Source organism: Jaculus jaculus, chromosome 1, assembly GCF_020740685.1.
Source record: "Jaculus jaculus isolate mJacJac1 chromosome 1, mJacJac1.mat.Y.cur, whole genome shotgun sequence".
NCBI classification, from domain to species: Eukaryota; Metazoa; Chordata; class Mammalia; order Rodentia; family Dipodidae; genus Jaculus; species Jaculus jaculus.
The window spans coordinates 171,847,224-171,990,190 of record NC_059102.1 but is presented as its reverse complement, the minus strand read 5'-3'; the positions used below and the strand labels follow the sequence as shown (position 1 = coordinate 171,990,190).

Genomic DNA, 142,967 nt, shown 5'->3' with positions numbered 1-142,967 from the left:
GTAACAGCCAGGCACGGTGGCACACGTCTGTAGGCCCAGCAAGGGGGGAGTGGCTGTTGTTGGCTAGTCCAACAAGCCCTGTCTCAGATAAATAAATAAACAAGATGGAACTGGGATACAGCTCAGTAGATAAAGCTCTGGCCCCATCGGCATGAGTATCTGAATCTCAGGACATGTAATCCCAGCTCCCCAGGTGAGCTGGAAGGCAGAGGCGGGAGAATCTCCCAGCAAGTTCCCATGCCAGCTAGCCTGACAAACACAGTGGTGAACAATGAGACTCTGCCTCAGACGAGATGGATGGTGAAAACCAACATGTGAGATTGTCTTCTGACCACCACACGTGCACTATGACACACACACTAAACAAATAAATAATATCACAGTGAGTGGAAAGACGTGGAAGACAGACACCCAACATCATCCCCTAGCTTCCACATGCATGTGCACACATGTGGACATGCACACTCGTACACATACACCACACACACATGCCAAAGAGGAGAAGGAACTGGACAGATCACTCCCTGACAGGCGCAATAGTTATTGGTAGCCATAAGCCCTGATGGCAGATGTTAGTAAGTGCTTGTTCCCAATCACCAGACCTATTCCAAGGAAGGATGATAATCAGAAGAGTTAAGTAGCCCTAGAGACGAAAATGTCTGCTTTCGGGCTGGAGGGATGGCTTAGCAGTTAAGGCATTTGCCTGCAAAGCCAAAGGACCTGGATTCGATTCCCCAGGACCCATGTAAGCCATATGCAGAAGGGGGCGCACACATCTGGAGTTTGTTTGCAGTGGCTGGAGGCCCTGACATGCCCATCCTCTCACTCTCTCTCCCTCTTTCTCTGTCAAAAAAATATTTAAAAAAAAAATAAAAAATTTTTTAAATATCTACTTTCAGGCTGGAGAAATGGCTCAGTGTTTAAGGTGCTTGCCTGAAAAACCAAAGGACCTTCGATTCCCCAGGACCCACGTAAGCCAGATGCACAAGATGGTACATGTGTCTGGAGTTCGTTTTCAGGGGCTGAAGGCCCTGGCGTGCCCATTCTCTCTCTCCCTGTGTCTCTCTCAAATAATGTTATTTTAAAATTGACGCCTACTTTCAAATTCTCAGTGTGCATCCAAGCCTATTCCGCCAGCTGTAGGACAGGACTCATGCACGCAGTGGTTCTCGGAAGGCAGACGGTGAGACGCAATGCAAGGCGCGGGGCACAGGGTGAGGGCGCAGAAAGCGCTCCTGCTGCGATTGCCGAGCTGAATCTCCACAGGAACCCGATGGGTGGCTGGAGTCAAAAGTGATAACTGGAGAGGACAATCTCCCCAATTTACAGGTGGGGAAACTAAGGCAAAAAGACATTCAGAAACTTGCTTGAGTCGCTCCACTGCTAAGGACTGTAAATACAATTCTAACCTGGATGCGTTGACCATCCAGCCCCAGGATTCCCAGATGGTTCCAGAGCTTCCCGGACATAACTATCTTTCTATAGAGCTCACGGCCTTGGGCAACTTACAAAGCAGTCTGTTTCGCTTACTGTATTTAATGATAATGTCCATCTTAGTTTCTTGATGAAAAAAAAAAAAGGTATTGCTGCCTATCTGCAGGTTTGATACCACCTGGTGGTGTGGCTGGTCCTCTGCTCCGCGTGAGCTGCCCTGCACACCTCGGGCCTACGCTGAGGACTTACCCACCAACCCTCGGGAGTCTCGGGGACCCCAGGTCTCTAAATAGCAACACTGTGTTCAAAAGAGACCACACTGGTGGAACAGCACGTCCACACTTGCGGCTGCTCAGGTGGCAGGAGGGAGGGAAAGGAGCAGGTACGTGCGCGAGCACGCAGCAGGACCTGGGCGGGGCTGTGCTGAGCCTCGGGCGGCTTGGCGACGCTGCCCTCTGGTGGACATCTCCGGGCCCTCAGCTTGCCTCCTCCCTAGCCAGGGCTGCGAGCGAGCGCGGGCTTCGAGACCTGCCTCAGGGGTTCCGACCTGACAGGTGGAGCCCCAGGTGTGGTTAACATCCTTCCTTCCTGCAGCCCTCCCAGGCCTCTGAAAATGTCCGCTCCAGCCTCATATGGCTTTGGAGCTACGAGGACGCTTAGCGAAGGAGGCTTGCCCACAATCAAGTGAGCTGATGGTTCTGAGGCCCGAGTCCCAGAACTCAGCCCGTCCTGGGTCCCCTGGAGAAGGGAGCCCTCGCCCCGCTTCCCTGCTCCGCACTTTGAGCCTCGCATTCTTTCCTGAAATGCGGTGACACTGCACTGAAATGACACCTTCTATTATGACACTGATTGGGGAAAGGAATGCTCTTGTCGTACTATTTTCTCATTGAGTGGTACAGGAATAAAAGCTGGGAGACGTTGAATCATCCTCAATATTATTCATGACTCTTCCTCAACCATGTCACTTTGCAAAAATAACACACAAAAAGGAAGATGAAGCTGTGTTTTATTAAGGAAAATTATGGACTAGAAAGAGACTGAGAAAATGTTTTAACAAACTGACAACTGTTGTTTTTTTTAAGAAAAAAAAATGATAGGCAGGGAAAGACCCTGGAGGGGAGAAGCCCATTGCTGAGCGCACAGCGCCACCTGGTGGTTGTTCACAAGGCAAGAACCCAGCCACCACTTCATTCTTTCATTGAGGAGTAAATCTCCTGCACTACATTTACTAATTGCAACATTAAAAATGTGAATGCACAGGTGAGTTGGCCAAACAACGTATGCATACGAGTGTGTGTGTGTGTGTGTGTGTGTGTGTGTGTGTGTGTGTGTGTGTGTGTGTGTGTGTGTGTGTGTGCAGCCTTTATCAATGACTCATCCAAGCTGTCTCAGGCTCTACACTGGGACCCTAAGAAAAAATAAATACTGCACAGAAATTTGACTAATAATATCCTTAAATTTTGTGTGCGCTCACACACGAGCATGTGTGCAAAGTGTACTGTTTCTCTTTCCCTTTTTCTCCTCGTGGGAATCTACTGCCCTGTTCCTCAGGCACCAACACTCCGAAAAGAATATGAGTTTCAGCACACACAAATGGCAGGCAGCTAGCCAGCAACCAGGCCAAAGCTGGAGTTGCACACACCGGCCACTCATTTACAAATGCCCCCTGAGTTTCTGCTCTGCAAAGAATCTGGCCTGAGCCCAGTGGTGTCAAAGCACCACCTAGGCCTCTGTGCTGGAGGTACTTAGAGCTTCCTGGGAGAGAGATTTCCCCCAGTGAATGACATAAGATGTAACGAGGGTCTGTGGAAGTGCTGCATGGATAGTTATAGACAGTTAGAGCTGCAAACATCCGACTTGAAGAGAGTTTCAGGATTAAAAGCCTATTCAGGATAAAAGCAAAGAGATTTAAGAAGTGTACTGGCATATATGATGCTTTGGGTTCAATCTTCAATACCACCAGGAAAAATAATAATCAAAGCTAGCAAGGATGGGGAGAAAGGAGACCCCCTGCAATGTTGGTGAGACTATACATTGGTACAACCATTTTGGCAAACAGCATAAAGGGTCCTCACAAAACCAGGAATGAGGGCTAGAGAGATGACTCAGTGGTTAAAGCATTTGCCTGCAAAGCCTAAGGACCCAGGTTTAATTCTGCACTATCCACGTAAAGCCAGACTCACAAGGTGGCACATGCATCTGGAGTTCATTTGCAGTGGCTAGAGGCTCTGGCACACCCATTCTCTCTCTTCTCTCTCCCTATCCCCCCCCTCTCTCTATCTCTATCTCTATCTCTATCATCTCTATCTCTATCTCTCTCATCATAAAAAACCAAATGACCTATCCTGGGGGCCATCGATGCAGCTTAGTCAGTAGAGTGCTTGCCTAGCATACACAAGGCCCTGGTTTCAGCCCCCAAACACACCTGTAATCCCAGCATTCAAGAAATGGAGCTAGAAGGATCAGAAATGATATGTCAGGTACACACCACACTTACATGTGAAATCTAGAAATCTAAGATCATAGAAATAGCAAGGAGAGCATTTACCATAGCATGAGAAAAGAGGGAAAGATGTAGAGAGAGCAGATAGCAGGTATAGGGAGGCAAATGGACAGAAATAGCTTTTCCACCCAAGCATTACCAGGACTGGCTCTGTGTAGCTACAGGATCAGATGGCATCAGGCGTGTTGAGGGTGGTGTGCTATAAATGGAAGGAATGGCTTCCAAAGCACAGTACAGTGACTATGGTTGGTAATATTTAATTGTATGGTACTAAATAGCTAATAGGATTTTTGAATGTTCCAAATGCAAGAATGATAAGTGTCTGAGGTAACAAAGGGGCTGATTGTCTTGTTCTGATTATTACATATTACACAAATGCATTGTAATGTCACACTACACCCATAAATATGTGTAATTATGCCAAATAAAAATAAAATATTTTTATTTTAAATTAGAAAATAAAAATGCATATGTAAATAATCAAATAGCATGTTATGAAAAATTGGGAGTGACTATTTCATCAATATCTGAAATATATATGTCATCTCCCTTTTGGGTCCCCCTCAACTGGAAGCATCAATAAATGGAGTTTGACATTGTCAGGAATACTAGGGAAGACGTTCCTGGGAAGATGGCAGTTGTGCTGAGAGCTATAGGATGAGTTCGCTGATAGATGACAAGGGAGACAATTACAGCAATCACTGAAAGAACGTGTTCAAAAGTCCTGTGGCACTGTAGATAAGCAGAGGCTGAAAGCCAGATGAGTCTGGAGCAGGGAACAATGGGTACTGTGTTTAAACCAGACCATAAAAGGATATGTGAGCCACCGTGAGAGTGTCTTTATCCTCCAAGGGATGGAAAGCCATTGAAAGGTTTCACTTACCAGGGTGTGGTGACAGTATCAAAAAAAAAAAAAAAAAAACCCACACTAGCTAAGTAAGTGTTGGATGCAGACAAGAAGTTAAGCAGGGGACTTGGTCCCCCCAAGCATGAAGTGACAGGACCTTGGAGTACGGACAGAGTAGTCTAAATGGAGAGAAGTCAATGGCCAGCCTGAGAGGTTGAGGGCGGGTATGGGCGTGAGAAAAAGAGAGAGGTGAGGACATCTCCAGGGCTCCTCGCGTGCTGCAGCTACTTGAACGGTGTGTCATTCTTGGGAGCAGGGTGTGGCAGAGCTGGCAAGTGAGGACCAGTACCCATGCTTTTCCTTTTCCCTTAGCGATGGCATCAGAGTCCTCTTACACACCACCTTCCTTTCTCCCCAGCTCTGTGAGGGCTCTAAAGCATGCATCAGGCAAGGTCTGATGGTTCCTTCCCTCTGGCTCCTGTCATGCCCTCTAGCTCCCCACCCTGTTCATTCACATATGTAGATGCAAGTGTGTGTACATGCATGGAGGCCAAAGGACAAGCTTGGGTATCATGCCTCAGGTGCCATCCATCTTCTTTGAGACAAGGTCACTAGTTGGTCTTGAGACTTGCTAAGTAGGCTAGTCTGGCAAACAAGCCCTAGGGGTCCGCCTGTCTGTGCTCACAACTGCTTTTTAATGTGGTTCTGAGAATCTGAACTCACGTCCTCATGCTTGCATGGCACCGACAGCAATCTCCCCAGTCCTCTGCTGATACCACTAGACTCAGCTTGATGCCCCTGTTCTTGCACGAGAACTCAGAAAAAGCAAGAGTTTGCATCTCAGGGAAAAATTTTTGACCAGTGAGTGAAGGACACCAGCGGATGAACAACTTACACAACCGTGTGGTGTCTCTGTGCAGTCGACCGGCTACTTCTTCGATGTGCACGTGTTAGATTTGCTCCTTCTTTCATGCTGCTGGTTGGTTACTCCCCTGCAGAAGCCTCATTTCCAGACTCTGCATTCCTGAAATCCGGGCAAGGGTAGTACAAGAACTACCGTGTCTACCCAGCCAGAGACCGAACCGACAAGGTAAGCAGAAGAGGTACCTGCCCCTGCTGGCTCCCGTCCTTCCACAAAAGAAATTGCTCACTCTTCAATCCCTGTCTCCCTCCTTTCCAGTACTTAGGGTGATGAGCTCACTTTTATCATGCATATCAACCAGACAGCTCCTAAAGATCCAGGATGCCCATCCAATTCTGGCTTGTGAGTAGCAAGAGAAAAAGCCATTGCTGAAGGCCTATCTCTCTGTCCCATAACGAACTCATAAGGAGCAATAGCGCCATACCAGGCTTGAGCTTACTTTTGTGTAGATAGCACTTGACGATTCCAAATGAGGGCTGGAGAGATGGCTTAGAGGTTAAGATGCTTGCCTGCAAAGCCAAAGGACCTATGCTTGACTCTCCAGATCCCATGTTAGCCAGATGCACAAAGGTGATGTAAGGTGGCATGAGTGGCTGAAGTTTGAGGGCCTGACATGCCAATTCAGTCTCTTTCTCTCTCTTTCCCCCTCTCTCTCTCTCTCTCTCTCTCTCTCTCTCTCTCTCTCTCTCATGCACAATCATTGTCACTCTCTCTAAAAACAAAAAAAGAAATCCCAGTGAAAATAGTCATTGATACCCAAACATGAGCCTGGGAGTCAAAGAGGAGATGTGGGATTAGAATACAATTTGGGGGGCTGGAGAAATGCCTTAGCTGTTAAGCACTTGCCTGTGAAGCCTAAGGATACTGGTTTGACGCTCGATTCCCCAGGACCCACATTAGCCAGATGCACAAGGGGGCGCACACATCTGGAACTCGTTTGCAGTGGCTAGAAGCCCTGGCGTGCCCATTCTCTCCCTCTCTCTCTCTCTCTCCCTCTCTCTCTCTCTCTCTCTCTCTCTCTCTCTGCCTTTCTCTCTCTGTCTGTCGCTCTCAAATAAATTTTTAAAAATGAACAAACAAACAAAAGTTTAAATAGAAACTCTTTTAAAAAAAAAGAATATAATTTTGGGAATCATTTTTACCTCGTGTGTGGCTAGTCATTAAAGCCTGGATGTGTGTGATATGACAGAGAAAGGAGAAAATGATAAGAAGCATGTGTGGCAGGCAGCTTCCAGGGTGGCCCCAATGAGCCCTGGTGTGTAGGTCCTTGTACAGTCTTCTCCCCTTTAATGTGAGTTGATACTGAGGAATGGGTAAAGCGATAGAATGCCACTTCCAAGTCAGGTGACAAAAGAAAAACCTGTTTCCATCTTGGGTGACCTTTTCTCTCAATCTTTTGCTCTGTTGAAAGCAATTGGAGAGAAATAGCATTTCACAGGGAAGGACAAACCACAAACATTTATTTCCTCAAATTCCAAGTTTCAGTAGCTAAACTACTTGAAAACATTATCATCATATAAGGGGTCACTTTCTCCACCTAGTCCTCACTTGGGGAGCAGAGCAGACTGGAACTATGAGGGCTCCGACTGCCCTCACCAGATTCAGTTGTAAGGTAGAGGTCCCATGCTGGGTAGGCAAGGGGAAAAGAGCTGGGATACTGATCCCTGCTCAATGTCCTGCTCACAAAGTAAAGACACTACTCCAGGAGTAGTGGCCACTCTACCTGTCCCAGCTCTGAAGAGATGAGATTTTTGGTTGAGAGGGAGTCAGACTGCAAAGCTCACAGCAGAGAAACTAAGTTTATTTGAAACAATGTACACAAGATCAAGTCCAAAGTCACTATCTATGGTCATGGAGACTTTGGAGCTTAAGGATAAGAGGAAGCTGGCTGCTCTGTTAGAGCAACAAGAGAGGCATATGCCAGAAAGTATGCCAGACATGAGGAAGAAAGAGCTAAGAAGAACCCTTCAAAGTTAGAAGAAACCTCAAGGCCTTGCCTTTAAAACTGCCTTTGTGGGCTGGAGAGATGGCTCAGCACTTGCCTTCAAAGTCTAAGGATCTGAATTCAAGTCCCCGGTACCCAGGTAAAGCTAGATGCACAAAGTAGCACATACATCTGGAGTCCATTCGCAGCAGCTGAATGCCCTGGCGCGCCATGTCTCTTCCTCTCTCTCTCTCTCTCTCTCTCTCTCTCTCTCAACCTCTCTCTCTCTCTCTCCCCTTTCAAATAAATAAATAAGTAAATAATTTTTTAAGTGTGGATTACGGAGATGGTTCAGTAGAGAAAAGGGCTTGCTGTGCAAGCATGAGGACCTGAGTATAATTCCCACCTCCCACGTTATGTATCCAGGGTCTGACAAGATGGCTCAGTGGGTAAGAGCATTTGCATGACAGCCTGAGAGGGCCTGATTCACCCTGAGTTCAATTCTTCAGAACCTGTGTAAACAGCTGGACATGGCCACACATGCCTATAATCTCAGTCCCATAGTACAGAGAGATGGAGAAACACTGAGTCTCATGACCACGGCAGCTCCAGATTCAGAGGGACTCCATCTCAAGGGAATCCACAGATAAGTTGATAGAGGAAGACACCTGAAGTTCTCTGACCTCAACATGTGCACACATGGGACACACAACTGCACACACAGATGCATGCATCACACATGCCACACTACACACATACATGAAAAGGAACAGGCATGACCTCAGTGTTGAGAAGGGCAGAGACAGGACTGCTGGGACTCAGGAGTCAACTAGTCTAACCAAAGAATGGTACAAGCTTCAGGTTCACTGAGAGACTATCTTAAAAGAGTACACCTGATGTCTATTCTGGCCTCCATACACATGCATATGGATTGATACACACATACACATGCATACACATACATACATACATACATACATACATACATACATACATACATACATCCCTGTAGCAGACTGATTCAGGTTCACTGAGATGAACTTTCAGACCAGACACAGTTATGGAGGAAGGGATATTTATTGAAGCTTACAGATCCAGGGGCAGTTCCATTAAGGCAGAAGAAGCTGGCCAGCCTTCACAGGACCAAGCAGAGAGAGAGAAGAACAAGCCAAACGCCAACAGCCACACAGCACACTTCAGGAACTACAGCTAGGAACACTTTGCCTATCTTTAGATTGAAATCTGAAACCCACCACCACACCTTAAGATCCACCCAGTGACACTGCCTCCACCCAGGTGGCAACAGATGAGAACTACAAACAATAAAAAACCGAATATATTGGGGGCCATCTATTCAAACTACCACATTCCCACACACACACACACACACAAGGAAAATCCTACCTGTCATAGCTCCATGCTGCTGAGATGAACTTCTAAGGCAGACACAGTTTGTGGGAGGAGTGGGATTTATTTCAGGCTTACAGAACCAGGGGAAGTTCCATAATGATGAAAAAGAGAAAACCCACCACCAAAAGTAAGAGCAAAAGCCAGCAGCCAGGCAGCAGGAAGCCCAGGCAGAACTCAGACTGCTCTCTGCATACCGCCCACAAACACACCTCAGGGCTAGACCCGAGGTCGGCCCACAGTGACTCCTCCTCCATCAGCTGGCTGGAGATCCAAGTTCCTCCTGAATGGGGACTGGAAGGATGGCTTAGAAGTTAAGGTGCTTGTCTGCAAAACCTAAGACCCAGGTTCAACTCCCCAGAACCCATATAAGCCAGGTGCACAAGCCGATGCCCAGATGGCACATGCGCACAAGGTAGCACACAGTCTGGAGTTCACATGCAGTGGCTAAGGCTCTGGCATGCCAGTGCTCTCTCACTCACTCTCACTCTCTCCCTGTGTGTGTCTCTCATAAAGAAAAATTTTAAAACTGAATCAATTGGGGGTCATTCATTCAAATTACCACATTTCACCCCTGGCATCCAATAGATCCATAACCATCTCACATTGTGTATTGTTTGTAGTCCAAATTCAAAGGTCACATAGTCTTTATTTAAAATTGTTCCAAATTCCCAAGTCTTATCTGAGATTTAAGGCTGTCTCTTAACTGTGAGTCCATTAAAATCAAAACAAGTTACATACTTTTAACATATAATGGCACAGAGTAAACATTCCCAAATATTATAAGGCATAACAAGGAGAGACTGGGCCACTGTAAACTCAGTAACAGTCAAGAAAACATCAAACATCTGTAGTTCAAGTCCAGTATAATAACCAGTGACTGACAGCCCCTCCAGCTGGGCTAAGTAAGCAGGGATAGTTTCCATCCTGAGCCAGCAGCACTGTGGTAGCCCTTACATAGTCCTGGCATATCTAAACATCCTTGAGTCTCCACTGTAAACCACAGTGCATCTTCCAATGGCTTCACTGGACTATCAGGGTGATCACACCCTGCCTCACTTGCTGCATCTCCGCAGGAGCTCCTGGAACAGTATGCAATTCATGACCCACTCCATGCATTTTTCATGCTTCTGAAACCGATACCAGGCATGCAAGACGCAGCCATACTGTTAATTCAGAAATGAAATAAAGCATGACCTTTAAGAGCAGGTTCCTTCTTTTCAGTCATGACACATGTACCACATACATACATATATGTGTACATACATACCACATACACACACACACACCAAACAAAGAAAACTCTACCTTTGCAAAGGGACCCAAATCTACTGGGATTAGACTGCAAAGCAACTGATATCCTCGGACATTCTCAAGAGCAGTTTTAAAAATTAGATGACACCTAAAGTGAGTGAATATCCACTGTGATACCAGCAGAGGCAGACAGCATGAAAAGGCAATCATAGAAAGAGTCAAAAGGGGGTGGCTGATCATGGCATATTGTCTATATGTATGGAGGTTGCCAATAAAAAGTTGAAACTAAGCCAGGCGTGGTGGTGCGCCTTTAATCCCAGCACTCGGGAGGCAGAGACAGGAGGATTATACAGAGTTCAAGGCCACCTTGAGACTACATAGTGAATTCCAGGTCAGCCTGTGCTAGAGTAAACCCCTACCTTGAGAAAAAAACTTACAAATAATGAAAGTAAATAACAAAGAGTAACTGTGTGTCCCAGGCTACATTCCCAGAGGGATGACACCAGAAGTTTCAATGAGACTGTTCAGCCAAGTCACTCAACAAATAAACATCCAAACAAAAACAAACCAGAGAGGAAGGATACAATCTCTTGAATGGGTATGTGATATTTGCCTAAGATGTCCAGATTTCAGCAAAAAATATAAGGTTATGTAAAGAAGCAACAAGTGTAGGCAACAGAAACTGTGAGATGACCCAGGTGTCAATTTTGACCAAGATGTAGATGATTACCTGTTCATACAACATTGGAAATCATGCTTTCAAAGTAAAAGAAGTTATGAAGACAATGTCTCATAAAAATGAGAGTACCACTGGGGGTGGAAAGGCCTAAGTGAGACCAGGGAAAGCAAGTGAGTAAAGGAAAGGTGGGGGAGGGCTCATAAAAATTTAATACAGCATTAATAAGTCACATAGGAACCAACTTTTTTGGACTTTGGCATACCAAGAAACCATAGATTGTTACTAGAAAATTTTCAGTGCTAGGGATGGGATGCCTTCTAGTGAGTTGTTGGACAGGCAGGTCCCTGATACTCCCCAACACATCTCAGGCATTTCTGAGGCTCTTGGTTTCCCACTAGGAATAAATGGTAAGACCCTATTACTGAAGAATCCACATACTTGGGCTACAAGGTCACTGAGAAATACTGCTGGAGCTGAGCTGAAAACCTCCTCTGTGTAGGCCAGCTGACAGAAAGCTGGAAAAAGCTATGCTGTATGCAGTTCCATGGGAAAGAGAGAATTCACCAGTACAGATAATCAACAGTGGACACTACAAGCCTTAAATTTGGCCAGTCAGACCAAATGAGCCAACGGGTGCAATAGTGGCACGTCTGTTATGGGGGAAACCAACCACCCTCTAATTGGACTGGAGGCCTGCTCCATGGGAGGGAATACATCCTTGATACTGAAAACCTACAACAGGGGAAGTCATGAGCCCTAGCGGTGTAACGTCTGCTGGTGTTGGGCTAAATGTAAATACTATGCTCATCACACTACCCAGTAAGCACTTCTTTTAATGTTCATACCCATATACTAATGCTACTCTCACTTTTGGTTAGAGAATCTTCTCTTTTCAGATGGCAGTGACCTTGGGATGACTCAAAAGGTAGCATGATGCTGGATAGAAGTGACCACAGTGCTCAGTACTGTAATATCTCTATCACACCTTCCAAGGCTCAGGGTCTAATGCGGAAGAGGTGGCAGAAAGAATATAAGAACCAAAAGAAGGGTAGGGTTCCCTACAACATTCTCCCCCCAGACACAACATGGCCTAGATATCTATGACCTCACAATGACTGACACCACCTACACAGGACCATCATAATAGGAGGAAAATATGATGACATCAAAATAAAAGAGACTGATTGAGAGAAGGAAGGGACATGATGGAGAGTGGAGTTGCAAAGGAGAAGTGGGGGGAGGAAGGTTTATTGTTTATATTTATGGAAGTTATCAATTAAAAGAAAGAAAAGAAATGAGAGTACCAAGAAAAAAGGTGGAAACTGATATTAAAAGAACCCTCTAGAAATTCTGGAATTGAATATACACAGCTGATAGGAAAGCTTCACTAGAAGACTACACAGGAGATTTGGAATGGCAGAAGAAAGGATCCAGTGAGGTTGAAGATGTGTCAGTAAATACTGCATGGTACAAAGAGCAGAAAGAAAATGAGTAGGAAAAACTTCAGGTCAATGTGGGATGCCAGACAACCCCTCCAAAATATGCATAATTAGATTACTAGAAGACAGGGAAAAAAAAACTCAGCAGGAATTTTTTTTTTTTTTTAAAGTCAGCTGGATGATACGTGCCTGCAATCTCAGCCCTTTGAAGTAGAGGCAAGAGGATCAGAAGTACAAGATCATCCTTCAGCTACATAGTGGGTTCAATGCTAACTTGTGATACATGAGATTTGGGAGGGGAGGGGAGGGGAGGGGAGGGGAGGGGAGGGGAGGGGAGGGGAGGGGAGGGGAGGGGAGGGGAGGGGAGGGGAGGGGAGGGGAGGGGAGGGGAGGGGAGGAGAGGGGAGGGGAGGGGAGGGGAGGAGAGGACAGGAGAGGACAGGAGAGGACAGGGAAGGGAAGGGAAGGGAAGGGAAAGGGAAAGGGAAAGGGAAAGGGAAAGGGAAAGGGAAAGGGAAAGGGAAAGGGAAAGGGAAAGGGAAAGGGAAAGGGAAAGGGAAAGGGAAAGGGAAAGGGAAAGGGAAAAAGGGAAAGGGAAAGGAAGGGAAGGGAAGGGAAGGGAAGGGAAGGGAAAGAAGGAAAGGAAAGGAAAGGAAAGGAAAGGAAAGGAAAGGAAAGGAAAGGAAAGGAAAGGAAAGGAAAGGAAAGGAAAGGAAAGGAAAGGAAAGGAAAGGAAAGGAAAGGAAAGGAAAGGAAAGGAAAGGAAAGGAAAGGAAAGGAAAGGAGAGAGAAGGGGAGGGGAGGGAAAGGAAGGGGAGGAGAGGGGAGGGAAGGGGAGGGGAGGGGAGGGGAAGGAAGGAAAGGGAAGAGAGGAGAGGAGAGAAGAGGAGAGAGGAGAGAAGAGGAGAGGAGAAGGAAGAATGAAGGAAGGATGAAAGGGAGGAAGGGAGGAGGGAGAAATTAACAGGTCAACAAGGTTTCAGATTTAATGGGAACAAAACAAAAACTATACATCTAAGAAGTCTGACAAATTCCAAGTTAAATAATTGAGAGATACTCACATCCAACACATCCATCATCACACAGTAAAAATGCTAAAAACCAGAGACAAAGAATTTGGAAGCAAGAGAAAAATGACTTGTCACAAAGAACAGAACACCAATTAAGTTAATACCCAACTTCTCACCAGAAATGACAGCTACCAAATGCAGTGGGATAACATGCCAAGACTGGAATTAAAATAAAGTCAGCCAAGAATTCTATATCCAGCAAAATAATAAAGACTAATAATCCAATTTTTAAATCAGCAAAAGATCTGCAAAGACTTTCTTCCAAAGATGTACAAATGGCCAATTGCATGTGAAAACGGCCTCAACATCATTAGCTTTCAGGGCTACACAAAGCAAAACCACAATGATGTACTATTGGATTGCCAGTAGGGTGACTATGACAATGTGAGAATGTGGGAAACTCGGAACCCTATACAATGCTGGTAGAAATGTAGACAGCACAGATGTTTTGGAAGACAATCTCATAGTTAGTTTCACACAAGGTCAAACACAGAGCTGTCATGTTACCCACCCATTTTACTGCTAAGTCCACACCTAAGGGCTATTATCTGTACCAGGTATGTAGTTCAGTAGCAAAGCACTTGGCTAGCAAGCATAAGGCCCTGAGGTCAATCCCCAGAATCAAGAAGAAAAAAAGATAAGCAATATTTTCTGAATGTTTCTGTTCTTGCAAAATTCATATGTTGGGACTGGAGAGATGCTTAGTGGTTCAGGCACTTGCCTGCAAAGCCTAAAAACCGATGTTCTACTCTCCAGATCCCAAGTTAGCCAGATGCATAAAGGTGAAGGAAGCACAAGGTCGCACATGCCCAGTAGGTGGCGCAAGTGTCTGGCATTCAATTGCAGTGGCTGAAGCTCTGTCCACCAATTCTCTTGAAAGAAGGAAAGTAATAGTAAAAAGAATCCTAAAATTCATTTAGAAGCACAAAAAATCTTCGAATAGCCAAAACAATTTTGAGCAACAAAAATAAGGCTGGTAATATCACCATACCCAATTTTCAGCTATATTACAAAGCCATAGTAACAAAAACAGCATGGTATTGGCACAAAAAACAGACATAGAAAACTGGAAAAAGCTGCACTGTATGCAGCCTTATGGGAGACAGAAGTCATCAGCGGTGAAAACAGTGGACACTGGAAACCTCAAGTTTGGCTAGATAGGCCAAATGCCTGTATGAGTGCAATAGTGGTATGTCTGCTCTGGGGGAATCTAACTGCTCTCAAATTGGACTAAAGGCCCACTTTATGGGAGGGAATACGTTCCTGGTACTGAAAACCTAATCAAAAGCCTATGGCAGGGGAGGTCATGAGCCTTAGGGGTATAAAGCCTGCTGTTGTCTGGATAAATGCATATATTACTCTCACCAAATTGCCCTGAAATGTTAATGTTCATATTCATATATTAATGCTACTCTCACTTCTGGTTACAGAAGCTTCTCTTTTCAGATAGCAATGACTGCTGGGATGATCCAAAAGGCAGCATAAAGCTCAGAAGAAGGGATGAAGGAGTGCCCAGCACTGAAACATCTCACACTCTGCAAGGCTCAGGGTCCATTGTGGAAGAGGTGGCAGAAAGAATGTAAGAGCCAAAGGAAGGGTACCACTCCTTACATTCCAGACAGAATGTGGCCTTGATATCCAAGACCTTGCAGTGCCTAGCAATACCCACCCAAGACTCTCATAATAAGAGAAAAAAGATGATGACATCAAATTAAAAGAGAGACTAATGGAGAGAGGGAGAGGATATGAAGGAGAGCAGTTATGAAGGGGAAAGTGGGGGAGGGGAGGGGAGGGAAATGCCATGGTTTGTTGTCTGTAACTATAGAAATTGTCGATAATATACAGATATTAAAAAAAGAAAAAGAAAGAAAGAAAGGAGGGAGCAGTGGGGAGGGAGGAAGGAAGGAAGGGAGGGAAGGAGAGAGGGAGACAGGAAGGAAGGAAGGAAGGAAGGAAGGAAGGAAGGAAGGAAGGAAGGAAGGAAGGAAGGAGGAAGGAAGGAAGGAAGGAAGGAAGGAAGGAAGGAAGGAAGGAAGGAAAGAAAGAAAGAAAGAAAGAAAGAAAGAAAGAAAGAAAGAAAGAAAGAAAGAAAGAAAGAAAGAAAGAAAGAAAGAAAGGAAAGAAAAATTCACATGTTGGAATCCTCACCCCCCAAGGTTAGGGTTTGTTGCTTTGAGAAGATGGCTAGGTCCTGAGAAATCGGATTTGTGTCTTTTAAGAGAAGCCTCAGGACTGGAGAGATGTTTCAGTGGACAAAGTCTATGTAATGCATGATCCCCAACACCCACATGATATCACACATACACATGCTCTATACAAAGGTCTTAGAGGCTGGGGAGATGGCTCACAAGTTAAGGGTGCCTGGTTGACAGTCTGCTAGTCCAGGTTAGATTTCCCAGTACCCATGTAAAGCCACATGCATAAAGGGACGGACGTATGCATCTGGAGTTTGATTGCGAAAGCAAGAAGGCCTGGAATACTCGTGGGCTCTCTAAATAAATAAATAAATAGGCTGGGGAAATGGCTTAGTGGTTAAGGTGTTTGCCTGAAAAGCTTAAGGACCCCGGTTTGATTCCCCAGCACTCACGTAAGCCAGATGCACAAGGGGTGCATGTGTCTGGAGTTCGTTTGCAATGGCTAGAGACCCTGGGGCACCCATTCTCTCTCTCTGCCTCTTCCTCTCTCTCTCTCTCTCATAAATAAATAAAATATTTTTAAAAATAAATAAATAAAAATATTTTTCTAAAACATTTTGGTCTGTGGAGATATCTCAGTGGGTAAAGTACTTGCCTTGCAAGCATTAGGACCTGAGTTTAATCCTCAGTACTTATATAAAATGCCAGACATGGCAGTGTACAGCTATAATCACAGCACTGGGGAGGTGGAGATAAAGAATGTGCCTGAAGTTCACCAGCTAGCCAATTTAGTCTAATTGGTGAGCTCCGGGGTAATGAAAGACGGTTTCGCCAAAACAAAAGGTACACAGTGCACCTAAGGATAATGCCCAAGGTTGCTCTCTGACCTCAGCGCACATATGCACACAAACCAGCACATACCTGTACACCCACACACATATTAACGTGTATGCATACAAGAACATACAATTTACATACACGTTTGCAGCAAAAAGACCCATTTCTTACCCAACATCAAATATGCCATCAGCTTTATCTTGGGCTTTCCAGCCTCCAAAACCCTGATAAATTAGTGTTTTAGTGTTTATTCATTACTCATTAAGTTTGAGGACTTTTTTGTTCTGGTAGCCTCATAGTCTATGACACCAAGAAAAATAAGAACATGTGTTCAAGTCTGTATACACATGTTCAGATACACATTATGTAAATTAGCCAGAAATCAAAATCAACTTAAATATTATGAGCTGAAATACGAAATGTGGTGCATAGCCATGCAATGGACTATTGTTTGGCAATAATAAAGGATGTCGTACTGACACATGCTACTGCTGAGTGATGCTTGAGTGGTTGATGTGAAGTAAAAGGAGCCTGTTTCAAAGAATCCCATATTATATGATCCCATTTATGCAAAATGTTTAAAACAGACTGTACATGCAAAGTAGGTCAGAAGCTGCTTACAGCTAGGCATGGAGGCAGCATGTGAGAAAGGCAATGATTGCTAATGGCTATGGACTTGAGGTTTGGTTGGAAATTCTTGATTCAATTTTTCTCTATTTCATGTTTTGGGATTCAGATTAAATTTACTTTTATTGACATATATTCACTGTACATAGCAATGGGTTTCATGAAGACATTTTCATACAAGCACACGTGCACTTTGACCATATGAACAGCACTGCCTTTCCCATTCCCTGCTGCCCACTGTGCTCATCTTCCCCAGACAACTTCGCCTCTGCTTTCATGACATCTATGCATAAATGATGGGATGTATCTGCATAAAATCTGAAACCCACAAATGAGAAAAAAAAAAAAAAGCAATATATGTCTTTCTGAATCTGGCTTTTTTCATTTACTATGATGGTCTCCAGTTGTATTCATTTTCCTGAAAATGACATGGCTTCTTTCTACTTAACAGTTTAAACTCCATGGATTTTTGTGAGGTGATTGCACTAGTTTCTTTACTCAATACTATGACTGAATACGCGGCAAGGATCAGCTGAAGGAAGGGTTTATTTCCTTACAGATCAGAGAGCACAGCCCATCATGGTGCCAAAGATGTGGCAGCAGGAACAAGACTCAGGCTGAGCACCTTGCATCCAGAGTCAGGAAGACAGAAAGCAAACAGGAAGTGAGACCAAAAAACCTCAAAGCCCACCCCCAGTGACCCATTTCCTCCAGCATGGCCCCACCTCCTAAAGGTTCCACAACCTTCCCAAATGATATCACCAGCTGGGGGCTAAGTGTTCAGACACATGAGCCCACTTTACATTCAAACCACAACAGTGATGAAAACATCTTAAAATTGGTTATAGGATTTAAATGCTCTAATCTGAGTATATTTTTTAAATGTGTGCTTTAAATAGATGATGTATGGTGTACTTTATCTCTTAATAATGTTTTTTTTTTTTTAAGACAGGGAAAAGAATTCAGTTGAAAGAAGGAATAAAGTAAGTGAAGCCAAAAAGACATGGTGGGTCTCTGGAGATGATTCATCACTTAAGAGAACTTGCCATGGGAGCTGAAGAGATTTCTTAGTGGATAAGGCACTTGTCTGTGAAGCCTAAGGACCCACCTTGGTTTGCAGTGGCTGGAGGCTTTGGCACACCCATTCTCTATATGCTTCTCCCTGCCGCCCTCAGTGTGTGTGTGTCTTCTGTTCTATTCTCTTGTCTCTCCCCTCTGTCTTTCAAACGAATAAAATGTTTTTAAAAAGAGTTGCCACAAGCATGAGGGCTTCTTAGGTCAGAGACTGCCAAGTTCAACTCATCAGAACCCGGCTGGTATGGTCACACACATCTATAACCGCAGTCTGCAAGAGACCAGGGTGGGTCAAAGACCAGAGAATAGCTGAGGCTTGCTGACACCTCCATTCTCCTCCAGCCTACACACGCATGTGTGTGGGGTGTGTGCATCTGCACACATGTGTACATGGACCACAAATCACACACATCACACAAATACTTTATACATACACACACGTGTGTGTGCACAAAGCAAAAAGCCAGAAAGTGACCCCCAAGCAGAGGTGTCCCTACACAGGACAGAGTCTACCTACTGAAGACTGAAATGGATATGTGGATTTGTAAGGAGAGCTGTTCTCCGCTGATGGACGGGAAGGACAGCACAAAGCAGGCCCAAGTTTGGAGGAGAAAGGAGAAAGCATGAAGCGGTGTGGAGTTGAAATGAAAGTGGCTGAGAATGTGGCAGCCCGGACATTTCCCACGCTCCTGCCTCTGCCCTTCCAAGCCAGGCTTCTCCCTTTGATCTTCCATGCAATTCATGAAGTACTTCTTTTTCTACCCTCCCCTCCCATTAAAACTCTTTTCCTCCCCAATTAATTTACATCTTACTTTCATGCTTTTTCTTATAAGCCACTGAGTTAAATTAGAGCTTTTTTCACAATCATGACTGGGAGGTTATTTTCTCGAGTATGCACAACTTATCAGTAGCTATACCACTGATTAACACGACCCTCCCTCCACAGCTTAGCTGCCATTAGTGACTCTGGGACCTATAGGGTCTTCTGAGTCCTTCTCCCATTCATGATGGAATATTGATAGGCTCAATCTTGTGCGGCAAACCATAGCTGCTGTGAATTAATGGATGTAATAATCATGCTGCATCCAAAAGACAGCATTCCAGAGCCCTCCTCCAGCAAGGCTCCACATCCAACGTTACCACCAGCTGGGCATGAAGCATTCCGAGCATGAGTTTGTAGGGGACATCTGATTCAAACCACCACGGCTAGGGTTCTTCCAATGTCACTTAAATATTTGTTGTTTGGGGGGCTGGAGAAGATGGCTTAGCAGTTAAGGCACTTGCCTGCAAAGCCAAAGGACCCTGGTTCAATTGCCAAGGAGCCCACATAAGCCAGATATACAAGGAGACGCATGCCTCTGGAGTTCGTATGCAATGGCTGTAGGCCCTGATGTACCCATTCTCTCTTTCTCTCTTTCTCTCTCTCTCTCAAATAAATAAATAAGATATAAAATATTTGTTGTTTCAAATTATGTGAACTATTTAAATTGTTAAATGTTTAAACTATTTTTTGTTTTATTTGTGCATTTTTTCTCAGTACTTGGGATTGAACCAAGGGCCTTGCACTCTTAGCATTGAAGTATTTCCCAAGATCTTTATTTTTTCTTTAAAATATATATATATATATATATATATATATATATATATATATATATATACATGAGAGCAAGAGAGAGAAAACAGGAACACCAGAACCTCCAGCCACTACAACCAAACTGCAGATGCATATGCCACCTTGTGCATCCAGTTTACATGTGTACTGGGGAATTGGACCTGGGTCTGTAGTCTTCACAGGAAAGCATCTTAACCACTACGCAATTTCTCCAGCCCTATTTTAATTTTTTTTTTAATTTTTATTTATTTATTTATTTGAGAGCGACACAGAAAGACAGATAGAGGGAGAGAGAGAGAATGGGCACGCCAGGGCTTCCAGCCTCTGCAAACGAACTCCAGACACGTGCGCCCCCTTGTGCATCTGGCTAACGTGGGACCTGGGGAACCGAGCCTTGAACCAGGGTCCTTAGGCTTCACAGGCAAGCGCTTAACCGCTAAGCCATCTCTCCAGCCCCTATTTTAATTTTTTATTAATTATAAACTTTACTGAATGAACATATCTCATGTTGGTTATAGTCCCATCAGGCTGTACTCTTTTATTTATTTAAGAGAGAGAGAGAGTGCATGCACCAGGGCCTCTAGCCACTGCAAATGAATTCCAGAGGCATGCACCACCATGTGCATCGGACTCATATGGATTCTGGGGAATCAAACTAAAGTACCGTAACTGCTAAGTCATCTCTCCAGCCCTTTTTTAAAATATTTTTTATGAGCAAGAGAAAGTGAGAGATCAAGAGAGAGAAAGAGAGAGAGAACTAGAAAACCAAGGCCTCCAGTCACTGCAATTGAACTCCAGATATGTGCACCACCTTGTGTGCATGTGCAATCTTGTGTGTTTGCATCATCTTATGCATCTAGCTTACATGAAACCTGGAGAGTTGAACACCAGTCCTTAGGCTTCACAGGCAAATGCCTTAACTACTAAGCCATCTCTCTAGGCCAGGTCATACTTTTATATTCCCGCTCCCCCACCCCTATCCACTGTGAGTCCACTTCAGTGGGGTTACTGGCATTTACTGTGGGGTCATGAATAAACTAGTCAGGCTCTGTTAGGGCCCAGGGTAGTCCCTCAAGATTCTGCTTTCTACCCTGTGGCTCTTACAGTTTTTCTGTCCCCTGTAATGCAACATTCCCTGAGCCTTGGCAGGCATGTGTTAAGTCTCCTTTAGAGTAGAGCTCTGTATCCTCTGAATTTCTGCTTTGATTAGTTTTAAGTCTCCTCATTGTTCACCACCATCTCCTGCAGGAGGTTGTCAGACCAGCAGGGAGAGCAGCACTTGTGCTTAAATCACCACTTCCTCAGTATGTCTGCTGGACCCCGACACATGTGATAGCTATGATTCATCCCATGCCAGCTTTTCTTCTCATATTGATGGGTCTGTGTTCTCCCTGGTGTTCACTTCCATATGGAAGAAAAAAAAAGAGAGTAAGAGCAGCATGGATCAAAGAGGATAAATATAGTCATTTAAGAGACTTTTTGTTCCTCTCAGCCATAGAATAGTGGAAGCTTCTCTCTAGGGTCTACAACCTTCCTATGCATAGGATTGTGACTTGGTTCTTAGTACCAGATATGAATTCCCTCCCACTGAGCACACCTCATATCCAATCAGAGAGCATTTATTATGTGCAAAGGCTATGTGCTATTATGGTATAGATGTGAACAGCTTTCCTGGCTTGTTGCCTTTGTAGCCTGCAGGATCCCCTGCCTGTTCCTGTTGTTGGTGACCATTATCCTCCAGCAGCTCACTCAGCACTATGAGAGCAAGCAACAGGGAGCTGGCTTCCTTCTCAGTTCCAATGTGATTGATCTCTCAATGATCTGTGACCACAAGCTATGGTGTCTTCAGCAATAGGGTTTTACCATCTAGCTCTAGTAAGTAGCCAAGTGCTTTGGCAATAGCCTACATTGGCTTTGGGACCTCATGAGTTTCCTGTAGGAAGTAACCCAGTTCTGGTACTGGGATTTACCAGTCAGAGCCTGTGGTTTGAGGATTAAGCTTTCTCCACTCCACTACAGGGCACTTCTGCTACACACCACCACCCAACCTCCACTACTGCTACCTCTTGTTATCTTTCTTGGCATGGTGTCATATGCCTTTAATTTTAGCACTTGGGAGGCAGAAGTAGGAGGATTACTGTAAATTTGAGGCCAGCTTGGGACTACAGAGAAATTCAGGTCTCACTGAGGTAGGGTGAGACCCTACCTCATTAAAAAAAAAAAAAACAAAAAAAAAAAAACAACTAAAGAGTGATAGCTTTTAGTTAGCTAACCAGGAAGAAGGTTCTAAGGAGCTGATTCACGTTGTCATTAGTTTTGTGTATTTCCCCTGCCCTCTCTAACCCTATCCCTCCCACTCAGACCCTTCCGCTCCCTCCATCCTGTCCTTCTACTTACCTGCCAGGTATTTTCTCCTCTCACCCCTCCTGTTTCCACTATCTCCTACCCTCCTTCTCGTTCCTTGCCAACACTACTGATGCTTACTACAAGTAACAATCAAATCAAGATGTTCCAAGTTATGAATTGCAAACGAGAGAACATGTGGCAGTTGTCTTTCTGAGCCTGTAACCTCACTTAGAATGATTTTTTTTCAAGTCCATCCATTTTTTTTTTTTTTACAAATTTCATCATTTCTGTTTTCTTTACCACTCAGTAGAATCCACTGTGTGTATGTGCCACATCTTAATTCATTAATTTATGGGCATCTGGGCTGATTCCATTTTTTTAACTATTGTGAATAGAGCAGAAAAAAAATGTGACTGAGCAAATATCTCTATAGCAAAGAGTAGAGTCTTTAGGGTACATCCCCAGAAGTGGTACAGCTGGCCCAGGTGGTAGATCTATTTTGGGGGAACAAAGCAGGAAATACAATGACCAATAAATACCTAAAAAGAGACTCAACTTCTTTAGCCATCAGGGAAGTACAAATTAAAACAACTTTGTATTCCATCTCACTCCAGTAAGAATGGCTATCATTTAAAAAAATCAAATGGGAGAGATGGCTTAGAAGTTAAGGCACTTGCCTGTAAAGCTTAAGGGAAAAAAGGAGAAAACAAAAAGGAAAGTAATACTTGCATATTTGCCGTGTACCAAGGCAGTGGCCCAAGAGTTGCATGTAAGCATACTTACTTAATCCTCTAGAACAGAAATTGGGAGCAAGGGGTCCCCACAGGGCCCTAGACTCAATCTGCAGCACTTACAATAAAAAATTAAATTTAGTATTCTCCCTTGCCAGGTTCAGTTTGTCATGCAAGCAGGCTTACCTGAGTTTGGATCCCCAGAATCCACATAAAAAGCCAGATGCTATAGCAGCCATCTGTAATTGCAGCATGCCTGTGGTGAGATGGGAGATAGAGACAGGAAAGTTTCCCAGAAGCCCATTAGTGACAGCTAGTCTGGCCAACACAGCAGTGAACAAAGAGAGACCCTGCCTCAAACAAGATAGAAGGCAAGGACCAACACTTGAAGTCGTCCTCTGGCCTCCACACATGAGCCTGTAGACACACACGACACACACACCAAAAATAAATATATAAGTAAACTACTCCAGGACACCTTTTTAAAAAAGTGAATGTTCTCCATTTTCCAAAAGAAGAAGCACACTTCGAGACATGAGGGCTATGCTTAAAGTCACTAGGCAGCAAGAGCCAGTGGTGCCTTGTCATGACACACACAGCCCATGTGATCGCTACACTGTGAAATCGTTTGATGTAGAACCTCCAGGTGACGCCCCTCAGGCATCCTGTTTGAGGGGTGTGACCAGAGAGATGCAGAGCTAAGCCCCAAAGACGCTCTTCCTCACCTCTTCCATCAAGCAAAGAGTGGTCGGGGGAGAGCTTGAGAGCTTCCGAGGGGCACACTGGAGCTGTCGTTTGGCCTGGCAGGCTCATTGGCACGGTTGAGCTGGTAGTGGGATGCTCATGCCAGGCGGCTGATAATCAGAAACAGTGAGGCCTTAGCTTTAACCACTATCATTTATACATGATGATGTGCAGTTATTTCAGCTAATTAAACCTTGAGAGCCTGCCAGGCCAGCTTCCAGCTCAGAGAACGTGCAAGCACTCCATGCGCTTTCCCCCTGGCTTCTGTCTGCTTTGCATGGGAGGCAGAGCTGGGGAGTCAGCGAGGCTTTGCAGGCCACAGGGGTGAGAAGACTAGGGAAGGGCATGGCCTCGACGCCACCCCTCATCAGGAAAGTGGGAGTCCAGCCCCTGCCACGGCCCTGCTCTTTACCTGCTCTTAAGAAAGGACAGCAAGGGCCATCTTTTTATGAGTTTACCAAAGACCCAGGGAAAGCACATTGGACTTGGGGTCCCCATTCTGTGGCTGGAAGCTCTGCGCATGTGGAGGTGCTTTCTCCTCCTCCTGGCAACTGCCTCACATTCGGAACATAAGCAAGGACGTGAAGACATTTGAATTTAAGTTTTTATTCATTAAGACTCACTAAAGAGCCGGGCATGTTGGCACACGCCTTTAATCCCAGCACTCAGGAGGCAGAGGTAGGAGGGTTGCCATGAGTTCGAGGCTTCCCTGAGACTCCATAGTGAATTCCAGCTCAGCCTGGGATAGAGTGAGACCCTACCTCGAAAAACAAAACAAACAAACAAACAAAAAGACTCACTAAATTGCTTGCCTTGAAGGCATAACGAGCTGACTTTGATCCCCAGAACCCACTTTAAAAACGAATGCTGGTAAATTTGTAACCCTGCAGTGGGGAGGCAGAGAAGTGCAGATCCCTGGGGCACATTGGCCACTAGTCAAGTCTACTTGGCGAGTTTCCAGCCAATGAGACACCTTTCTCACAAAATTAATTAATTAATTAATTAAAATGTAGATACTCAAGGTTGTTTTCTAGCTTCCACATGCACTCACACATACACACCCAAGAACACAACGTTAATATTAATTTATTAGGTGCAGTTTATTGGTACAGTGTGTGCTTATCATACTCCAAGACTTAGAATCAACTGTCAGCCCCAAAACTATTGTTAAAATTTAATTAATTAGAATTTGGGTCTGGTGAGACGGCTCGGTGGGTAAGAACTCTTGCTGCAAGCATGAGGGCCTGGGAGAGGCTGCCTGAGTTCTCCTCCCCAGAGCCCCCATACACAACTGAGTTCTCCTCCCCAGAGCCCCCATACACAACTGAGTTCTCCTCCCCAGAGCCCCCATACACAACTGAGTTCTCCTCCCCGGAGCCCCCATACACAACTGAGTTCTCCTCCCCGGAGCCCCCATACACAACTGAGTTCTCCTCCCCAGAGCCCCCATACACAACTGAGTTCTCCTCCCCAGAGCCCCCATACACAACTGAGTTCTCCTCCCCAGAGCCCCCATACACAACTGGGCACTGATGGCCACACACGTCGAGACCCCCACTCGTGTGCAGCAGAGACCAGAGAATCACTGAGGCTCACGAAAACCACAGCTCCATGTTCAGATGTCTGAAAAAAATCGGGCAGTTAGGTGATGGAGGAAGGACACCCAATGTTCTCCTGTGGCCTCCATGAGCCTGCAAGCAATCTGCACACATGCACACACACACACACACACACACACACACACACACACAAAATCACTCACTCACACACCACCATTACCACGCCACGTCAGTGGGGCAAGTACATTTATTCATTCCCATCTTAGTGAGGATGGAGGTGAAGCACTGTTTTTTATCAATGACCCACATTTCAGGGCAGGTGAAGGAAGAAGGATGACCCAAACCCCTTTGTTCCCTGGGCCTCCATCAACTGTGTCCAAGTAGAAATAAAGAGCATTAATCACTGCTATTTACTGACTGTCCTGTCCCCACAAGCCTGCCAAGCAAGTGTTATTATCCTATTTGGCGTCTGGGGAAAATGACAGTGTGTGATTGGAAAAGCATCCAAAGTGAATGAGCTATGGCAGTAAGAGCATGCATCCTAACTCCTCAGTTCAACAGCCAGACGCCCCGTTCTATACATTTGATGATGAAAAGGAATAACAAATATTTTCTCTGCAAAAAAAATCTCTGTCTCTGCCTTAACTTCTTCTGATTCTCTGTCCATCTATTTGTTTGTCTTTGTGTCCCTCTCTCTCACACACAGGCAGCCAAATGGGCAGAGCACAACTACCCAGCTGAGTGCTGGCCCAACTCCTTACCAACAGAATCCTGAGGAAGAATAAATCAGTGCTTCTTTAAACTGCTCAAGGTGGGAGCAGCTAGTGTTTTCAGCAATAGTAGTTGGGATACTATTTGGCAGGAGAGGAGCTCTGAAGATAGCTTTGAAGAAGGCATGTTTTATTTTTATTTTTTTATTTATTTATTTGTACATGTGTATTGTGGGGAGAGAGACCCGCCAGAGTCTCTTTATTTATTTGTTTGTTTGTATTACACACACACACACACACACACACACACACACACACACACACACATATTTACATATATGCATATATATTATACCTCTTGCCCCTGCTTCCATTTCCCTGGGGCCCTCCTTAGTGGGTGATGGGATTTACTGTGGGGTCATAAACACCTCAGTCAGTGTGTGGGGGAAGCATGCCTCAGGATATTTCCTCCCCCTCTTCCACAATGTTCCCTGAGCCATGGCAGGTCTGTTGGCAGTCTGACTTAGTGTTGAGTGCTTTGTAACCTCTTGATTTCTGCTGTGATGGGTTGTGCTTGATCATTGTGTCTGCCACGACCACCTTGGAGCTGTGTCAGGCTGCACTAAGAGCAGTGTTCATGGCGCCCCTTCCACTGCAAGCTCCCCTGGGCCCTGGCAGATGTGGAAAAGGTGGTGAGTCTCATGGTGGGCAGTCAGTTATCTCTTTTCTTATTGGTGGATCTTGACTCTCCTCTGTTTTCTCTGCCACCTGTAAATAAAGCAGATTCTCCAACCAAGAGTGAAAGAAGCTTGGGTTAAAGAGGGTATACAAACTTTGAGAGATTTTTGGTGTGAAAAGCACAACTGCAGAGAGCATTAGTGGCTTCTGTCTAAAGTCTGAGTTTCTTGACTATGGGATTCTGACTTTGTTTCTATTTTTTTAAATTTTTTTGTTCATTTATTTATTTAAGAGCAACAAACAGAGAGAGAGAAAGAACGGGTGTGCCAGAACCTCCAGCCACTGCAAACGAACTCCAGATGCATGTGCCCCCTTGTGCATCTGGCTAATGTGGGTCCTAGGGAATTGAGCCTCGAACCAGGGTCCTTAGGCTTCACAGGCAAGTGCTTAACCACTAAGCCATCTCTCTAGCCCCTGACTTTGTTTCTAGTACCAAATATGAATTCTCTCCCATTGAGCGGGCCTCATGCCTGACAAGAGAATAGTTGGTTACCCAAACAGGCTGTGTGCCACTATTGCACAAGAGTGTACTTCTTGGCCTGCTTGTTGATTTCATAGCCTGCAAGATCCCCTGCTTATTCAGGCTGTTGGTAGCCATGGCCCTCCACTGGCTCCCATAGGACTTTCCAGGGCTATGAGGGCTAGCCAGGAAGGAGGTAGTTTCCTTTTGATTCCAGCATGCTATTCTGATGTCCTGTGGCTGCAGCCTGTCCCACCAGGATCTCTTGCTGCTAAAAACAAACACCAGATGCTTGTGCCATTTTTTGCATCTGGTTTACATGGGTGGCTTGGGAAGTGAACCTGAACCAGCAGTCTTTGTAGGCTGAACCATCTTCCCAGCCTAGAAGATATATTTTTTAACAGACTCTAGACATGACAAGAACCAACAAGGGAACATCATGATTCCTGGCTGTGCCAACAAGATTGTGGATGGGCTGACCCATGGTGCAGCTTGGCTCTCCAGGCCCACACAGCCTCTCCGGTGCTCTCTGAAACCACATTCTCTGTCGTACATCTTTTCCTTCATGCCTTACTTCCTCTTCTTCCTAACCTGCCATTCACTCACACATCCTTCCAGATTCAATTCAAAGACAAAGCTGTTATGGTTTGAGTATGAAATGACCCCCACAGGCTGTGTGTTGTGCACATGGACCCCAGCTGGGGAGACTGTTCTGAGACATTGTGGAAACTTCAGGAGGTAGGGCCTTGCTAGGGGAAGTAAGTGACTGTGGGTTGTGTCCCAATGGGCGTTTTGTTCCTGGTCCCTGTGTCTCTCCTCCACATGCATTCTACCAACCCTGCTTCACTCCCAATTCTTCAACCATCAGCTAAATCATTTCAGCTACAGGACAGCTTCCCCAGGTCCCAAAGCCAAAGCTGGTTCTTTCCTCATTTGTTCTTGCTGCACCATATTCTTTTCTGTGTGCATATGCAGAGATTTCTGTGCTCTTCTCCAACCTTCTTTGAGACAGGGTGTCCTGTCTCTGCGAAGGAACACTAGTCTAGCTGTCCTGTGAGCTTTGAATTCTTCTGGCTCCACCTCCCATTGTTGTAGGCATGTTGGGATTATGCACCCCTTTTGCTTCCATCATTATGTGTGTACTGGGGAGAATAGAACTTGGGTTGGCAGGCTTTGCTAACAATCCTTTTAACTGCTGAGCCATCTCCCTAGTCTGCACCACACCATATTCTTATCCTGATTTCCAGATTGTCTTGAGAAGGCTGATGTCCTTGTTACCTCTAGCTACCAGCTACTTGAGGCCAAAGCCAATACCTGATTGTGATAACCACTTCATCCTCAGTGCCTAGCACAAGACATGGAACACAGTAGATGCCTGGTAAATGCTTACTGAATGAATGAATGGGCAGATGAATTAATTAATTAAATTGCCTCCTCACAACAGCCTTGATTGACTTTCTTCTCACTTTGAGCTTCAGGCTTCCTTCCTCCCCATGACACTTAGCTTTCATTTTTTTATCTGTGTATCTTATGCTGAGCTATTCACTTGTTTCTCATCCCCTGTAGCTTGTGACAATGAAGATAAGGCCATTTGTATGTGCCAGGAGTGCAGCTCAGAAGCAAGTACAGAGAAAGTTGTCCACTATAGACTGGGGAAAGGCAGAAGGTTAGAAAATAGAAATGCAACTTGATGGTCAGATTCCCACTGGATAATGTTTGAGGAGCTAAAGATGTTCTTTAGGGACAACTGACTCAACTGGTAAAGTGCTTGCTGCCTAATATCATGAAGATTTGAGTTTGGACCCCTAATGTCTACATAAAAGTTGGGCCTGCTGATGTGCACCTATTATCCCAGGTCAGAGAGGCAGAGACAGGAGGATCCTAAGGCTTGCTGACTCACCAATGAGCTCTGGGTTCAGTGAGCAATCCTACATAAAAATATATAAGGTGGCCAGGCATGGTGGTGCACACTTTTAATGCAAGCACTCAGGATGCAGAGGTAGGAGAATTGCTGTGACTTCAAGGCCAGTGTGAGACTAAAGAGTGAGTTCCAGCTCAGCCTAGCTTAGAGGGGAATGCTGCCTCAAAAATCCAAAAAAATTAAACAATTATAAAAATAATATAAGGTAGAAAATAATTGAAGAAGACTCTCAATGTGGAGCTCTGGGCTCCACACATATATGAATACACATATGCATGCATGCATACCACACATATATGCATGTAAAAGATTAGCATGCCCTTCAGAGAATAGAACTGTGGAACTAGTGTACCAACAAGGACTCTGAATTAACTGAGTTCAGCAGCCTCAGGCGCAGCTGGAGCTGGGCTCACACACAATGGCCGGGATGCAGCTTCTCTCCTTCCCTCTGCATTCTGCACTCGATTGGCTCCTTCTTAAGCAGAAGTTCTTCCTCTCCTTCCTAGTTTCCAATAGCTCCAGGCCCATATCTTCCCAGCTGTGAGTCCACATTAGAGGTTATTCTATTTCCCAAGAGTTCAAACGAAAGTTCACACATAAAATCCCACTAGATCAACGTGGTCAGCTCTGAGCCATCCATGTTGGCCTGGAACAAGTGATGCTGTGGTTTGTCAGGCTTGGGTCACCCTCCTTACCCTGGAGCTGGAGAAAGAACCAGCCCTAATAAATAAAGGGGTGAAAGGTGTGTTCAGTGGCCAGGAGACAACAATGAATACTGGGCAAGGAAAGCCCACCATTCCCACCCTGGCTTGTCTTTACAACTCTGTCCACTAGTGCTTCTAATGCTCCAAAGAAGCTGCCAGGAACACCACTGCAGAGACTAGACGGCACTTTCCACTTTCCTAGTTCTGAGGTTTCACTTGAACAAAGCAAAGCCTGGCTTCCAAACATCCTGCTTTCCCTAAGCCCTGTGTATGAAAACCAGGCACTATGGAGCCCTGGAGTAAAGATGCTCCTCACCCATCCACACCAAAGCTCCTCAAACAGGAGCACCCATCCCATGGAGAAGTATTTAGCCTGTACACTGGCTTCCTGCCACAGCCCTTCCCATTTTGTGTCGCTGGCTGGTCTGGGCTCTCTTCCTGGATTTTTTGGATCCTGTTAGAGAGGCAGTAGTGACTTAAAAGGCCTTCTTCAATCACCCTACCCTACCTTCTCAGATGCCATTTGTTAGTCTCCCTTGCAGATTCAGAGATGACAATTATTATTTTTACTTTGTTAGATTAGTGGGATAGATGGATGGATGGACATATGGATGAAGAAGTGGGTGAATTATCTTGAGTGTCCTCAGAACACCATACATTTCTTGGTCTAATATTTACCATCCTAGGCTCCACATTACCATAAAGATAAAAAGGCACCTTTTTATCTAAAATGAGTTTTCCATCTTCCCCAGTCTTAGGAATAACTTCCTGGAAAGATGGCTCAGTTGCTAAAAGCACTTGACTGCAAAGCCTGAACGCCTAGATTCAACTCCCCAGTACCCACATAAAGCCAGATGCACAAAGTAAAGCATGCATCTGGAGGTCATCTGCAGTGTCACGAGGCCCTGGTATGCCCATCTCCCTCTCCCTCTCTCTCTCTCTCTCTCTCTCTCTTTCTCTCTCTCTCTCTCTCTCTCCCCTTTTTCTTTGTCTCTCCAATAAATAAATAAATATTTTTAAATAACTAGAGCCAGGCATGGTGGTGCACATCTTTAATCCCAGCACTTGGGGGGCAGAGGCAGGAGAATCACCATGAGTTTGAGGCCACTCTTAGGCTACATTGTGAATTCTAGGTCAGCCTGGGGTTATAGAGAGACCCTACCTTACAAAACCAAAATAATAATAATAATAACAACAACAAGAAGAACTGTACATAACTTGGTTAATTTTTACTTGGCACTCACCCTATTATAGGTACTGAGCCAAGCATTTGTTTCGTCTTCACAAGTCCATGCTCTAGTGCCATGATTTGCTTATAGTGAAGGAAACCAAGCCTCAGAGAGTCACATGTCCAAGGCACATAGCCAGTCAGCAGCAGAACCCAGCGGTCACAGGGCCCTGTGGACACGCAATCAGCTCCACACAATTCTTCCCTCCACAAGCCACATCTTTGCTCATCTGCTCTGCCTTAACTATCCCTCCTTCCTTCTGTGTAGCACAGTAGCAGGAAATATATTTGGCAAAGTAATGCCAGACTGTAGTCTGCACAAAAATATCCTCAAATCTCAGTACCTCACCACAGCAAAGATGTATTTTTTGCTTACATCTCAGACTGATGGGAGACAAGCAACTGGGCTCTATCCACAGATGGACTTTAGCAAAAGAGAAAGATGGAAGAGAAACACTGGCTCCTAGCTGCCCTCCTGAGAGAGCATGCCATATCTGCTCTCACTTTCCTGTCCCCACCAATTCATACACAGACATTTGATGAACACATCCTTTCTCTGCCAAAGGAGCTACATGGTGCCTGTCACAGTCAAGAAGGTTAGACTTGGGAAATTCATCCAGTCAGTACTGATGAAGCTAGTAGTTGAGGAATAGAAAGGAAGTGGTAAGATTCTGAGATTAAAAACTCCTAACTCCAAAGCTAGGGAGGTGGTTCAGTTGGTAAAGTGCTTGCTGTGCAGAGAATCTGTATGTGAGGACCTGAGTTAGATTTTCAATACCTATGTAAAATACAGGCATGGTGTCGCACACCTGTAATTCCAGCACTAGGGAGGCAGAGACAGGCATTCCCTGGGGCTTGCAGGCTATAAATGAATCACAGTCTCCATGTTCAGAGAGATACTTTGTCTCAAAAACCAAGGTGGACAAACTGCCCTCTAAATACTTATGTGTATGCCCATATATTAAAGTTACTCTCAGTTTTGGTAAAAAAAAACTTCTCTTTTCAGATGATGGTGACCAACTAGGGTGACTCAAAACTCACCAAAGTGCTGAGAAGAAGTGACAGTGGAGTGTTCAGAACTAAATGACATCCCTGCTGCACTCTCCATGGCTCACTGCAGAAGAGTGGCGTAAAAGAGTGTAAGAGCCAAAGGAAGAGGAGGAGCACTTGCAGTACTACCTTCCAGACATACAGTGGCCATGCTATTCATGACCTTACAGTGGCTCACAGTACCTTTAGAAAACCTGCATGGTAAAAAGGAAAAATGATGACATCAAAATAGAAGAGAGACTACTTAGAAAGGAGAAGGGATTCATTGGTAGGGGATTTTGGAGGCAAAACCCCTCAGGGCTAGGGAAATGACTCAGTGGGTTAATCACGTGCCAGGCAGGTGTGAGGACCAGAGTTTGAATTCCCAGCACCCATGTAAATGCCATGTGTACATGCTGACCTATCCATAATCCCAGTATGGGCGGGGGGGGGGCCAAAAAAGGAATCCCCAGGTCAAGCTGGTGAGCTTGACAAGCTGAATTAGTGAGCTGGGGACGCAAGTGAAAGGGCCTCCCTAGGCAAAAACAACAAAAAGTAATCAAGGAAGACACCTGATGTCCACCTCTAGCCTCCGCACACAGTCACCGGCACCTGCATACGCACGCACCTCCATGCATACAAGCATACATATGCACACACACACATACGTGGTCCAAAAACCAATGCTTGGGTGGTGCTACACTTCTATTGTCTGAATTTCTTGGCTAAGACTCAGAACACTGGTTATCTGGGTTTGGGCTGTTAATGACAGGATTTGACCTGAATCAAGTGAACAATGTAATAAGAATAACAATCTCTGACTTTTCAAACTTCAGAGTGTACAAATCATCCTCCCAGCCACAATATCATATGGCCCCACGATCACCCTGTGACGCAGGCATGTTATCTCCTTGGTACGGTAAGGAAATCCAGGGAAGGGTGATGTCACTGACTAAAATCACACAAAACCTGGGCATGTCAGAGCATTTCTTGGTGCTGTTTTCTAATTCATACTCAGGGCTCCTTCTTCTGCAACTCAGTGTCTCTCATGCAAATTTCTGTGGAAATTGGCAATGTGTAAATGAGCATTAGTAGTATTTGGATTGCAGAGCTTGGGTGCTGTGCATACCACAAAAAGAGGAGTCTAAAAGTGAAGGTGTTCAAGGTAGACAGCCTGGGTTTTAATCTCAGTTCTATCACATACTGACTGGGTGATACCAGGCAAGTGACTCTATCTGGGATCACTTTCCTCTTTTGTACATAAGGATGCACTGTACCTAAGCATCAAAGATACAGTTGGAATTGGAACGGATAAGGAATATAAAATGTTTAGCACTAAACCTGGCTCAGACATTAGAGCTTAATAAGCAGTGAATGATGCTGATAAAATCTTTCTTATCTTCCTTGAAGAACAAAAGAAGCCACAACCAAAAAGAAAAATTAAAAGTCGGGCATGGTGGTGCACACCTTTAGTTACAGCACTCAGGAGACAGAGGTAGGAGGATCACTGTAAGTTCAAGGCCAGCCTGAGACTACATAGTTAATTCCAGATCAGCCTGGGCTAGAGTGACACCTTGCCTCAAGAAGAAAAAAACATTTTAAATAGGCCACTACCCCTTCCCTCCTCCCTGGGGCATGATCATGTCTCACTGTCTTGCATTTTGGCCTCAGTCAGAGAGCCATCTGATCACCTACCCAGTTCACAGGCAGCTGTCTATGAGAAGGGAATGTTCCTTTTTTAGTCTAAAAATTAGCACTGGCCGCAGTTCCCCATGGCCTTCCTCTCAGTTTTGCTGCCACCCAGGGGCTATGTCATGCTATGCCAGGGTTACTCTCAAAATTTTCTCAGGGCTGAGGAGATAGCTCAGTAAAGTGCTTGCCTTGCAAGCCTGAAGATCTGAGCTCAGTCCCCAGAACCCACCCAAAAACACTAGGCATGATGGCCCACACCTGTAATCCCAGCACTGGGGTAGCAGAGACAAGAGGATCCCAGGGGTTTGCTGACCAGCCAACTACCCTAATTAATGAGGCCTTGTCTCAGAGGACATGGATGATGTTCCTGAGGATGACACCCAAGGTTGACCTTGGGCCTCTATATTCATGCACATACATCATAAAAAGAAGTGTTTCCTTCAGCACAGTGGTTTTCAAGAAACAAAGTAGAAGGAAAGGGGAGGAAGAAACCATTTTCAACCTGAGGGGTAGGTAGGTAAGGTATGTGGGCATGGGAAGAATCCTCCATGAGGTGAGGCTGGTAGGTGCCAGTACTGTGCACCACCTGAGACCAAGGCTCTGACTCAGAGGGAGCTAGAGAAAAAACAGAGAAAGGGGGAAAGGGAACAGGAGGAGCCTGTCTCTTCTCACCACCACCAGGAATGTATGTGAGCTGTTGACTCCAAGGAGAGTCAGCTCTGCCTTCTGGATAAGCCAGTGTTTAGTTTCTGATGCAATTCTCTAGCCAGTAAACACAGGAACCAGGAAGTGATGAAATGTCCTTTCCTAAATATCCTTAAAAGTAAATCAGCACAAGGGATTTGTCGAGAGCACAGAAGGAACTTAGAATTCGACAAGGAAAAGGAAAATCAGCAAAGAATGTCAATGGGCATGTCTCCAAAGAAGACATACCAGAAAGCAAATTTAGGGAGGTGATCAACATCCTTAGCCATCATGGGAATGAAAAACAGGCCTCAGACATGACACTTGGCACCCACTAGATTGTCTAGAATGAGAAGTATAGGTGCTAGTGAAGATGCAAGGAACGCAGAACACTGTAAACTGCTGGTAAGATGGGAAATGGAGGGAACTGCTTGGAATACAGTCTATAAGTCTTGAAAAATAGTAAACCATACTTATTAGAGGACCCAGAAATTCTACTCCTAGGTGTATGCTTAAGAGAAACCAAAACATATATCCACATAAATGCAAGCACATACATTTTTATAAACGTAATTATTTTAATGTTTTATTTACTTGTTTGTTTGAAAGAGGGAGGCAGATAGAAAAAGAGATTGAGAAGGGTACACCAGAGCTTCTAGCCACTGCAGATAAACTCCAGACACATGTGCCCCCTTGTACATCTAGCTTTATGTGGATCCTGGGGAATCAAGCCTGGGTCCTTTGGTTTTCAGGCAAGCACCTTAACCACTAAGCCATCTCTCCAGCCTCCAAAAGTATTATCTTTAACAGCAAAGAAGTGAGAGCAGTCCAAAAACCCACCAAATAAAATGTAGTGTAGTCACATCATGGAATATTATTCCATGAATGAAGCCATCAGGTAGGGTAGCACAGGACTGTACTCCCAGCTACTCAGGAAGCTAGGACAGAAGGATTGCAAGTTTGTATCCTGCCTCGGTTACATAGCAAGTTCAAGGTCAGCCAGCCTGGGCAACTTAGCAACACTTGTATCAAAATATACTTTTAAATTATTTATTTATTTATTGGACAGAGAGAGGTGGAGAGAGAGTATGGATGCTCCAGGGCCTCCGGCACTGCACACACACTCCATATACATGTGCCTCTTTGTGGACCTGGCTTTACATGGGTACTGGGGAGATCAAACCTGGGCCACCAGGCTTTGCAAGCAAGTGCCTTTAACCACAGAGCAATCTCTCCAGCACCCTCAAAATAATATTCTCATTAATTTTCATTAACAACTTCCATACAAATAAACAATATGACATGACTGTAGTCCCTCCCACCATACTCCTTTATTTTCCTCCGAACACACCCTCCACTGAATCCATACCACTTTCCAACTAGTCTCTTTTCTAATTTGATGTCATCATCAAAATCATACTTTTTAAGAGCTGAGGATATAATCACTCAGTCATAGAGTTCTTGCCTAGCATAGGAAAGCCCTGGGTTCAATCTCCAGCATCCTTACCAACTAAACAAAATTCTGTTTTAAGAAGATAATTCAAATTTTTCTTTGTACTCCTTTGTGAGGCGAGAGTCATATGCAAGCCCCTCCAATGCCAGTCACAGGATCACAAAAACGTAACCCTGGAAGCAGTGCCCTGCAGCCTCCAGCATCCAAGGGCTTTCGCAGACGTTACAGCTGCTCTCTGGCCATTGGCAGTGCTCCCATTTCTCTGTTGATGGACACCTGGGTTAGGGTCATAACTCAGCTATTGTGCAATAACCATAGATGTACATGGGATATATTGACTAAGATACTTTTGAGTAAATACTCAGGACACACCACACTTACATATACACATGCACATATGACATACACATCCACACTTACATAAACACATGCAAACGTCATACACAGCCACGATTATGTAAACACATGCACACACATCATACACAGCACACTTACATAAACACATGCACACATGTCATACACAGCACACTTACATAAACACATGCACACATGTCATACACAGCACACTTATGTAAACACATGCACACATGACATACACAGCACACTTACGTAAACACATGCACACATGTCATACACAGCACACTTACGTAAACACATGCACACATGTCATACACAGCACACTTACGTAAACACATGCACACATGTCATACACAGCACACTTACGTAAACACATGCACACATGTCATACACAGCACACTTACGTAAACACATGCACACATGTCATACACAGCACACTTATGTAAACACATGCACACATGTCATACACAGCACACTTATGTAAACACATGCACACATGTCATACACAGCACACTTACATAAACACATGCACACACATCATACACATCCACCCTTACATAAACACATGCACACATATCATAAACAGCACACTTACGTAAACACATGCACACATGTCATACACAGCACACTTACATGAACACATGCACACACGTCATACACATCCACACTTACATAAACACATGCACATACGTCATACACAGCACACTTACGTAAACACATGCACACACGTCATACACAGCACACTTATGTAAACACATGCACACATGTCATACACAGCACACTTACATGAACACATGCACACATGTCATACACAGCACACTTACATGAACACATGCACACATGTCATACACAGCACACTTACATGAACACATGCACACATGTCATACACAGCACACTTACGTAAACACATGCACACATGTCATACACAGCACACTTATGTAAACACATGCACACATGTCATACACAGCACACTTACGTAAACACATGCACACACGTCATACACATCCACACTTACATAAACACATGCACACACGTCATACACAGCACACTTATGTAAACACATGCACACATGTCATACACAGCACACTTACATAAACACATGCACAAACATCATACACATCCACACTTACATAAACACATGCACACATGTCATACACAGCACACTTATGTAAACACATGCACACATGTCATACACAGCACACTTATGTAAACACATGCACACATGTCATACACAGCACACTTACATAAACACATGCACACGTCATACACAGCACACTTACATAAACACATGCACACATGTCATACACAGCACACTTATGTAAACACATGCACACATGTCATACACAGCACACTTACATAAACACATGCACACATGTCATACACAGCACACTTACATAAACACATGCACACACATGTCATACACAGCACACTTACGTAAACACATGCACACACGTCATACACAGCACACTTACATAAACACACGCACACATGTCATACACAGCACACTCACACACATGCACATGTCATACACAGCACACTTACGTAAACACTTACATGCATGTCATACACAGCACACTTACATTAACACATGCACACGTCATACACAGCCACACTTACGTAAACACTTACATGCATGTCATACACAGCACACTCACACACATGCACACATATATACATCCACACTTACATGAACACGCACACTTGTCATACATAGCCACGCTTACATAAACGCATGCACTCATGTCATACACAGCACACTTACACACATGCACACATATACACATCCACACTTATACAAACACATATCATACACAGCCACACTTACATATCCACTCATGTACACATATCATGCACATCCACACTTACACTCACAATTTAAAAAGAATTAATCAAGCTCTGCACTCAAAACCTGTGCAGTGACCACGTTATGCACCTTGCATCTCAATAGGAAGAGTCTTTTTAAGAGGCCTATGGAGTAGCTCAGTCGCAGAGCTACTAGTCATAGAGGAGCAGCACGTGCAAGGCCCTGGGAACAATCTCCAGAACGCAATTTTTAAAAGGTTCAAGAGTCAGCATACCTCACTTTCCATTGTGGCCTTAGGTCAGCCTTTCATGCCCTGGAAAGCAGATTCCCAGGCCTCTTCAATCTGGCGGCGGGGTGGTGGGGGGATGGAGTGTGGAGCGGTTCTCCTTGGGGAATGGAATAAAGTGGAAATGTACCCCCCCACCCACTTCCTCTGGGCTTCAAAATCTAAATGTACCGGAAGGGCCAGGCCCTTAGAGATGTTAGTCTGACTCTCATTTCATACAAGGGAAAAACAGTAAGCAGTGAAGTGGAGGGACACAAATGTGAACCCAGGACAACAGTGAGGGGCCTCAGGCATCCTAGCTCCCTGCCCAGGTTAGACAAGGGCCACTGCTAGGAGCAGTCTCCTGACATGTGAAGAATTGCATGAAAGGCAAAAGTCTGCTGCTTGGTCTTTGTCTTCCTGTCAGTGTGCCTGGGCTCTCCACTGCCCATGAAACTGCTCAATGTGGGCTTTCTGCAGCCATGCTGGTGAAGGGGGAGTTTCTGAAAAGTATTTATGTTTCCCACTTTATAGGCTTCCAGGACCTACCCTGCTGGGCACGGATCCCACAGAGCCCAGGAGGAGGGCTAGTACTGACAACTCCTTGGGGACAACTCCAGTGACTAGCCCTAGAGGTTATAAGCCTTAAAGACCACACACATCTCCCAAAACAGCTTTAGGAGAGGATAGGAAGGATGAGGCTCACAGCTTTACAATGGTCCTCCCAAAGCCAAACCATCAGCCTTCACATTTAAGTCCCAAAGTGTGAAACCCAGCCCTGATGGCTAAGGTCTTTCCCCATCGAGCTCTGCTCCATCACTACCACTCAGGCCCATTTCAGTCACTTCCAGTTAGGGGCTCACTTATATTCCCCCCAAACTTATATGTTGAAGCCCTAGGCCCCAGTCCTTAAGAATGTAACTAGATTTGGAGAAAGAGCCTCTAACACACGACTAAGTTAAATGAGGCCTTAGAGTGGGCCCTCATCTAAACTGATTAATGTCCATCGCAACAAGGAAACTCGTACACAAAGAGACACGAGGGATGCACACACAGAGAGAGACTAGACCGCATGAGGACACAGTAAGAAAGAAGGCAGCCATTGGGAAGCCAAGGAGAGAAGCCTCAGAAGGTCAAACTGCTGACACCTTGACCTTGGGCTTCTAGCCTCCAGTCATAAGGAAATTAACTTCTCATACATTTGTGGCATTCTGTTATAGCATCCCTAGAGTATAATACAACTCCTGACTTCTGAGTGGTACACATTTTTACACCCAGCCTTTTGCCCAAGCAGAGCCCCTTCCTGGGGAGCTGTTTCCTGCCTCTTCCTCTGACTCAGTGCTTAACTCCACCTTCCAGGTCTTCCTTGCTAATTGCCCAGTGCCATTTTCCTCCAGGCTCCACAAGTCAGAGAACTGATCTGCACAGTTCTCATGCAGTGCAATAATACTACTTCCTTATCCACAGGAGATTTTCCAGGACCATTTTTGGATGCCTGAAATTGCAGTAGTACTGAAGTCTCTGTATAGTTTTCCTACATACATGTGTGTGTAATAAAATTTAATTTCTGTTAATCATAGATATTATCAGCAATAAGTAATAATGGAATGGTTGTTATATATTGTGACAAAAGTTATGTGAATGCTTGCCTGCAAGGCCTAATGACCTCAGTTCTATTCCCCATTAGCTACGTAAAACCAGATGCACACAATGGCACATACATCTGGAGCTCATGCATTTGCAGAGGCTAGAGGCTCTAGCACACCCATTCTCTCTCTCTCCCTCTCTCTCTCTCTCTTCCTCCTTCCTTTTCTTTACAAATAAACAAATAAAAATTTTCAAAAACTTATGTGAATGTGGTCTCTTCCACTCTCAAAATATTTCATTTACTGCACTCATCCTTCATTCTTCCATTATAATGCCCATGACATTACATTTTAGTTTATCTTCTGTAGCCTTCTCCCTTACTAACTCTTGACCCTGGAGACAGGGTGGTACCTGGCTTGTCTCCATATCCCCATCATGAATAATGGATTGATCAGACAAATGTTGGATTGGATTGAACTGGCTGAGCCTCCTGCCTTCAGACCTCACAGCACCCCCTTCAGTGTATTCACCTTGCTCCCTGCACATAAGTTAAGGACATTTTAAGGTCAGAATAATTAGCAGCATCCCATAGAGATGGTCTATTACAAGACAAATGCTTGGGAACTAGAAAGACACAGGTGGATAAAGCACCTGCTATGAAGAATGGGTACGTAAGTTCGGATTCCCAGCACCAGTGCAAATGCTAGTGCGCATGGCAGCCCACCTGGAGTCCCAGAGCTCGGGAGGGGCTGAGGAGATGGCTCAATGGTTAAAGGCATTCGCTCCTCAAGCCTGCTAACTAGAGTTCACATCCCCACCATCCTTTTTTTTTTAACTAGTTATATACATACTCAGTGTGTGAACAGCACATGTTGGTACCATCCTTACCCTCATCCTTGTTCCCCTTCTGCAGAGGGACCCTCCTCTCTGGGGATGCCAGTTATCCCCATGGGGACTGTGGGTCATGAATTGTGTGGATAGCCATCAGTTATGGGGAAGAGGCAATGTCTCTGTGCATAATGTCCCAACTCGTGGCTCTAACAGTCTTTCTGCCCCCTCTTCCGTGAATTTTCCTGAGCCATGTTGGGTTCATTTTAGGTCTGCTTCAGTGATGAGGGCTTGGGAGCCTCTGTCTCTGGATTTCTGGTTTAGTAGGAGTTGAGTGTTCTTTGTGTCTATCTCCTTCACCCTTGTGCTGATACCAGGTTCACTAAGAAAGCAGGACTCTTGCTCAATTCCCCAATTACTCTATGGTTTCAGCTGGGGCCCTAGTAAGATACAATGGGCTGATTCTCTCCTCAGGTTCTGTGTCCATCTGAAAAAGAGAAGCAGATTCTCCAATGGTGAGTGAAGGCAGCACTGGATAAACGGGATAACCATTATTATTTAGAGAGAATTTAATACCCACCATCCATTTAAAGCCCAACACTAATTGGCATAATGTCTGCAATTCCAGCTGCAATGAGAAGTCAGGAGAATCCCAAAGCTTACAGAACCAACCAGTCTGGCCTTCCCAGTAGCAAACAACAAGAGGGACCCTGTCTCAAACAAGTGGAAGAATACCAAGCCCTACATTGTCTTCTGGACACACACACACACACACACACACACAGTGAAAAAAGGGGGAAATGCTACATTTCAGGTGCAGATGAATGATTCTTTTTTCTCCCCTGTCTCTAAGTCAACAGACATCTGATTCTTCACGTGGGTCCCAGATAGAGAACGAATATGGACAATACAGCTTTTTTTGCAGCTCTGTGATTCTGTATGATTCTGAATCCAATCCTCAGGGGCTTGGGGTTAGGGAGAGAGACACAGTGCTCTGGAGGCACAGTGACCCCAGGACCAGCCTACAAAAAGCCCTTCAACTGTCTTTCCTGGGTGGCTGACTGGGTTCTTAGAGGTATGGAGGATGCTGGAAGTTTCTCCCGGTGGTTTTGCCCTCCTTGATCAATGGCTGCTGTAGCAGGTCTGTTGACACTTTGTCTTCAGGAGCAGGAACCTTTCTCTTGTTAACCCTGTCGGCCCTACCAGAGTATCTTCTGTGCTTTGGGCTCAGCACTAGGGCCAGACAGACATTGGGAGAGGAGTAACTCCTTACACAAACAGCACCTACCAAAGGCCAGGCACTATGCTGGCCCCTTCTTTGGAATGCTGATGCTATTCAGCTGGTAGAAAAAGAGCCCAGCTGCAAACTAGGTCGTGTAACCTTCAAATTCTGTGGTCTCTGTGGAGCACTAGAAGCTTTCAGCCCTGCCTCAGTACATTGGAGAGCACAGTTTTTCACCTCAAGGAGCACACGTCTCCTCCCCAACACATTCCAGTGTGCAAGAGCACACATGCACACATGTGCACACACATCTTCCCTCCTCCTTCCCCTCCTTCCTCTCTTCCTTCTTTCTTGTTTTTCATGTGTGTGTGTGATGGGCATGTGCGTACATGCATATTTGCACGCGTGTGCATATGGAGGTCAAAAGTTTGCTGGTTAAGTGTGATCCAATGCCACATCCTGGGCTAGTAGGCAAGGACTGAATTCCAGCTCAGCCTCTTGCTGCTGGCTGTGTGTCTGTGAGTAACTGTCTTCAGTGCCACACATAATAGTTTCCATCAACAACCTGAAGATAGCAATGTCACATCCATCATGGATGGGGTCAGATGTGGTTAAATAAGACAATAAGACATCACAGTAAATATAGGACATAGAAAGAGCTGAATAATGCTGTCTTCACTAAAGAAGCCAAAACATGGATCTATGTAGAAGGGTGACATGCTACAGTCATCAAATAAAAAAATAATAATAATAAAAGCAGTGAGGCTAAACCCAAGTCCAAGCAACCAGCAAGATTGAGATGTGTTAGAAATTAACATGTATCTGTCAAATTTTGCTCATTCAGTAGATGGTGTGGATAGGGGTGGGTTTAGACTAGAAGTAAATACATGGAAACATTGCCATTCATGACTTCCTTCCAGAGTTCAGTGTGGAAAAGGAAAGGGAAGAGCAACCTCACGGTGGAGAAAACCAACAAATATTGGCCACCTGATCAAGGTTAAAGTCAACTAATAAATGAGTGAAAGCAGATGCCTTTGATATGAGAGATACGTACAGAATAGCACTCTATCTCCCCCTCCAGAGAGACACAGTCCCAGTCTAACCAGGAGACTTATCTATGACAAACTCAACTGGAATTCACTCTCCAAACACTGACCAAGACATTTCTAAAGTGTCAAGGTCATCAAAACCAAGGAAAGTCTGAGAAATGGGCACAATCAAGCCTAAGGAGACATAACAACTAACTGTAATATACCCTCAATTGGACCCTGGAACAATGTTTTACAGGACATTAGATAGAATGTAAATAAATTATGCACTTGGTTTAACAATGAAGTATCAATATTGTCTCATTAATTGTAACAAATGTACCATGATACTATGAGATTAACCCTAGGGGAAGTGGGAGTTGGGAATTGAAAGGCTCTGCTTTACCATGTCAACCTTACATAAAATCTATTCTGAAATTAAAGTATTATACTTAAAAAATGTTGATATTGTAGCTGGTGATGAGATTAGAATATATTTGGCTAGATGGAGTGGGAGGTTCAGGGGAGGGCAGGGTCTCAGGTGTCATCAAACTTGCTATGTAGCTGAGGATGACCTTAAACTGATCCTCCTGCCTCATCACAAACACTGGGATTACAGTCTTGCACCACCACACCTAGTTTATGTGGTATTGGGGGTCAAACCCAGGCCTGCATGCATGCTGGGCAAGCACCACCAACTGAGCCACATCCCCAGCCTCAACAATTTTTTCTTAGCTCTCCTTCCACATGTGGTCTAAGTTGTCTACAATGAATATGCTTTTCTGCCATCAGAAATATTCAACAAATATTGCTTTAAAAAAATGGTATGAATGGCTGTTGAGCCCTTTGGAAATAGTGCTATATAAATTAAGAGCATAATGACAATCATTTCTCACGCAGTGATTAAAATGCAGTTTATCACTCTGCATCCAGGTGGCTCTGGCCACCGGGCCTGACACTCTCCCCAGACAAAAGCGGTAAACCTCTAAAAGCTGCCAGCATTTCTCCTGTCTGTGATGGGTACTAGATGGCAGAAGAGAGGTGGGAGCCAGGATAGCTGCTGCAGGGGCCCAAAGGGTATTCCAGACGAGCCTATGCTGCTGATTCAGAGGTGCCCCAAGAAAATCACATCCACCAGCTTGAGGCCAACTACCAGTATGTGCAGGATCATAAGCCTAGGAGGCAGGAAAGCTGGAAACATACCTGAGTCCCCAACATGTATGTGAGCAACAGAAAAGACAAGACCAGACTAGCCAGTGCTTCACCTCAGGGACTTGTTCCCCCTCACTCAGACCACACATGGTCCTGTAAGCCTGAAACTGTCACTCAGACCACACATGGTCCTGTAAGCCTGAAACTGTCACTCAGACCACACGTGGTCCTGTAAGCCTGACGCTGCCTGCTGCGCTCTCACCCTTTGACTTTCTTGCTGCTGCTGCCGCTGCTGTGGTTTTGGTTTTGGGAGTTTTCTTTAATTGTCTTGTTGTTTGGTTGGTTTGGGGATTGGCTGTGAACTGTTTTGTTTTTTTCAGAGAGAGAGACAGAATTGGCACACCAGGACCTAAGCCATTGCAATCAAACTCCAGACACTTGTGCCACCTAGTGGGCATGTGTGACCTTGTGCTTGTCTCGCCTTTGTGTGTCTGGCTAGCATGGTATCTGTAGAGTAAAACATGGGTCCTTAGGCTTCACAAGCAAGCACCTTAACTGCTAGGCCATCTCTCCAGCGCCTGAACTGCTTTTTTAATTGATAATCTTTATATATACATAATGTGTTTTGATTATAATCCCCTCCATCACTCTCCTCCCCGACCCCATACATCTTCCTCCCTCCAAATAGTCTCTTTTCTATTTTGATCTTTTTTTTTCCTTTTGCCTTCATTCATCATCTATGATGCTATGTTGATGAGCCCAATATTGTGCAGGTAAGAGAGCTGCTGTGAGGTCATCAATGCAATAGCTACCTTGTGTCCAAAATATAACATTCCAAGGTACTCCTTTCCATCCTCTGGACCTTACATTCTCTCATCCACCTCTTGGGCAATGTTCCTGAGCATTGGCAGGTGTAACAGAGATGTGTCAGTTATTACTGTTTAACTGTCACTTCTCAGGACATTGAGTTTTGAGTCTCCCCTGAAGTCACCACCACCTGAAAAAAGAAGCTTCTTTGATCAAAAGTGAGAGCAACACTACTCTATAAGCATAAATGTAAATACTTAGAGGACAGTTTGATAAGCATTTAGCCAAACAACAATAGTAGCTTCCCCCTGTGGTCTATGACCTTCCAAACTTTGTGTTTGACTAGACATAAATTTCCTCCTGTGGAGCGGGCCTCCAATCAGAGAGAACAGTTGGTTACCTTCATAACAGTCATGCCACTATTGCAGTAGCATGTGCATCTTGCCTAGATGGCCAGTTGTACACTTCACAAGGTCCACTGCTGGTTAAGAGCCTTGAGGACTTTTCTCCTCCAGCAGCCTGAATAGCACTTCCCAGCACTATAGCAGTTAGCTAACAGGGAGGAGGCTTCCCACTCAGTACACCTTGATTTCTCAGTGTCTTGCAACTGATGCATGTGGTGTTCAGCAGTAGGGTCTCACATTCTAGTTCTGATGGGGAACCAAGAACACTGGCAATAGCCTGTGTTGTTCTGGAGATCTCATGGGCTTTCCTCACCAACAACCCACTAGGTTTTCCACCCACAGCACCGGGATTTTCACATAACAACCTATGTCTTCTATCTGGCCTTGAACTTCTAAGCCTCCTATCTCAACGTCACAAGCTCTAGGATTATAGGCACACTCCACCATGCCTGGCATATGGCTACTTTAAAGCTCATAATCTGTAAGGGCCTACAGCTCACTACAGAGCTGTCCATGAGATGGGTACCTGTTTCTAAAACCAACCCTTTCAAGAGATAGGCTGTGACTACCACAGATGGCTAGAGCACATTTAGGAGATAGGAGCTATAAGAAGTGCCAAATGATGAGCAGGAACTCTCCTGAAGATTTGCCCAATGCTCTGCCATTAGTACTCAATTCCAATTCCCAGATCCTGGGAATGAGAGACGGCAGCAGGGACTACTGAGTGGCTCCACTCCTATCATTTCCAAAGACATCACCAATAGTTCTGGTATCCATTCCACACAGATACCCTTCTCTTCAGCAAGGGCCTCAGAAGCAGAACAGAGTAGGGGAAGTGTCTGAAGCATTTCTATTTGTAATGGTTTGGAGACCAGACTCCTTCTCTCCATGTTATCATCAAGAACTCTAGGAAGAACAGGTCAATTTTCTAGCAGACAGAAAAGGGTTTGATTGTTTAAGCACATGGAGCTAGAACCTTCAAAGTAATTCCCCAGACAGCTGTCGACTAATTCCTATGACTCTTCCAGAGCTCACTTATTTCTACAGAAATTGCCTTCAGATCCACCTTTGACTCAGATTGATCAACCTGCTTGATTGTCCAAAGGATTCCCTAGTATAGGGATACAAGTGACCTTTGGTCCCTCTGTGAGACCACTCTCCAGAATCCCAGGCACAGTCTGAGAAAAGACTACATGACAAAAATAGCATTGTTTTCCCAGTGGTGTTTTCAAACACCTGCCTTGATGTTACAACCCTGAGTGTGCTGATCTCTCTGACTCCCAACCTGGGTCCTAAATTATTCCGTTAACAACAGGGGAGTGTGGGAAACCCCAAAGGATACTTGGACCAGGCCAGGGTCCCTGTATCGCCCTTCCAGCATCAAGCTCTAGTGCTGGGATGGACCCAGGCTCCATTTGTGCCCCTAATGAGTCCTAAGTGTTTGGCTTGGGCACTTGACAGCCCTGCTTCTACAGGGAGGAGAGGGTGGAAGAGACTGGGAGTGAGCTCATGCCAGTTCTGCCATGCTGGGCCCTGGGAGGACTATCTTTAACACAAACCCACCAACTGGTAAAACTACCCACTTGAAGTCCCCTCCTTCCTTGTCCCTCCACTTCAGGGACTTTGCTAAACTCACCCCTTGGCTTGTAATCCTGGGAAGTAGGCCTGGAAAAACACTTTTCTTGTTTTGTTTTTCGAGGTAGGATCTCACTCTAGCCCAGGCTGACCTGAAATTCACTATGTAGTCTAAGGATGGCTTCAAACTCACAGCGATTCTCCTACCTCTGCCTCCCAAATGCTGGCATTAAAAGCGTACACCAGAAAATACATTTTTTGGTTCATTTTTTATTTATTTATTTGAGAGCGACAGAGAGAGAGAGAGACTGAGAGAGAATGGGCGCACCAGGGCCTCTAGCCACTGCAAAAGAATTCCAGACGTGTGCGCCCCCTTGTGCATCTGGCTAATGTGGGTCCTGGGTAATCAAGCCTCAAACCCGGGTCCTTAGGCTTCCCAGGCAAGCGCTTAACCGCTAAGCCATCTCTCTAGCCCAGAAAATACATTTTTGATTAGAATCTCAGGAGACAGTGGTCTACTGTTTTAGAAAAATGTGATATATATACACAATGGACTTTTAGGCAGCCATAAAAAATGAAATTCTGACATATGTAAAAAAATATGAATACAACTGAAAATCATGTTAAACTAAACAAAGCAAATTCAGAAAGACAAATATCATGTTCTCTCTTACATGCATGTGTATTAGTGTTTATATGTGTGTGTAAGTCACAAAAATAGAAAGGGGATCTTGGAGGGGAAGACATCTTAAGGGAGATGGAAAAGGAGGGTAATAAAATATAATTAGGGGCTGGAGACATGGCTTAACAGTTAAGCGCTTGCCTGTGAAGCCTAAGGACCCTGGTTCAAGGCTTGATTCCCCAGGACCCACGTTAGCCAGATGCACAAGGGGGTGCATGCATCTGAAGTTTGTTTGCAGTGGCTGGAAGCCCTGGTGCACCCATTCTCTCCCCCTCCCCCCCGCCTCTTTCTCTCTCTGTGTCACCCTCAAATAAACAAAAAAAAATGAACAAAAACATTTTTTAAAACTACATATAATTAGTAAATAGAAGTATGAAAATAAACTGTAAGTAGTAGGGGAGTGGGGGAACTTGAGGGTAGGGAGGACGGGGAGGACAGTGGAAGAGGAGATCCAAAGTGTAATGAAACATATATGTAGATGCTATGATATAACCTATTTATTTATTTGCTAACCTAAAAAAAAATTTGAAAAATACTCTAGGAAGTTGAAGGTATGAGAATTTAAGGAATTTATAAATGTGCATTTTTCTAGGGTCAAATTCTCAAAATAATCAGCTCAAAACTCCAAAAATAACAAAGGCTAAAAAGTACTAATAAATGAGATGATTTCTAGGTCAGCGACACCTCAGAGAAGGGTGATGCTGGCCCTAAAAGTCTGGTAAGTATAAACAAGGATGACAGAGAACTGGGCTGAGGAATTATGGAATATATCAAGGGCAGAGGCTTGTCCAGAAATAGACAAAACCTAGGAAACATTCCAGAAGTCTGAGCTGAAAGAACCCAACAGGTCAAAGAAACCAGCTCTCTGGCAAGAAAAGTGAGTTTTCTCTAATATCCAGTCTACTGTCTGGCCACACAGCTGAATTACATTTCCCAGACTCCCTTGCACTTGCTAGGAGCCAGAAGTTGAATTTTGCCTGACAGGTTTCTACTATGCTTTAAATGTTTGCATTCTCTACCTTGATTCATATGTTGAAATCCAAACCTCCAAAATGACGTGTTTGGAAATAGAATTTTATGGACATCCATGAAGGGAGCCTGCCTCTTATAAAAACTCCTAAGAGAGCTGTCTTGCTCCTTCGACCACGTGACAATACAGCAAGAAGCCATCATCTATGAACCAGGAAGTAAGTCCTTACCAGATACGGAATCTCTTGTGACTTGATCTTGCACATTTCAGCCTCCAGAACAGAGAAATCTGTTGTATATGTTATACAGCCTGTGATACTAACACACACACACACACACACACACACACACTTTTTTTTGTTTACTTTTATTTATTTGAGAGTGGCAGAGAGAGAGAGAATGTGCACACCAGGACCTCCAGCCACTGAAAACAAACTCCAGATGCACCCCCTGCTGACCCCATCTTAACTATGTCTTCTGGCTTGCTGCTTCCTCCCCAAGGCAAAGCTCAGAAATTCTGGTGTTCCCCTGCCTTAGGCTAGCTATAAAAATATTATGAAACCTTCTTTGTCTGACTATAGGTCATAAGATCCACTTCATTCCAGAGGGGTTGGACCTCAAACACCTCATCTAAAAAGGCCATGGTTGGATTTCCCCAGCCATCTATTAACAAGGGAGCTGGGGAGAAGGCTCAGTCAGTAAAGTACTTGCTGTGTAAGACATAAGAACCTGACTTCAATCTCCAGAACCCACATTAAAAAAATAAAAAATCCAGATACTGGGGAGATGGCTCAGAGGGTACCAAAATTTGCTGTGCAAGCAACAGGACCTGAGTTCAACCCCCAGAAGCCCCATAAAAATTCCAGGCATGGCCTTACAAACCTACAGCCCCAGTGCTGAGAAGTAGAGGGAGACACAAGAAAAGCTGGGACTCCCTGGTCAGCAAGTCTGACCAAAAAAAATTCAGCACCAAGTTGAGACACACACACCCCCGCCCACACACACACACTTATTTCAAAGAAACAAAGCAGAAGAAAGAGCAATGGAGAAAGAGAGCACCTAACATTCTCCTCTGGTGTCCACGTATATGCGCATGGGAACAGGCATCTACAGCCCCACACACAGACACATACACACAAAAGCCACATGTACACACACTTATAATCCCAGCACTGAGGAGACAGACATGGGCCAAGGCCTGGAGCTTGCTAACCGGCTAATCTACCTACCAGGCAAATTCCAGGTCAGTGAGAGCCTCTCACAAGAGGAAAGCACCCGAGGCTGTCCTCTGCCTCCACACACATACACATGCGCACAGAGAGGGCAGCGTTTGGAGAGATTCTAAATATCTGCATACATGGAGACTCCCGGAAGGTGACTATTATGATTTGGATCTGAAGTGTCCCTCCAAAAGCTCATGTGTTGAAAGCCTGGTCTCCAGTGCTGCGGTGTTCAGAGGTGAGACTGTGGATGTGGTTAGCTCATGGAGCTACGACCTCATTGGTGGACTAATGCAGGATAAATTCATAGCTTAACGGGTGGATGGGAGGCAATGGGTGAGTACTAAATGGAGGAAATAAACCACTTAGGGGCATATTTATGAAGGGTGTATTTGTTTCCTCTCTCGCCCCCCTCTTTCTTCCCTACCTTCATCTCTGTCCCTCTCCCCACTCCCCTCTCTCCCTGGCCACCACAAGGTAAGCTGCCACACAGCTCCATCGTGATGTACTGTCTGGTCTGAGGTCCTAAAGCCGCCAACCAGCTTGCCATGGGCTGAAGCATCCAGGACTGTAAGCCAAAATAACTGTGTCCTTCGCTCAGGCACTGTGGCACAGCAACGGAAAGCAAGGCAACGCAGTGGCACACGGGAGAGGGAAGCTCCCGGAGCCTCCTCCCATCCTCACATCACACATCCCTTAGCGGGCCATCTTGTATCTGTATGACACACCAGTTGTAGTCAGCTCCATGCCGCTAGGGAAAAACACCAACCCAGCCTACTTTAGGGGAAGGAATGGGTTTATTTCCAGCTTACAGATCCAGGAGAATTCCACCAATGGCGGAAGAAGCTGCTTACTTCCACACATCCAAGCAGAAAGAAAACCTGTACCGAGCAAAAATAAACCAGCCACCAGCAGCCCAAGCAAGCAAAGCCAGAGTTCAAACTTGCTCTGCACAAACGCTGGGCTGGAATTCAAGCCCACCCAGTGACACGCCCCCTCTAGCGTGCTATAGGGGCTAAAGTAGCAAACTCATTTTTAATATAACACCTAAGTCTATGGGGCCATACGTTCAAACTAACACACCAGTTAACCTAAGTGCTTCCCTGAGTTCTGTGAGCCACTCAAGCAAATGAACCAAAGCTGAGGAGGGAGATGTAGTTGTAACTGGCTGGTCAGAAAGAGGTTAAACAACAACAGTGGGGCACTTGGTTGAAGAAACTTTACACAAAATACTGAAGGTGTACTTGCCTTCTCTCCAAGGCTGACAGCAAAATGCGGAGAACATTATTTACATCTAAAAAGTCCCCTGTGGTTTTAAGCAACCAGTCCCCAGCTTATGGGGCTATTTTGAAGGCGGTGAAGCCTTTGACATGTCTGGAAGTGGGTCACTGGGCACAGGCCTTCGAAGGTCCCACCTGCCCTGGCTCTGTTCCTAGTCCATACCACAGGAAAGCCAGTGACATGGACGATGCCCCTCGGCTTTGCCTCTCCACCATGATGAACTCTGACACTCTGAAACCACGAGTCAAAACAAATCTTTCATCCCTTAAGTGTTTTCTGTCAGGTATTTTGTCACAGCGATGAACAAAGTAATAATAAGGCAGAATTTCAAAGATTTACAACATTCTCAGCTCATCCATATTGCAAAAAGTGTGTTTGAGAGACAATGCCAGGTGTGGCCAAGTGACCATTGGATATGACCATTGGTATGAACCACCTAGTGGAAGACAATGAGAAAATGAATTGTCCTGGGGCCTGGTGAAGAGAGTATCTTTAAATGAAGGAGCAAGGAGCACCACAGGCCTTAGCATTCAGTCTATTTTCCATTCCTCAGCATGGCACTCCTGGCATCTTCAGGTTTGCCTCCAGTGGGGCCATGGGTGGCGAAGGGCACAGTGGCTGCCTTCACACCAGAGGGCACTGATGACAGACCTTAGAGGCATCTGCACAATGCCATCTCAGCTGGAGTACACAGCATATGAATCATGAGAGCATGGTTACTTTCAACTGAACTCCAAAAGATGCCCCAGAGACCCTCAGGGCCCAGACAGGGAACAGACAGAGGCGTGGGCTTATGTAGACAGCTCCAACTCAGGACATGCACAGTTGGGCCACAGACTGACTCCCTGAGAACCCAAACAGAGGAGTCACTGGTGTGTGACCCCAGCTTAAGAGGCATGGGCATACAAACCCAGCAAAGAGCCACCACAGAAAAGCATGGAGGACAAGGCCACCTCCCAAGTAGATCCAGAAGGCATGACCTCTACCCCAGTGGGTCTAGGAGACCCTTGCCTCAAGTCAAAGATAATTTTCCAGCCTTAAGGGTTTTTTTTGTTGTTGTTGTTGTTGCTTTAAAGATTTTTATATATTTATTTGATTATTTGAGAGTGACAGAGAGAGAAAGAGGCAGATAGAGAGTGAGAGAGTGAATGGGCGCGCCAGGGCTTCCAGCCACTGCAAACGAACTCCAGACGCGAGCGCCCCCTTGTGCATCTGGCTAACGTGGGACCTGGGGAACCGAGCCTCGAACCGGGGTCCATAGGCTTCACAGCCAAGCGCTTAACCGCTATGCCATCTCTCCAAGCCCCAGCCTTAAGTTTTGAGATCCTTCTGGGAGCCTGTTTCTCCTGCCTTCTTGCCCATTTGTCACTCTGGAGTGGGAATATCTATCCATCCTATGCCTGGCCCACCATTACAATACTCTCAGAAGCACATGAAATGTATGATTTCATAGGTTTGCAGCTGGAGACCAATGTGCCTCGGGATAAACCTTGAGTGTCATCCATATCTGATTTAGATAAGACGTTAAGACACAGAGGCAGCCTTGGATAGATGGACTGCTGTGGTCTGAACGTCTGTGACCTATATGTTGCAGTCCTAACCTCTAAGTAGATGGTGTGAGGAGGAGGTCCTTACAGGATGTGACTGACAGTGAAGGCCTTACAAATGAGATCAGTGTAGTAACAAAAAGCCTCAAAGGGGCTAGAGAGATGGCTTGTCAGTTAAGGCGCTTGCCAGCAAAGCCAGAGAATTTGGGTTCAATTCCCTAGTACCCATGTAAAGCCAGATACATAAGGTAGCATGAGCATCTGGAGTCCGTATGCAGTGGCTAGAGGCCTTAGTGTGCCCATTCTCTCTCTCTCTTTCTCAAATAAATAAATATTTTTAAGAAAAAGCCTCAGAGCCGGGAGGGGTGCCACACGCCTTTAATTCCAGCACTCAGGAGGTAGAGGTGGGAGGACTGCTTTGAGTTCAAGGCCACCCTGAGACTACATAAGCAATTTCAGGTCAGCCTGAGCTAGAGTGAGACCCTACCTTGAACACTGACCCCTCCAAAGAAAAAGGCTCAGAAAGCTGTTTGGTCCCTTCCGCCACATGAGGACACAATGAAAAACACCATCTACACACCATGAAATAGGTTCTCACCAGACAAGCAATCTGCCAGCACCTTGGTCTTGGACTTCCCAGCCTATAAGACTGTTAGAAAAAAATCCTGGGACTGGGGAGATGGCTCAGTGAATAGTGTGGCCAGCATGCAGCATAATGACCAGAGTTTGGATTGTAGTACCCACATAAAAAAGCTAGACCTGGGGAGACAGAAGGAGTCCATGAAGGTCACTGACTAGCTAATATAGCTAAATCTATGAGCTCTAGATTCAGCAAAAAACCCTGTTTCAAGAAAATAAGATGGACAGCAATATAAGATGACACCTGACATCAACCTCTGGCCTCCACACTCATGTGGGTACATGCACATGTTTGACCACACACAAGTGCTAACACAAACATTCACACCACACACAGAAATTCTACTATTTATAATATATATAATATATAGTATAATATATATTACATATATAATTAATATATAATATGTGATTTATATATTACATATATATTATATTATATACTACAGTATTTTGTTATAGCAGTGTAAGCTGACTAAGACAACCTCCTACAGGACTCCCTGCTCTCTCCAGGACTCTGGGCAGGGTTCCAAGGCCCCAAAGGATAGCCAAGCCACAACAGAAAAGGAGCCTAAATTCCAAATGGCAGAGGCACAGGACACCAAACCACCAGCCTGCACTGCAACTCACAATGGGTTAGAAAGGAACTTTTGTTAGGCTACTGAGATTTGGAGGATGTTGGAATCAGCAATCAGCCTACTGCAACCAATATAACCTCCTCCTTCCAGGATGCTAAAAGCCCAGAGAGTGAAAGGAGATGATGGGTCCAATGTCAGAGTGAGCGCCTGGTGGCCAGGGTGTGATCCTGTCAACTTTATCAGACTGACAAACACCTAGGAGATTAATAACGAACATCTTTAGGAATGTCTGGAAGGGCATTTCCAGAGAGGATTAACTAAGGAGGGAAGACTCACCTTGAATGTGGATACAGAATGTGGAAATAGACTGGATGACCAGAGAGAATAAAAGGAAAAGGTAGAGGAGGCCCACGAGCACAAAAGTGTGTTTCTACTTCCTGAACGCCATGCTGTGAGCTGCTCTGCACCTTGACCACCTCATCATGAAGGACTGAAACCTCCGAAACCATGAGCAAAATGCTGATGCTGTTTGGTTCAAGTATTTTGTTCCCGCAGTGTAAACCTGACTAACCCATAGGGTGGACCTAGCATTGTCCAAATAGTCTTAGAAAAGGGAAGGGGGACAGGAATCCCTGACCACACACCACAAACCTGAGCCACACCAATTCCCAAAAAACTTTATTCACTGTTTCAAGTGGCAAAATGTCATTGGTCTCTGTGGGGCACCTAACAGGGTAGGGGGAGACCTGGGGCAGAGCTTGGGTAGGAGCTCCACCCATTACAAAAATCAAAGGCTTTTATAAAAAATGCTATAAACTGGTATCAAAAGAAACCCATGGGAGGCTAGAGGAGGAAGCAAAGAGGGAAGAAGGGGAGGGAACAAAGAAAGGACAAAAACCTCCACAACTGAAGGAATCTAGGTTGGGAGGGAAGGTGTGGGGGAAGTTGGGAAGGTGATACAAAGTGCATAAATGTGCCTCCCACACACTCCTCAGAGGCAGAGGGAGGACAGAGGCTGCAGCTTGAGCCTTAGCGGGGCTCCAGCCATTTCCTCCTCAGGGACCCCACAGGAACAGACACTGCCTGAGACTACCAAATGAGAAGAACCTGTAAGGGGAGAGAGGACAAGAAGTTGGGGACGAGACAAGGCTCCTGCTTCCTCTGCCCGGTGCCCACCCTGGCTCCTTGATGGACCCGTAAGCCTGGAGCTCTAAACTGCAGAGGCTGGGAGATGACATTCAGCCTGGCCAGAATGCCTGGAGACTGTCCTGGATCTGCCCCACCCCCAACCCCACTTACATCCCAGGACACACAGCCCCTTCCCTGTGGACAAACACAGGGGAGCTAAGGGGCTTCTGAGGTCTCGGAGGCTGACTTCACCTGCCTGAGGGAGCTAAGGGTCGGAAGAGGGCTCAGGGCCTCCTGAGTGCTCCACAGCAGGCCCTCTTCACACTGCACCCGAGCCCGCGAGCCACCCTCACCTTGGTCACTCCTCAGACCCTCTTCTTCTTCAGCTTCAGGGCTTGGAGCCAGTTGGGTGATGATCCTTCCGACCTAGAATGCAAAGTACAAAGGTCAACAAGGCACATTTTAAAGAAACTCTGGCACCAACTTACACAGGTCATATGAGGCAGCACTATTTCCTCTCCAAACCTCAGTTTCCCTCTTGTGTTAAGTGGGGTTTCTCTTTCCAGGCCAATACTACTAAGGTCAGGGGATACCCAGAGCTCAGTCACATACCCTGAGGACTTCTCTGGCTTGGGAGGTAATGCAAGAGGCTTCCCCAGCCCTGGAACTTTGCAGGACTTGGAGCGTTGGACTGCAGACTCCTTCTGGCTGGACTTACTCTCTGCCACCTCCCCCTCCTCAGCTGACCGGTTCCGAGAGCGAAGCTTAGCCTGGGAATGGACAGACACAAGAAGATGAGGCAGCAGAGTTCAAAGGGCCAGGCCTCTTCCAAGAGGATGCAGTTCCCAGAGCCAGGCCTTTTGCAGTCCTTTTGCCCCAGCAGACAGGTAGTAACTTAAAAGCCAACTCTGTTCAGAGCAGAGCCTCACTTTTACATAGTAGGTCCTCAAAGAGATAGTATTGAACTAAATGCAATCAGTTGGATTGCACAAATCCAGTAGTGACCTTCCACACCTATGCTTTTGCTTGTCTGGCCCCTCTGCCTATAATGCCCTCCCTAACCCAGCCCCTATGGCCAACTCCTATGCCTACCTCAAGGCTAAGAGTAACTGCTTACAGAAACCCTGCCCAAGCTATCTTCTACTCCCACTGTCAGTTATTAACGCCTCCCTCTTAACAGCCCAGCTCACAGCTGCATCTCCCCAGTGACGTCTACACTTCTCCCTTCACCTGACCTATTCTTAGGCCTGGCCCATGTTCCCCACTATCCCTTGGATTCTGGGTCAAGAACACATCTTGTTCCTCCTTGCATCAAATTTGGCACACTGTACAGAGTTGAGCAGGGCACAAAGGACCGTATGGGTCCTCCTTGGAAAGCAAATGAGAGGAGGGATAGAAGAAAGGATGAGGATGGACAGATGGAGAGAGTATACAGCCAGGGGGCAAGGGCAGCTAGTCAGAGGGCTGGACGTAGTTGCTAAATAATCACATGGTACCTTCAGGGCTGAAGGACTCAGGCCAGGAAAGAGGTTGACTTTCAGCCCTTTGGTGCCCAAAGACATCCGTGTCCGGCGGCTCTGAGGCTCCTCCACTACCTCCTCATCTGAAGATGGCACTCGAGAGGACCGTGGCTCTGCAAAGCCAGGAGAGAGGTGTTACCCTCGCCCATAACCCAGACATTGACAGACCATCAAATAATACACCAATTTTACCTGTTGAATCCTGGAACAGACGCGCATCAGAGTCTGCCAACTCTGACAGTCCCAGGGTACCCCCAGGCCGGATGGCCGGCGCCCGATGTCCACGCTTGCGTCCTAGGTTGGCACGGCTCCGATATATGGCACTGTCAAGGACTTCAGTGTCCTGCTCAAAACAATGGCAACACCACTGTCATTGCTGGCCTGAGGTCTCACTCTACCTGACAACGGCACCACCTCCCGATCTCATGAAGCATGTACAACCAGCGTCTGCCTCCAATATGGGACTGCTTGGCAGAGCTCCAAGAAAGGAGCTTCAGCCCGGTCACCCACACAGCCCCGCAACATCCAGCCCACCAGCCAGGCTCACCCTCCACTGACCTCGATGAAGGAGAAGTCCTCACTAGGACAGCTGGGCAGAGGACCTTGGGAGGATCGCCGGGGGGCTGGGGCTGGCCCCCGTTCACTCTGCCCAGCCCCTGCCAGGTCCCAGGTACCGTCCACCTCTTCCATCCGGCTGGCTTCTCCATCAGGCTGAGGCCTCCAGGAAGGCAGAGGTTCCCTGCTGGGCTCCGAGGATTCCCTCTGCCCAGCACCTGCTGTGGCTCCTTCCTCCTCCAATGGGACCCTGAGTCCTAAGACAGCTGATTCCTGTCCAGTGGCTGCCTTAGAGTTGCTGGCTGCTAGCATCTCCTCAAGGAGGCCCTGGGAGCCAGAGGGTGGGGAGCGGGCCAGACACCTGCTGGAGCTGCAGAAGGAACAGACCAAAACCCAAGATCAACCACCACTAGTGAAGCGCCACCTCTTGCCTGAAGCTCGAAGCAGCACACAAGTAAAGGGCTGGGCTAGCTGGCAGGCTCCCACCGGGGTCCTCCACCTACCATGGACTAAATGTCCTTTATGAGGATATTTAGAAAGATGAAACTCAAGGTCTCAGGAGATGGTTCAGTGGGTAAACTGCCTGCTGCACAAGCATGTGCCCGAGTCCTGACCCTATCACCCAAGTAAATGCCGAGTGTGGTGGCATGTGCCTGTAACCCCTGCTTTGGGGAGGCAGAGACAAGAAGCTCCCTGAGACTTGCTGGTTAGTGTAGCCATGAATAAGGAAGGGACTGAACAACTGATGAAGATGCCCAACACCAGCCTCCGGCCTCCCTGCACACATGCACACACTTCCACATGAACCTGCACACACATATGCAAACAAGCAGACACACCCCCATGCACACCACACATACACAAAGTTGTGGACTTCAGATATTTTTTTCAGATTTTGATATATCTGCATATATGTAATGTGGTACTTTGAGGACAGAAACAAAACCTAAACATGGGACTCATTTATGCTTCAAACACATCTCCTACACACAAGCCTGGGGTAACATTTTGAGTTTTTGTGCAGCTGCATTTTGACTGCCACTGAGGCCAGGTGTGGATTTACTTGTTGACATCATGTCTGGGCTCAAAAAGTTTTAGAGTTTAGAGTATTTTGGATTTTTGGATTAGGGATGCTCAGCTTGTACCTGACACCTTTCGTGAGTCCCTTCACCTATACATGCCTTGGGTTCCAGCAACACTGGGGTTTTGATAAAAAGCAGCACTGGGTACTCAGGACATTCCCAGAAACCACAACTATTGTTCCTGCTGATGTTAGTGTTGTGCAGGCTTCCTCTGGGATCCCCTGATTGGATGGTCAAGCTCTTGGGATCTGCCTATCCAACCTAATGTCACCTTCAGTCCCCGCTTCACATCCAATTCTTTATTCCTCAGCCTCACAAAAACAGGGATCTCTAAAACATACCTGGCCCAAACACTGCCATCTTGGCACAAGCTGGTGTCACTCCTCACCTGGGAAGCTTTTCCACAGTCCCTTCACTCAGCCCCCTTCCTCTCCCCCAGTCAGCACTCGCCTTCAGCCCTATGAAGTGGCGGCTCCAGCCTGCGGCAGCCTGTGACTCAGTCCTGCACTTGTCTCCCCCACCTGTACGCAGCTCCTCAAGGGCAAAGGCAGGCCCTTGCTGTCTTGGCACCCCCAGCACCCAACCCAGGGGCCAAAGCAAACGTTTGCTGAGTAAATAAGAGACAGGGTCACCCTGAACCTCAACACAGCAATGTGACTTCTGCCTGCTATGCCCTCAAAGCGAGGCACAAACAGTCCACCAGCACCACAGGTGGCGGGCCCAGCTGCCACTCCCTGACGCATGCACGTACACATGCAGATTTACTACACATCGCAGGTCAGTTGAGTATGTCCTGTAGACATCCACCCTACCTACAAACGGCACAGAGCCACTCTCCAACACGTGTGCCCACACACATACCCACACTCACACCATCCAGAGGGTTGGGAGAGGCGACGCCCGGGAGCCAGGCCGCCAGGTCACTGGCAATACTGGAGTGGGGAGAGAATGAGGCAGGTGAGTCAATGCTGTGCAGGAAAGGGCAGGGATGGGGAGAAATGTGTCAGTCTGTCCTTCCACATGCTGCTGACAGAGGGAAATTAAAGCAGTGTGGGAGGAAAGAGGCAGTGGATGCCACAGAACAGCAAGACAACGGGATCAGCACCAGTCTGGACAAGGGCCAGAGCCAGCTCACCCTGAAGCCAGCATCGAGTCAGGGAGGTGGCAACAAGAGGGTGGCCCTGGCACCCCACCCAGCATGGAGAGCAAGGCCCGCCCAGCACAGAGAAAGGCAGGCCCGGCAGCCAAGGAGGAGCGGCAAAACCACAGCAGGAGAGGACAGCAGAGGAACATTGCAGGGTAGGCTCGGGGTGGCTGGGTGAGCTCCAGAACATGGGAGAGCCGGGAGAATACAGTGTGCACCCACGCCGGGGCCTCGGCCTATAGCCTTTCCTGCCAGAGAACCCACAACCCCAGAGCTTCCTAGCAGGGAAGGGAGGAGGAGGACAAGTCAGGAACCTGAGTTCTGAGCCTGTCACTGGTATGCAGACATAAGCTCTGCCCATTCTGTGCCAGGAGCCTTGGCCTCAAGTAATATGTTCACTCAGAGCCTCAGTTTCTTTTTTTGTAAAATGGGGATAATAAAATGTCCCCAGACTTCTCTAGGTTTACTGGCATATATATGTGCCTAGCACATAATTAATACTTGGCAAATACAAATTAAAAAAATAGTCCTTACCATCTTAAACATGGGTCCTGGCCTGAGAAGATGTGTCTCACCTCACCATCCATACCCATCACCTAATCTAAACCACAGATGTAACCCTGTGTAACCTGCAGCCCAGGACAGCCATGGCTGAGGCCCTCATATTTGTAGATGACAACACCATGTCACAATGTCAGAAGGCTGGACCCTGCTGTAGTAACCTCAGGGCCACTCTGTCCAACACTGCCTCCCAGCACTGTGTTACATGCAAACTCAGGAGATGGCTCTGCAGAAAGTCCTTGTTTTCAAGGCTCTGAGCCCTAACATGAGGGAGCATGAGAGCTGCAGCTGGGATGATACATCTCAAGGAGACAAGGGCTGGCCTTGACCCTAGAGAAAAATCTGGAAACCTCTCAGAGAAGACAAACAGAGGCCTATGGGAACAGAAAGAAAACCACAATCATAAGTAGACATGCTCCACCCCACTCCAGGCCTCAGTTTCCCCAGCATGAAACAAGGAAGCTGGATTCAATGATCACTGAGGGTCCTCTCTTTGGAGTCTATGGAGACCTGAAATGGTTGGGAGGCTTCTGCATTGCTGAGCCCAAAGAAAGGAGTTTTTTTGGCTAATGGGTAGGGAGAAGAAGAGAGACAATACCAGCTCTGGGGGACGCAGGAATGCAACTCTCACTGGAATGAGAGGACCTTAGACCCAAAGGAGGGACCAAGGCTCTTCCCACCCCACTCATCTCCACATTGGTCTTATGATAGCCATGCCTGACAGTGAGTCCAGCCACTGGTTACCATCAAAGATCTGTTTGTCCAAGATGAGGACAGTAACAAAAATGTCCCCAAGGGCCTCACTTTATGGGCAATTCACATCCAAACTTGCAAAACAAACAAATGCAAGTGACTGTTTTATTTTCAGTAATTACCAGAGGCCAGGCAGGTTTGTATCGATTACTTAACCCTGCCGTCACAAAAACCTCATGGGAGCTGGGCACCCTGAGAAGAAAAGGTCCTGGTCACAGATATGGTGAGAATCAGGGGCAAATGGACCCAAAGCTTGAGTGTTCTGACCTATCCTCAAGAACTTCCTGATACAAAAGCAATCTCCAAAATTTTCTTGAGAGAATTGCATAGCTTAGGACTTCTTGGCCAATGCTCACACTACCAGCTCCCTGAACCTTAGTCAGGTAAATGTGAGACACTATATTACTCAACTTTAAGGTCCTAAGTTAAACACACTAAGTCTCTTGTACAGCTACAGAGCACATGACACTTTCCAGCCATACGATGGGCTGGTTTTCTTCAGGACGCACTCTGGGAAATGCTGTCTGGCAGCATGAATCCACACAGGTTCTTCTAAGCAAGGTTTTCTCCCAGCCATGGAGGAGGCATGCTTTCTGTCACACACAATAATCCCACCTGCATGCTCCTGAACTCAAATAATGTCAACACTGGCCAGATCACAGAAGCTTCATATGGAGACGCAATCAGCTACTCAAAGCCAGCCCCACCTCAAACCCTACCCTGCCAGGCTGCAAGCAGCCTCCTTCCCTCATCATAAACAAGGAAAGACAGTGCCACATTCCCTTCTCAAGAGCTGCCTCTCCAGGTACCTGGTAAGGTAAGCATTTAATCTAGTAGTTACATCTGAAAGCAGTTGATAGAAACAAGTCAGAAGGGCTCAATGCCCTGCCTCATGGCCTTAAGCAGGTCATACCATCTCTCAACAGGAGAGGATTAAAATCCCTTTTCTGTTTTACAAAGAAGCTGTGAAGATCAGTGTGGTGAAATGTGTGCCTCAGCACCCTGGCACAGGGAGCTCAGAGTCCAAGGAAGAGAAAAAAGAGAAGGAACCACACTCCACTGCACCAGGAGGATTAAAGCAGGAACCCTGGACTTCCAGGTATAACTAACTGGTAGAAACAGACATAGGTACTCAGAGTACAGCAACTGGTCCAGGGTTATGGGAACCTCTTAACTGCTCGTTCCAAGCAGCCATGTGTGCACTCCACTGCAACCTCCCCTGCCTTTTCTCTCAACAGCCTGGGTCCTCAGAGAGCACTTCTTCAGCTCTCCTTCCTGGCCCCATGCTCATTCTCCATGCCTCTGTGGCAGTTTCCTTCTCATTTCTGGCAGAGCAGAAGCAGATGGCAGAAGAAAAGGGTTTACTTTCACTCACAGTTTCAAGAAGGCCATGTAGGGAATGCATGGCACAGCAGACAAACTGAGCATCCTGTCTTGTCATATCAGCTGGGAAGTAGCACCAAGAATGAGCTACTAGCTACACCACATAAGGCTGGACTAATAAACCTCAAGACACGTTCCCAGTGACACACAAACTCTGAGGATCAGTAATCCCCTGCAGCATTCTTCTCAATGCCCCCTCCACTCAAAAGAATCAGCACTGCTCCTATTGTCCCAATGCAGAATAGATGACCCATCCTCAATGATGGCTCATTAGTCAGGGTTCCCTAGAGGAACACAACCCACAGAATGAATTGTATTAAAAGGAAACTTATTGGGTTATCTTACGGCAGTCCAACAATAGCAGTTTGCAGGCCTAAGAGTCAAGGAACCCAGTAACCGATGGTAATCTCTTAAAACAATTGAGCTGAAACAGTTTCAGTGCCCTAACCTAGAACCCAAAACTCAATTCACTTTCATTTGGTTTTGTGCCAAATTCTGTATCTTTTACATTTTTCTTTTCTGTACTTTCCACCACCAAATGCACCATTAAATTCAACTCTGCTCAAGTTCTCAAGACAAGAACAGAATGCAACAAGCATGTCACACAAACTACCTCTAGCCCAGTTCCCAACAAAGTCCTTTCCTTGCCCTCTGAAACCCAATAAGGCAAGCTTTCACAGTTCCCACTTCCATCTGCACTTAGGTCTTTCAAACTCTCACCAGAATGGCACATCAAGCTCTACTTACAGCACTGCAAGGCTTCTCTAGTCCAGCGTTCCAAATCCTTCTATATTCCTCCCACATGGTCAGGTTCATGTTACAATGACCTCACTTCTCAGCACCAATTTTCTATAGCAGTTACCTTCTCGATGCTGAGACAAAACACCTGAGCAGACACAGCATATAAAGGGACAGGGTTTATCTTGGCTTACAGTTTTGAGAAGTTTAATCATGCCAAGGAAAGCATGGCAGAGCAGCCAGGATAAAACACCTTGTCACAGTAGCAGGAAGGTAGTAACAAGAATGAGCTGGCTCTGACCACCCAGTGGGCTGGACTAATACACCTCAAAGTCTATCCTCAGTGACCAGCCTCTCTAGCAAGGCTCCAAATTCCAAAGGCTCTACCAGCTGGGGATTAGTATGAGGTCTAATCAAACACACTGGGGGGAGGGGGGCATTTCACATTCAAACTACCACAGCCTCCATGCCAAATGTCTCTCTCAACCCTCATTCAGAGGCTCCCTATTCCCCCTCCTGGTCCCTCCTGCTCTCCTCCCACTACCAGCTGGCCTTCCACATGCCCAGTGGGAAGCTCTCACTCTGTGGCTAGAAAAGGTAAAATGTTCTATTCACTAAAGCAAAGAAAACCAAATCACAATGTATAGAAATGTTGACAAAACAGAAGAACCGCCTTTTTCACAGCCTTTCCACAAGGTGTGAAATCACCTCAGGTTTTAGAAAGTCAGGCTGGGGTGGCTCTTAAAACTACCAGTAAGCCTTCTGGAAAGTTCTCTTTCAGCAACTGAGGACAGAGGTCAAGGTCACGAGGCTGGGAGTAGAGTCTCAACAACTTCAGATTCCTTAACAGCTGCTCTTTAGAAGGGCTCTACTTCCCAACTTCGTTGAAAACCAACAGGCACCACCATCCAACTGCATTCTGGGTGGCAGAGGACATGACCAAGAAAACACAAAGTCCTCCATTACCTACAGAAGCATCCACAGTTCTTGGTTCAAGAGTACCTGTGCCCTCAAAACAGAGTTCTGCAGAACACTCCAGAAACCATCTAAGATTGGCAGATTCCACTCCCCCTCACAGTGACGTTAGTCACCAAGAAAGCCAAAAACATAAGAGGTACCTCAACTCACCTATGTCTGAGCATTTCATATAAATATAAAATGTAAAATGCAGAACTAAAACATTCACAGCTCAAAAAGCCTCCTTTTCCAAATACTAGATATCCACAGAAACCTGGTTCTTCCCTCCTCAGAAAGAGTCCACTTTTTTCCACACGTGTGTAATACTGGGTAATGTATGTACATGTGAGCAGCCCATGCTCACGTGCGCAAAGCCAAAGAATGTCAGATGTCCTCTCTATTGTTTATCCATGAATGTCCTAGACATCAAGTTTCTGACCGTGAACATAGACCTGCCATTTTTTTTGCAACCCCCCACCTAGCTATTCTCGGGTCTCTGATCCCCACAAAACTAGGACCACAGGTACATATGACCACATGACACTCAGCTGTTTATGTTGGGTGCTAGAGAATCAAAATGAGGGCAAATCAGGCCCTCTCTGGCTCCCAGGCTAGTGCAGCAGGTGCTGAGCCATTTCCTCAACCACAGATTCCACTCTTTTAAAACAAACACACCCACCCTCCCATCCCTAATGGAGTTCCTTACCTGACTCCCAAGCCCGAGCCTTCTGTCTCCATTTCAGGGTCTTCAGGATGGGTCTCAAAAAAAGACAAGTTGTGATCTGCACCTTGAGTCTCTGGCCCACTTGTTTCACCAACACCCAGCTCCCTGACTTCTAAAGGGTCTCTGGTCTCCAAGCCAGTGGACAAGCCACCACTGTCTCTGATGCCAGGCTCTAGAACAGGGCTCACCCTCCCCACACCATGCTCCCGGGATTCACTCAGGGCCCTAGAGAGCTCCATATGCCGGAGTCCTAAGTCCTGACCCCAGTCCATCTGCCCCACTCCACAGCCCCGAGAACCTCCTCCAGACTCTAGATCACAAGGCACCTCCAAATTCCTCAGACCCAGATTGTCACTCCAGTCCACTTGACCCACTCCCAGCTCCCTGGGCTCTGCAGGGCTGCAACCTGCCGCCGGGGCCATATTTCTCAGGCCAAGATCAGGTGTCCAATCTGCCTGTCCCACTCCACGCTCCCTGGTCTTAAGGAACTCTCCAGCCTCCATACCTGACCAGTCAGGCTGCCCCACGCCACTCTCTCTGGTCTGGCTCTGGCCTCTTACCTCCTCCACCCCAGGCAAATCTCTGCTCCTCACCCCAACACTGGAAGTCCAGTCCTTCTCCCCAACTCCCATCCCTCTTGGTTCGTCAGAGCCCCCAGTTGCCAGATGGCTGGCCAGGTCCCCATCTCTCAAACTTAGGCTGTCTGACCAGCTCATTTGTCCCATGGTATTCTCTCTGGTCTCGCTTGAGCCCCCAGAATCCACACAGCTGGACACTTCTAAGTTCCTGAGACCTAGTTGGTCAGTCCAGTCCACAGGACCAGACGCAGTCTCTCCAGGAGGCACAAAGTGACTGCCTCCCATCTCGCCAGAAGGGCTCAAGCCAGCACCACTCATCCTGTCATTGCCAATGATGCCAAACTGACGGCTCCTGTCGGTGGCCTCCATGCACAGTTCTCCACTCCAGTCTTGCCGCCCTGGACGAAATACTTCCTCTGAATGGGATGTAACACCAAGACTAAACTCACCGGCCCAGCCTAGCTTCCCTATTTCCCCATCCTGAAGATCAGCATCAGCAGGACTCTGACCCCCCGTCTGTGGTCTTCCCTGTAGCTGTGCATCCTCCTGGGTGGTGTCACTGTCTTGCCAGTTATTCTGGTCTCTCTGACCAAGGAGCCCCTCTTGCAATTTGGGGGTGCTAGGGCTGAACAGGCACCCCGATTCTCCCTCCTCTGGCCTATCTGCATCCCTGCTGGCCTCACACAGCCTGTCGTCCCCACTCAGAGTCTTCTTCTCAAACTCCTCATCCTGCTGCCGAGCCTCCTCAGGGCTGAAACCAGGGCTGAGGGCTGGCATCCCAAAGCCTCTGTCCTGCGAGCTGAGAGTCCTGGAGCTGTCGCTGCCATAGTCCTGCATCCAAGCACTGGTCCCGAACTCTTGGTCTTGATGCTGTGCTGAGGTCCGGCTACTGTAGATGCCAAGTGAAGAATCTCTCTTCTCAAACTCCCGGTCCTGCTCCTCGGCATCCTGGCTGCTATAGCCACCCAGGTGTTCCTTCATGCCTGATTCCTGGCATGGCTCCACTGCATCCTGGCTGGTGTAAGCGCCCAGAGACTCCCTCTTCCCAAACTCCCAGTCCTGAAGGCTGGCATCTTTACTACTGTAAGAAGCCAGGGAATCCCGCTTTCCGAACTCCTGGTCCTGGAGCTCTGCATCCCGGCGGGAGTAAGAGCCCTGGGAATCCTCCTTCCTGAACTCCCACTGCTGCACATCAGTGTCCTGGCGCTGAGTGTCAGACTGGGCTGGCTGTCCCATGGCCCACTCATGGGCTGTGAGTCCTCCTGGGGAAGACACTTCGCTCTGGTCCTGGCTGCTGCTGACTTCTATCTCCTCCTGGCCAAAGCTGCACCTGCTGGCCCACTCCCTACTGCTTCCTTCTCCAGCTCCTTGCCCATACTTGCTGCTCCAGTCCCTCTCCCCAAGGCCTGGGTCTCCTCTAGGGTGGGTGCCCCCGAAGCCATAGTCCTGAGAAGCACCTTGGGACCATCTGGAAGGACTGAACCTGCTGGGAGGCGGGTCTGCCACAACCCCAAATTCACTCTGCAGATCTTTCTGGGACCAGCCAAGAAGTCCCTAGGAATCAGGGAAAAAAAAAAAAAAAAAAACAAGTATGGCTTAGAGTCGATCAAGGTGGGAGTCCATCCAGAATAAGAGTCAGCACTGCCAGAGTGCCTGGGTATGCATTTCAGCTGTGTGACCTTGAGCAAATCACTTAACCACTCTGAGCCTAAGGGTCCCCTTGTCCTTAAACAGAAATAACTCCTACTACACAGAGCTTGTGTGAGAAGAGCAATCAAGACCATTTAAACAGCTTGACACACAATGGCACTCAGTTGACAGTCCTATGGTCATGTTTACAGGCCTTGGGCAACACCTGGCTAGCTGCCAGGAGAAATCCTGCCTGAAGGAGCTGTCTGAACATGGGACTGGGGGGAGGGGTGCACTTTCAATGAGGAGACCCTGCCTTGCAACTCGTGCAAAGCAAGATTCTCATACCACCCAGAGATGATCTAGCCCATGACCCAGGGAAAGACCCTCTGCCCAGCCTTCCGCAGAAAAACTCCGCCCTCAGCCAGTCCAAGACAGCCACGAGGGGCAGCCTCTGACACAGAGCTCCCTGAACCCCCACCCAACCTTCCCTGACTCACCCCAGAGGGCGGGCTGGCCTGGGGCTCAGGGCCTCGCAGCCTGCCAGCCTCATCCCGCAGCGCCGCGTTGGCCAGTAGCCGCTCCAGGACAGACATGCTGGCCTCCTTGTCCCCAGGCCCGGCCATACCCACTGCCCCCACCCACCACTGACGACACTAGGGCTGCAGAGTGTGGGTACGGGGACAGGGCTGGGCTGCTCCCCTAGCCTGGACCTGTTCAACCACTCCGGCTCCTGCCTGCCCTGGCCCTACTCCCTGGCTCCCAGGAGCAGCTGCTGCCCTAGCAGCCCCGCCCAGAAGCCAGTTGAGTCACCCACATCCCGGGACAGACACACCTACTGCAGGAGTCAGTTTAGTGTTAACCCCTTCCTGCTCCTCCTCCTAAGAACTCCAGAGGCCCCTCCCCCGCTCCAGGCTCCTCCTGGCCTCTGGCCCCACCCCAACCAGCCCAGGCTAGGACAGAAAAATAAATTTCAAAAGCCACCTGGATCCCAGCCCTTAAATGCACAAGCAGCCTGGTATGAGAAAACAGTACACACAGAACTGGTTCCAGTCCCAAGCCCAGGCCCACAGCTGGCAACTGAAGGAGGCTCCACTTCCTCTAAGACTTCAGCTGCTGGCCTCCAAAGATCATAAACTCAACAGTAACAGAAGTTGTAAAAGTCAACACTTACTAAGAACTTATGATGAGCCAAACCCTATCCTCAGCACCCTACACAAAGTAGCTCATTTAATCCTCTCACTCTTTGAGGTAGAGCCCATCACTGTCATCTCCATCTTACAGAAGAAACTGAGACAGAAGGTAGAAAAACAACTTAACTTGTTCAGCTTACATCTGGGCACAGAAATAGCAGAGCCAACTGAGCCTGGCTGTGCTACGGCTACAAAATTTTGTATTGCACAACATTCCTGGGAATAATTCCTGGCTGAACACTTAGCATATGCCATGCATTGCACCAAGCACTTTCTCCATTTCATTTTACCTAAAATACAACTTGGGAAGGTTTAAACGCTATCGTTCTAAAAGGATCCTGAAGCTTAGATGAAAAGTACACCCCCACCCCAGACCGCTCAGCTAGTGAATGCTGGTGTTGGGATGTGAACTCGCACAACCAAACACTAGGCCTCTCTGGTGTAGTTGTCAGTTCTGCCACAGCACAGAGCTGTAAGGTGCAGGTCCACAACGAACAAAATGCCCACCCAAGCCCAGCTGCCACCGTCCTCCCTATGACCAGCCTCACCTCAGAGCAGGTGCTCGGAGACTGTGCATCCGTGAGTTCAGATCCAGCTCCCCGCCTCGCGCTGCCAGCAACGGGTGGTGGCGAGGCCAGAAGATCATCCAGCCAGCGAGAGCTGTTTTCAGGGCCTACAGACTCAGGGGATGCCCTACAGGAGTCTTGAGACCCTGTCCTAGGTTGGGTGGTCTCAGGCTGGGTAGTTTCAGCCTGGGCTAGAGTCACAGACTCTTCCTCAGCAGCTAATGCCTGACCAGGGTCAGGAGCATCAGCAAAGAGGACGCAGGGTTGGTCAGAGGGTGCTGGCTGCTGCTGCCCCAGCACTGGCTCCAGCATGGGCAAGACCGCCTCCCTGGTGGCCTGAGGGAGGGCGGACTCCTGTCCAGGCAGTGGTTCCAGGTCTTCATACCTTTCCTCTGCCTGCAGTAAAGGAGCTCCGAGTGGGCCCTCAGTTGTAGAGACGGTGACAGCTAGGGGCTGAGGCAGACTCCCTCTGTCATTCTTCTGGGGTGGGGAGATGTCTGGGTCATCTCCCTGTGCTCCAGAAATTGGCATTTGTGGGCCCTCTGGAGATGACAGGGCCCCTTGTCTTGGCTGGGACATTGCTTCCCTTCCAGACATAGCCCAGTTACTGGCCTCGGCAGCCTCAGCAGCCTCACTGGCTTCAGTAATGGGAGAGGGGGGTGGAGAATCCAGCCGCCACACCCCCAGACCTGAGGGCCGTGTGGGGAAGGTCCACTCAAATGACTGTGACAAACTCCAGTTAGATTCTGTACCACTCCCAAAGGGACGATCTAGTGCCGACTGGCTCCCCTGGGCTTGAGGCAGGGCAGCCAGGGAGCCCCCCAGCTTCCCTTGGTCTTGGTTCGGTGGTCGGAGCACCCCTTCAGAGAACCGACGCTGACCCAGGTTGCCGGGGCGGGGGTCTGCATCAGCCTTGGGTGCTGCCTCCTCCCCGTATGGAAACGTCCTCACCAGATCCAGCAGCTCACCTCCCTCAACCAATGGCCGGGGTGAGATGGCTAAGGGCTGCTCTGGGCTTTTATGCACTGAGACCGTCTCCGGGAGAGGACTACTGGGTATCTGAGCCTCTGAGGTTGCCTCAAGAGGAAGCCCCGGGGTAGGGGAATGGCAAGAGACCCCAACAGGCATGGCTGCACTGGAGGACAAACTAGGTGATACACTTGCGGACGCTGGAGTTGCAGGGAAGCAGAGAGAGGCCTCAGAAGCTGCTGGACTCTGGGCGTCTGGGATTCTCATTTCAGAGTGGCAGGAAAAGCTCTGCTGGGGAGACTCAGGGGCTGAGCCTGAGACTTCCGTGGGGAGGCCTGAACTTATAGAGCCTTCATGCTTGGAGACAGGGCCTGGACTTGAGGATACCCAAGGCTTGGAACCCTGCAAAAGAAAGATCAAGTCATCACTCACCCCTCAGCTGGTTCTGGGAGCCCCTCTACCAGCACACACACCCAAGGTTAGCTGCTTCCTCACGCTTAGTCCACAAACCAGGAGGAAAACCAGACCTCAGGGAGCTGGGAGGAGAGCAGGTGGTGACCTCAGACAAGGATTCCCAGGCACCCTAGGGTCAGAGAGCCCTCCTACACCAGGTCAGGTCTTCTCCCCAGAAAAGGAACCTAGCTTCAATCACTTAGCATCATTCTTAACATACCAGTGGCTCAAACCCCCAACCCAAAGCTCACTTAAGAGCTTCCTCTAAGAAGCTACAGTTCATGGACAAAGAATATATTTTATAAAGGAAGCAGACATCTGACCATCTTGGCATGAAGGAGTGAGAGAAAGGAATTCTAAGTCCACTGCAGCGTGCACAGCAGCTCTCAGAAGCAGCTCCTGGAGGTGTAGCACCCCTCCCCTGCTCTGTGCACGCACAGATCTCAACACTTCCTAAGGAAGCAGGAAACCCATAGGATCCATTCAAAGGGCAATGGGGGGCGGGTCATGAAAGACAACCAGCTCAGAGTCATCCTATCACTCAACTGCCTCTCACCCAAGTGTCTTTCAGAGCATCAGTTTCTCACCTCTAATTCTCTGGAGTTAGATAAGGGTTAAGTAAGATTCATACAGAGGGCCTCCATTGTAGATACTGGGACACAGTGGGGGAAGACACTAAGAAGAGGATGGAAACAGGTAGCACCAGGCCCCTAACCCTCCTTCATTAGGTTACTTTGCCTGTTCCCAGACAAATAAATAAATTTAACTCTATGTGACATTTGTCCCATCCCCACACCCAGCCACCCCCCAATGCAGCACAGTTTTTGTTCCATCCCCAGCATCTAAGTCCAGTGGCTAAAGCCAGCCGTATATCTTCTCCAGACCTCTCCCATTCCCTCCACCCTCTCTTTCTCTCAGCAGTCCTGGAGTTCTAAAGCTCATGACCTTAAACTATACTGCTCACCACCTCTCCTTGTTGGTCTCCTACAAACAACCTTCGCCTTCCAATTAGTAGCTCCTGGCACCACTGTTGTAATTCAGGGACTTCAGAGCAGAGGGCACCCTTCCAGCTTCCTACAAGTTAATTCACTAACTCCTCTTCCCCATAAAGGTTATACCCATCTCATGTCCTTTCCAGTAACTGGATAACACCCACCATTACCAAATTCAATTTCCAGTGTCCCACTCGCCTATCCCACTCATTTTTCCCCCAACTCTCTCATTGTTCAACCCTTCTGAGAAGACCCATCTTCCTTCATCCAGCTACCCCTACCCCCACTTTTTTTTTTGCTACCATGATAGTCCCCTTTTATATAACGTAACTCTCAACTGCCTCATTCCCTTCATCATACCATTTAAGCTGTTTAAATACAGCTCCCCACCAGCCCTAGCCCAACCCCTGGGCAGATGAATGTGGCTGGGTAGCTCTTCTCACTTCAGATTCAACACTGATCTCAAGCCAGTCTGCAAATGCCCAGCAACCCCACTGACACCAGCCTTCCATTCACCGTCAGGCAACTTATCTGCATGTCTTCCCCAAGCCTCCAACACCTCCTCTCCACCCTCTCTCAGCTGATAAGCCTTGCTTCCTGATCCCTAATAATAAAGGCCACAAGCAGGGAACACCCACATGCTGCACCCTCTCTCACCCACCAGGGGAGCCAAAGGACTTGGCCTAGCATTCTAGAGCCAGGCACTGTCCTTGCTCCTAGCTAAGGCCACCACCTCCTCTCTCCTACATGACTGATTTTTCCCTTCTCACTGGAACATTTCCACCAGCATGCCAACTGCTCTACTTTTTTCTGTCTTAAAGAAAAAAGCAAAAAAAAAAAAATCACTCGACCCCACATCTCTGTAGCTGCCATCTGTTTTCTTGAAACTGTTGCCTGCCTTCACTATCCACAGCTCCTTTTGTCCCATCTCTCTTGAGCCCACTCCAAAAAGGCTTGCTTCTCCGCCACAGACCTCACCACTCTTGTCAAGGTCACTGATGACCTCCCTGTAGATGAATATAATTCCCTGTGCTAACCATGGGCAACCTGGCAGCAGCATTTGGTGGCTGCTGGTGCCCTCTGCAGTCCTGGGAGCTATCTTCACTTGGTTGCTCCCTCCCAGTCTCTGCTGTGCTTCAGGCCTCTTCCCTCTACTCCTGTACTGCCTCAGCCAGTCTCAGCTACCATTTCTACACCGACAGTCCCAAGACATCATCTCTAACTCACTCATTTCCCCTCAATCCAACAACCAATCACCAGACAGACATTTCCATTTGGAGGTCTACAAAGGATCTTCAATTCAACTAACCCAGAAGTGCATTCCTCCTCTCTCTCCCAGCCCTGCTTCACCCTTAGAAGTCCCTGTCTTAGTAGATGCCTCACCCTTTGCTATGGCCCAAAGCCCTGGGGTACTCCTAGATTCTGCCAGTGCTCATTCACTCTCCTCAGAAGTCTCTCTAATGTCCTAGGTGCATCACCTTCAGATTCTATCCAGAATCAGCCATTGCTCACCAGCTGCACCATTACCTACCACTAGAGTCCAAGCCACCATCATCTGTCACTTGGACAATCCCCGAACTCCATTCTTAGCCCAGCAGACAAAGTGACCCCTTACAAGTAAATCAGCAGATGCCACTCCCCTAATCCATTCCACTCATTCAAGCCAAGGTTCTCATAGGGCCCTGTAACAGCCCTATTGCCTCTTGGTCCTCACTACCACCCAAGTAACTTCTCATTGCACTAAATCTCCTGGTTCCCTTGCCTCTGTACATGCCATGCCCTCTGCAGAATGCTGTTCCTCAGACATTGCAGAGTTCACTCCACAACCTGCACAGTGAGGTCTTCCCATTACCCCCATCCAGCACCTGACCTTTACAGCTCTCCCAGCCTATCTGCCAGCTTGCAGGGCATCTGGGTTAGCACTTGTCTCCCTGCCTCAGAAGTTGAGCTCGATTACAACCAGCACAGCACATATTCTGTTTTCTGCTGCTTCCCCAATACCTTGTTCACAGTAAGCATTCAGCAAATACTCACCGCATGGACACGTACATGTAAGTAAGTCTCTACCTCAGGGCACTAGGGATAGCCTCTGGCTAACAAGGATGCTCTAAGCAAGAAAGGCCATTTTTGGCATGGTTTGTTCAAGAAAGCAGACTTGGTCAGAGAGAAGACAGAATGAACCAGAAACCCATACTCTCCCCCTTCTGAACCCAGAAATAGCAGCCCAGCCAGGGAGCACTCTGGAATCAAGCACTTCAGTTCCTGTCTCAAGACAAGTGAGTTACTGAGGGCTGTGATCGCTCATGTTCTTGTGTGGCACTGGCAGGGCCTACTAGCTGGAGTTACGACAAGGATTAAGTTAGCTAACATTCTCTGGACCTGCCCAGCATATGATAGGGACCTGGTGAGTGTCACTACTAATGGATATAACGAGTAGCCTCATGGCTAGAACCACACTTAGCCACCATGATGAACCTGGACACTCATCTGGGAATTGAAAAATACGGGTCTTGGAATCTGTCTCTGGACAAGTCCATGAGCTTCAGTTTCCCTGTATGAACTATATTCAGATAACAGATGATCTTAGGTGACCCTCCAGCTCTAAAATACCACTACTGTACTCTTAACAAAATAACTCACATCAGTAGACAGATCAGAGTTGGCGGGTTTAGCCAAATCCCCATTGACAGCCAGACTGGAAGCAGGGCTCCTATGAAGGAAAAACACAGGAAGGAAGGCACAGAATGTTAAAGTCTCTCACAAAATGGAAAATAAAGGAGTCTCCCCAAGTAATTGTAACAGCATCCTACACATTTATTCCAAAGGGGACAAGGAAGCTGGGCAGCATCTAGAGCAAGTACCCAGGACATACTGCCCATTCCCTCCCTGCATACACAAAGGTTTAAATTATTCTAACTCTTGTGGTGCTCAGACCCCTCAGGGGCCCCTGAGAAGACAATGCTTCCCTTCCCTAGCCCCTAAGGGGTTAAAGTTCTCCTCTAGCCTGAGAGTACAGCTGGTCCCAGCTACCCTGCCAATATTTCTTGAAGAATTACAGGGGAGGAGGGAAGGGGGAAGAGTGATTTTTCAAGGCTAAAGTTGTTCCTCTTGGGCTGTACTTGGACGGAGGGAAGAACCGGGGCCGGATATCCATATGGACTCCCAGCAGCCATGGTTCCAGCCACGCACAGGTTAACTCCAGGGCCCAGTGTCCAGGTGTCTTCAGGTGAAAGAGGGGCAGGCTGGAGGGCCTTTGGCTTCCTGCTCAGTCAGACAACAGCAGCCTCTGCCTCCACAGTGGGAGAAGGAAGGCCACTTCTGGGCCAGCCATGCCTCAGGCTGGCTCTCCCTGCCTCCAAGCATGGCCTATGTAGCAATGGCTACCGAAATCCCTCAACCTCTCCTCCATGCCCTTTGTCCACCCTCCAAGGGACACTTTCTAGTCACCCTTCCTTGACAAGGGTAACCATGGGAAAGAAGGATTCCATGGGCAAATGTCTGCAAACAGCAGATATAACTGTGAAGAAGGCACCTGCCTTCTCTGTCCCATCAGAGCTCTCCTCGGCTGACACCTCGCCTTGCAGATTCAGACACACACCTCCCCATCCTGGCAGAGTACCACAGGGACAGCTAGCAGTGTAGATCCCAGGCTTTGGAACCACACAGAGCTGAATTCAAACTCTATCTCTGCCTCTTAGTATGGGAAGTCACTTTTTAAGCCTGTTTCCTCATCTCTAAAATAAATCTAATAATCTCTTCCCCAAAAAACATGACTAGGGATGCAATGAGGCAGTCTGATACCAAGCTTTCAGTGTATTGACTAAAAATAAGCTTCTAGATGAACATTATGACCTTCCAAGAATAACATGCATCAACTCTATGAAGACAATTACAATTTAAAAAAATTAAACTCTTTTTTTTTTTCTTGGTTTTTCGAGGTTAGGTCTCCCTCTAGTCCAGGCTGTCCAGGAATTCACTATGTAGTCTCAGCCTCAAACTCATGGTAACCCTCCTACCTCTGCCTACCCCTGCCTCCTGAGTGCTGGGATTAAAGGTATGTGCCACCACACTCAGCTTTAAAAAATTAAACTTTTTAATAAAGAAAGTTACAATTTAAAATCAAAAAAATAATCAAGCTGGGAACTTAGCTCAGTGATAAGGCAATTGCCTGGCTTCAATCGCAGCATTGTAAAATGTGAAAGGCATGCAGTAATGACACCATCTGCTAGAGAGATACTTTGTGACTTGCACTGGGTCTACTTATATTTCTAGCACACAACTAACCTAAAGGTAGAGGCCATAGCCCTAGATGGAGCCCACTTACTCTTGAATCCCTGACCCTCTGTCACCACAAGAAAACAGCCACCCAGTGCTCACCTCTCCTCTGAGATCTTGCTCTGTTCTTTCTGATACTCTGCTGGAGACTCTGCTGGGCCTTCCTGGGGCCATTCCCTGGCAGGGGTCTTTTCATCCTCTTCTTTAGGACCAGTGACTGTACCGTAGGTCCTGGGGCCATACCGAGAGCTGCCATCATGGTTAAAAGTGAGGCGGGAGCCCCAGAGGCGATCAGGGCTGGCAGGGAACTCCTTCCGAGGCTGCTCCATCTTGGCCAAGATCTCTTCCACTGTGCTGGACGCAAACCTCTCAGAAGACAGACGGAAGGGAGCAGGGGCCTTTCGCACACCTCCTGGGGCAGCACATCGAGCTGGAGGTGTGAAAGGGGGCAGCTCCTCTTTCTCAGCCTCTTCTTTCCCGGGTTCTTGGGTAACTTCTCCTCCAGGAGGTGTCTCAGCTGTAGGCCTTGGTGCAAATGGGAGGGGACGTTTGCTGCCACCATAGGGCTGGGGTCCTGCCAGCATGTTCATCTTTCGGGCAGAAGGTAGCTCAGCAAGAGGACCCCGAGGAGGCCGGGGTCCAACAGGCACCAGCAGGCTGGGCTTGGCAGGCAGAGCTGGCTTGCTGGGCAGGGCCCGGGGCTTGGGCTTGACAGGAGGCTTGGTCCGAGGATCACCTGCCAAAAAGAAAGCTTAGTGTGGAGTTGTCATAAAAACTGAGAAGCATAAGTTCTTGTGACTCTTGTTGCACCAAATCTCCCACCCACTCTCCAACTTTAGAATGTTCATATCCTTCTAGGCACAAGTCCATGCCACCTGTCCCATGAAGCCTTCCTTGGTTTCCTACAGCCATCCCATATATCTCCATACTGCTCCAAATCCCAAAATGCTTAGTCAATTCTCCTTTTTAAAAGCTAAAGCTATCTATGGAGCTGCTGAGCCTTTATTTCTCCTTGTATCCTATAGGCACCTACCACAGGTTCCTAACAAATGAATAAATGAATGAGCAAATGAGCCTATAAAAGAATGTGTGCCTGCCCACATCAAGCAGTCAGTCCAGGTTCCCAATTTACTCTTCTTTCTTTATATGCCACTGTGTCATATTTCCATAATGGGCTTCCTAGCCCAGCTGGGCTTCTACACCGTCTCCCTGTTGCTCCCTCCCGACACACTCCTAGGCCAACCGGTGTGTGATCAGGAACGCAAACTTACTATTGACTTAAGCCAAACAGAAGTAAATTGACCACAGGAAGGGAGGGCAGGTAAGGCCAGAAATCTATCTTCATTACTCATGGCCATAACCCTTCCACAATAGAATCCACTACCACCCACTCATTCAGCTAAACATTGAAAAAAATATGTCTAGCTAGAAGGCCTAGGCTCAAACTCCTAAAGGTGCACTCCATTTCTCCTTCTGTGTCCCAGTTCACCCCTCTCAAAGAGTCAGTGGACCTATTTCAAAGGTCCTATACTCTCCATACCTGCTGGACCCTTCCAAACTCATCCCACACTTGCTCACTCTCACCTCAATTACCTCCCAGGGCAGAATAGAGGTGCATCCTCTGTCCTTCCCACTGTCCTCCCAGTTGCCTGCTCCACCCTGGACCCATCACCCATCGGTACCTGGCTCCGAGCCAGCAGGCACCAGCTCCTCCTCCATCTCCCGGGGCAGTGGGGAAGCCATGGCTGTGCTTTCCCTGAGAGTAGACACTTTCATCACATGCAGCAGATCCTGCTTAAAATATGGGAAGTAGAGGAGGTGACTTGGGGTGGCTGAAGACCCAGGAAAGGGCAGTCAGAGAAGGTAAAGAGCTGGATGAGGCACCAGACTTAGCCAGGGAAGTCTTCTATTTCTAGCAGAAGCCGTACAGGACAGGAAGATAGAACTTCAGGAGGGGCCAGGGAGGTCCCCACAGCCATACTCTCAATTCTTCCCAGAATTGGCTCTGAACCTCAGCCCTGAATCTTCTGTCCTGTAGTTTCACCATATCCTATCTCCCCTCTCTCCCTCCTATGACCAAGCTATCCAAGATACCCCACTTACGGTTCCCAAAGCACCCCCCTTGAGTCAGACAGATCCACTAAAGGTATGCACTGGAGGCAGAACAAGAGGGCCCGAAAAGTCTAAAGTCTGAATCACCTCATGGAAGACGGGAAAAACCCGCTCCTCCCCAACCTGGGGCCCCGCCCCACAGCTAGCCTCCCCCTTTCCCGTTCTCTCCCTCCCTCCCTCCTTCCCTTCCTCAGCTGGGAGTGGTTCCCTACCCCCCCCCCATTCTCTTTCCACATCCCTGTCCCACTCCCCCTTCCCTGAGAGCTGTCTCATCCAAACACAGGAAAATAAGGCATAAAAAGTAAACATCTGGAATACATTTTTTTTTTTAATTTCCCAATCGCTTTGGCTTCAGCTTGGAATTTGATGAGGTAAAGCCAGGGCCTAGTCCTGTTGCCATAGCAATGGCCTCCCACTGGATTTCCAGAGCCTCGCCAAGGGGAAGGAGGAGCCGGCCCAGGCTGGGCAGGGAGAATGGGACAGGGCTTGAGAACATCCGGAGGGTGGAGTAACTTGGAGGAAAACTCCCTGGGGTACCCCCTTCCATGACACTTGGGAAGGGCCTGGCAGTCTATGGAATGGGAATTTGTGGGCATCACCAGTGTAGAGATGACCTGAAGGGATTTTGAGGGGGGACAGAAGAAATTAAACCAAATGATGATCACATGGTAGAAGGCTGTGACAGGAGCTTCCGGGTCTGACACTCTAGGATTCAAATGTTGAGTAGGTCTACCACTTTCTTGCTGCCTGACTTCTCCAAGGCTCAGTTTCCTATCTAAAAATGGGTTTGCTGAGATCCTGAAGATTTAAGTCAGACAATGGATGCCAAATGTTTAACACAATGCCTAACACAACATGTAAGTGACCAGTAAAGGCTGGCCATTATTATTATACTGGTCATTATTAGTACTGCGATTCCATTCAATCAACGAGATAACACCCTTGGTAACTACGTCCTCTCTCTTGTCCTCTCTCTTGTCCTCTCTCTTGTCCAGACGGCAGGCATTCCCAGATTATTTCCTCATGCCCTTAGGCCTCTAGTCATGTCACCTGTTCACACATGCCACCACCTCCTCAGTTCCCATCCTGGTTGCTGAAGCCCCTTTCTACCACCCCCACCCCATTATCCCCTCCCCCTCTCCTCCCCCCTCCGCCTGAGGAATAGAGAGCCCAGTCCCTCTGGTTCAAAGGCAAGGGAGAAGCTGCCAAAAACCTGGAATGCACATAGCCCTTAAGGATAGATAGATAACCCAACCCTCTCCAACCTGCACCAGGTTGTAACTTTTAACTCACCCACTCCAGCTGGCTGGAGACGGTAGCTCCAAAACCTAAGGGGCTTGTGGCGCCCAAACTTCGCAAAAACCTGCCAAGCCCCCATCTTTGCCCCTGCCCCAACCCATTTTAAAGATAGAAGTGTATAGGAAGAGATACCCTGCACAATGCAACTACCACAGAGGGCTGTCTCTGTGTGGGGAAGAATAATTTGTGTGGGGGAGGAGCAACCATAGAAAAAAAATTGAAAAAAAAAAAAAAACAACACAAGATTGTTTCCTTGTCCTTGAACATTACAAGGGGTGTGGGTGAGTGGCTAAGAACAGAAGAGCCCTCTCACCTGGGGGCCTGGTGAGCACCTCTGCGGTTATGAGGGGCTGCAGCGATGAAAGCAGGCTTGGAGTCCCCAATTAAGAAGGTGGTCACAGGAGCAGAAAGCCCCCGGCCAGAAGCCCGAGGTGGCCAAGGCCATGGCCATAAACTGCAGAATCGCAACGGCTCGAAGAACTCCCCATCACCTCTAGGAGTCTGGGAGAAGCCCAGCGAGCCTGGGAGCAAAGGCTGCCCAAAGGGTAGAGGAGGAGCTGGGCAGCTCCAAGCGCGGACAGGCGCCCAGAGGGCCCTCCGCACAAGCAGCAGGGTCGACTCTAGGATCTCGGGCTGGAAGCCCGGCCAGGAGAGATAAATATGTAAACTGCTGGAAGAGGGAGGGCCAACGGGAGGACGGAACAGCCCCGAGCAAGGGGCTGTCTGGAGGGCCCCCAAGGGGGGCTCTGGACACCGAGCGGAGGGCAGCCCAAGAGGAGGAGCAGGAGAGGGTGGAGGAGGAGGGGGCGGCAGCGGCAGAAGCCGGGGGCTGCACGCGAGGCGAGGGGAGGCGAGGCGGCAGGCGAACAGACGGTGGACGGGAGACGCGGAGCGGGTGGGGGCGGACTGGGTGGCTTGGGGGCGTGCCGAGGGGAGCCGGAGGAGGGGGCTGCTTCAGACCCGCGGGAAGGGGGAAGGCGGGGGTCCCTCCTGCAGCTCAGCCCGCCCCCGGCCCCGCCCCGATCCTCGCCTCCTCCTCCTCCCCCTTTCTTCTGACTCCGCCAGCACGAGCTCCAGACCCCGTGCCCTCCACCCCCGCGCACACGCGCCAGCGCCCCGCGGCCCTCGCAAACTTTCCTGGTGGCCCCCTCCCCGCCCACCACGCTCACCCCGAGGTCCCGGAAGGAAAGAGCCGGCTCCGGGCCGGCCCCACCCCGCCCCCAGCCCCGGACCCGGACCCCGCCCCTCCCGCGCACTCACGCGCTCCCCCCGGGGTCCTGCTCCGCTCAGCTCGGCGCCCCGACGCCAGTGCCCGCCGCCGCCGCCGTCACCGCTGCACCGAGCCAGGGAGAGCGCCGAGGCCCCGCCCCGGCCCCGCCCGTGACCACGCCCCGCGTCTCCTCATGAATATTCATAGCGCGGAAAGCAGCAGCGGGAGCCGGTAGCCGAATTCGTTGCACGGAATGCTAACAGGCGTTGCTCCCGTACTCAATTATTCATGACTTTGCAAATGAGGGCCCCGTCCACACTGGGGCTAAACTGACGCAATTTACCCGAGCGCCAGCCACCGAGATGATGAGAGCCTAGAGAGACGGCCCGGCGGACCTGATCACAGCGCCACGGAGCGCGGCCCGCCAGAAGGCAACTGCTGGCCGACTGGAGAGGCTTCCTGTGACACCTAGATCTTCCTGAAAACGCACGCAGCGTGGCTTCCCCACGGGAGTAAATTCAGATTTACAGCTACCCTGAAGGAGTCTGGCAGCTCTTTCCCTCGTTTATCTCCTTTAAGATCTTTTCCGAGTTCTTCCCAACCTTTATATTTTGTATCCCTTCCAGGCCGAGGACAAAAGCTTCCCACATACTCCACACCTTTCCTGCACCATACACACACGCACGCGCACACACACACACACACACAATCTCTCTCTCTCCCCCCTCAATCTCCGGGCTCAGGTTTCCACTTCTCACACTGCAGGGAGGATAGTCAATCCTGATTCTATTATCTCCAGCCTTGTAAGACCCTTGACTTAAGGTGATTAGGATGGAGCTAAGAGCTGCCTCCCCTTGGGTTGGCTAATGGAGTGGAGTTATGAGAGTTCCTAATCAGATCAGCACTCATTTCTAGACTCTCAGGTGACACATAGTGACAGAAGAGGGTGAAACCCAATGCTTATACAGCCAGGAAGAACAGGATGTACCTGGAGATTTGTTTCCCGGCTGGCCAGAAGGGCCCAGCCCAATCACAGCAGAATGGTAAACAGCACGTGTAAAGTGGGAACAATACACTAGGTCTAGAAAGTAGGCATAAGAACATAGTTTCCAAAGTCAGTTCCCTTTATTAAATTGTTGATTCCACAGACCAGAAATACAAAATAAAAGTAGAAATAGGCCCCAATTAGGAGCTACAGGCCTGACCTCACATGACCCTGCTGCAGCAACTTGAACAGGACAAGCAGCAGCTTATGCAAGTTGGATGCGGCTTTGGATCCTGCACTGCCCTGCAAGCAGTGAAGACTTCCACCCAGTCTCTTCCAAACTACAAAGAGCTGTCCTTGTGAAGCAGCAGAGAAACACGCTTCCCCTGCTGCTGCAGCCAAGTGCACGCCATCAGGAGAGCTGCTTCAAATGACATGAACCCGAGTATTACAAGCCATGTGAGGAGAAACTGGTTCCAAAACTTGAGCAGGGAGCCTGGCATTGTGGTAGGGCAAGCATCTGGACAAAGAATTTTCCTCCTCTACTCATCAGATCCTGACGCCGAGTCCTCTGAGCTGGGAGTACTGGCTAGTTCTTCTTCCTCTTCTTCTTCAGAGTCCTGCAAACCAAAGGTCACTTAAGAGGAAATCTGCGGAAGTCCAGCTACCTTTCTAGTCACTTTTTAGTGAAGGGCCCCTAATGCCTAGCCCTTCCTTATAATTCCTACCTTTAAAACCTCAGAAGCCCACTTGTCCACCCTTAACTCCATTGCTGTTACAGACTTACCACAACCTCTAGCCAGAACTGCTCCTTCCTGCCCCCCACCCAAGACTCACGTGTCCATATCCTTCCTGGCCCACAAGCCCCCATTCCAATTCTGCCGCACCTCACTCCGCCTCCTCTTCTTTTTACTCTTGTTCTCTCCAGAAGAGCTCTCATCACTGGACACAAATTCTTTACTCTTGAAGCTGTCACTTAGCTGCCTTGATGACTTGGATGATGAGCTTCGAGAAGGGGTGGATTTCTTTTCCATTTTTACTTTCACTTTCTTCTTCTTCTTTGACTTGTCCCTACAGTGGGGGGTGGGGGAGAGCTTGGCCACCAGGTTCTGCATGTCAACAAACAGGCCATATCTCTCCCAGCTATAGTGAGACCTTCCCTCGTCCCAGCTACTGGTCATGTCACAGTAAATGCAATGTCAACATGTCAACCCACAGCAGAGCACAGGGGAGGATCCTAAGTGTGTAGACCAGATGAGCTAGGATCACAGCCTAACAGCAGCCACATATGTAAAACTTATCTGGGCTAAGACCGCTCAGTAGTTAAAGGCATTGCAAAGCCTGACAGGCTGGGTTCAATTTCCCAGTACCCATGTAAAAAGCCAGATCCGCAAAGTGGCACATGCATCTGGAGTTCCTTTGCAGTGGCAAGAGGCCCTAGTGTGCCCATTCCCCACCCACCCCCAGCTTGCAAATACAAATATTTTTTTTTAATTATCTGGCATTCATGTTCTATCTTTTGAAAATTCATGTACATTTTACATTAGGCTCCATTGTAACAATTTTTTTTCTAAACTCATACCTTCAAAAAAACTGTTGTAGGAAAATGGGCCACATTTATCCTACCTTGAATTCCACACATCTCACCCATACTTGAGCAGTGGTCTACCTAGGTTTGAGAAGCACTGTAATATTTTAATGTTTTATCAAAAACCTATCTACCAACTTTTTAAAATAAATTTTATTTGCACATGTGTGTGAGCACACACACCAGGGCCTCTTGTGACTGCAAATGGACACCAAACACGTGCACCATATTTTGTATCCACCCCACATTGATGGCTGGGGAATTGAACCCAGGCTGGAAGGCTTTGCAAGCTAGTACCTTTAACCACAGGATCATCTACCCAGCCCATATCTACCATCCTCAAAACCTCAATTCTCAACTCTGATCTATAAAGAAGAAAAAAAAAAATGGAGAAAAAAAAAGCAGTCAAGGGACATTTTGTTCCCAATGCTCACCTCCTGGAAGACTCGCCTCGTCCTCCTTCGTATTCTTTCATGGCTTTCTCGTATTCCCTCCTGGCATCCTCAGCCTTGCGGTCCCACTCCTATCACACATACATAAGTCAGAGAAGACCAAGAACTCTGGCATAATGCAGGCAAGATCGAAATGCATAGCAAAGTCCCACCAGTGGGTCACCCTGCCCCCAACAAGACATGGCTCACTTCCCCAACAAAGCCCTCCTACAGGTAGTACTGCCCATCCTCTCTGCTGCCACTCACCTCTTTCTTCTCTTTGGACATCCCCTTCCAGATCTCGCCTGCCTTCTTGGAAAGATCTGTGATGCTGATACCAGGATGGTCTGACTTGATCTTCTCTCGGCTGGCATTAAGCCACAGCATGTATGCAGACATGGGTCTCTTAGGGGCATTGGGATCTTTGCCTTTCTTCACCTACACAAAAAAAGAACCCAAATGCCACCAGTCACTTATGTCCCACAGATAACCTAGGTTTCCCCAAAGAAATTATTTGGATCACCTAATTTAGAGGATGGAGGTAGAGGAAGGATTAAACAGTATCAAGCTAGACTGAGAGATCCTAAGGGTAGGGGTGGCATCCTCCTCCTCCAGCTCAGGAGAGGTTCCCTAGAACTAAGGTAGGCTGTCACCTAATGGAGAACTTCCAGAAGTTAACTGTCTCAGGACCAGAAAGAAAAATTTCCAAGAAAATATCCCCCAAAGCCATAATCACAGGCTACAAAACACCCCAGGAGAACTAACCAACATGGTCTACTGATGGTAAAAGTAAACTAAGGACAAGTGCATGCGCGCGCACACACACACACTCAAGCCAAAGACTGTATGCACCTCTGCAGACTTCTTGCGGCTCTTGCGATCCTTGGCCATCTTAGCTCTTTTCAATTGCTTTCGCTTCTTCTCATCCCGGTCACTGTCACCTTCATTACTGGAGGAGCTGGCAGAAGCGTTGCTGTCGAACCTGCCGGAACATGGGGCTTAGGGAGAAAGGCAAGACACAGAGGGCCCAAAAAGGATGAAAGGAATCTAGACACATGCCCAGAAAGGGGAATGGGAGGAAGGAAGATCAAAGAACAGACTCCACCGTCAATCTTCAGCCTACCTTCCTGCCCTTCACTAGGGCGGCTTCACTATCTGCGCTGCAGACCCAGCTGCCACAAAGGCTAAGTTAAATCAGTCAACAAAAAGCAAAGGAATCAATGGGCTTTGGCTGTTCTCCTTGGTCCTGACCTAAGCCAGGTTCTACCTCCACTATTCCCGTTCCAACTACAGAAAGTCTCCCTCCAACCTGAAGTGTGCCAAGTCCACTTCATACCTCCCTTAGGTTAATCATCTTCACTGACCCTGGAGTCTTTTCTGATGAAGGATAGTTAGCCCCCAAAGGGAGGAGAACCAACTTCAATTGAAGCCAATCAGTATAACTGGCAGTCATATCCAAACTTCTGCAACTCCTCTGAAAACAGAATTGCTGACATTTGTCTGAGGCTGAATGGTTTCTGTAGCACCTTCACGATCAGCTGTATGTTAACTTCCATGAGCACGGTGAGCAGAGCTAGCCGATTCCTGAAGGGTGCTCATGGTTTGTTCCTGATTTTGCTTTTCCAACCTTTCTGGATCATGAGACCCACATTCCTGCTACATACTTAGAAAGGACTTTGCCTCACTCAGGAGGGCCTTACTCCAACCAAGGTGGACACCGGGTCTAGTTTTGACCCCTTAAAGCCATGCACATCTCAGTATCTCGGGCTCAGGAGACAGGTGTTCACTAACAGAGACTTCTTGGTGTTAAGCCAGCAGGATTAAGCCTGTCCAGGCCTTTGGAGGGTCCTTTGGCACCAAATAGACCAAATAATTCTAAGAATAAGGAAATCAAAAGCAAGAAATATCTTTTCCTCACAACTTCTGAGCACCTAGATCCACTAGTGCCCAAAATCAGTTGTATCCCTGGACTCTCCAGTTACAAGCCTATTGTGCTGGTCATCTATGATACGATCAGAAGCCTTGACTGACTGAGCATAAGTCCGACTGCCGCTTACAGGTGAAGTCTCCCAGATTTGGCGTCTTATCTGAGGACTCCCACCTGGCATGTGCATGCACTGGCTCAAATTCCTGCTCACTCTTCACTCTATCAGGTTTAAAACGTGTTGAGCACTAATAAAGCCCTTACTACTTTATGAAACATCCTCATTATCACTTCACAGAAGGTCACTTTCTCATCTTGGGCCACTGGCTAAGACTCAGACATGAGAAATACCAAAAAATCTTAGGGTCTGTTATCCTTACAGGTCACCATCTCACCCCCATGTGCTCCAACCAAAACTCACTCCTCTGCCACATCTTCTTCCTCTTCACCTGGGTTAAACGATTCATCTGAAAACGAACACAGGCTGCATCAGCTTCTGCCCCAGTGAGGTCTCACCTTTGCCCAGCTCTTGCCCAGGCCACAAGAAGGAAAGCCTGACTGCCTAGCCCCCAACACAGAGGCCAGCCCACCTGTTTCTTCTCCTGAGTCATCACTGCTATCATTGGCATTCTCCTCCCGAATCTTGCCCTCTTCCTTCATCCTTTCCAAGTAGGCATCATGCTGATCTTCATCTGAGTCGGCATATTCATCATAGCTTGGGTTCATGCCCTAGTCAGGGAAGAGATCAGTGTCAGCCACTGCTTAAGCCAGAACCCTGGCACATTCAAAAGCACTTCCCCATGCCTGTAAAATCAGAGCAGCAGCTCCCAGAAGACTCTGAAACCAGATAGTCCCCACACAGCCAACATGCAGGGCCTGCACCTGAGTACTTCCTGCCAGACTGGGTTAGTCCAAGCCCCTCCTTTTCTCCCAGCCCCACCGAGCTCCTAAGAGACTACACAGACTGATCTAAGGTCATGCAGAGAAAACCTGCTCAGGAGGGGGAAAGGGTCACACGCACCTCCTTTTTCTATAAGGGTAAGAAGAGAAGAGAGAGTGAAAAAGAAGCCATAACATCTCTGCTCCTTTCTCCTCTACAGAAAAAACAGGACAGGAGAGAGGTTCATCCTTCCCACACAGATACCTCTTTCAATCCTCGGTTTTTGATGTTAAGTTTTTTCGCATTGACAAAATCAAACAGTTTTCCATACTCCTCCCTGTGAAGGAGACAAATGGCATCATAGATGGTCAGGACCTCAGGGGTGGACCACACAGGCTGGGGCAGAGAGTGAAAAGGGAGCTCTTGACCACACTATCCAAGCCAGCAGCCCAGAACCTCCCAGAGAGCACAGTAAGGAAGGACAGACATAGGTCCTGAGATAGAACCCTGCACAGCCCTGGTTTGTTATGGCCCTGAAAAGGCAGACAGGAGTGTACTTATTTAACAAACGGGCACAGAGCAGGGTATTATGGGAAGGGATACTTCCATGGTTGCAGCAGTATATATTTCACCCCTCACAGGACTATTATGAGGATTAAACACAAAGATGTCTGTGAAATGTTTAGCCCACACTGAGTACTCAATAAACATTAGCTACTGTATTTCCAGGCACAAAACTCATTCCAGGAAAGAGAGAGAGCATTTCCACAATGGGGGGGGGGGGGATGGAGAAAATGAGCTAGAATCAACACGCACTGCTTCTGTAATATGGAATCATCATTTTCTGAAAAATAAGAACATGATGGAGAAGCTTCCAAAGTCTGAGGACCAGACCATGGAGAAGCAAAAGAGAAATTCAACTCAGTCAAATCAAAAAGGATTCAAAGCCATGTCAAGCTTCATTACAGAGACTGGAACTAGGACAGCCAGGAGGCACTAGAGGGTGAAAGGTTCTCACCGTTCAATGCTGCTGAAGGTATACTGAGTACCCTGCTTGGTCTCAATCTCAAAGTCGAAGGAACGAGTGGTGGTGGTGCCACGGGCAAAGTTGACAAAGGAGATCTCATCAAAGCGGATGTGCACGGGTGGCTTGTGGACATAGATGAAGCCCCGCTCCAGTGGGTACAAGAGTCCTGAGCTGGCCTTGTAGGAGCAAGTGATGCACTGAGCCCCAGAGTGCCTGATGGAGGTTGCAAGGAGCCTGGTCAGTGCTGACCTCAAAGGAGCCGAAGGGCACATCCTCGGCAACACACGTGCAGGCCATCGACTGGTCACCCTCGCTGAATTGCTCTGACAGCACTGGTGCTGACGACCATCATGCAGTCTCATCTCAGGAAGGGTCTCCTAAGGAGACATGACATTTCCCAATCCCATTCCCAGAAAGCTAGGATCTCAGGCCTAAACTCTCACCCTTGGAAGTTGCCTGGGACAGTGATCTTGCGGTTCACAAGTGCTTTCATGACCCGGCTGACCATCTCATACAGGGATCCTGACATGTTCTTTGTAAGCCGACCCTCAAAGCGCTTCTCCACCTCTTCCCTACAAACAGAGCAAGACAAGGTCCAAGATGGTACAACTGTCCCTGCCTGGACAGTGGCAAGAAACAAGCCCAGTGAGACACTCACTCATTCATGTTGAGAGTCAAGGAGATGTCCTCGTCCTTGGAAAACAGGAGGATCAAGAAGTGGTAACGAGTTTGGCCCTGCTTAATGGGGGGATCCAGGCTGATCTGTAAGGACAAGTGGACAAGGTTAATCACTTAGTGATGATTGAGAACTTGGGCCTGACTAACCAATGCAGAACGCTGTACATCAGTGAGATCTATCTACTAAACAGTCAAAAAAAACCAGGATCACCCACCCCCAGAGGCTTCTGCTTACCACAAAGAACATTTGCCGCTGGTCTTTGTGGGGAAGCAAAAAGAGACGTAGAACTGTGGTGTAGGGGATCTTGTAGTCAAAGGTCTTGCCATGCAAGTGCAGAAAGGTGGGGTAGATCCGAATGTCATAACGACCACGAGGTGTCAAACACTGCAGCTCCCGGAAGATGCAGATGGCATCTCCAGTGGCCTGGATTACATCTGCCTTGGACAGTACATTCTGGGCAAAAGCCTGCAAAAGCACACATGGGTAATCAGACAACGGGCCCCTGTTCCTAAGCCATCTAGCCAAGGTCTGCACTACATCATCTCCTGGCACAGCAACCAGAGGCCTCACCTCAACAGGGTCCACACCATCTTCCTGGGTGGGAGGGACATAGAAGCGAACCTCCATAAGAGACACCTCTGCATCATCATTCTGATGGAATTCCAGCGTCACCTCATTCTTGCCGGTAGTACACTGAGACACATTACTTAGGGGTATCTCAAAAACTGGCTGGTCACCAATGTCAAAGGAAAGCAGCTGCCCTGTGAAGAAAAGGCTTATCAGTCTCAAGTTCCTCTCCCTGAGTCTGCATAATGTTCCCACTAAACTCTTAAGTTCCCTGAGGATAGGGTAGAAAGCAATTTTGTTTACACTGTAACCCCATGACCAGGCACAGTACCAGATACCATACATACTGACTAACTACACAATGATGGGAACTATACAAAATGATGGGAAACTAAAAACAGCAGCCAAGGAAAGAACAAAACAAGGCAACAGCTTCCCACCTCCCCCTCAAGCCTATAGACTCACCACCAAACTTCACTGTCCCCCAGTTCCAGCCCTTCACACACAGGTCTTTCTCCATTAGCTCAAGCCGATAATGAGTTTTGAAGAAATCAGAGAGTTTCTCAAACTCCTGTGGGTGGAGGAGAGAAAATACAACTCCAGTTAAACCCTAGTGATCTCAACACAACCTAGAGAACCTTGGATTATCCATTCCAGAAAAACTACCTCAATGTGTCCTTTATTGGAAATCCAGCTGACTTACTATAAAAGCTTTAAAAATAAAATGTCTAAAATCAACTTTACTTTGTTAATGAAAGGATTTGTTTCTGGGCCTCGACTAGGAAAGGAGTAATGAACATACATTCCAGACTCATTACAATGAGTTTTTAAATTTGAGGCAGGTGTTATTTTGATAGAAGTGGAGATTAAAACCAATGAACTCAATCAGTTCAGAGTAGAAAGGCAAAATTCTACCCACAGCACCAAACTAAAAGTTCTGAAGTGGGAAGAAGAAAACTATCTAAAGGAAAATTGTAGGGAATCCAGGCACAAGGGAACTCACAAAACTTGGACACTCAAAGTACAACATTGATTTTTCAATGGCCTCAACAGCCCTGCCATAAGGAGCCTAAACTAGCAATGACATGGTTATCAGTGGAAAGAACACCAGCTCTCTCTCTACAAGATTAAAAATAAACAAGATAGCACAGTTAAAAGACAAGGAGGTATGGCAACAGCAAGTCTCACCGACTCTCGGAAGCCATCATACTTATAGACATGGCCGTTCTTTGTGAGCAGTTTAACTCCATGACCCAGGGCAACCCGCCGCCAGATGCCTTCAGTCAACTCCCCAGCCTGGATGTTGTCCACTTTGCCCGTCTTGCTGTTCTTGAAGATGATACCCTGGCGGCTCAGTCGCAGCCGCCCATCATTCTGTTGGAAGAGTAGGCCCAAATGCAGAACAGTACAGTGTGTACCAGCCGCTTCACCCCTCACCCATTCTCATGCTGTGAGCTGGTCAGATATCAATACAGAGGCAACAGCTGAAGTGGCAAGAGCCAGTGAGAGAGACAAGGGCCAGGAAGCCTAGACTGTAAGACTGGCTCTGGCATCCAAAACCCTTGCAGGACCTCATTTTCTTGGGATTTAGAAAATATCTGCATATACAATCCCTTTATAATACAAGATCCTATAAGTCTTGGGTCTCTGCTGCTGCCTTTGGTTGGGTAAACTCAATCTTTCTCCTCCAAAGTAGCCACAGAGCATCATGAGAGCTCCGCTTCTGTTAACACACAAGAACTTTTCCCCCTTTACACCTTTATCAAAAGCCCAAGGCTTCTTACCATAGACCCTTTCACTTCCTGATAGATGTCGTTGAACTCCAGGGTCTCTGCCATGTTGAACTGCCCGTGGTGGCCTCAGCACAGAGCCCTAGGCTGCACGGGAGAAAGGAAACAATGTGGGAGCTGAGCCCCGGTTCCAGGCTGGATGTGTACATACTCAGCAAGGTAGGAATCTGAACTGGGGACTGAGACAGGTAAACAACAGAAGACACCACCTCACTGCTCACCGATGGGTGGTGGTTTCTCCAATGTCTCAGGATCTCCTCTGCCTGGGGACCTACCAGCGGGCTCAGTAGTGCTCCACAAGCCAGGCCCAGGACCCAGACGCTGAACTGGGCCTCAAGGAGCGCGTACACCCCAACCCGACACCCGTTAGGAGTCGTCCACCGAGGGCCATGGCAACAATCGGCGGAACCCACGGGCCTGCCCAGAGCCCAAACCTCAACTCAGCTCCGAGGGCTGTTTTCCTCCCAACGATCCACCCACCACTCCGCGGCCCTGTTTCCACGTTTCTGCCCTCCTCCTAAAAATGGATTCGCCCGCTGCCGGCGGATTTGAACGAGGAACGGTCCATCTCGAGCGTCCCGGAGGGGGGTTAGCGGGACACTAGGGACAGGCCGCGACCACCCACCTCCTCACGCTGCAGCTTCGCGACGGCCCAGGCGCGGGCGGTGGGCGCGCTGGGAAAGCGGGGGAGGGGGCGGGGCGCGGAGGGGCGCGCTCGGGGAAGCTTTTCCCGCGTGCGCGTTCCGCGTCCCGCCACCGGAAGTCGCGCACAGACCATAGAGAAGACGAGCCGGCTAGCAAGGCGCCATCCTGAGGGTGCACCGAGACGGTCGGCTAGAGCGTCGGCAGCTGGGCGCGCGCTGGCGCCCCTCCCCACTGGGGTCTGACTGAACGATGGGCGCGAGTAAACCTCTTTGGAAAGTTGCATGTACTGCTGCAAGCGGAAGCTAGATTCCAAAGGGAAGTTGCGCAGTTTCTGTTTTATCAGACTTTCTACCGGCTTGTTTATGTATTGGGATCGGGCACACCACTCCCTCGTGTTTCTGTGATGTGGAGTCTGTTGGACAAGAAAAACCTACAGAATGGTGGCCAGAAATGACCCTCCCGCTGGCTGCGAAGGCAGTGCTCGCCCACTCTACCCCGCCAAGTGGGATCGGATCCTTTCTTAAATGAGTTCATTGTCTACACCCAACACCTTCCCATCCATAACCTTAATATGTGGGGTCCCAGGAAGAGCCTGGCAGATGGCGGCATCTACTTCAAGTGCTGGTGTCAGATTCACACTTGGAGCCAGAATTTATTTGAAACCACATCATCTTGAGGTGGTGGAAGCCTGCCTGGTTAACCTCGTGTAGTGCCTGAGTGCATCTTGCAAAATCAAAAACCAGTCCTGAAAGAGATCCTCATTTTGCATGGGGGGAAAAAAAATGAAACCCAAAGAGGAGTTGCCCAGTCTCAGTGAGCTGACCATGGACAAGGCTGGCTACTGGAACCTAATTCCTTAACATTAGTCTTGTTCTGTTGCCACAGTGGCTCTTGATTTCAGGATATTTAAACACGCTACTTACCTGACAATTACACGGGCTTGCTAATTCAATACCGGGATGTAAGATAATGGGAATGCACAGTTGCTCCCTCTAAACTCATGGATTTAACCACTGGGTTAAAGTCTACTATTGCTAGCCTTATTTAGCTGAGCTAAACTGAGTTTGATACATATGTATTGAGGGCCTATTGTTAACCCAGCAAATTTCTAGGATTGGATGAAATTTGTGAAGATGGTGAAAACAGCCCAGTCTTCCAGGAGTGCATAATAAACTAATTCAAACAACTAACCTGACAATTAAAAAGAGAAGAAAGGAAAGAGAAAACACAAGTTCTGTACCACAGAGCTTTAGCCATTACCAACTAGAGTTATAAATACGTGGCTTTGCCACTCCATGGTGACATCTGTAATCCCACTACTCAGGAACTCAAATCAGAAGGATTGTGAGTTTGAGACCATCCAAGGCAACACAGAAAATTTGAAGCCAGCTGGGCTACATATTAAGATTCTGTAAAAGAAAGAAAGGGAGGGAAGAAAGAACAAAGAAGAGAAAAGGAAATAATGTTGCTTTTTAATCCATCACAGCAGACCCAGAATTTTCAAGAGCACCTCCTCCCATTCTTGCTGCTCAGCAAAGGTGAGGATGGCCGCAGAATGCAACATCAGGTAGACGCTCCCGAGTGAAGGGGTGCTCAGCCCAGGCAGGCAATTAGCTAACTAGAAGATGGGGCATTGCGAGGAGCTTTAGGAAGAGTATGAAGCAGCTGGCGGGAGGGGGGGTGAAGATGCAGCCTATGAGAACGAAACAGAACGGTAGACAGAGTGAAGATAAAACACAAGTCCCAGAGGGCCCTAGCCAGCTGCATCTCAAGCAATCAGGAGCCCAGGATTGGAGACCCCACCCCTGCTGTGACATCACGGAGGAGGGGAGTGGAAACAAATAAAAAAGGGTACCCCCCCCTCCCTGCCCTGCCTCTGGACTGTTGGCGGCCAAAGTGCCAAGAGCAGAGATAGCCTGGCACTGGGCTGAGGTTGCCCGGTTTACAGGAATAGGCTCCACTCCTCAAGCTCTCTAAGCTGGCCCCCTCCAGGCCTTGATCTCTGCCTTCTTGTTCTGAGGCCCTCTTTCCTCAGGCTTCCATCAGCTCTTCTCAGTGACTCATGAACACTCTGGCAGTATGAACTGTATATCAGACTTCTTCACCTACGAGACTACCAAGTCAGTGGTGGTGAAGAGCTGGACCATTGGAATCATCAACCGAGCCGTTCAGCTTCTGATCATCTCCTACTTTGTGGGGTGAGTGTAACCCTTTTCCTGAGAGGAGAGGACAGCTACCTGATGTCCTTGGCACCCCCACCCTCACCACTACCAGGCAGAGACCTAGGCTGCTTCTCTCTTTCCAGGAAACACTTTTCTCCTGGGGGAGCCATGACCTCAAGATTTGTTTCTGTCACTCCAACCTAGAATGTACTCTCCATAGTTGGAAACACATACTGCATGGATCAAGGGTGGTGAGGGTCCTATGTCCCGGGGGCACTTCCTAACACCAGGAGAGGTCCCACGTGATCCATCTCTTCAAGCCATAGAAGCAATAGAAGAGTCAGGCCCCTCCCCACATTTTCCCATTCTCCTCTATCAAGTCTTTGCGGGGGGGGGGGGTGTCTCAGAAAAATAAACACAGAAAGGAGGCATTGAAACTAGGGAGATGGGTTGGTATTGAGTGGAAAGAAGTACAGGCTGGAGAGGAAAAGAAATTAATTTGGTTTAGAATAAAGAAATCCTTTTTTGAATGAGCAAAACAGTGAGAGGTTGGAAGGGTGAGAGACCCTTATTCTTGGAGGGTAGGACAAAGGAGTGAGCTGCCTTGTAGAATGAGAAAAGACACAGGCCGAGGAGAAAGTCCTCTTAGAACGTAGTGTGGGGTCCTTCCCTGAGAATCCAGAAATGTTACCCTTTGTCAGAAAACATAAATTCCCTACTTCTATCGGACTTTGTGCCATAAAATGCACGCTGGGAGTTGCTTAAGAGCCAGCAAGCTCCGAACACTCCTCTCAGCCCCCAGCCCTTGAAGGTGCACACCCCTGCACACTGGCGCACACAAAGGGCCTTAAGCAGACAATGGCCGAGAGGAAAACACAGTATGTCCTTCTTGTGGTCATTTCTACACACTGGTTGGCACCAGGAAATGCAGGCAGAAACCTCAAGGGTTTTCTTTCCTGGTGTGCTGGTCTGTGGTCTCCCACTGTTCCTTGAGACAATGAGTCTGTCTGTTAAAGACAGCAAGCCACTGCCCAGGTCACAAGTTAATTCAGGCAAGTCAAAGAACACATCCTGTGTGCTGATGGGCTGGAGCTGAAAGGTTGGAGTACAGTGTGAGGGAGGATGTGTGGAGAGATAGGCAGATGTGGTTCTTTAAGTGACTTTTGCTTCATGGGTAAAGTGGGAGCCTGTAGTGCAGATATTACCACAATGCTGTAGAGCCAGTGCTCTCTGTGAGGGTGTCAGAGAAGGGATTCCAGCTTTGGGGTAGGGTTAAATGCCATTAAGGTTCCCTGCCTACATTGAGGTTTTTGTTGTTGTTGTTGTTCATTTTTTATTTATTTATTTGAGAGTGACAGACACAGGGAGAAAGACAGATAGAGGGAGAGAGACAGAATGGGAGCGCCAGGGCTTCCAGCCTCTGCAAACGAACTCCAGACGCGTGCGCCCCCTTGTGCATCTGGCTAACGTGGGACCTGGGGAACCAAGCCTCGAACCGGGGTCCTTAGGCTTCACAGGCAAGCACTTAACCGCTAAGCCATCTCTCCAGCCCTACATTGAGGTTTTTTGAGAGACAATATTTGTGTGTTCTATGTACCCAGCTCCAGAGTTTGACTCAAAGTTGGTGCTTAACCCTTACCTGCTTAGGTGACTTTTCAGTCCTCTGACTGGTCATCACTATAGGGTAGTGTATTGGTCCAGATGAGTGCAAAAACTGTCTCAGCACATTCCCAAACTGGCCTGGCTCTGTTGCCTGCAGGTGGGAGATTGATGCAAGACAGAGACAGCCTGCTTCTGGGCCAGTCAGGCCCCCTCAGTCCTGCCACTGTTTTTGGCTCGCCCTCATCACAATCAAATTGGATCCTCCCCGGCTGGGAGGCTGGAGCCCAGCCTGCTCAAGGGAGCACAAGAAGCTCTTTGGCGTCTTGATATCCAACCCCATCCATCTCCCAACCTGACAGCTCCCCATGGAACAATGCCTTGCAGTTACATCAGTGCACTCGACCGCCCAGCTCCTTGGCCCAAGCCCATCTCTGTATATAGGAGTCCATTCACCATGTGACTTCATGAATCCATTGTGATTAATTTAGCAAAAATGTATTGACCGTTTCTTCATGCCAGGCATTGTGTGCTGAGTGTAGAACAGCAGACAGACATGGCAGGGTCCTTGTGCTATAAGCTTCATACATGAGTACAAGGCAAGAGATGGATATTAAGCTGTTAATCCCCACAAACAAATGTAAATTTTTACCTGTGTCTGGGAAGTGCACATCAGGAGAGCTGCTATTGTGGAGGCCTTTGACCTCATCAGGAAACTAAGGGAAGGCTCTCTGGAAATGTTATGTTCAATTAGGTTCGAAAGAATGGGTAGGAGCAACCAGGTAAAAGAAGGGAAAGAAGATGATAAGCCAAGGCAATGAACCCACCTCTGTGAAAGGAAAGAGCCTAGCAAAGGGGAGGAAGAAGTGGTGTGTGGGAACAGAGACAGGAGCACTGGAAGATGCCGGAAAGCTGAGGCAGAGGCCAGACCTGGGACCCTCAGAGAGCTTGCATTTTTCCAGTAATGAAGTGGAAGGAAGTTACTGAAGTATTTCAGTCTCTGTGTGTGACCAAGATGGACAGAGACAGCCATGATAAGATCTGAGTGGGCTGATATGCTCTGGGAACTGGAAGAAGTGGGAGTGACATAGGAAACCCTGTGAGAGGGAGCGGACATCATATGGAGAAAGAGGGTAGTGCCTAGACTCAATAGAATTGGAAAAGGTTTCTACATGGTGGTGCTAATACTGAACTTAAGAGCTTGAATCTTTACCTTTTACTTTCCACCAAGCAGACAGGTAGCCCCACCTCACCAGGGAAGTATGGAATGTGAGGCAGTCGTACCTTTTAGGCACTCACGGCAGCACACCACCTGACCAGCTCATGCACACACTCACCCCTGCTCCAGCCTCAGCTGCTGGCTGCAGTTAACACCACTTTACGCTGATTCCTGCGCCCACCTTAGATGCACCAGAGTTACCTGATGTACCTTCTCGGGGCCCAGGTGGTGATCCCCAGACTATGCTGTGTGGTAGGACTTCCACTTAGACCGTGCCCTTGCTAGAGCCCAGAGCCCTGGGGAGAAAATAGAAGGAAAGCCCTGGAGCATGAGTCCTAGCACCTACGGTGGCCGGAGACTGAAGAAGCTACACCCATGAACACCAGCAGGAGGGCATCCCCAGCACCCTCATGCCCCATTCCTCAGAAAGACCAGTGATGGCCAATGGGAAATCCAAACCAGTACAGTTCTGCTCTCTCCATGCAAGACCCAGTCCACAGCACCCCATCTGTGCATGTGCGTGCCCCCCCCCCCCCACACACACACACACACACTACATGACCACTTTGTTTCAGGCTATCCAGTCCCTCATCAGATCCTACATAGACAACTGATTCCTAAAGCAGTTACAAGAATGGAGGTGCTCTGGCTTAAAAAGTAGGGTTTGAGCCGGGCGTGGTGGTGCACGCCTTTAATCCCCACATTCAGGAGGCAGAGGTAGGAGGATTGTTGTGAGTTTGAGGCCACCCTGAGACTCCATAGTGAATTCCAGCCTGAGCCAGAGTGAGACCCTTCCTCGAAAAGCCAAAAAAAAAAAAAGTAGGGTCTGGGTTTCCACATTCTTGGCTCACCCACCTCATCCCCTTGGCCCCAGACAGCCTCCTAAGTCTCCTTGTCAGCACAGTAGGTGACACATCTGCTGGAGAAGGTCATCTGGATCCCCATCCTATAGTGTAGAGAGAAGAGTGACACTCACCCCTTCTGCCCTTGTCCTACACCACACTGCAGACCGCAGACTGCGGCGCGGGAGTGCCCGGTTAGAAGCCCAGCGCAGACACCAACTCAAAGCAGGGCCTTGCAGGTATCACTTCCTGCCTCTATGTCTCAGTCTCCCAGACCTGGAAATGGGTGACAGTGAGTGATGGGGAGGCAGGAGACTCATGTCAAGTGCCTTGCCTGACGAGATGGTGACTCAGTAGGACTCAGTAATAGATGTTAATTATTTTTGTTCTGTTGAATCCCTGGAGTGCCTCCTCCTTTCCCTCTGCCCAGCTCACACCTGGCTAAGAGACCCCCGTCTCCTCTGGCACACATTTCACACCCACTCCCTGACCTCCTCCTTGACTCCCTGGGGGTGGACAGGAGGGTGCTGAGATGCTGCTCTGGCCTCTTTCCTGCACATCCCACCTGCCAAGGAGCTGCCACCCGCCTTCCGCTCTATAAATAATAAACCAGAAATGCGAGAAAAAAATAAGTCATAGCAGCAGAGTAAATGCCAAGCATCAGAGGCTCAGTTCTGTCCCATAAGCCCTGGCCTCTGGAGACAGCCTCAGTTCTGGAAATGAAGTAACCAACCCCCTCCCCACACCAAGCAAGCTACCCTGATGATGTTGGCCCCACAGGGCCATTGAAAGTCTTCCGCTTGCTCCTTAACTCAGAATTCTAATGTGGCCTCTCCTCCCCACGGGACGCAAGGAATCTTGAGGGGAGAATAGGAAGAGATTGGTTAATACCTCCCCCGCTATAAGCCCCTTCCTCCTGAGACTTTCTTGAGCTAAGACAGGCTGGGACAGAGCCAGCAGGACAAGCTCAGGGGGCCTGACTGCTCCCTGGCCCTGAGCAGATTGCTTGGTTTTAGAATCCACTTCCCAGCTTTGTAACTTTGAGCAAGTCATAGCCCTTGGTGTCTTGGTTTCCTCATTTGTGACATGATGGTCTTGTTAAGGATTTGTCGGGGGCGTCAGTTTAGTGTCCAGTGTTGTTTGTATAACAATGACAACTCTGAATGCTGCTTCTCATCTGAAAATGTTCCCAGACTTTAAGGAGAGAGAGAGAGACACAGCTGCAGAGATGGATCCATTAGCAAAGCACTTACTGTGCAAGCCTAAGGACATGAGTTCAGATCCCCTGCACTCATGTAAATACCAAGTGGAACTGGCAGCCTGCCTGTAATCACAGTGCTCGGGAGACAGAGTCTGGGATCCCTAGGGCAAGCTGGCTTGCTGCACTACCTGAATCAGCAAGCTCTGGGTTCAAGTGAGAGGCCTTGCAACATCAAATAAGATACAGAGCAATAGAAAAAGACATCCCATGTTATCCTCTGAACACACACACACACACACACACACACACACACACACACACACACACCAGGGGAACGGGCCTGGAGAACCATCATTAGCTCCACACTAAGAACATGCCCATACTATGGCTAGGCATACTGAGGTTGTGGCTTACACTCTGAAGAGCATGCGACAGCAGAATCCTAGCTGGAACGGACAGCATGCCCCAGATTTCATTCCCTCCGTTCCAGAGGGCATGGGGCATGCACCTCTCATGATGCTCTGTTGAAGCATTCCCTCGTTTCTGTAATGGAATGCTTGCTGCCTTCTCTTCTGCTAGGGCATGGCATGGTGAGTGAGACCTTGATGAAATTCCTCACCTGCCAAAAACAAGAGGGAAGAAAGTACCAGGGAGATAAAGCAAACAGTACCACAGACTTCCATGAAAGCAGAGTGCTCTGAAGGCCCTTTTGAAAAGACAGGTTTTTATAAATTTATTTATTTAAGAGTGACAGACAGAGAAAGAGGCAGAGAGAGAGAGAGAGAATAGGCACGCCAGGGCCTCCAGCCACTGCAAACAAACTCCAGACACGTGCGCCCCCTTGTGCATCTGGCTAACGTGGGTCCTGGGGAATTGAGCCTTGAACCTTAGGCTTCACAGGCAAGCACTTAACCGCTAAGCCATCTCTCCAGCCCCTGAAGGCCCTTTTTAAAGCATGTGAATTAACTCTTAATGGCACATTCATCAACTTGCTGCCTGTCCAAGGCATCAATAATAAAAGAGGTGACAGGTTTGGAACCATTTTCCACTGCTGACTGTGACCCTAGCCTTTCTCCTTCACTAAAGAGAACATTCGGAATTCAAAACAGAAGTGAGATGATGAATATGTTAATCAGCTTGATAGTGCCACTTCACAAGGGCACATGTGTCAAAATATTCACATTTTACATATATAATTATTGCTTGCAAGTTAAAAGTCAAAAAATAAATAAATAAAATTTGGGGGCTGGGAAGGAAGATGGCTCAATGGATAAACAGTTACAGCACAAACATGAGAACCCATGTAAAGCTGTAACACTAGTGTGCCCAGCATGCCTAGGGCAAGAAGGGAGGTAGAGACAGGAAAATAACCAGAAGCTCATGAGCCAAGTAACCTGGGTTAAAGTGGTGAACAAGAGACCCTGCCTCAAACAAGGTAGAGGACAAAGGCCAATGCCAGAAGATGTCCTGTGACCTCCACGCATGTGTCTACACCCGCACACGTGAACACAGACACACACACGCATACACATCATACACACATGCACCATAATACAAAATATTTTAGAAGAAAAGAATTTGGATGAAGGAAACCCCAGGATGTGGGTTACTCTGAACCCCTCAGTGAAAACTGAACAAGGAGGCAGTAGCAAATAATAATAGAACCTGCAATAATAATGAGGAATGGGGGGCTGGAGAGATGGCTTAGTGGTTAAGCGCTTGCCTGTGTAGCCTAAGGACCCCTGTTCAAGGCTCAATTCCCCAGGACCCACGTAAGCCAGATGCACAAGGTGGCACATGCATCTGGAGTTCGTTTGCAATGGCTGGAGACCCAGATGTGCCCATTCTCCCTCTTTCTCTCTCCCTCTCTCTTTTTGTCTGTCTGTCACTCTCAAATAAATAAATAAAAATTTTAAAATAATAATAATGAGAAATGTATGTTGGTATGAAATGAGGCTGACAAGGTTTATTCAATTACTGGTTTGTTGGGAAGACTGCACAGCTTCTCACCAGCCTATTTGACAGGTTTCCTCACCGGTAGAGTGGATACAGCAACAGCACTGCCTTCAGTGTGCAATCATCCGGTTTAAAGGTGACCTTGCCTTCAGCCGGAACAACAGGTAGTGTTAACTGAAGTGGAGGGTAGCTTGAGTCCTGAGGGATGTGATGGATCATGTCGATAGGCAGCCCTCACAAACACGCAGCGTTGTCAGTATGCCGGCCTTGCCTGCAGCGAAAGGAGGTGTCTTAAGGAGGCAGGTAGGGTGGAAGAAGAAAAAGGGAGGCCCAATTCACCCCCTTGATACATAGAAGTCTTAAAACTGCCAGGAAAAGCCAGTATAGGTAATGACCACTGGGTGGCAGCAGAATCCAAGAAATAAGATCACTGTCCCTCCGCGTTATTCATCTGCCAGACAAGCGCTCATCTACCCTTGCACCTAAATCTTTTCAGCTGACACGTGGAAACTGCCAGTTGCCGTGATCCACGGACCTCTGGCCAAATATGATGCAGCCATGAACATAGTCTAGGACTATGTTCTTGCCATGGGACCGTATTATCAGCAGGAATGGCTTTTAAACCTGTAAGGTTTGGGAGTGACCAAAACCACGCAGACCACTCTGAGGCAAAGATGGAAGCTTTTATTCAGGAAAAACACAAGCTGAGCGGAGCACAGCCAACTTTGAGATTACAGATAGTAAGCTATTTGAGATTACAGATAGTGAGCTAGAGCTCTTCAGTTGGAGGAAGGTGAGGAAAGGGAACTCCTTTGTTCTTTACAATAGTCATAGGGTGTGAGGCCAGAACAGTGAGCAGGTGACCTGAGATATAAGGGGGCAGGAAACCTAGACCTGGGGCATTGTTAGGCAAGGAAGGGATGCTGGCTGGGTGGTTCCTTGAGGAGTGTGGATGACCCACTTCCTAATGTCTCTGTTGCCCTCCTGCTGTCCTTGGTGACTCCATTTTTGGGAGCCTGTCTTGACCTAACAAAACCAAGTAGTTTCAACAGAGTATTGGCCCACATTGAAGAGAAAAATTCCTTCCTGAGAATGAACATCAACATTTCACTTTTCGGAGCTGGGGATGGCTTAGTGGGCAAAGCACTTGCTGTACAAGCATGTGGAACTGAGCTTGGGTCCCCAGCACCCATGTAAAACGTCAGGCATGGCAGTGGCGCGTGCCTGAAATTCCAGCACTGGGGAGGCTGAGACAGGTGGACACGCAGGGCATTCTGGCTAGCTGGTCGGACCCAGTCAATGAGCTCTGAGTTCAGTGACAGACCCTGTGTCAAAAAATAAGGAGAGGACTGGAGAGATGGCTTAGTGGTTAAGCGCTTGCCTGTGAAGCCTAAGGACCCCGGTTCGAGGCTCGGTTCCCCAGGTCCCACGTTAGCCAGATGCACAAGGGGGTGCACGCGTCTGGAGTTCGTTTGCAGTGGCTGGAAGCCCTGGCGCTCCCATTCTTTCTCTCTCCCTCTATCTGTCTTTCTCTCTGTGTCTGTCGCTCTCAAATAAATAAATAAATAATTTAAAAAAAAATAAGGAGAGCACATAGGGAAGACAGACAGCATCAATCTCTGACCTTCACGTGTGCACACACGCATGTGTACTCACACATATGTGCCCACACATAAACACTCACTCATACCACACACACATACACATGCCATAAAAATCCGTTCACTCTTTTATATATAAAGCATAGGCAGGTATATGGGACACAAATAACTGTGAAATTAAAGTTACTATGGGGTGATGGGGCAATTAGGAAAACGTCTAAATGGGCTCGTTGGGGGTGGTAATGGGGGGAAAAGTGGAGAAACAATAAACCAGGAGATCACTCTGAGATCCTGCCCCCCACTCCATGTGGACTACCTCCCCATGGTCACCACAAGAAACATCTTAATGTCGGCAGGAAGGAGAGTTTGCCTAGGCCTCCCCCCATCTCCAGGCCTGTAGAAAGGAGAGTTTTCCTACAACCCCCATCTCTGGGTCTTTAGGAAGGAAAGTTTTCCTACCCCACCTATCTCCTGGTCGGTAGGGAGGAGTCCCCCCCACCCAATCTCCCAGTCTGTAGGAAGGAGAGTTTTCCTACCGCCCCATCTCCTGGTCTGTAAGAAGGAGTTTTCCGGGCTGGAGAGATGGCTTAGCGGTTAAGCGCTTGCATGTGAAGCCTAAGGACCCCTGTTCGAGGCTCAGTTCCCCAGGTCCCACGTTAGCCAGGTGCACAAGGGAGCGCACGCGTCTGGAGTTCGTTTGCAGAGGCTGGAAGCCCTGGCGCGCCCATTCTCTCTCTCTCCCTCTATCTGTCTTTCTCTCTGTGTCTGTCGCTCTCAAATAAATTTTTAAAAAAGAAGAAGAAGGAGTTTTCCTCTCTCTCCCCCATCTCCTGGTTTGTAGGAAGAAGAGTTTATCTACCCCACCCCATCTCCCAGTCTGTAGGAAGGGGAGTTTTCCTACCCCCCTCCAGGTCCCAGTCTGTAGGAATTAGAGTTTTCCTACACCCCCATCTCCTGGTCTGTAGGAAGGACACTTTTCCCATCCCCCTGTGCTGGTTTGAATAGAATAGATGACCCCCAATATATTCAGTTGTTTATTTGCTTCTAGTTTGCATTCTGCAGCTACCTGGTTGGAGGCAATGTCACTGGGTGGATCTTTAGGTGTGGTGGTGGGTTTCAGATTTCAATCTAAAGATATGCAAAGTGTACCTAGCTAGAGTTCCTGAAGTGTGCTGTGCTGTGTGGGTTTTGGCTTTAGGCTTGTGCTTCTCTCTGTCTGCTTGGTCCTGTGAAGGCTGGCCAGCTTCTTCTGCCATTTATGGAACTTCCCCTGGATCTGTAGGCTTCAATACATATCCCTTTTTCCATAACTGTGTCTGGTCTGAAAGTTCATCTCAGTGAACCTGAAGCTGTCTGATACACCCCCTATCTCCTGGTTTGTAGGAAGGACAGTATTCCTAGCCCCCCACCATCTCCTGGTCTATAGGAAGGAGAGATTTCCTACCACCCCCATGTTCTGCTGTGTAGGAAGGAGAGGTTCCCTATACCCCCCCATCTCCTGGTGTGTAGGAAGGAGAGTTTTCCTTGCCCTCTCCCCCACTCCCAACTCCAGGTGTGCTGGCTTCTCTCTCAGCATCCTTGTCTTCTTCTTCAGGTGGGTTTTCTTGCACGAAAAGGCCTACCAAGTGCGGGACACAGCCATTGAGTCCTCTGTGGTAACCAAGGTGAAGGGCTTCGGACGCTATGCCAACAGAGTCATGGATGTGTCTGATTATGTCACTCCACCCCAGGTAGGGTGCCCTAGCCCGGGAACCTGTTCATGTTCACATCTCAGAAGGGCAGGGAGAAAGGGTCTCAGCAATGAGCCTGTTGGTCACCTTCCCCTATCGGAATCTACTGTTGTCATGACCCAGCCACTGGGAGTTGTGGAAGAACACAGTGCCCTGGTCATGAAGAGCTGGGCGAAAGAAGCAAGCCAGAGGGGTCATGGGAGTGGCTGGGAAGAGCTGGTTTAGATGCCAGTTCTATCTACTCCATTAGCTCCCTTTCCTTGGCTAGATCACACAGCAAGAGCCTGAGTCCCTCCCCTACCCCTGCTTTTGTGGAAGTGGGGATGCGCTTAGTTCCCGCAGATGATGACAGCGGTTGTTTCTCTCTCACACTTCTCACAAGGGCACCTCTGTCTTTGTCATCATCACCAAGATGATCGTCACTGAGAACCAGATGCAAGGATTCTGCCCAGAGGTGAGGAGGATGAAGCAGGGGCTGCAATGGCAGAAGCAGGGCAGGGCAGTGTGAACAGAGTCCCAAAGTCCCGCCCTGGAACTCGGATATAAACTGCCACCTGCCCCTCCCAAAGGCCTGCCGTGGGAGCCAAGGGGCTCACCAAGGTCAAGGTCCCTCACCCACCTGTGGCTTGTCCTCCTACAGAATGAGGAGAAGTATCGGTGTGTGTCGGACAGCCAGTGTGGACCTGAGCGCTTCCCAGGAGGGGGTGAGTACTGACCACCTTTCCCTCTCACAACCCCTAGGTGTTAGTGGGACCCTGAGGAGAAGTGAACCCCTCCCATGGGGAGAGCCCACCCCAGGAGAGGGAGTGGGAGCCAGCCATTTCATGTAATTCTGCTAGCATTTTAGAGGCTTGATGGGTGCCAGACCCCAGGTATGTGTGTGTGGGCGGGGGTGGCTGCAGAGGTGGCATGGCTCTTTTTCCCAGAGTTCTGTCTAGGGATTGTGAAGAGTACCATGAAATAGCAAGTGGTGTCTAGGAGGTCAAAGGAATAGGGGGACCCTGGGGAGAGAGAAGAGTTGGTTCTTAGAGGTGTATCCAAAGGCTTCCTTGAGGCAGTGGCATTGAGGTATGGACCCTAAAAATGAGGATGTGGTGAGATACAGCTTCATAAAGGGCACTTCAGGCAGAAAGGACAGCTTAGGCTCAGAACAGGCAGAGCAAGACAGAAAAGGATCCTGGGGTGGCTGGGACCTGCCATAGGTTAGCTTGCTTCCCTCCACCCACTTGTCAGGGGCTCTGGTAAAGAAGGGGGCGGGAAGGGGATTGGCTAAAGGACAGGTATCACCCAGCCATGTGGCTCTAACCTCCAGGGATCCTTACTGGTCGATGTGTGAACTACAGCTCTGTGCTCCGGACCTGTGAGATACAGGGCTGGTGCCCCACGGAGGTGGATACTGTGGAAATGTAAGGACCTGTCCTTTCCAGTGTGGGAGCTAGGCATCTCTGGGCGTCTTCAAGCTTGTGAAGGGTCTTGTGTCTCCCCAAGTAGTATTTCTTTCTGGGGTGGGGAAGTGGCTTCAAGCTCTCATGTCCCTTCCTCTCTCACTAACTCTCACTCCCAGAGGCCCTGATCTATGAGAGGTCTGCCTTTGGGAAGTACTCACCAGGAAGGGGTTCTGGGGAAAGCCTCCTGTCTCCCCTCTTCTTCCTGAGAGCCGAGGCTGTGTTCACCCACAGGCCCATCATGATGGAAGCTGAGAATTTCACTATTTTCATCAAGAACAGTATCCGTTTCCCCCTCTTCAACTTTGAAAAGTAAGTCCTTGCTTCCTCCCCAATTCACCCTGCTGTGGAGGCCACTCCCGCCCCCCCAATTCACCATGGTCCGCCCACTTTCTTTATACCTATCTCCCTGGAGCTCCTACCCCTAATCTCTCAGTAGTGCTAGACCAGGAAATAGCAGGTGGACTTTGGGGCCAGTCTCCCGGCCTCCAGGCTCAGAACCCACATAGGAGTTTTGCTTGGGGCAGAGAAAGAACAACTTAACCTGGGTCTGGACACAGGTGCCCCTCAACCCTGTAGCCAGAGTCACGGACCTTGCTCTTTCTTGCCAGTCCAACCCTAGAGTGGTGCTTCTTTTTTCTTCATCATTTTGGGACCCCTGCATTGATTTATTCACTCAACAGGTACCTGTACAAACCTGGTACCATGGAAGTGTATAGAGTAACTAGGGGTGACTGTGCCTCTAGGATGCCCAGCCTAGTAATTTGGGGACACTGCTATGGGACAGAGGATGATGAGGGTTACAAAATGATTCGGGGACAGGGAAAAGGGAGGTGGTGAGTACCTGAGAGACCAGGCGCAGTATGCCTTCCTAGGTGTGTAGGGGCTGATGCTTCCAGAAGACAGGAGAGAACTTGTACATAACTGCCCTCACTCTAACCCCCTCCCACTCGCCTGCTGCCAGAGGAAACCTCCTGCCCAACCTGACAGCCAGGGACTTGAAGACTTGCCGCTTCCACCCTGAAAAGGCTCCTTTCTGCCCCATCTTGCGAGTGGGAGACGTGGTCAAGTTCGCGGGACAGGATTTTGGCAAGCTGGCCCGCACGGTGAGGACGGGGCCCTTTTATGACCTCTACCCTGGGAGCTCCCCCTTTCCCAGATTTCAGTGGTGTCCCCTGAGATGCTGGGAAGGAGTTGCAGCAAGGCAGCGCCACCTGGTGGAAGCATCTTGGGCCTGCAGCTGGCTTTGTTCCTGAATAGTTTCCATCCCTGTGTACCACCCAGAGCCATCTTGCCTCTTCTTCCCCAAGCTTCATTTCCCATCTCTTCTTCACATTTCACGTGGGAGAGAGGCCATGGTATTGGAAAACGCAATGGGAATTGCGAATCCATGCTCACTTTGTCCCGTGCTGTAGTTTAGACAAATGCCAAAGCAGGAGTCACAGGCTCCAGGTTCACCTTGACAATGTCACTTGTTTGCCTTTTTTTTTTCATTCCTACCTGCCTTCACCGTCCACCTAGAAAATGAAAAGAAATCATTCATTACGAGCCCTCTCCCCTGGCTGAACACAGGGAAAGGGCTCACGTTTGGTGCTTTCTGCAGGGTGGAGTTCTGGGCATTAAGATTGGCTGGGTGTGTGATTTAGACAAGGCCTGGGACCAGTGCATCCCCAAATACTCCTTTACTCGGCTGGATGGCGTTTCTGAGAAGAGCAGTGTCTCCCCAGGCTACAACTTCAGGTGAGCCTCACCATCCTCGACAGCAAGAACAGAGACCACAGACAGTTCTAAAATTTTCATCTCAAGCAGATACTGTTGGGAGGAAGCAGTCCCATGTTTCCCTTCCTGCCTCCATCTTGTTTCTGTTCAAACTTAGGAAGGCCTTCCTGACATTCAGCCATTCCTGAGGGGTGGGCTGTGCTGTGAGATTAAGGGGACCCAGCCAAAGAGTTTGCTCAGGACAGTGGTTAGACCTGATGGCCAGGGCCTCATGAAGGCTTTGGGCACCCTTTGCCTGTTCCTAGCTCTGGCCTTGAATCTGTAACCTGCCTTGGTCACACCCAGGTAGCCACACTTACTGTATGTGCCTGAGTTTTCTAAGGGCCTTACTCCCCAAAGCAAGGGCAATAGCTGATACCATTTTCCAAGGTGGCAGCGGTGTAAAGTTTGAGAGTGAAGGAGAGCCCTTATCAGCTCTTATGGACTTAACTCAGGGCCCTGAGGTGCTAGGAAAATCAATAGCCACTAAAGCCATGCCCCAGGTGAGTGGCTGTAGGGTTCATTGTCACAGTCCAGAGAGGATTTAAGGGATGTGGACAAGAGGTGAACAAACAAAAGTGGCTTTATTAAAGAGGTAGCTAAAAGACTCCCACATGAGAGGGTAATTTAGAGTGTGGGGAGAGACATTGAGATTGCCCACAAGTTGGTTTATTAGCCTTTTACGGGACTTGTAGTGAGAACTGGGTGGAGACTAAAGTAATCCTGTTTTGTTTTATTTTGTTTTGTTTTTGGTTTTCTGAGTTAGGATCTCACTGTAGCTCAGGCTGACCTGGATTTCACTATGTAGTCTCAGGGTGGCCTCGAACCCACAGTGATCCTCCTACTTCTGCCTCCTGAGTGATGGGATTAAAAGCATGTGCCACCACGCTGGATTGAAGTAATCTTTACTGAGATTGGTTGTTCTTCATGCACACTGTGGGCTGAACCAGGGAGGGCTTCCATCCTCTGTGCATCCCCCCCAGCTCACAATTGAGAGCCTCCACGCCCTGTGCATGCCCCCTCAGGCCACACATCGAGGGCCACCACACCCTGTGCATGTCCCCTCAGCCTCACATCGAGGGCCTCCACGCCCTGTGCATGTCCCCTCAGCCTCACATCGAGGGCCTCCACGCCCTGTGCATGCCCCCTCAGCCTCACATCGAGGGCCTCCACGCCCTGTGCATGTCCCCTCAGCCTCACATCGAGGGCCTCCACGCCCTGTGCATGCCCCCTCAGCCTCACATCGAGGGCCTCCACGCCCTGTGCATGTCCCCTCAGCTGCACAGAAGCTGATCACACATTGCTTACCCAACCAGGAGAGTGATTCACATCATGTTCACCTCATCCACTTCCTCCCCTACTAGCTGCACTCATTCTGAAGGCTATTGTCAGAGTCCTCTTCCTTTTTGGTTCCTGTACTATGTGACTGTGGCTTGTAATGGGTTATGTGTTTGGCTTGTCATTCACCGTGGACCACCCTGCTTTTACTGCCAGAGGAGCTAACTCCTATCTCAATTGCCTTGTATTTCTGTCCAAAACTGAAAAATTCTGTGAGTCACACATAACAATTATAATAATCATTAGTTCTTTGATACCTTTCCAAATAAATCTGGTCTTTAAGAATCATCCAACTTGTATTGCAAGTGGCTTTGAGATAAGGAATCTTGGGGGATTTTTTTTCACTCGGAAGAAAGGGAGAGGAACCACAGGATGAACTGCCCTGAGTATCTGGGGCCCTTGAAGAGCCCTTTGACCGTGTGTGAGAGGGCAAGGGTATGGCTGTTCTTTGAGGATCCTGTTGACAACACATGAAAAGCTTTGCCCCCACTTTTGTTTTGCCCTTAATTTCTGAAGATCCCAAAATTCCTGGCAAGACCCTGATTAAAAACACAATGTTATATGTTAAAGAAATTAAGTAGACTAAACAGGCAGTCTTGGGGGGGGATACATGTAAGAGTGTATTTGTTACATATTCAAAGAACTATCATTCAGAATCTCCTCTTCTGTAGTGTTCTGCAGTATAAAGGCATATAATTATATTGGTGACTTTTCTTGGTGCTATGACAAAATGCCTGACAAATGCAATTTAAGGGAGGAAAACTTGATTTTAGCTTGAGAGCGCAGTCCATCATGGAAGGGAAGGCGTGGCAGCGTGTGAGGAGGCTAGGCTCAGTCTACCCTCAGTAGTGAAGCAGAGTGAGATGTTCTCCTCTCCTTTTCATTCAGTTGAGACTGTAGCCTATGGGATGGTGCCATCCAGTGCAGGTCCCCCATCCCTGTTAAACCTCTCTACAACACCCTCACAGACACAGTGAGAGGTTTGATTTGTGTGTGATTCTACATCCCAGGAAGTTAACAATCAAGGTTAATCGTCACAAATCCACTCTTGTCAACTTGACACCCAAACATATCACTTTTAAATCCATCCTGGTCACTAAAATCTCATGTTCATCTCATAATGTAAATTGTGTTTAGTCTATTTCTAAGTCTCCCAAGTCCTAGCAGTGTCAAAACTGTCAAATGTATGCAATGAGTCTTTCTGAAATGTGGGCAGTTTCTTAACTGTGACTCCCTAAAAAAAATCAAATTCAAGTTATATAATTTTGATATAGAATAACATAGAAAACATTCCCATTCCAAAAGAGAATAATGGGGCATAGCAAGGAAAAACTGGGTCAAAGCAACACTGAAACCCAACAAGACACACACCTAACCCTGAAGCTCCATGTCCAGCATCTGGGGCTCTGGGTGGCACTGGGCTCCAATGGACTTAGAAGTCCTGCTCCTCCTCCTGTGCTGCTTCTTGTTGCACAGGCAGCCTCTCACTTGGGCTGGATTCATTCTTTGCCTATAGCTTGTCTTGGCAGATGTCCCACTATCCTGACATCCCCAACATTCTAGAGTCTCCATTACAACTTAGGTTACATGTTCCCAGCTTCGTGCAGTGGCCTTCAGGACCCTCTTTTCAGGGAATTGAAACCTTCTATTCATTACTTGGCCTCATCAGTTTTCTGGAACTTCAATGCAAACCTCCATGACCATCTTACTCTTAATATCTCTTATTACAGTAAAGTCACTGCCACATGGATAATGTGGCCAAGTTTTGTGGCCAACTCAAGCTGTCTGATCCCCACACTTACAGTGGCCTCTGTAAGTCTTCTAGTCTGACTCAGAGGAGATATTTCCCTAGGTGACTATTTGGGGGCTAGAAACCCCTGTAGTGGCATTCTTGATTTTGATTCTCTCCTTTCTAGTGCATTTGCATTTTCACAAGTTAGAGCCTTCAATATGGGTATGGCCTTGCTCTCAGGTCACCTTTTCTATTGTCCTAGTGCAGAGAACTAGATTTCTCTTTAATGATGCTAATCTCTCTATCAACATCCACCTGGCCTGCAACTTTAAACTTGCTTATAATCCTTTACTTGGCATACTTCACTTTTTTTCTGCTCCATTTGCTGCTCTCTCATTATAGACATGAAATAAGAGCAATGAAGCCATAATCTCAGCACAACCTGAATGCCATCTGTAGCAGACAGCTTCAGGTTTGCTGAGATGAACTTCCATATCAGGCACAGTTATGGAGGAAGGGATATTTATTGAAGCTTACAGACCTAGGTGAAGTTTCATAATGGCAGAAGAAGCTCCCTGCTTTCACAGGACCAAACGCACAGAGAGAAGCACAAGCTTAAAAACCAAAAGCCACACAGCACACTTCAGGAACTCCAGATAAGCACATTTTGCATCTCTTTAGATTGAAATCTTAAAACCACCACCACACCTTAAGATCCACCCAGTGACACAATCTCCAGCCAGGCGGCTACAGATGCAAACTACAAACTAATAAAACACTCAATATATTGGGGCCATCTATTCTATCCTATCTTAAAATTTCTTCTGGAAACAAATTAATCCATTTTCTAAAATTCAGCCTCATTCAGGTTATCTGGATCTAGTTAGAGTACAGCCATATTATTTTCCAAAATGTAACACAAATGGTCCCTAGCCCAGTTCCTAATAGATATGTTACCTTCTGAAACCTCATGGACCTCATGTGAGCCTCCATTGTATACATTTCTCTAAACATTCTGATCAGCCACCCTCTCAGCAGAATGGGCTATTAATCTTTTCTTAAGTCATTCTAGAGGTTGCTTTTTTGTTGTTTGTTTTTTTGTTTGTTTGTTTTTCAAGGTAGAGTCTCACTCTAGCCCAGGCTGACATGGAATTCACTATGTAGTCTCAGGGTGGTCAATTCTAGAGATTTTTTTAGACCACAGTTCTATACACTTTCAAATTCAACCCACAAATCACTTCCAAAGGCCTACAAACCTCATGTAAGCTTTATCATAGAATTGACCCCACTCCTGGTACCAATTTTCTATATATATTTTTTTCGGTTATAAAATACCTTAGAAAGACAATTTAGGAGAACCTTATTTTGGCTCAGAGTTTGAAGGTACAATCCCTAATGGTGTGAAGGTATAGTGACAGGAGAATGAGGTAGCTGGTCACATTTCATACTAAGTCAGGAAGCAGAGAGGTAACAGGAGAGAAAGAGAAAGAGAGAGAGTGAGAATGTGAGAGAGAAATGCTAGTGTTCTGCTTTTTATTCAGTTGAGACCCCAGTCTATGGATTGATTTTCCCTCCTTAGTTAAAGCTCTCTGGAAATGCCCTCACAGACATACACAGAAGTTTGTCTCCTAAGTGATTCTAAAGCTCATTAAATTGACAATCAAGATTAACCATCACAATTGCCCACCTTTTTTACCCTAACTTGCAACTTTAAAAAATAATTACATACCTCATTAAGCTTGATGTTTGATAGTTTAAAAAATATATATGTATGTTCTCTGGAAAGAATTTTTAAAAATTGAAATTGCTTTCATAATCAACTCTAGAGTTTAAAAAACCATAGGAAACAACACATATTTTAAAGTAGTTTAAAAATACTGTTTGGCTCACTGGCAGAAATTGGCATATTTATTCAGTCAGTTCATCATTCTGAGATCAATACAAAGGATATTTGTATGGTGGCTTAAAATAGTAACATATGTTCATATAATTCTCATAATATAAAATGAAGTTTTCATCCTCATAACCTACCTCTGGCCATTGGGAATTCTTTAGTCCCCCAAATAACTCATTTGGCAATATACTTTTGAAGACTATGACTATTGGATAAACCCCAACTACTAATATCAAACAACCTTATAGCAGTGTCTTTTATTTGAGACAGAACTGCTTCAGGTTGTTTCTCTGTGGTTGTTTACAGAGTGTCTTCTGTCTCACATAAGCACATCAGGACCTGATTGGGATACATCGGTTTGGATAGGGGCTACAAACACAAATCAGTTGGAAGGGTGCTTACTTAGCATGCACAAGGTCCTGAGTTCAATCCCTAGTGCTGCATAAGACAAGATGTGGTGGTGCACACCTGTAACCCCAACATTCAGGAGTTAAAAATTCAAGATAGCAGAATATTAAGAGAAGTGTTTACTGGGCAGTTTGATAAGCATAGTATATACACTTATCGAGACATCAGCAGATGTTACACCCCTAGGGCTCATGACTACTGCTGTTTTAAGTTTTCAGTGTCAGGGATGAATTCTGTCCCTTGGACCAGGCCTCCAGTCCAATTGGAGGGCAGTTGGTTTCCACCATGACAGACCTGCCACTATTGCACCTGTTGGCTCATTTGGCCTGGTTGGCCAATTATAAGGCTTGCAGTGTCCACTGTTGAGTATCTTCACTGGTGGTGTATCTTTCTCCCATTGAACTGCATGTAGAATGGCTTCTTTCAGCTTTCTGTCAGCTGGTCTACATGGAGGAAGTTATCAGCTCAGTTCCAGCAGGATTTCTCAGTGGCCTTGCAGCCCAAGTATGTGGAGTCTTCAGGAATAGGGTCTTACCATCGATTCCTGGAAACCAAGGGCCTCGGCAATGGCCTATAATATTTTGGGGGCATCAGGGACCTCCCTGGCCAACAACTCACTGGAAGGTATCCCATCCCTGGCACTGAAAATTTTCTGGCAATGATCTACGGCTCCTGAGTGTTCCATTGTCCAAAGTCAGAGGATTCCATATGGTTTATTTATAGCCTCTTAGATTTTGATTAGCCCTCCCTCCACCTTTCTTTTACTCAGTCTCCTCCCCTGACCTTACTTTGGGCTTTTTCACCCCCGTTAATCTCTTCTTCTACTTACATGTATAGAATACCAACCTATTAAGTACCCTCCTCCCTTCCTTTCTCTTCCCTTTGTATCTCTGTTTTAGCTTACTGGCCTCTGCTACTGAGTTTTTTCCTTCTCACACAGAAGTCCAATCATCTGTAGCTAGAATCCACATATGAGAGAAAACATGTGGTGCTTGGCTTTCTGGGCCTGGGTTACCTCACTTAGTATAATCCTTTCCAGATCCATACATTTTTCTGCAAATTTCATAACTTCATTTTTCTTTACCACTGAGTAGAACTCCATTGTATAAATGTGCCATATCTTCATTATCCACTCATCAGTTGAGGGACATCTAGGCTGGTTCCATTTCCCAGCTATTATAAATTGAGCCACAATAAACATGGTTGAGCACGTACTTCTACGGAAATGAGATGAGTCCCTAGGATATATGCCTAGGAGTGCTATAGCTGGGTCATATGGTAGATCAATCTTTAGCTGTTTTAGGAACCTCCACACTGATTTCCACAATGGTTGGACCAGATTGCATTCCCATCAACAGTGTAGAAGGGTTCCTCTTTTTCCACATCCCCACCAACATTTATGATCATTTGTTTTCATGATGGTAGCCAATCTGACAGAAGTGAGATGGAATCTCAATGTAGAATGTAAGAGCCAAAGGAAGGGTAGGACTCCTTACAACATGCTCCCTCCAGACAAAAAGTGGCCTGGATATCCATGACCTCATAGTACCTGACACTACCTACACAAGACCATCCTAAGAGGAGGGAAGGATCATGACATCAAAATAACAGAGAGACTTATTGAGATGGGGAGGGGATATGATAGAGAATGGAATTTCAAAGGGGAAGGGGGAGGGAGCGTATTACCATGGGATGTTTTTTATAATCATGGAAAATGTTTTAAAAAATTGAGAAAAAATTTAATTAAAAAAAATTCAAGATAGTCTTGCTACATAAGGAGTTCAAAGGCTAGTCTAGGCTACATGAGACCCTGTCTCAAAAAATATTTTAAAAAAACTTTAAGTGCATGGGTAAGACTGGACAGAAGATTTCTAATAACCAGATCTCTAATAACCTTGCTAATGTAATTCCCAAGGCATAAGGGAAAACATCTAATAGATGGGGAGCCTTGCTGAGGACCCTGCAAAAAAAACTTATTCTTGTGTCAAAACCTACAGTCCAGAGTACAATTGGACCTTGAAGATTAAAGAGTTCCAAGAGAGCTAGAGAGATGGTTTAGTGGTTAAGGCACTTGCCCGCTAAGCCTAAGATCTCATGTTAAACTCTCTAGGTCCCACATAGCCAGTGGCAGTGACATAGCATGCAAGGTTGCACATGCACACAAGGGGGTGCACACATCTGGAGTTCAATTGCAGTGGCTTGAGACCCTGGCATGCCAATTATATCTCTCTCTCTCTCTCTTGCATTAAAATAATGGGGTGGGGGATGGGCATAGTGGCACACGCCTTTAATCCCAGCACTCGGGAGGCAGAGGTAGGAGGATCGCCATGAGTTCGAGGCCACCCTGAGACTCCATAGTGAATTCCAGGTCAGCCTGGGCTAGAGTGAGACCCTACCTTGGAAAAAAAAAAAAAAGTGGGGGCAGTCTGTTGGGCTTGCCTCAAAAATTTTTTTAAAAAAGAGTTTCCAGAGAGCCCAAAAAATAACACTTTCACAGGGGAGCATCTGACATCCATACAGGGGACCATGTCCAAGCTCCCTGATATCCCTCTGCCCGGGTCCCCTCCTGTCACTCTCATGCAGCCTTTGAGTGACTGACACTTAAGCCCTTCCTGACTGGCATTTGGAGGAAGCCACAAGCCCATGTTTCTGGATGTTCACATAAGAGAAAAGGAGGCACACAGTGTGATTTTATACTGCTGCTGAGACTCTCACAGAGCAAGTTATTAGTAGGAATGGCAGTCATTACCCCATATACAAGACATTTTCCATGTTCTGACTAATGTCACCCACTCTATTAGGTGGATGCCATGATGCCCCCACATTGCAGGGCAGAAAACAGAAGCCCACCAAGTTAAACCATTTCCCCATGGTCACAGATACAGTAACTGTGAGGATCTGGACAGAAGCGTACTTTCTTAAGTAATCACCACCCCACCCAGGAAGGCTAGGAACATTCCCAGTTGTAAATCCTCAGTAAAGCATCCTGTGTGGTTGATGTTTTCAGTCCTGCTATAAAAAAAATAAAATAAAAATAAAAAAACAAAGAATCTGAGCTTCAGGGTGACACAAAGAACAGCAGATGCTGGAGACACAACTCCTACCCTGGCCTTTTGCCTTCCGAACAAGTGAATTTGCCTGTCTCTCTCCAACAGAAGCCAAATTTTTCACCACCCTATTGTTGCTTTGGAGTAAGTAGAATTATTTTTCCCCCTCACTTTAATCTGCACATTAGGATATCCAGAGGCAACTGGAAATCTGCATTTCCATTGCTAATTATTTCTATGGCTCCTTTCCATGAAGCCCTCTCCTCTGCTTTTTACAGCTGTCTGCCTACAGAATCATTGATTTTGTGAATTTATAGGAATTAAAGACCCTTTGGACACATCTAGACTGAAGCTTCAAAGAGAAAGTGGTTTGTCTAAGGTCACAGGTCCATATTGGCATAGCCTCAGAGGTCATTCCATCTGAGCTCCTGCATACATCTTCCTGAGACACAACCCCAGATAAGGGATGCTTCATGAGGTGGCTGTTTGTCACAAGACAGCTCCAGTTACTAGCGAAGTGGCTACAGGCTTACCCAAAATTTATCTCTCTTTAATCCCTACTTAAAGTGTCTAAATTTTTGTGGAATCTCTAACGGTTTCTGTTCTTTTCCCACCTGAAACTTGGTAGAGAGATTGTTTTAATTTTTTATGCCTAGGTCTATTCTGCATGACTAAAAACTCTAAAGTTGCCTTTACTTGCTGTATTTGTGAAGCTTTTTTTCCAAGCACATTGAGAATGAAGTTGGTAGGGTCACCTGGATTTGTAGTAGATAACGTATACCAATAAAAATAAGAAATGATGAGAATGGCCAGTTCAAGATGAAAGACAACCCTCCCCCTCAGAGGTAGGAGGTAGTGTCCTGCAGGTTAGACGTAGGGTTCTGAGCCTTGGGCCAGGCTCCTGAAGCCCAGGTAGATTGTAAACTGGGCCATTTCTCAGGTCTGCATTGTGGTGTGTGTATGTGTGTACACACACACACACACATACACACACACACACATTGATGGTGGAATGACAAGTTAATAATACTGTATCTGTCAGGGTCTCAGCAGGAAACAGATGGCATATTCAAATTGGGTAATTTGAGGAAAGTTTAATAAAGGGATTGTTTTGAAGGTGTGGGCAGGGTGCAGGGAAACCACAGAGGACTCTTCATTGCTCTGGCATAGTAATGGACATGGGTTGGCACCACTGAGGTTTGCACTACTGTGAAGGAGGCATTGAGTGGAATGAGAGACGCAGGCATGATGGAGTATGGCTCAGGCAGCCTACTAAAGACAGGGAGGAGTATGGATCAGAGAGCCGCACACACTGTCCGGTCCCTGACAACTGTCACTTGTGAAATCACAGCTCTCCAGTAACATGTAAAGGTCTCTAACCTCTTTGTGCACCTGACGACAGAGTGTACCATTGTCCAAGAAAACATATGAACTCACAGACACAAGCAACTTTACAGGCAGTTTCTTTAAAAAAAAAAAGAAGAAGGAGAAAAAGATAATTTACTACAAATATGTTAAAGAGAGAGAGATATTTGGGTTACAAATGCAAGTCTAAGCAACACAGATCCATACAGAGTAATGGCAGGGTCTCCCCTTCCCTCCACCAGCCCTGCTCCTCTTGCAGAAAGTTAGCATCCTGGACAGCGGTGGGTTTTCATCCAATTCTGCTTCTATACATTTACATTCATACGGCATAACGTTCCATGCTTTTGCTAACCTTTAAAAGCCTATTCCTACTCCTCAGAAAAGAGTTGAATCTGCAAAGCCCCTTCTTGCCTATTTTTGACCTGATCCACAGCTCACCACACCTTCCCACCCATCAAGGAGGGCTCACACAGTTTTTTTTAAAAATATATTTTATTTATTTATTTGAGAAAGAGGCAAAGAGAGAGAGGGAGAGAATGGGCATGGCAGGGCCTCCAGCCACTGCAAATGAACTCCAGACACATGTGCTCCCTTGTGCATCTGTCTTACGTGGGTCCTAGAGAATTGAAGCAGGATCCTTTGGCTTTGCATGAAAATGCCTTAACCGCTAAGCCATCTCTCCAACCCTCGCAAAGGTTTTGAGACTGTCCTGACCCAGGCTCAAAGCCAGGAGCCTAACGTGCACCCGCTCCTTGTTTCTGCACACCGATAGGACTCACAAGACAACAACAAAGAGCAGCTCTAACAGGTGAGCCCAGGGGCGGCTGCTGGAGTCACAGGGGAGGGACATGTGGCAATGCTAAATTTCCATTTCTCCTCTGAGAGCTCCTAAGGCAGCTTTGCTACTAAAAGGCAGCACAGTTTTGGAGTTCCTCTCTCAGTGTCTGGGGCAGAAAACACTTGTTCAGATGTTAGATGTTCCTCGCGGTAGGTGTTTCTAGCGCGTTCTGTGTTGGAAATGTACCCACAGCAGCTTTCAAGAGGAGCTGAGACTTGGCCCTGGTTCTGCTTTCATGCTGAAGCAGGATCGTAGGCAATCAACAGAGACAGAATCAGAGAGTGCCCCTGGCTTTGATCACTCTTTCTACAATCTGGATTTTTCTTCTTCCAAAAGCCATAGAATATGCATTTTAAAAGCAGCCACTCCCACCATTTCCACAGAAATGCTGGAAGAACCCCTTCCACCAGGCAGGGCGCAGTTGCTCAAATTCCCCATGATCCTTTTCCAGTGGAGGCCTTCTTGAGGTGTCAGTGGGGGGTGAGAGCCTAGGCTTACACAGCCCTGTATAAGGCTCACATCCATCCTATCAACACAACAACTAAGGTAGTATAGAGAATCTGACCTAACACTCATTGAGCACTGAGCAGGGACCCAGAAACTGCTCTGATTTGCCAGACCAGGGCCACACAGCTATCATACCAGATCCATCATTCGGATCTTGGTAGTCTGGCTCCAGAGCCTTCACTTTACAGCCACAGGGAAGCTGGTAGGACCAGCGTGGTTGCCTCCACTGTAGCCCAGGCCAGCCTGGAACTCACTACGTAACACAGGCTGGCCACAAACACACAGCCATCCTCCAGCCTCAGTCCCTTCAATGCTGAGATTACATGAGCCACTATTCTTGGCTAGTAATATGTTTTTAAAGATCAACTTTTTAAATGTCTGTCTTTCAGGCTGATTACATCCCTAGACACTGAGTAAATAAACTTGGCTTGGGGCTCTTCTCTCAGAGGAAGAGTCGCAGCTGGCTCTAAGGATGGGGCCCCATCTCCGATGCAATGAGTCTGCCAGGAGATATTTTCCTATCAGCACAGAATCACTAGAAAAGTGTATTTCAGCTGGCAAAATAACTTCCCAGCAGACAGAGCGTTGCTGAGAACACCACAGATTCCAGGCCCAAGTTTTCCCTCACAAGTCAGGCCCGGATCCTGCAAGTTTGTTGCTGTTTTTCCTGCTGCTGTAACAGTTACAAGCCCCGCATTAGGAAGGAGTTTCCGTCACTCTAGGAGAGGAAGGATCATTTCTAAACAGATGTCTGTGAGCTTCCAAGGGACTTGTACATTGCAATAAAAACCCATCTCAGTCAGCAACTTTATTGACTGCTGGTTGCGCAGGTATCAGCGCAATGTGGAGAAGCACTTAGAAGGGCTGGTGCCATGCAAAGCTAGTGCCCGGCTGCTCCTGTAGGTCATGTGTTTCCTTGCACTGCCAGCAGTGGGCCTTGGAAAGGAAATCCTTGTGGATAATGAGAGAAGGGCTTTGAAAGTCTCTTCCAATTTCTTGTCATATCACGTGCAGAGCTTTGTGGTGACAGCAATGAATGAAGCCAGCTCCTGCCATTAGGGGATTTTTTTTTTTTTTCTGGTGGAAATGATAAACCTTAACCCAAATGATAAAACTGTCACACATGGGGACACAACACACACACATACAATCAGCCTCTATAGCCATGGGTTCTACATCTGTGAATGCAACCAAACATGGATCAAAGACATGAACAAGAGAAGACACTTTTTCCTTTTTTTCCCCAAACAATTACTCACATACCATTTACACTACTTTAGGTATTATGAATTATCTAAAGACAATTTAACACAGCTAGGGAGTATGCATAGGTTACAGGCAAATACTATGCCATTTTATATAAGGGGCCTGAGCATTGTGGTGTGTTCAGGGCCTCCCAGACCCAATCCCCTGTACATACTAAGGGATGGCAATATTTTATGCTCAGAGAGGCTAAGATTGATCTAGATGAAACAAAGGTGAGCCCAGGATGTGGGCTCAAACCTCACCACAGAAGCTTAGTGTGACTGTTAAATTTTATCCCCTCTGGGGACCTTAGTCTCCTCCTCTGTAAAATGGGCTGGTTAAAGGAGATCATCTTCAAATCCCTTTTAAGCTCTAGCACACCAAATGAACACATGTAGGTGTCTAGAGAAGGGTTTGGGAACTCGGCTGCTGAAGCATGCATATTATTTATAGCCTTGTCACACTGGAATGGAGCTTCAACCCTGCCCTGCACAAGCACATCTGACAAATGATTTATTGCAGTAATTGACATTTGTACTTACTCATCTTTTATCTGCTGCTGCTGATAGCACAAGGGAGCACACTCGTGAAGCATCTTAGCACTGTCTGGCCTCAGAATCACTCGATTTGGTCCTGTTTCAGGAGTGCCCTGTCAGGTCACAGAACAAATGTCTTTTCTGAAGGTCTCAGTGGGGAAGTACACTCAGAGGTTTGGGAAGAAATGTCCACAACAGAAACCGAGGCAGGTAGCTAAGAACAGAGTTAACCACTGCCACCTAGACTTGTGGTCATCATGGGAGAAATTGGTCCTGGATTTAAGCCAGGGTCTCTGACAGGTGGACAACCATAAGCACAGCCAGAACAGGGCTGGAAAGTAGGAGGCGGAATAAATCCCCCTACCTTTTATGCCTCCTGCCTTCTGCTTGTTCACCAGTGCCTCCCGTCAACCAAATTCCTACAAAGCAGAAGGCGAGGAAGCCTCTGGCAGTAGACTAGCTCAGGGGCAAGAGGAGAGCACAGCTCAGTAGCTTTCTGCAAATGTCTGACCCTAGTGGCCTTTCCTGGTGAGCCCAGCAGAGAAAGCTCCTGTCCCCAGCAGCTCCTGTCCTGTGTGGTCTCCTCCCATCACTGGCCCATTCAGTCATCTCAGCAACCTAAAAGTTACTGCTGTTATCTCCACTTTACAGATGGGAAAACTGACATGCGGAAAGAGAAGTAGATTGCCTACAGTCATATATGCTGGGAACTGGGGAGATGGCTCAGTGACTAAGACACTTGCCGTGTAAGTGTGAGGACGGGAGCTCAGAATCCCAACATCCATGTAAATGCTGGCTGAGTGTGACACTGCGACCTGTAATCCTAGCAGTTAGGAAAAAGAGAAGGGGGTTCCTGGGCAAACTGGTTAGCTAAATTAGCTGAATCAGTGAGTTCTGTACTCAAGTGAGGGATCCAAAAATAAAGTGGAGAAAGACTGAGGAAGACACCTGAAGTCAGCCCCTGGCATCCGCACATACAACATGCATGTGTACCCACACATGAACATGCATACATGCACACATACCACATACACATATGCACATGCCAACTAAAACTACTTCAAGTATTAAAGGCAATATTCAGATGCAGGACTGTCCCATTTCAAAGTCCTGTGTACTGTGAGGCCTAAATGCAACCATGGGTGTGAAGCCTCCAGCCCAGGCTGAGCAGGGCTTAGTGCAGGCACATGGTATCTCCCCACACCTCCACACCTCCACACCCCTACACACAGACCACTCCCCATTAGTGGCATCTACTTTCCCACCAAGCCAGTGGCCGGATCTAAATGTTCTCTGTTTAGGAGAGAAATAGCCTGTTGTTCCCACCAAGTTCCACCTGTCAAATGGGTGACCCTGGAGAAGGCTAGCCAGTAGGCAGAACCCTGAAGCCAGCACTGGAAACCCAACCTTTGAGGTGTCAAGAATCTCAGAAATTCATGTGTCCCTCCAGCAAGTATTTGCCAAAACCCACTGTGGCCTTCAATCCACTGAGTAAACACAGGCGGTACGAAAAGCCCCAGAGTACAGAGTTCAAGTGTCGTAGTCCATCCACAGCTGCTAAAGTAGAGGTCTGGAGTCTGGTGGTGAACGGAGGGGCACCACAGGAGGATTTTATGGCTGGTTGCAACTCTGTGCTAGTAAACAAACTCTCCAAACTCAGGGCTAGAGCTGTCTGTGGTGCTCAATTTCAAGCTACAAGGGTGAAGTCACCGGAGATGGAAACGGGAAGGGAGCGCACACTTGCTCTCCCAGCCAGGGCAAGTGGACCCAGCCACAGCCGCTTCTGTCCCTTTATGCCCTCCAGCCCCTCCACTGGCTTCTTCAAAATACCTTGTTCTTTCCCACAACAGGGCCAGAAGTGCCCCATCTTTTGCATTCTTGCCTTAAAAAAAACGTGTGTGTGTGTGTGTGTGTGTGTGTGTGTGTGTGTGTGTGTGTACCATTTTGTCCAGTTATTGATATGTCTCTGACATTTGATACAATTGATAGAAGATAGATAGAGATATACAGAGAGAGATGATGATGAATGGATGGGTGGATAGATTTTTATTGACAACGTTCATACATTTGGACAATATACCATGATCATAATCCCTTCCCACCATTCTCCCCTTTCCTCCTCTCAAATTCCTACTCCACTGAATGCCTTCTTCTTTCCAAATAGTCTCTCTTCTATTCTGAGGCCATTTTTTTTCCTCTACTATGCAGGCCTTGTGTAGGTAGTGTCAGCCCCTGTGAGGTCACTTTGTGTCTAGAATACAATACTGTGAGCTCTCCTCCCCTTCCTTTGGCTGTTACACTCATCCCACCACCTCTTTGTTGCCTTTAAACATATTTGAGGGCTGGAGAAATGGCTTAGCAGTTAAACCTTGCTTGCAAAGCCTAAGAACACAGGTTTGATTCCCCAGTACTCATGTAAAGCCAGATGTGCAAAGGGCACATGCATCTGGAAGTCATTTGCAGTGACTAGAGGCCCTGACATACCCATTCTCTCTGTCTTTCTCTCTGTCTCTCTCCACTTGCAAATAAATAAATTTAAAAAGTATTCACTTTTTTTCAGTAGAAATAAGAAATTCAGAGATGTTGGGTATCTTTTCCAGGGATAAAAAAGCTACTTCAAGAGAAGCCAAGTACCACATCCAGATCTAGAACCTTCTTAGAGGATGTGTTCCTAGGAGTGCCCCTCTTTCTGTCTAGTCTTCCTCAACTGTAACTCATTCCTTGTCCGCTGGAAAAGGACTCCTTATGAAGCCTCATTGATAAAACCAGGGAGGTTTGCAGCAGTAAGGGCAAGAATTGCTGGCTGCTGTAACAAACAACTCCTCATCTTGGTGGCTTAACACTAAGGTCAGTGGGGATGGGAAACTCCATGCGGTTGTTCAGAGATCTAGCCTCCTGCCATCCTGACTCAGTCTTCTCAGGGTCTCGGTGACCCCCATCCACCCCCAGCTCATGGCTTGTCACTGGATGAGGAAAGGCAGGATGCAGAAGGTGCACTGCAGTGAACTACCTCAGCCCAAGGTCACACACCTCAACTCCATCCACATTCCAGTGGTAAGAGCTAACAATGGAGCACCAGACAGATACACTGAACTGGGAAATGAGTCCAAGCATGCTCCAAGACAGAAAATAACCCATGCCTAGGTGACTTGAGCCATCTGTGCCTCAGAGGTGGGCCAGATTCTGTGATTCCTTCCCACTTCCCCTTGTCCCCCCCCCACTCCTCCCCTCCAGCCACCAGGCCACACTGGAGCACAGTCAGGACTCCTGGTACCTCCCCTGTCTGCAGCCTAAGCCCTCCTCCCTGTGCTCTGCTCCTCCTCTCCCACACCCAGGAAGAGACACTGTCCCTGCCAAGCCTCCTCAGGGTGGGTGGCTGGTGAGATAATGATCTTCCCATGCTTATTGCCTCTTGGAAGGCAGGTATTGGAGGAAAACCAAGTTCGCTCTGATTTTTCTCGTGTTCCTTTCACATTCCTTCCCGGGATAAATTTAACCCACGGGAGCCCAGGATGCCAACTTCTTGTTTTGAGTCCCTGTCAGAGCATGTGTCATGGATACCACCCCAGGCTAGGAATGAAGGCTGCAGGACCCCAGGCCCCAAATATCTATGTCCCAGCTCTTCTCCCTATCCTGTCACTACGGTTGCCATGGCTCTAAGGCAAGGCCTTGACTTCTCCAGTACCATGAGAACTCATAATTTAGTAGGTCTTTAAGACCTTGCACAGGACTGCCTGTGTCCACCTAGAGCCAGAGATAGTTCAAGGGTTCCAAGTATGGGCTTTGGAATCATTAGCATAGATCAAAATCCTGACTTAAGCAAGTTACCTGCTCATCTGGCTCCCACCTTGTAAAATGGGTCAACAACAAAGCATTCTTCATGAGATGTTCATAGGGGGGACTCACGCCTGTTTCTGGTGCTCTGTAGATGGTGTGTGTGGAGATGGTCATGGTCTGTACATACCCTCGGGTCAGTGTGAATGCCACCATACCTGAGGTCTTCTGCTCAATCCAAATACTTCTATTTTGCTTTTTTGGTTTTTGGAGGCAGGGTCTCACTCTGGCCCACCCAGGCTGACCTGGAATTAATTATGTATTCTCAGGGTGGCCTTGAACTCACAGTGATCCTCATACCTGTGCCTTCCAAGTGCTGGGATTAAAGGTGTGAGCCACCATGCCTGACTTAATACTTCTCTGTTTTGCATGTGTATGTGCGTTCACATGTGTGTGGGTATATAGGTAGGTGAGTATATGCAGCCATGTGAAGGCTGGAGGTTAGCACCAGGTGGTTTCTTCAATCACTTTACACGTTGTTTATTGAGGCTGAGTCTCCCACTTAAATCCAGAGCTTGCCAGTGCAGCAAGTCTAGCTAGCTGGCTTGCCCTGGAGGTCCTCTGTCTCTGCCTCCGGAGCACTGGGATTACAGGTGGGCTGTTACACCCATGAGTCATTCACATGAATGGTGGTGTCTGAATTCAGGTCCTTAGGCTTGTGTGGCCAGCACTTTAGCCACTGAGCCATCTCCCAAGCCCTAACAAAGCTTTTTTTTCTTTTTTTTTTTTTAAATTTTATTTATTTATTTGAGAGCGACAGACACAGAGAGAAAGACAGATAGAGGGAGAGAGAGAGAATGGGCAAGCCAGGGCTTCCAGCCTCTGCAAACGAACTCCAGACACGTGCGCCCCCTTGTGCATCTGGCTAACGTGGGACCTGGGGAACCGAGCTTCAAAGCGGGGTCCTTAGGCTTCACAGGCAAGCGCTTAACCGCTATGCCATCTCTCCAGCCCTTTTTTTTTCTTTTTTTATCTGTCATTATTATTTTAAGAACATAATCCACATAGATACATCATGTTCTAATACCATCTTTTCCCTCCTCCCTGCCCCCATTCCTCAGGGGTCCCTCCTCAGAGGGGTTGCTTGTATTCCACATGTGGTTGTGGGTTGTGCATTGTGGGAGCAGCAGTCAGTTATTGGGGGGAGGCAATGCTTCTGGACATGACATTCCAACCTGTGACTCTTAAATTCTTTCTGCCCCCTCTTCTGCAAAATTTCCTGTTGGTGGGGGTGTTTTAAGTCTACTTCAGTGATGAGCTCTCAGGAGCCTCTGGATCTCTGCTTGGGTATCTGTTGAGTATCCTCAGTGCCTGTCTCCTTCACCCTGGTACTACTTGTCAGGCTCACCGTGGAAGCAGCACTCTTGCTCATCTCCCCACTTCATCTGTGACTTCGCCTGGGCCTTGGCTGAGATGCAAGGGGTAGTTTATCTCCTAAGGTCTCACTACCTTCTGGAAAAGAAAAACAGACTCTCCAATGGAGAGTGAAGTCAGCATAGGTAAAATTGGATAAGTGTTATTAATTTAGGGAGAGTTTGATGGATGTAATCCCTTTTTTAGCCAGATTAGGGGGAACTTAATATTGAAGAGCATAATCTTTAACTCCATAGAATTCAGACCTGGTTCCCAGTTTCAGATATAGGTTCCTTTCCACTGAGCCAATCTTTTAGACAATCAAAAAACCATTGGTTACCCACCAAGTCTGTGTGCTACCATTGCACTGGTGTGAACATTTTGTCAGGCAGGTTGCTTCTGGATAGCTTAGACCCCTACTTGATCACACTATTATTGGCCACTTTCCCCTGTAGCTCATGTAGCACTTTCCAGCACTAGACAGGCTACTGTCTGGGAACAGTCTCTCTTCCAGATTCCAACCAGGTATCTCTATGTTCTGTGTCAGCAGCATATGGTCTATTCAGCAGTGGGGTCTTACCTTTTACCTCAGGCAGGTAATCAAGTGTTTTGACAAAAGCCTGTCTTGTTTGGGGGACCTCGTAGGTCTCTCTGATCAATAGCTCAATGTGGGTAGCAACTATTTTTCTGGTACTATGAGTTACAGGTCAGAGCCAAGTTTTTAAAGGTTAGGCTCCATCCCATCCTCTCCAAGCTCCTTCTTCTCGGGCACTCCTCTGATAATCCTGCTCAGGGTTATATCTTTTAGTCTACCTTCAAGGAGTAAGGCTTCTATGGTGCCAGTTCAGTTTGGGTTTAGCTTTGTGTTTATTGCCTCCCACCTTTCCTTTCCCCTACCCCCTAAACCCTTCCACCTCTATTGCCTGGACCTCAAGTTGCCTATCCAGCATGCCAGCAAGTCAAGCTGATCCAGGTTAGGAACCACAGATGAGTGAGAACATGTGGCATTTGTCTTTCTGTGATTTGTGTGTGTTCACTGAGTATAATCTGTTCTAAGTCCCTACATTTTTTCTACAAATTTCATTGTATCATTTTTTTCTTACTGCTGAGTAGAATTCCATTGTGTATATGTACCACAATTTCATGATCCATTCATCCAATGATGGGCACCTGGGTTGATTCCAGTTCTTAACTATTATGACTTGAGCAGCTATAAACATGGTTGAGCAAATATATCTCTGTAGTGAATTGTGGAGAATTTTGGGTAAATGCACAGTAAAGGAATAACTGGGTCTGTTAGTAGCTCTATATTAATCCTTTTCAGGAATCTCCATATTGATTTCCATAGTGATTGTATGTTTACATTCACACCAACAGTGAATGAGGGTTCCTCTTTCCCCACTTCTTCACCAACATTTGTTGTTGTTTGATTTTTTAATGATTGCCATCCTTACTGGAGTAAGGTGGAATCTCATAGTTGTTTTAATTTACATTTCCTTGACGGCTAGGGATGTTGAACATTTTCTTAAATGTGTGTTAGCCATTTATATTTCTTCCTCTGAGAACTCCCTATTCAGTTTTCTACCTCATTGTTTTCAGTGGGTTGATTTTTTAAAATATTTTAATATTTTTATTTATAACAGAGAGAAGAGGTAGAGAGAGAGGGAGAGAATGTGCATGCTGATGCCTCCAGCTGCTACAAATGAACTCCAGATGCATAAGCCACCTTATACATCTGGTTTACGTGGGTCCTGGGGAATTGAACCTTAGTCCTTTAGCTTTGCAATCAAGTGCTTTAACTACTAAGCTATTTCTGTAGCCCAGTTGTTGTTTGGTTTTTCAATGTTTAGCTTTGTGAGTTCTTTGTAGATTCTATATATTAGGCCTCTGTCAGTGGTATAGCTGGTAAAAATCTTTTCCCATTCAGTGGGTAATCTATTGGCTCTGCTTATGGCTTGTTTGTCTGTGCAGAAGCTTTTTAGCTTCATGAGATCCCATTGGTTGAGAGATTATTTGATTTCCAGGGCTACTTGGTTTTGTTCAGAAAGTCTTTCCCCACTGCTATATCTTAAAAGTTTTCTCCTGCTTTTTCCCCCTTTCTGGTACTTGAAGAGTTTCAGGTCTTACATTGAGGTCTTTAATTCATTTGGCATTGATTTTTATTCACAGTGAGATGAGTGGGTCCAGTTTCCTTTTTCCATATGTGGCTCTCCAGCTTGTGCAGCACCATTTGTTGAGGATGCTGTCTTCTCTCCAGTCTACATTATTGGCACCTTTGTCAAAGATCAGGTAGCTGTAGCTACTTGACCTAAGGTCTGGGTCTTCAGTTTTGTTCCATTGATCTATATATCTGTTTTTATGCCAGTAACATGCTACTTTTATTACTGTGGCTTTGTAGTGTAGTCCTAGATCAGGTATGATGATACCTCCAGATGTGTTTCTTTTGCTGATGATATGTTTGGATATCTGAGGCCTGCTGCCATTCTATATGAATTTTGAGTTCAATACTCAACTATCATCAATAGACAGATCATCCAAGCAGAAAATCAACAGGGAAATAATAAAACTCAACAGCACCGTACATAGATCAACTAGACCTAACAGATATCTACAGAACTTTCCACCCCAACTCTACAGAATACTCATTCTTCTCAGCAGCCCATGGAACCTTCTCCAAAATAGACCATGTATTAGGCCATAAAGCATGCCTTCATAAAGCAAGGAAAATTGACATAACTTCCTGCATCAGATCAGGTCACAATACTTTCAAGCTAGAAATTAACAAGAGACATACCAGGAAGTCCACCAGCTCCTGGATGCTGAACAATACATTTTTTATTATTTTAGAAAGAGAAAATTGGTGCACCAGGGCCTCAGCCACTGAGATCGAACTCGACACTTGTGCCACCTAGTGGGCATATGCAACCTTCTGCTTGCCTCACCTTTGTGTGTCTGGCTTACATGGGATCTGGAGAGTCAAACATGGGTCCTTAGGCTTTGCAGGCAAGCACCTTAGCCGCTAAGCCATCTCTCCTGCCTTGAACAACACACTTTTAAACAATGAATGAGTTGTAGAAGAAAGCAAAAAAGAAGTAAAATTTCTAGAATTGAATGATAATAATAACACAACCTACCAAAACTTATGGGACACAATGAAAGCAGACCTAAGGGGAAATTTAATAGCACTAAATGCCTTCAAATCAAAGAAAGAGAGATCCCAAATCAATAACCTAACCATCCACCTAAAGCCATTGAAAAAGCAAGAAGAATCAAACCCTAAGAGCTCTAGATAGAAAGAAATATTCAAGATCAGATCAGAGATTAATGAATTGGAAACTAAGAAAACAATTAAGAAAATCAATGAAACAAAGAGCTGGTTGTTTGAAAAAATAAGACTGATAAACCATTGGACAATTTGATCTAATGAAAAAAAGAGAAGTTGCAAATTTAAAAACTCAGAAAGGAAAAGGGAGACATTACAACAGACATCAATGAAATTGGAAGAATCACCAGGGCATACTTCCAAAACCTCTACTCCACAATATTGGATAATCTGGAAGAAATGGATGAATTTCTAGACACATACCACTTACCAAAACTAAACTCAGAGCAGATTAATCTCCTAAACAAGCCTATCACATCCACCAAGATTAAAAAGTTACTCAAAATCCTCCCCAAAAACAAAAGTCCAGGACTGGATGGATTTTTGGCTGAATTCCATCAAACCTTCATTGAAGAACTGAAACCAATTTTTCTCAAACTGTTTCACATGATTGGAGAACAGGGAGTGCTCCCTATAAACACTTCTTTTCCAGCTTTCTTTGAGATCTCCCAAGAGGACTCCTTGGAGTCTTGGCTTCTTAGGTCTCACCATGGTTATAATAATGGTGTCCTTGCTGCTGCCTGTCCTGTCCGCCTCCTGCTGCTGTGCTGGAGTTCACTCTGTGTTGAGTCTGCCTGTGCAGTGCTCTCCTGCCTCTCTGCAATGTGACTTGCCAGAGTTCAAGATGGTCTTGGCCCTCAGCCCTTTCCCTGATCACCAAGCCTTCCCTTTTCCCACTTGGTGGCTGCACTTCCTTTAGCCTCCTTCCTAAACCACTCTCATTTTCATCCTGGTCTCACTACAGAGAGAAGACCCTCTTGTCTCCTTCATCTCTGTCCCTTCAGCTGCAGAGCCCACAGGAAACACCTTCCTGGGTCAGGCACTTCCAGGGAACTTTCTGACTGAATAGTTTTCAGCCTTACTTGGACAACAGATGTAACACAGGCAGGGTCAGAAAACCTACAGCTTGCACTTACACACTCCTTCCTGACCCCAATAAAAGGCTCTAGATCAGAGCTTCCTACTCTGCAAAGTGGGGGTAAGCAGGAGTGACAGAAGAATTGGATGAAGGACAATTTACAAAGGTGTACTCAGGGTAAAAGGATGAAGAGCCCCAGGACTGGCAGCGCGTGAAAGCTGCTACTCTGGGCCTAGCAGGGCGAGGGGAGGAAGCAGAGTGCTGATCCTAGATAAAGCTGAGGCTAGTTGGGAGTGGTGCTTCATGCCTTTAACATTGGGGCATCAAGGTGGAAAAATCACCAGCCTGGGCTGCCCAGTGAGTTCCAGGTCAATCTGGGATAGAGTGAGACGCTGCCTCAAAAATGGAATTAAAAAAAAAAATAAAACAAACCAAGGCTGTTGCTGGACAAGGCTGCTCCATAGGCTCTCGGTCTTACATGAGGAATTAAGCCAGAGACCTAGAGACTTAGCTAGACTGAACACTCCAACCTTTCTGCCCTTTTATTGGCACTTTCCATTAGATAAGCACACCTGGGGCTGGGCATGGTGGCGCATGCCTTTAGTCCCAGCGCTCAGGAAGCAGAAGTAGGATTGCCGAGAGTTTGAGGCCACCTTGAGACTACATAGTGAATTCCAGGTCAGACTGGGCTAGAGCAAGACCCTACCTCAAAAAAAAAAAAAAAAAAAAAAAAAAAAAAAAAAAAAAAAAAAAAAAAACAGCAACAACAAACACCTGGAAACCAAATAGGTGCTTGGCCGAAGCAGGCTGCCTGGGTCTGGAGCAGGACAAGAAGGGGTGGGGATGGGTAACACAGACAGAATCACTAGTGTGGGGATCACAATAGGTCCAGCCTTGAAGAGTTGATCTCAGCAAGTGTTTACCCACTACCGCTAATACAGCTTTAAGGGGACATACCAACCCTATTTTTATAGACACAGAAACTGACATCCTAAGTGATAAATAACACAAAAGGCCATACTGCGTGTAGGTGGTGACTTGAGGATCTTGACTCACTTCTGTCAAACTCCAAAGTTCCTGACTGTTTAAAGGCAGGCAAAGTGATGGCCAGAATTTTATGGTAACCCTTCTCTCACCATGATGCCTTTCCTCCCATGCCCTTAGTTCTCCAGGTTTTGGTGTTTCTTCGCCCTGGTATACAGTTTCAAATACAAATGACCCTGGGAAGGGTATCACATCAAACACTGCACACATTCAGGGAACGAGTCCTCAGACCCCTCTCCCAATAGGGAGAGGCCTGGGAAGCTATGGGGCCTGCGAACACCTCAGGGAGAAGCCAGCACTCAATAAGTGCAAGGTTGGCTCCACACACTTAGAGCTTTCTGAGCTCTTTCATTCCCATCAACTCACTCACTCCTGGCATCAGGAACCCATGTTGTACTAGTGGGAATTAGCCCAAAGAGGTGGTACTATGCTAATGCCAGAGCTAGTCCTGCGATAGACAGAGCCACACAGGAGAAGTGCACTGGCTATAAAACAGAAAAGGTAATGCACTTACTAGCTACAAAACCACAGACAAGTTCCTTCCTTAACATAGGCATATGCAAAATGGAGCGTGAATGTCACCCCTTTTTGACACCCCCTCAGTCTGTGGGAGAATGAAGTGTGACCACCCGCTTTTCAAGGCCCCCAGCAGCTAAATATGAGAAGCGGTAAAAACAAGTTTAGCATCACAGTTTCTCCTGTTGGAAAATCCCCAGTGAGTCACTTCACCTCTCAGAGCTTCTATTGACAAGTAGGACAGTCCATGGCTTCCCTATGCCATAGAATTGAGGCAAGCATGCAATGAGGTATCTGTTGTGGTTTTGATGTAAAATTCCTCTCTTCAGAGCCTCATGTGTTTGAACACTTAACTCCCAACTGCTGGAGCTATTTGGGAATGATGTAGAACATTTAGGAGATAAAGCCTTGCTTGAGGAAGTGGGTTACTAGGGGCAGGACCTGAGGTTTTACAGCTCACTTCCGGTTCACCCTCTGCGTCCTCACTGACTGCAGTGTGACCAGCTAGCCTCCCACTCCTTGCTGCCATGCCTTCCCCACCATGAGGGAAGGAATCCCAGGGAACTGTAAGCTGAAACAAACCCTTTCCCTCCTTAAGCTGTTTCTTGCTAGGTATTTGGTTACAGCAATGAGTAACATAGTATCTGAACTGACATCAGCAGATATTTCTTGAGTGCATACAATGTATACCACTTCACTCAGTGCTCACAGCAACCCTAAGAAGGAGGACTTTTAAAAAAAATTTTTATTTATTTATTTGAGAGCGACAGACACAGAGAAAGACAGATAGAGGGAGAGAGAGAGAATGGGCGCGCCAGGGCTTCCAGCCTCTGCAAACGAACTCCAGACACGTGCGCCCCCTTGTGCATCTGGCTAACGTGGGACCTGGGGAACCGAGCCTCGAACCGGGGTCCTTAGGCTTCGCAGGCAAGCGCTTAACCGCTAAGCCATCTCTCCAGCCTGAAGGAGGACTTTTGTATGGTTTCCACTCACAGATGAGATAACAGAGTCTCAGAGAGGTTAAGTAAAGGGCCCAGGCTGCACTGCATGACGGGTGGTTGGCTGAGACGGGCATTGAGCTCAGATAGGCTGAGATGCCTACAAAGAGGGAAATGTCTGCAGTGCGCTGAGTCCTGTGATACCTAAAACCATACAACTAAAGAAGCCTAGGGCCAGCTGTGGCTCAAATTTTCATGTACAAAAGAAATTTATAGGGGCTAGGGAGATGGCTCAGTCAGCAAAACAGTTGTCTCTTGAGTGTGAGGACAGAGTTTGGATCCCCAGCCCCCACTGCAAATGCCAGGTGGGCATGTTAGCCACCTGTAATCCCAGCACAGAAGATAGAGACAGGGAATCCCCCCATCCCCTCACTCCTTGCCCCCTACTTCCAACCACCCCCTCCCCCTGAGCAAGCTGGCTAAGACTCGCTAAGTCAGTGAGCTCTGGGATCAAAGGAGAGATCCTGCCACAGTAAAATAAAAATGAGAACAACCAAGGAAGACAACCAACATCAACCTCTGGTCTCCACATGCACAGATAGGTGCACATGCACTCCCACACATGCATACACGCAGGCATGCCACATACACATGAAATCAAAAGGAAAGAAATCTGTTGTAGTTTCCTTCTCATTGCTGGAACAAAATACCCAACCCAAAGCAGCTGATGGAAAGAAAGGATTTATTTTGTCTCTCATTCTTAAGAGGAAGTTTCATAATGGCAGGGAAAAGCATGGGCATGAGAGGCTGGACATCACCTCTGCCACAGCAGGTGGAAAACAGCATCAGGAGAGCGAATCCAGGTAGCACTGAGAAGCTAGGGACTAATAAACCTCAAGGTCTGCCCCAAGTGACACACCTCCTCCAGCTAGGCTCCACCTCCCAAGCTGCCATCATCTGGGGGGCAAGCATTCATAACGCAAGAGTTTATGGTGGGACATCTAATTCAAACCACCACCACAGAATCTTATAGGCAGAGTATTTAAAAGGGAGAGTCTTGGATTCTACCCATAGAGATGCTGATTCTGTGGGCTGTGGGTGTGGCCCAGGCTCCATCCAGGCAGGACCATGGCAGACATCTCACTGTCTGTTAAGGTTGCTCAGTGAGAGCCACAGGGCTCTAACGGATCCTGAGATTTCAGGCATGAGAGACAGAAGCCCACTTTCACCTCTGGTTTCCAGGTTTGCCAAGTACTACAAAATGGAGAATGGCAGCGAGTACCGCACACTGCTGAAGGCTTTCGGCATCCGCTTTGACGTGCTGGTATACGGGAACGTGAGTTCTGGGATTTGGGAGGTGGAGTAGTAGAGGAGATATCCCAGACCAGTATTTGGGACCTGAGTAAGACCCCTGGTGAGGAAGGGGTTGGGAAGTGTGTCCCTGACCAACTGGACACATCTCCCACCACCTACTCTGTTCCATGAAGACGAGGACCCAGCCCAGACCCCTTCTGACTCCACAGCCTTTCTCACTGGGGGTCTAAGTTCAGCCTCAGGCTTACCCCTAGCCCTGTTCAACCTTTGCCCATGAGCCTTGGTCTTTGTGAATACAGGCTGGCAAGTTCAACATTATCCCCACCATCATCAGCTCCGTGGCAGCCTTCACTTCTGTGGGAGTGGTGAGTTCAGTCCTTCCAGGCTCTCACAGAACAGGCAGAGTGGGGTCCAGGCAGGCACAGCAGGTAGGATGCAGCCCAGCTAAGCCTGCCATGCCTCCATCACGTCCTGCTATGTAGCCCTGGCTTGAGCACCTCCCATCCTTACATCTCGGGGCTCCTGACCTCCTGAGGCTCCATCTGGTAAAAAGTTCCTGCTTCTCACCATGAAGGTAGGGGAAAGACTCCAGGCTTCTATAGGCCTGGGGGGGGCCTTGGGGAGGAACAGAGCGTGCTCCCAGAGGCTGTTCCCCCACATCTTCCTACTACGTCCACCACACCCTCTGTGGGTTTGTGCTCTGGAGTAGCTGGAAAGGTGGGCTAGGAGACATCCTACAGAGCTTCTGGGCATTATTCTGAGAGACTATGTCTCTCTGCAAGGCTTACCCCTACCCTAGCATATTGTCTAATAAAGACAGCACTGTCTAGGGCCGTGGGCCACTCAGGGGCCACTTGAGCCCTGCTCTCTGCTCTCACCCATTGCACCGTGGTCCTCTGAGCCTGCCCTGCCTCTCCTTCTCCAGGGGACTGTTCTCTGTGACATCATCCTGCTCAATTTCCTCAAGGGGGCCGACCAGTACAAAGCCAGAAAGTTTGAGGAGGTGAGTTAGAGATAGGAATAAAAAGTTGAAGGGACAAGGCAGGGAGGGTTTCTAGACCACATAGATTTTTGGGGTCTCCCTTTTTGTGATCTTCTGAATGGAAGTTCATTGGGCCCCGATAACTATTTGAGGTCCAAGAGGGGATCTGGCCAACAGCAGACTCTTTGATGGTCTTTGGCTGGGATATAGCTCCAGTGGTGGGGTACTTGCATAGCATGCACAAAGCCCTGAGTTGGAGCTGTAGCACTACAAGAAAAAAAATCTTGTCTGAAAATCTTGTTCTATGAATTATCACTGTCAATGTTCCCACTGACTCATTGTACCCGCTCCATTGGGGGGGGGGGCAGAACATGTCCTGTTTGCCCTTCGAGTGCATGGAAAGCTTTGGGCTCCTGTAGACTTCCTTTATATCCCTAATAACCATGCCATGCCCCTCACTGCTGATTGTCACATAAGAAGAATTCACCCAAATCCAGAACATGACAATGCCAGTTCTTCTCCCTACAGGTGAATGAGACAACACTGAAGGTGGCTGCCTCGGCCAACCCAGTGTTTCCCAGCGACCAGACCACTGAGGAGAAGCAGTCCACAGACTCAGGGGCCTACTCCATTGGCCACTAGGGCCTGTTCCAAAAGCCCCATGCTCATCCTTGGGCTGAAGGATCTCCAAAAGGGGATGAACCCCACTTGGGCAAGGCGGGTATAGGAGAGGAAAGGCTCTCATTTATGCTGCTCATCCCAAAGGCCGCAGCTGAGACTTAGGTATCTGGGCCCAAATGGTCCAATAGACAGGTAGTGCTCCCTGCTAAATAAGACATGAACCTCACCTTCACCCCTTGCATGCCCCCATCAGCTTCCTTGGAGCCCCCACCAGGGACAGGAGCTACTGAGTCACCTCCTTCCAAGAACAAAAATCATGATAATAAGGACATGTGCCCACAAGAACCAACCAAGTGCTCCTCACATTATCTCATTTAATCCTTAGGGTAATCCTACAAGGTAGAGCGCAGTTTCCCTGTTGTGGAGGCAAACTGAGACTCAGTGAAATTGAGTCATTTGCCCCAGTCCGCATTGCCAGGAAGGGGAGAGAGCTTAGATTTGACCCCAGATCTAACTCCTTTGCCCACACTCCCATGAGAAGAATGAGTTCCCCAGGTGCCTGCTCTGCTGCACCACTACCTTCCCTGACTGCACTTAGATTAGCAGCAAGATTGCCTTGGCTTTCTCAGGAATGCAGGACTCACTTTAGAGGAGCCTAAAAGCTAGATGGGGGTGTGGGGTTTCCCCTGTGCCATGGGCAGGTCCCAGATTCACAAGGAATCAGGAGTCACTATTGGTGAGCGTTTCTCTCCCTCACCCCTCAGCTCAGTCCCACACTCACTGGGCATCCCCACGCACACACATGCGCCCTCAGAACGGGATCCAGATTGTCTACCCCCAGGGTGAAAAGTGATTCTTAGAACCTAGGTTCCTGCCCAAGTAGGTCAGCAGTCTTCATTTGAAGCATTGGTGAAAAGGCCCCAAGAAAGACCTGGTGCCCCATGAGCCCTTCAGCTAGTTGATCTAGGCCTGTCTCCAAGGGGCCCTGGCATGTGCTCCATCAGAAGCTAGTAAGGCCTTGAAAACCACCCTGGCTGACTCTTTTGCTCCGAAATGAGCACACTGGTCCAGAAATGGAAAATGACTTGTCCTGTTCCTGAGCTGGTGGCCAAGAGAGGATCCAGCTGTCCTGCCACTCAGAGAAGGGGCTCTTGAACACCTTCAAGCCCACCCTGAATCCCCACTCGTTCAGATGTCCCCTTAGGCAGTGTCTCTTTTTTCTCCTTTCTGGGCTTTTATACAATGAGAGACTCACAAATCCCACCAGAGCAGAGCTCAGGGGCACACCTAGGTTTTGGGAAGCCTGTAGAGTTAGAAACTTAGGGGCACTTTTTTGTTGTTTGTTTGTTTTTTAGACAGAGTTTTGTTGTGTAGCCTGAGCTGGCTTCAAATTTGTAATCCTCCTACCTGAGCATTCCCAGTACTGGTATTTACAGTCGTGCCACCACTCCCAGCTGGGGACATCTTTGTAAAGAATGCAAAATTAGTTACTAGAAGGACTCATGCACGTATGTGGCCTGAGGTATAAGTTTCATTATTCAAGCTGCCTCTGAGAAAGTGGCACAATGACAAGGTCTGAGCAGAAATGAGCTGACCTGTAGACAGAGGGCTGGCCCCTCAGCAGAGGATTCAAGGAGACTGGGGAGAGGTCTGTCTGGAGCTATTAGGGAGGTTCACATAGACCCAACCTCAGTGACACCCCACTCCAGAGGAGAAGGGGTAAGTCCTCTCCCATGAGGCCCATAAACCCTTTCCCTCACTCTTCCCTTGTCCACAACTCCATCCCCAGGGCCAGCACCAGGACTTAGGCAGTGTCCAGAGCCTGATGAGGATTCATTTCTCCAGCAGAGACATCAGCAAAGACATACCACATTCTCCAAGCAGGAGGTCCATGGGCATCCTGGTGGCCCTGTTTCTCAGGAGGCTGGGTTCACAGAGATGCCTCCTAAGAGGAGATGGAGGCACTGTCCTGGAGGGACTCTCTTTCTGAGTTCCTCCCTCTTCCTCAGACTGGGGTCGACCTTCCAGGGGTACCCCAGCCCCTCCTGGGTCTGCCAGTAACTGTAAGCCCCATGCTGTCTTCTCCATGTCCAAGCCAAGTTACTGCTTCTGTGTGCTAGACATAGGACTCATAGTATAAATGACAACAGCCAATCTGTCTTGTGGCATTATGGTTTACCCAGCACGATCAGCAACACAGACACACGGGCCCTCTCACAGATTTGGCGAAGTTTCTGTGGATTGTTACTAGTGATATTTGGTAGAAAAACACATAAACAATGTGTTGCAGCCTGGTTCTCATTGCTGGTAGAAATCACCCAACTAAGAGCAGTTTCCGGGAAAAGATTTATTTTGGCTTACAGGCTCGAGGAGAAGCTCCACGATGGCAGGGGAAAACGATGGCATGAGCAGAGGGTGGACATCACCCTCTGGCCAACATAAGGTGGACCACAGCAACAGGAGGGTGTGCCAAACACTGGCAAGGGGAAACTGGCTATAATACTCATAAGCCCACCCCCAACAATACACTCCCTCCAGGAGGCATTAATTCCAAAATCTCCATCAGCTGGGAACCTAGTATTCAGAACACCTAAGTTTATGGGGGACACCTGAATCAAACCACCACACAATGCATAGAAACAGCACTCATGTTCGTTCTCAACAGTACACCACCTCATTACTCAGCATAAAATCCAGCTTTTAGCAGTGATTCACCATTGGCAGGCAGTGGGCTAAATGTATGACAAGCATTCCCTAATTCATCCCTCATTTTACACATGGGTCTGCATCCCTCAAATCTGGTAGACCCAGAAACACAGAACATCTAGGAATATTGTTTATTTGCTCCTGAAATCCTGTTGCATCAGATGCAGAACAAACTGGGGCTTAAGGCTGGGGAGATTTGTCAGATGCTACAGTGCTTGCCTCTCGAGCGTGAGGACCTGAACTTGATCCGCAGTGCCCACATAAGTGCTGAGCGTGCTGGTATGTGCCTGGAATCTGAGCACGGGAGAGATGGGGATTCCTGGAGCTCATTGGCCATCTATTGTAATCAGTGAGCTCCCGGCCAATGAGAAACATTGTCTCAAGGAGAAGTGGATAGTGCTCCTGAGGAATGACTCCAAAGGTTGTCTTATAGCCTCCACACTCACTCACACATATGTGCATGTGTATGCATGTGCACCTACACACATGAATATGCACAATCGCATATAATAAAAAGAAAGGAAACTGAAGTTTAGTAAAATTAAGAAATGCAAGTAGGAGAATGAAGACTTGAACCCAAAATGTTCTGATGCTGGGGCCTGAGGTCGGACTGCTGTGTTCAAGTATTTTGGAAAAACCAGATTTGTTGACATCAGGCTTTGTTGCAATAATCAGTAGAATCTGAAGAGTTAATACAACAAAGTAAGTCAGGCTTTCTGTATGCCACCTGAGATACTCAGCCTCCCAGATTACTGTGGCAAGGGAAATGAGAACTGGGGAACCATGGGAATCACTCCAGGATCAGGTACAGTAGCTGACTGCAAAGCCCAGCTCTGATGCAAGGAATAGTAGGAAGTGTAGTCCTCTTGGGTCTCCAGAAAGAGAAAACATCCCCGCCTCTACTTCTTTATCTCCTTTTCATAATTTCCCTCTCTCCCCTGCCCCACTGAGCCCCACCACATCCACTGCCAGTTTTCCATATCCTGCCTTTCTGTGTTCCTTCTCATAAGGAACTCACTTCTCAGTAAGTAGCCAATGAACCTCCCAAGGGTAGTGACAGATAACATCTGGGGAATTTCATCTCTCAAGAGTATTTGCATTTTAATCAAGAGATATTCAATACTGGAAGACTTTAAACAGCCAAAGCAATTAATATATAAGGACTGAAACAGAGACTCAGTAATGGTGCTAAAGATTTGAGGAACATTTGACTTCCCACAAGCTGCCCCAAGGAAGCTTTACTCTAGAAGGATATTGTTCCTCCTCCCTACCTCTACTTCTGGTCTTGGCTGTCAGGATGTTGGGCCATTCACGTGAATAGAGGCCACTCCCTGTCAGAGAGCTACATGGAGGCTGGTAATGAGAGGCTCCTCAGTGTTCTGACAAAATAGCATCCATTACTGCTCTCCCTCCCCACCCCCCAGCCCCAGAGGATTGCACTGTCCATCTAGAAGCATAGAGGCGACTTCCTGTGGCATTCAATGCAGGGATCTGTAGAGGTGCTCTACTCCCAATCAGCTCCCCTTCCTTCCCTTGTGGAGAACAATCACCTGACCTGTGTGATTAGGAACTGTGGCCCAGTCTTCCTCCATGATGGAGAGACAGACAGGCCTTTTTATCTAGAGACAGTCACTGAAGCCAGCATCACCAAGGTGTATGGCCATGCCAGAGCCTGTTCCCCTGTGGCCAGGCACCTGCTGTGTTCAAAATACTGATGCCTGACATTTTTAATCACCCATTTTAGAGGGCTGTGCCCCATCCCTGTCCTGTTCCTTCAAACTTAGTAGTCTTGGAAACAGAACATTCGGGAATACTGGATTTTTGCTCCTGGAACTGTATTGCATCAGATGCATCTACAGTACACACACACACACACACACACACACACATATCTCCACATGCATGGGTCAGGACACACAGGTACACATATATGCCCAGGCATAGATTCATAAATGCAAGAATGCAAAGCTACACGGACACACATGTCATAGGCAGGTTCCTTTTCTCTTTGCTATGAAAAATAGCCTGAGAACAGCAGTGTAAGGGAAGGCATGGTAATTTGGCTTGCAGTTGCAGGGAAACAGCCTCTCCTGCTGGAGCAGGCATGGCAGGAGGGGTAGAAGGCAGCTGCTGACACTGTGTCCACAGTCAGGAAGTGGAGACAGGAGTGCTGCAGCTCACTTGGGGTCCCTAACCCATGGGTCTGAGAAAGTGAAGTAAAGGAGAGTGCCTGAGTCTCACAATAGTACACTAGGAATGGGATCTAGGGTACTGTTAGAACCCTTGTCTTAGGCTCCAAAACAATACTGGTGGGAGGCACATTCCCCCCAAAACTGTGGCCCTTCTGCAGAGAGAGGAAGGGGAGGATAACTTCTCTTCTGGGATGTGTACTCTCGAGACGTGACTGGGAGAAGGAAAATGGAAGTCATTGTTGGGGGCCAAAAGATACAGGGAGAGGAACAGGGGCCCCAGAAGACTTTCACTCACACTTTCATGTCGTTCTTCAAGTGTATTCTTAGTGTTCAACAGCAGCTTTTGAATAAGCCCCTTCACACCCACTTCAGAAAGCTACCCAACCCCACGCCTTGTCCTGGGTCCAAGCAAAGAAGGGGCAACTTCCCACCACATGGAATATTCCCATTCCTTCATCAGACACAAAGGTAGAACCTAGCCCTGAGAGACAGGAATTGGAGGGTATGCCACGTAGCCCATGCTCCGCCTCCAGATCACTTCGTACCATTCCCATCCCAACCTGACCACCCCCATCTGCATCAGCACCACCACCTCTCACTTCCATAATTTTCCCAGGAGTTTTCCAAAGGGAGAAATGAAGAAACAAGACTTGGGGGATGCTAGGGAAAGTCTATATTTATGACCAGAAGAGGCTGGGGTACAGATCCCAGATCCCAGAATGGGATCCAGGCATCCAGGTATATGAAAGCAGGAGGCCCAAGCCACAGTCTCTGTGTCCCGGGTTAATAGGAGCAGACGAAGGGCAGATGACTTTGGCATGAAGCTCGTCGCCAGTGGCCCCCTGCAAGAGAAAGCACAGTAAAGCACTGCCCTGTGTCTAGCCTATTGTCCATTCCTTTCCTCCTCAAGTACCTTCATATCCCCATCCACAGCCATAATCAGTACCCATCAACTCTACGGTCACAAAACTCTTAGTGACTTAGTGCTGTATCTGGATTACCATTCAGAACCTCCATTGACTCCATCATCGTCGACGTCCATTCTCCACAGCAGAGGAAATGAGGGCTTTGTGGAGATCAATCACTTCCCCTTTTCTCAGCTGGCAAGTGGCAGGGCTGGCATGTGAATCACAGCCCTCTTGCTCCAGCAATGCAGTTTCAGCCACTGCACTAAACTGCCTCCCATCTGCTGCCCCAGCTGTTCCGTTCATGTGCAGTTTGAAGCTGGCATCTTCTCTCAGCCATCTCCAGTTCCCTCACCCTTACTTTTCCCTCACTCATACCTGCCATCCACATGTGCTGTCCTCAGAGATCACATCAGTTCACCTCACATCAGAGGAGGCAAAGGACTCCAAACCAGCTAGCTCCCTACAAGGTACCCCACAACTTCTTTTTGCTCTAAGGAGTCCTCACACCTCAACTGTCTCCACAAAGAAGGATTAGAGTCTCCATTTGGGGGTAGGGAGCTATGAGTTTGGGAGGTGCGTCCAGGCAGCTCACAGGAACAGCCAAGAGTCTATTTCATCGGTGATTCTCTTTCCCTGGAGCCCCATACCCCTCACCTTTGGTACATAGTGCCACACAGTGGCCTTTCCCATTTCCAGGCTGCCCTGGGGCCCAGTATCCAAAGTCCCAGCAGCTGCCATCAGTCCAGCGAAACTTCTTGCACAGGAACTAGAGAAGAGAAGGTAGATCAGAGGGCAGAGGAAGGCAGAGTGATCCAGGCCAATGCTGACTTCTCTGGCTACCTGCCTGACCAGGAACCAGAGGCCCTCACCACTAAGGGTTTGCAGGACATGCAGTGGGAAAATGACCTTTTCTCCAAGATGCCTCCCGGAACAGGTTTGAACTTTACTTGTGGGGACCCTGTTAAAATGCAGATTCTGAGACTAGGGAGACGACTCAGTGGTTAAAGTCATTTGCTTGCGAGCCTGTTGGTCCAAGTTCTTTAACCCATCGCTCATGTAAAGCTAGGTGCAAAGTGGTGCATGCATCCACGATCCCAGCATACCTGTGACAATGGGAGGCAAAGCCAAGCAAATCCAGAGACTCACAAACCAGTTAGTCTGGCACAGGCAGTGACACAAACAGCAACAAAGTCTTTGTCTCAAAAAAGAAGGTGGAGCAGGGCATGGTGGCACATGCCTGCCTTTAATCCCAGCACTCAGGAGGCAGAGATAGGAGGATCGCCATGAATTCGAGGTCACCCTGAGACTACATAGGTAATTCCAGGTCACCCTGGGCAAGAATGAAACCTTACCTCAAAAAAAAAAAAAAAACCGGAGGTGTAAGGAAGATCGTCTATGGCATGTGTATGCACACACACACACACACACACACACACACACACACACACACACTGTTTTTTAAAAATGCAGATTCTAACTCCAATCCTGCATCTCTGTCAAGCCACAAGGCAAAGTTGAAGCTGCTGGGTCATGGACCACACCTCAAGTATTAAGGGAAATCCGTATATTCACCCATGATGTCAGAGCCACACCAAGAGGAGGTCCCATTTTACAGATGTGAAAACCGAGTATCAGAGGTAGCTAGTAAGCAACAGAGCTGAGCCCAGAATGAAGTCATCTAGAATCAGCCTTCTGCCTCCTGTGTTTCCAAAACCAGCTCTGGGGAGGAATGAGAGTGTGGGAGGTAGGAACCCTCATTTGTAATGTGCTATAATGTGGATCTGAAGTGTCTCCCAAAGACCCATGCATTTAATGCTTGACCCCCCCCCAACCTGTGATGCAACTAGAAGGTAGGAGAATCTTTATAGGTGGGATCTACTTAAAGTTAAGTCACCCAGGCCTTGCCCCTGACGAAGATACCAGCACCCTGGGGCCCTTCCCTTCTTTGCTTCTCTGTCATCAGAGATGAACAGACCTCTTCTGCCACACAAACTGTCAAGGTCCAGCAACTTTGAACTGAAGCCTCTGAAACAGTGATCCAAAATAAGGCTTTGTTCCCCTCACATTGAGTCTCTTGAATATTTTGTCACAGTTACAGAAGCTATGTGATAACAATTCCCAATTTCCCTGGTGGAAATACTCATGCCATAACTACTGTTGAGCCACAAGCCTGTATTTCTCTGAACATAGAATTAGCAAGAAATGTGAACAGTCAGTTCTTCCAAGACAGTCCAGCCTAGCTCTAGCATGGCATAGCCTGACACTTACTAACATCTTAACTGCTGGGCTGAGATTGGATGCCAGTAGGTGGTCCCTTAGAACAACCAGAACTTCCTGTACTTGGTCACACCCTGACTTACCCAGCCCTTGAGGATGCCTCCAATCCAGACTTGGGCCTGGTTGATCTGACTGGCCCCGCACTGAACCTGGTAGTTGAAACTGTAGCTGTGAATGGAGACGAGGTTGCCTCGGTAGCATCTCCTGCAGACACTCTGCAGAGGGAAGAGGTGAGATAGAGAAGTCAGTCTCCTTTGCCTCAACTTTCTTAGTCTCCCAGAAAAATCCCTGATACTCTTCACAAATTAAAAAAAAAGGGATCTACTCACTTCCTCCAGTCCTACCCTTTTGCTCCTTAACTACCTGTTACAACATTCTTGAAAAAAACAGTAATCCTCATAATAGTTATAGCCACTAATTACTATTCACCCTGGCTACTCCAAGTACATTATCTCACCTAACTCTCACCACAAATCTAAAAAGTTGTACTATCCGTCAGCCCTCGTATCTGTGGGTTCTTCAGTCGTGGATTCAACCAACACAGATTGAAGATATCTGTTTAAGACTTTCCCCCTCTGTACCAGTCCCTGGATTATAAAGTTAACAACTATTTGTCAAACATTTATAATACATTAGGTGTTACAAGTGACCAGGAGGTGGTTTAAAGAATATAGGAGCCTATACAAAGGTTATACACAAATACTATGCCATTTATGTAAGCAACTTGAACATCTTCAGATTTTGATGTGGAGGGGGCAATTTCCCATGGATACTGAGGGACAACTATATGTCTTAATATGAAAGACACCAAAGCTCCCAAAGGCGAAGTCACTTTTCCAGGAAGCACAGTCAATGAAAAGTAGAGGTGGTATACATCATGAGCGGTTTGGGGCATGTGCATTGGTATGCATGTGTGTATGGATGTTTGTATGTATGGGGGCACACGTGTTTATATGATGCATGTGGGTGGATGTCAGAGGTTGATTTCAGGTATCATCTTCAATCACTGTCCACATTATTTTGAGACAGAGTCCCTTATTGAACCCAGAGATCACCACTCAGCTAGACTAGCTCTAGCCAGCAAACCCTAGGGATCCACCTAGCTCTGCATCCCCACTGCTGGGATTACAGGAGCATATCGCCATGCACTGCTTTAAAAATTATTTTGGGCACTGGAGATATGGCTTAATGGTGAAGGCCTGTGAAGCCTAAGGAGTTGAGTTCAATTCCCCAGTACCCATGTAAGCCATCTGTGCAAGGTGGCACATGCTTCTGGAGTTCAATTGCAGTGGCTAGAGGACCTGGAATGCCCATTTTCTCTCTCCCGGCCTCCATCTTTCTCTGTCTCTCTCTCAAATAGATAAATAAAATATTTTTAAAATTATTTTTTAAATTTGCATGTGTACACGTGTGTGTGTGTGTGTATGTGTGTGTTTATGGGCGCACCAGGGTCTCTTGCCACTGCAAATGGACACCAGGTGCTTGTACCACTTTTTGCATTTGGCTTTATGTGGGTGCTGGGAATTGAACCCAGGTCAGTGGGCTTTTCAAGCAAGAGCTTTTAACCAGTGAG

General features: G+C 47.4%; 4 protein-coding genes across 11 annotated transcripts in view; 1 reads left to right on the top strand and 3 right to left on the bottom strand.

Annotated features, from left to right (window-relative positions):
- Positions 1–54,369: 54,369 nt before the first annotated feature.
- On the bottom strand, positions 54,370–79,661 carry Tnks1bp1 (tankyrase 1 binding protein 1). 6 transcript variants are annotated; one of them, XM_045149215.1, is made up of 12 exons: positions 79,580–79,661; positions 76,591–76,699; positions 75,011–75,644; positions 73,274–73,343; positions 68,202–69,590; positions 64,236–66,385; positions 56,915–57,281; positions 56,549–56,699; positions 56,333–56,469; positions 55,449–55,606; positions 55,190–55,262; positions 54,370–54,815 (listed from the first exon to the last, which is right to left on the bottom strand). In XM_045149215.1, exons 2-11 carry the CDS (start codon positions 76,682–76,684, stop codon positions 55,202–55,204), a joined length of 5,211 nt encoding a protein of 1,736 aa, XP_045005150.1. In that variant the 5' UTR covers positions 76,685–76,699; positions 79,580–79,661; the 3' UTR covers positions 54,370–54,815; positions 55,190–55,201. The 6 variants fall into 6 exon arrangements, with proteins under 6 accessions (XP_045005150.1, XP_045005156.1, XP_045005159.1 ...); XM_045149221.1 differs by having other exon boundaries at positions 76,591–76,702; positions 79,580–79,609; XM_045149224.1 differs by lacking the exon at positions 79,580–79,661 and adding an exon at positions 78,633–79,168 and having other exon boundaries at positions 76,591–76,702.
- A 974-nt stretch (positions 79,662–80,635) lies between these two features.
- Positions 80,636–90,093, bottom strand: Ssrp1 (structure specific recognition protein 1). 2 transcript variants are annotated; one of them, XM_045132462.1, is made up of 17 exons: positions 90,026–90,093; positions 89,395–89,487; positions 88,799–88,984; positions 88,076–88,181; positions 87,614–87,804; positions 87,278–87,508; positions 87,023–87,126; positions 86,808–86,936; positions 86,356–86,577; positions 85,602–85,674; positions 85,048–85,186; positions 84,879–84,924; positions 83,386–83,515; positions 82,801–82,971; positions 82,537–82,625; positions 81,402–81,585; positions 80,636–81,134 (listed from the first exon to the last, which is right to left on the bottom strand). In XM_045132462.1, the coding sequence occupies exons 2-17, from the start codon at positions 89,446–89,448 to the stop codon at positions 81,057–81,059; spliced, it is 2,133 nt and encodes a 710-aa protein (XP_044988397.1). In that variant the 5' UTR covers positions 89,449–89,487; positions 90,026–90,093; the 3' UTR covers positions 80,636–81,056. The 2 variants fall into 2 exon arrangements, with proteins under 2 accessions (XP_044988397.1, XP_044988405.1); XM_045132470.1 differs by lacking the exon at positions 90,026–90,093 and adding an exon at positions 89,622–89,908.
- Positions 90,094–91,940: 1,847 nt separating this feature from the next.
- Positions 91,941–133,389, top strand: P2rx3 (purinergic receptor P2X 3). 2 transcript variants are annotated; one of them, XM_045135789.1, is made up of 11 exons: positions 91,941–92,243; positions 102,220–102,355; positions 102,738–102,809; positions 102,996–103,059; positions 103,668–103,761; positions 104,035–104,112; positions 104,765–104,906; positions 105,404–105,540; positions 131,637–131,730; positions 132,634–132,711; positions 133,219–133,389. In XM_045135789.1, exons 1-11 carry the CDS (start codon positions 92,125–92,127, stop codon positions 133,330–133,332), a joined length of 1,128 nt encoding a protein of 375 aa, XP_044991724.1. In that variant the 5' UTR covers positions 91,941–92,124; the 3' UTR covers positions 133,333–133,389. The 2 variants fall into 2 exon arrangements, with proteins under 2 accessions (XP_044991724.1, XP_044991732.1); XM_045135797.1 differs by lacking the exon at positions 132,634–132,711.
- A 5,476-nt stretch (positions 133,390–138,865) lies between these two features.
- The window catches only part of Prg3 (proteoglycan 3, pro eosinophil major basic protein 2), a 6,006-nt gene continuing 1,904 nt past the window's right edge, over positions 138,866–142,967 (bottom strand). The window contains exons 4-6 of the mRNA XM_004667732.2: positions 141,478–141,609; positions 139,772–139,883; positions 138,866–139,051 (exon numbers count right to left, since the gene is read on the bottom strand). Coding sequence (XP_004667789.2) covers positions 138,993–139,051; positions 139,772–139,883; positions 141,478–141,609 — 303 coding nt within the window. The 3' untranslated portion in view covers positions 138,866–138,992. The remainder of the gene's footprint in view (positions 139,052–139,771; positions 139,884–141,477; positions 141,610–142,967) is intronic.

What these genes read in the sequence shown, in the direction of transcription:
- Tnks1bp1 (XM_045149215.1), bottom strand. Translation starts at nt 76,684, where the DNA reads ATGAAAGTGTCTACTCTCAGGGAAAGCACAGCCATGGCTTCCCCACTG. An exon ending in CTCCGAGCACCTGCTCTGAG is followed by an intron (nt 66,386 to 68,201) that starts GTGAGGCTGGTC and finishes CCTGATTCCTAG; the next exon opens with GGACTTCTTGGCTGGTCCCA. An exon ending in TGAGTCCTTCAGCCCTGAAG is followed by an intron (nt 55,607 to 56,332) that starts GTACCATGTGAT and finishes GTCCATTCCCAG; the next exon opens with GCTAAGCTTCGCTCTCGGAA.
- Ssrp1 (XM_045132462.1), bottom strand. Translation starts at nt 89,448, where the DNA reads ATGGCAGAGACCCTGGAGTTCAACGACATCTATCAGGAAGTGAAAGGG. An exon ending in AGGAAGTGAAAGGGTCTATG is followed by an intron (nt 88,985 to 89,394) that starts GTAAGAAGCCTT and finishes CTCTTCCAACAG; the next exon opens with AATGATGGGCGGCTGCGACT. An exon ending in TGTCCAAAGAGAAGAAAGAG is followed by an intron (nt 82,626 to 82,800) that starts GTGAGTGGCAGC and finishes TATGTGTGATAG; the next exon opens with GAGTGGGACCGCAAGGCTGA.
- P2rx3 (XM_045135789.1), top strand. Translation starts at nt 92,125, where the DNA reads ATGAACTGTATATCAGACTTCTTCACCTACGAGACTACCAAGTCAGTG. An exon ending in ACGTGCTGGTATACGGGAAC is followed by an intron (nt 131,731 to 132,633) that starts GTGAGTTCTGGG and finishes CTCCTTCTCCAG; the next exon opens with GGGACTGTTCTCTGTGACAT. An exon ending in AAGCCAGAAAGTTTGAGGAG is followed by an intron (nt 132,712 to 133,218) that starts GTGAGTTAGAGA and finishes TTCTCCCTACAG; the next exon opens with GTGAATGAGACAACACTGAA.